Source organism: Podarcis liolepis, assembly GCF_965112155.1.
Source record: "Podarcis liolepis genome assembly, chromosome: 8".
Lineage (NCBI taxonomy): Eukaryota > Metazoa > Chordata > Lepidosauria > Squamata > Lacertidae > Podarcis > Podarcis liolepis.
In genome coordinates, this window is record NC_139560.1 from 43,932,991 (window position 1) to 44,077,169 (window position 144,179).

The 144,179-nt window shown below is 41.7% G+C and overlaps 2 protein-coding genes across 6 annotated transcripts; both read left to right on the top strand.

The window, feature by feature from the left end:
- Positions 1 to 54,084: 54,084 nt before the first annotated feature.
- CHST9 (carbohydrate sulfotransferase 9) lies at positions 54,085 to 107,994 on the top strand. Of its 3 annotated transcripts, none has more exons than XM_083517792.1 (4): positions 54,085 to 54,339; positions 66,391 to 66,602; positions 100,461 to 100,498; positions 106,608 to 107,994. In XM_083517792.1, exons 2-4 carry the CDS (start codon positions 66,503 to 66,505, stop codon positions 107,703 to 107,705), a joined length of 1,236 nt encoding a protein of 411 aa, XP_083373918.1. In that variant the 5' UTR covers positions 54,085 to 54,339; positions 66,391 to 66,502; the 3' UTR covers positions 107,706 to 107,994. The 3 variants fall into 3 exon arrangements, with proteins under 3 accessions (XP_083373918.1, XP_083373919.1, XP_083373920.1); XM_083517793.1 differs by lacking the exon at positions 54,085 to 54,339 and adding an exon at positions 65,800 to 65,930; XM_083517794.1 differs by lacking the exons at positions 54,085 to 54,339; positions 66,391 to 66,602 and adding an exon at positions 96,964 to 97,055.
- A 15,920-nt stretch (positions 107,995 to 123,914) lies between these two features.
- AQP4 (aquaporin 4) lies at positions 123,915 to 142,579 on the top strand. 3 transcript variants are annotated; one of them, XM_083517799.1, is made up of 5 exons: positions 123,915 to 124,038; positions 129,104 to 129,518; positions 132,710 to 132,874; positions 136,467 to 136,547; positions 138,267 to 142,579. In XM_083517799.1, exons 1-5 carry the CDS (start codon positions 124,004 to 124,006, stop codon positions 138,543 to 138,545), a joined length of 975 nt encoding a protein of 324 aa, XP_083373925.1. In that variant the 5' UTR covers positions 123,915 to 124,003; the 3' UTR covers positions 138,546 to 142,579. The 3 variants fall into 3 exon arrangements, with proteins under 3 accessions (XP_083373925.1, XP_083373927.1, XP_083373926.1); XM_083517801.1 differs by lacking the exon at positions 123,915 to 124,038 and adding an exon at positions 124,348 to 124,532; XM_083517800.1 differs by lacking the exon at positions 123,915 to 124,038 and adding an exon at positions 124,604 to 124,946.
- Positions 142,580 to 144,179: the final 1,600 nt, after the last annotated feature.

Sequence of the window (144,179 nt, forward strand, 5' to 3'; positions counted from 1 at the left end):
AAGCTATTGAACTACAGGGAAGCTTTTCCTGCGGCAAAGGTGTGCGGAATAAAATAAAATTAAATGCACCATTTAATTACAGATCCAGGTTTTGCATCTTATCATAAAGTTGCTTCCAGACAAAGACAATTCTTGAGATGAAGTTAATTGAATTATATTCCAATTAAACTGAATTGTCAAAGAAATGGGGCTTACTTTGAGTCATCAAATTCATTTTCTGGGGTAAGGAAAGGCCTGCAGGCCAGTTTCAACCAAACACTCTTTCCTTTCTCCCTCTTTCCCCACTAATGCTTGACCCACAGGCAAGTTGCCACAAATCTCATTGCATTGTTCCTTTTCCTTTGAGAATATAACAGCTGCACAAGGATGCCGAATTGTTTCTTATCCATAGTATGATCCTGTGAATGTACACTAGGTTTAGATTACCCATTTTAACATTATTTTTCAGTACATGACCCATTGGCATAATGAAGGATGAAGTTTAGGAGTTTAAATACTCCAGAGCGGTCCATTGTATCCAAGGTTGGCAAAAGCTATACCCCGAAATGCTAACTGCACATTAATGTGAATTTATCGTGAGGATGCAGTGCCACATTATAAGAAATTAATATTGATGTATGTAGAGACAAATTAAGATCTAATGATTTCCTAATAAAGTAATTTGTTCATAGATCACAAGGGGATTACAGGGAGAAAAAACTTCTAATGATATGACCAAGGTAATTATTTTTCAGCATCTAATTACACCTTCACAACTGATTAGAGTTCCATTTGCAGAGTTAAATGGTGGTACAGATTGTCCCAACGACATTCACATTTATCATTAAAAACAAGTTGCTGGCCTTTGACAATGGAGCAGAGCTGCCCCTGAGAGGTAATTTAATATAATTGAGGGGATAATATGTTTACTATGTGCTCAGTTTGCCTACTTCAAATAAAAATCTAGCTGGCAGAGAACTGGGAAATGCTAGTCCCCAAACGGATCCTGTATTTTCATAACAAACTCAAGGAATTTGTGTATGAAGTCATAGAGTAACTCATTTTAGCCACTTCTCCCTTCATGCAGTCTGCTGACAATTTTGAGTGTTAACGTATACAGTATCAGGGTTGGGGAACCTGTTCATCCCAAGGGCCACATTCCTTTTCTGGGCAACCTTCTGGGGCCCACATGTCAGTGGTGGGCAGGGCCAGAGGTAAATGTGGATGCAGCAATGAATGCATTTTCCCCCTTTGTGCAGTAGGCCCACTCAGTCCCTCTCTACTCTCTATTCATGAGAGTAAGATTTCAATGGCACATTCCACTCAGAAAAGAACCACTCAAGAGGATGTAAAGCAGGGCTGGCTGGAGATCTGACAGCACCTAGCAAGAGTTCCAGGGACATACTGAGGAACTTGGAGATCCACATCTACCCTCTAGGACTGATATTCCCAACCTGTTAGCTATCATTGTATTTCAATCATTTATCTCCAACACATTCACAATGTGTTGTCACTTCTGGTCGTTTGAAGCCATTCCATAAACAAAGTGTTTTATGTGGCAAGGCTGGTGAACCTATGGCCCTCCAGATATCTGGGGGCTCCTCCTCCCATCAGCCTCAGCCATCATGGCCAGTGGTTGGGGATGATGAGCTCTGTGGTCCAACAACTTCTGGAAGGTCAGTTTCCCCAAACTGGCTCTATGGCCTCCCAGCATCAGTCACACATAAGCATAAGACTCTTCCATTCCCAACATCCACAAAAGCTTGACTATATATTCTGAATCATTTATATTTTTATTTTACCTCTGTTTTGGTAAACCAAAAATTTCTGGTAGAACATTTGTAATATTATCTGACTCAGTTTGAAAATTAGTTTGCAATTTTTCAAGATTCTTTAAAAAATCTAATTACTTGAGCAGGTTCATCTAATAAATATGCTGTAGCAAAGATGAAAGTCTATTTGTCATCTATAAAAAGAGGGAAAATAATGTATTCCCTGTTCATTGGAAATATAGAACTATTTAGGACACTTCCAGCCATGTGAAATATATTACCCCTGTGGTGCTATGAAGGTCAGTATCAGAATAGCTTATTTGCTGCAAAAGTAGCAGCAGTCACATAAATTAAAGATGCCCGAAGGCAACCGACACTCACGCCCAACAGCTCTGAAAAATGATCTCATTTTGATTCCAGTCAGTGTAATTACTTTGTTTGTGATGTAAGTCCTATTTTTGCTCTGTCTTTGTCTCTGTTGATTCTCCAGACAATACTTTTCTGATCTGTGAAGAAAGACAAGAGAGGGGCTTTTAAGATAAATTTAGAAGTTATTCCAAACAGATGCATGATTCTGCAGGAGTGTGCTAAAGAAATATTAGTTTTGTTAGGTTAAATCGGGTGCATTCACAGAAAACAGGTAACAAAGGGAAATGTCATTAGTTAGACCATCTAATTTTATTATGCCACTTAATTGAATCTTTTAAAGATGTGCAGTGATTTAATGATTACTGAAATGTATTAGCTTCCATGAGATCAAGGGAAACAAACTTGTCACCGCCAGTGGCGCTTAAATATCAAATTACGGAGGTTTCCCACAAGCACCCAAGAGTCTACAATGACAGTGATTCATGGCAAATAACAGCCCCCCTTCCCCCATAACTAGTCATGGCCATGTCTGCCAGGATTCTTCAGGACCCTGGACAAGTCCCAAAGTGCAGGCTGCTGGCTTCAACATGTGCTTTCTCTTATATCAGGGACAGGGGACCTATGACATTATTGGGGATGTGTGACCTTACCAGCATGGTCAATGGTTAGGTATTATAAGACCTGGGAGGGGCACGGGTCCCCTGTCCCTGGCTTTTGCATCTTATGGGCCTAATTAACTAACTGAGACCTCAGACTATTATTGAGGTATGGGTAAATGTAAATTGATTGGGTATAAAGGCAATCAATTGATCAATCAATCAATCTTTTTCTTCAATGAGCTCAGGCTGGCATACATGGCTCTCCCTTTCCTCAGTTAATCCCCACAACAATGCTGTGAGGTAGATTAAGCTAAGAGGCAGTGACTGGCCCATGGTCACCCAGTGAGTTTAATAGCTCAGCGGTCATTCGAACTCTGGTCTCCCAGGTCCTAGTCTGACACACTAACCACTACACTACACTGGCTTTATCTCTCTGGCCTGGAGCGTGGCAGTCCACCACCTCTCTGTAATTTTGCACTAAGTGCACAGTCTGCCGTAGTGCAAAGGGCTCGGTGGAGGGTGAGGTCCTTGGGAGTAAGGATACTACCTTACAAGATCTAAACCCAGTTCAGAGCAAACCACTCTTCACTCTTCACTTGTTGAGAATAACAACACCTTTCTGATAGAACTGTCCTTGCTATGGAGAAAGAGCAGCTGGTTGTAGTCTTCCAATATAATCCATTTGGTTTGGGAGTGCAAGGATTGTTCATGATATTGTATGGTGTAGCGTCTCTCTCCAAAGACTGGACCTCTTTGCCGAATCAGAGTGATCTTGAAATACAAGATAATTCATTGCATTCTAATATTTGCTTGGTAATGTTGAGGGAGTGTATGTTTAAAGAGAATTTTAATGGTTCACATATTGCATTTAATTTGATTACAATCAGTATGTGACATGGATATGAAACTAAGCACTTTTCTGTCTCTTTTTTGTTGCCTTTCTCATCTTTCACAATGAACAACAACAACAGGCACAGAGTGTTAATATTTTCTAGATCTGCAATACAATACCTGCAGTACAATACAATGCAATACAATATCTGGGAGGAAGCTCCATTGAACTAAGTGTTACTTACAGTGCAGTCCTCAAAAATAAGTCGCCTTGACTTTGATGGTTCTTTAAGCATATGTTTAACTTTCTCAAATGAACTTAACTTTGGATGGATCCAGCTCATAATAGTTTAATTTATATTAAGTTTCTTACAACATGTATGCCATGTTTTTTTAACTGCTTTAATATCAAAGTTTTCTGCACTATTAGATGTAGAAACCAATTTGTGCTATGCTTCCATGGCAGTTTGTGTGACTGGCACTCATGGCAATTTCTCAAAATTCCAGATATTCCAATTGCCCCAGAAAGGCTGCTGGCCCCTGGTTTACATCATCCCACAGGACTGCTCTTCTTTTGTAGGACATTCCCTGTTACCAGCCCTTAAATTTACAATATTTTGCACTTCAGGAAATGTGCTGCTTCTCCCATTGCTGCTGATAGCACATGAACAATTGGCAGTGCTGTATGGAATGTAGCTGCATGGGTGCCATGAGCACTTTGCATCAGAACCAAATGGTCTAGACAACAAATGATACAGTGGAATCTTGCTGATATATGTCACCTTCAGACTAGATTTCTGCATATTCTCCACCAGTGCTGTGAAAACTGCATCCAGAGTAGCATTGTGGCTAGCCCAATACCATTATCGTTCATCAAGTCATCAATATTCAAGTGTTGTAAACTAGCCATGTGCACACCAATGCTGGGGAACATCACTGATGCCAATTCATTAGTCAATGGAGTGGGGAAGATCAACGCATCAGTCAAGAAGATATATGGAGTCTGTCCCTTAATGATGTTAGCTTCTAGGCAGATGGTGATGGAACCTTTGTAGCCTGATGACTGTGTTTAATATGTGCAATCCATACACCAATAAATCTGTAGCTGGCAACAGGCAGCCTCACTTTGTTTGGTATATGGAAAAAGAAGAAGTGTCCTCTGTATTGTGGACAGCATTAACATTTAACAGTGTTTCTGCTGAACACAGGGAAGTTCCTTTATTGAATCTAAATTAAAAAGTAATAATTATCCAATAAAAGCAATCAGCCTGAGTAATGCTGCTTCTCAGTAAGGACAGTTACTGTCAGATCCCTTTACTAAGGCAGTCACATCAGCACCTTGAAGAATTGTATGCTCCACGGACTGCTACACAGACTTTAAGGAAGGCTGCCTCCCCAGTAGGCATGGGCAATGCAGTGTGGCTCACTAACATTACCCAATGCCACAAGAAAGGAAGGGAAGATGGAAAGGTTAATTTTAAAATGTTCTACCTGTGGGTGAAAGATTAAAAGCAAGATACAGTGGTACCTTGGGTTACAGACACTTCAGGTTACAGACTCCACTAACCCAGAAATAGTACCTCGGGCTAAGAACTTTGCTTCAGGATGAGAACAGAAATCGTGTGGCGGCAGCAGGGGGCCCCATTAGCTAAAGTGGTACCTCAGGTTAAGAGCAGTTTCACGTTAAAAATGGACCTCCAGATCGAATTAAGTTCTTAACCCAAGGTACCACTGTACATTTTAACAGGGCTAAGATTATCATTTTGTGTGGCTGTGTCTTAGAAAAATTAGGACTATAAACCAAATACTTGTTGCAGTGCTGAGATTTTTGTCTTGGTTCCTGTTAGATCAATTGCAGAAGAGTGGGATAAGAGCAGACTAAATTGTTGACATGAATACAATTTGTTACCATTGAAAAGCCCAATTGGTTCTGGATATCACATAGCACTGTGAGAATTATAATGTGATGTTGCCTAGAAGTCATGCATGCCTTTTCAGAAGAACTATGTGAGCTTCTATGCAACAGACAACCTGGAGACTCCCCAACTCCCCCTTGGTAGAATGGGTTTGGGGTTTTTTGTAGAGGAAATACAATTTTGTTTGATGAAATTATAAGGGAGCTTTCCAAAACCTGAAGGTGCTAGATTAAGAGGAAACAATTTGCAGCGCCACTCAGCTCCTTTTCATGCTCATTAGCTCACCCCTGAAATGGTGCTCATTTCCATTTCAGGCTAATTAGCTGCCATTTTATAAAACAAGATAGGTACTATTTCTGCTAATCTGCTTGGGTTATGAATGTGTTACATTCCAGCCATGTGGAGGAAGGCTTGATTTCCCTGCTAGTGGAAGCAATATTTGTGACCTGTACAAACAACATTATATTGACTCAGGGTAATCTCAGTTAATACCTGTATTCTTTCTGGCTGTCATTCAGAGAATGGAAAATTAAACTGTGAGCAGATAATTGCCCTATCCATCTGTAAACAATTAATTTTATTCCATCTGTCACTCAAAGCTCTGGAACATCCTAGCCATTGTCCAAACATCTCTCAAAAGGAAATTTACTGCTTCACATATTGTATTTAATTTGCTAATGATCAGCTTGTGACATGGATATAAACGTAAGCACTCCCCCCGCCTTTTTGTTGCCTTTCTCATTTGTCAGTTTGAGCTGGTCCAGGTGGCATCAATGACTAGGAACACCTACGTCCAGCTGTGGCTGATGCATCAGCTGTGGTCATTTCTGGATAGGAGTAGCCTGGCCATAGTTTACTCATGCTCTGGTGACATCCAGCCTGGATTACTGCAGTGTAGTCTACATGGCAATACATTTCAAAATGGTCTAGAAATGCATCAAGAATGGTGGTAAGGACAAGCATTTTTCTCCTCTCTTAAAACAGCTGCACTGGTTTCCAAATTGTTTCTGCACCCAATTCAATGTCCTTACTTAAAAATACTAAGTGACCAGAGACCCAAATATCTGCAAGAACATCTTTTCCATATCAATTTGCTCATAGATGAAACCCTCTTGATGGTCCTTATACAGGATGAAGTGCTAGTGGGGGAGGTCTCAAATAAGGGCCTTTTTAGTGGTGATGCCTCATATATGAAGCTCCTTACTGAGATGTATCAGGCCTAAATCTTTATCATTTTAGACCTGGTTAAGGTACAGCTTTTGGGGCAGACTTCTGATAAATGGATAAGTTGTTGTTGCTGCTAATTAGTACATTTCTATTCAGTGAATTGTTCTACATCGTGCATTTTAAGGATTATATTTTATGGATTCCTTTTATCTTAAGAGTTTGCTACAACCACCCTGTGGCTTGAGCAAAAGGCACCATATAAATCATATAAATAACTAAGGTTCCACACCCTTGGTTAGGAAAAAAAGGTTTTCCTAATCAAAATAGCAAAACTGGGCCAACTGCCTCCCCTTCCAGACAGTAAGTAATTCAGTAAGAAGATCCAATCACTCCCTTAACAAGTGTCAAGTTTCTTTGCTGACAGACTTATTTGAAAAAAATGTGCCAGGATAAAAAAATAATGTCACTGAAAATGGGTCATGGCGGAGCTGAATTAAATAATGATTTTTGGCTGGGCAGGGTTTTAGGTGGCTCCTTGTTTTGTTGCTATACCATCTCACAAAATAAAACAAGATTGCAAGAGGAAGAACATGCTAAAGATTTGTCCTGGTGTCTATGGAACAGAGATAGCCAAGTGAAATGTGTAGGCAGGAGGATAGAGGTGGATGTCTGAAGGAGACAATGGATACATCACATGGAAATCCCGGCTTTGTTTAAATTCTAGTCAGGGAGGAAAGGATGAAACAAGAGAGCTGGATATAGATCAAAGATCCCTACAGAATGAAGGTCACCTGGAGATCAGGCATGGGGGATATATTGGTAACAGGAGATACAGAGAGGCTGAGAGATCAGAATAATAGTAAGGCTCAGAAAGTCACCAGCTGCAGACTTGATCAGAAATCAAGCAAACACTGCTGGGCTTAACCTTCACCATTCTTTTTTGAAACTGACAGTCTAAATTAGTGCTGCACCACATTTTCATAAGCTTTGATTTCTGCTGCGAAAATCTCTATTGGAGGGGGTGGGATGTTCACAAGAATTTGCTACTTTCCATATGTTTACCTATTTTCTGCACCTGCACCCAGCTATTGGGTCCTCACTCATCTGCTGCTCGGGACAGGGAAAGAATCAACTTGCCCTCATTGTCAAGACAACCAAACCAGCTTTCCCCATTTCCACCCAAATGTACATCCCAATGAGAATAATGTAGCACGGAGGAACCATAACTGAATGCGATTGTAGTTCCTTTGCACAGGATGGGCAGTTGCCTTGGCCCAGTTCCCCTCAGCAATGCAGAACCATCCTTTGCTCCCTGATACACATTCCTTAGAGGGACGCGGGTGGTGCTGGGGGGTTAAACCACAGAGCCTAGGACTTGCCGATCAGAAGGTCGGCGGTTCGAATCCCCGTGATGGGGTGAGCCTGTTGCTCGGTCCCTGCTCCTGCCAACCTAGCACTTCGAAAGCACGTCAAAGTGCAAGTAGATAAATAGGGACCGCTCCAGCGGGAAGGTTAACGGCATTTCCGTGTGCTGCTCTGGTTCACCAGAAGCGGCTTAGTCATGCTGGCCACATGACTGCGGACAAACGCCGGCTCCCTCAGCCTATAGAGCGAGATGAGCACGCAACCCCAGAGTCGGTCATGACTGGACCTAATGGTCAGGGGTCCCTTTACCTTTACCTTTACACATTCCTTGGCAAGCCATTTTGCATCCTTTTACTGAGGAGTACATATTTTTCCAAAAAGGCTCATCTAAGGTGGAATGTGTGTGAATATTTGCAAAATTCCCCTCCCTGTATTTTGGTTCAGCATTCCATAATCGTCTCCTGGAGAAACCTATGGATGTGGGAGGTGATTATGCTCGCAGCTGAAGTAAGTTGAGGGTGCTATGCCCTGCTGAAGCTTTCATTCATTGCATTATGATGACACAGCAGAAGAGAAGGGAAACTTGATGGAATGAATTCATATCTCCGTAACACCAAGATCTTCTGAGGTTTTTTCAGAACTCAAGCTATGAAAAATGTCAGGTGAAACATATGCGTTACAATAAAGTGACAGAAATGGACAGTGAATCCGGGCTATGCCGAATGTTCGCCACCTTCCCATCAGGTCAAAAAAGCCCACCAGATCCCAGGGGGCTTGATATGCTTCCCATAAAAGTTATGGCTTCTTCTTAGAGATTGGAGTTGTCCCTGGGTATCCTATTTAAATCCATAACATTTCCTTGTTTTCTCAGGATATAACTTGTTCCAAGAACTATTTGAGTCATAAACCAAGTCAAGCAGAAAGCACACAGCACTTTGTAATATTTTAAATGGGCAGATTTAAGTAATTTGCAATATGTAATTATTTCTTACAATTAAAATGAACAGGTACAAAATAAGGTCAAAAACCCTTATGAAGAGGGTGCCAAAAAGAAAAGATATGATGAGATAAATCATGTCGGTGTAGCAATTCAGCTGATGATTGGCTTGCTTAAACTGACAGTATGAAGTATAGCAAAGTTCCTAGCTAGATTACATAAGAATACATGTTTGGGGGGCTGGGGGCTGGCTAATGGTGTTCAGAGTGATCCAATGTGCAACTAGTTATGCATGCTTCTGAAATTTTCATTGTGCAAATTTATTCCCAGATTTTGGAATTTTAGATCGCCTGGACTTGTTTCCAAAGTGGAGCCAATATATTAGGAATCTGTGGTTGTTCTGTTTTAAATTCTGAGATTTGTACGCTCTGATTCCTGGAGGCTGTTTTGTTTACCCAACTCCATATCTCATTATTCCCTCCCACTGCTCTGCATTAGCCATGCGTATGTGTTCATTGATAAATCACCTCAAATAGATAGAAAGACATTTTTAGCACAATGATAGCCACTAAAATAAAAGGGAACAACAAAACAATAAATAGAAAGCTAAATCCAACTGCTCACTCGGTTATCACTTTGTGGCGCTGGGCAAAATTGATTCGGAAAATTGAAGCTTGTGTAAGTTGAAGATTTGACAGCAACACAGAGGGAAAAGGGAGGAGATGTATTTTCAGCCAAAGGGCATTATAGAAACTTCTGCTCTTCCCCAACCACCACTACAAGGAAATTCATTTATAGCATTATCCTCTCTAACTGCCTTGATGCATTGGGGAATTTCTTCCATCTCCCTGTGCACCATCAGTGTTACTGCAGTAGCGTTTCCTCTGCAAACATCAGAGGCAGCCATGTTAACTTTAGAAGCTGAAGAAGACCTGCTTGGCGGATGGCAAATTCAATTATTGACAAACCTTCTGGTTTAAGATCACAGTTAAGGGTATCTCCCATTGGCTCAAGCTTCATAAAACTGGGAAATTGGAAGCCAAGGGTGATGCTGCAACAGACGTGCCTCATGATCTGCAGTGATGTTCTGCAATGTCATAAATTGTGCTTATACAACAAACCTTCCATGCAGTCTATGTTTTTCAGGCTCAAATACAGATCACAGAATCATAAAATTGTAGAGTTGGAAGGAATCCCAATGGCTATCTAGTCCAACCTCTGCAATACAGGAATCTCAACATGAGGTACCCTGTCCAATTTGAACCTATATTGGACCCAGCTTAACTTTGCAAATGTGCTAGCACCACTTGCTATTGCTGCACCACTAGGATGACTTTGGGGAGGATGAAGTGCCTGGGACCAGCAAGGATGCCCTATGGTATCCTGTATTGTCATATGAAGCATCTGGGCCTTTTGTATTGCTAGGTGAACAATCCTGTGAGTTGGCCCATGTCCATTTGTTACTTACATCAGTAGCTTTTCATCAGATGGGGTCTGAATCCTGCAGCACCTCACAAGTAACCTATGTCTTTGAAATTCAAGGATAGTGCACCATAACCACACTTTCCCCCATTTTTGCACAATCTTCCCATAAGCTCCTCATAGTGATTCCTCCTGGTGGAAAATGATCACTTTGCTGCAGCAGAGACAGCCTTATTTCATAGAATAGGCATGCTGCTCATCACCCATTTATTCTGCTACTCAAATGGGAACTTTTCCAGTTTCAGAGGTAGCTCTAATATAGGACTGGCTTCATGAAAGGAGAGAATGGACACCACATCAATTCTAGCATGCTTCTTGAAGTTGACCTCATAGAGCTCCTGAAAGGTGGTCTGTACCCTATATTGTGTGTGGAGGGGCTGTTGCCACTGGCTTTCTCTTCTTAGCCTTTCAGGCAGTGTGGTCACAACTGGTGCTTCTGAGGACCTGCTGATAGTGTGGTCTGCTGCTGTTTTCTTCTTCCTTTGCATGCTCCTTTTAAGTCCTCTCTTAAAAGTAGAGTGGTCTTTTTAATTTCTACAAAGGTCATTCACATGGGGCTGTCACTGGTTTGTTGTAAGTCAGCAACTTACAGACTTCATTAATTAGGATAAAGCAATATTCTGATAGGCCAGTATTGACCACAGTCTGGGGAAGATCTGAATGTACAGTTTGGCATTAACCCTGAACACTTTGAACTTTTATACATTGTGAAGAAAAGAGCATGAACATGCAGCAGCATGCCATTTAATTCCAAAGGGCATAGGACAGAATTTAATTCATATTTCCAGCTGAGGAATGAATGACTTTTGTTTTGTCTGGTTGTGTTTTAAACTGTGGATCTGATTCTTTTTCATGATCAATAATTTTGTTTCTCAAAATGTTGATTTTTGTTTTCTTTACTGTAAACTGTTCAGACTACTGAGCAATCTATAGATAAAGAAGATAACACACCATTAATGTCAACATACTGGCAATTCAAACATCGGAGGCCTAGAGAAGGTAGTTGAATAGGGTTGAAGTGAAATTTGCCAAAATCTACACTTCCTACATGGGTTGATATACGTCCAGATTTTCCCGGACATCTCAGTGATTTCCACCCAGACATTGTTTCTGACAGCCAAATCCCAGCTATGTCTAGGAAATCCCAGATATATGACAAAGGAAGTATGGCATGATTGCATTAATCATTATGGATACAGTTCTACAAAACCTCTTCATGGATCTGTAGAACCTACTCATTTCCTTTTCTTGCATCTGATAAACAATTTCAAAACAGTGCTCTATAAGGCATTTAAACTTTAAGCAGAAAGGTAATGATGGATCTTGTAGTTTGTTCACAATATTATATATCGCTAATATAGCTATGCTACAATTACACATCCCATTTGGAAGATTTAGGATTTCCTGCTCTTCCTGGCATTCTACAACCCTGGGAATTTCCCCTAAAAGCACCCATGGTCACTTCTAAAGCCCAACAGAGCTTATAGGAAATTTGTGTCTCTTTCCTCTGTGGTGACCAAATTAGGACTTCACAGTTATAATGCCCTATTTATAGAACTCTTCCTATGAAGGCTTGCCAGACGTCTACCTTAATGCCCATTTGGCAGCAAAAACTTTCCTTTGCCCAGATCTTGTTCTCTGATTACCAAATCTGTTTTATAGCTGTTTTTACAGTGATAAATTATTTTGCCACCCTATGGTGTCAATGTATTCTATAATTGCCTTCTTTGTAGTAAACTGCCTTTATTTTGAAGGGCAGGTCAAAAATCTGATTAAGTAAAAATACTACTAGTAAATCTTTTACATTAATATCCCAACTGAAATAGCATACAACTATGTATGAACTAGTCTGACTACTCCTAAGACATGCAGTGCTCTCCTAATGAGAAGAGTTCAGAACTAAATTACTTTTCTGTAATGGAGAATCTGGATAAATGTCCTTTCTTGAGAACATTGCAGTTGAATAAGATGAGATTAAGAAACATTTCTTTTCCAAATTAAACATGTGAAAATGCTGTCAAGGATTAAAGTGGAGTTCTCTTTCAGCCGCATGCATATTTCAAATGAAGGTGCCATTTCATAAGAATAGTAATTTGCAGAGCAATCCTACTAGGGGCTAAGAAGCACAGAGAGATGGGTCTTCAGCCACACATGCAGCTTGCCAACTCCTGCTGGCCAAGGCAGAAATTGGGGGCATCTTCTTCTGTTTGATCTGCACTGGTTCCTGCAAATCCTTGGCCATTCCTGCTCTGCCCCAGATTACCCCATGTGGGTTTTTCCCCTGACTACTGCTGCCAGGAACACCAATGGTGACAGCAGTTGCTCTGCTACATTTTCCACAGAGTAGAAGAGGCCTCCAAAGTGGTGAAGGCGCTGGTGAAGACTGGTGGAGGTTAGAAGACAAAGCTGCTGAATCCTAATTCCTTCCAACAGTACATATGTGAGGTTAGATCTTTAGCAACAGACTGAGAACCTAAATGCACTTACTAGGGAGCAGGTCCCATTGAGCTCAATAGGAACTACTTCTGTGTAAATATGCATATGATTGTGCCATTAGGGTTAAGAGTTTATGGATTGGGGACACCAGAGGGGGGAAAACAAATGGACATGCACTGCTTCAAAAAGAAGCTAATTTGTCCTAAGGCCAACAACACAACAGTGTAAAATGAAACTATAAGATCTTGAAAAAAGGCATAGTGGCAATTTCACTTCTATCCTTTGAGAGATGCCGGAGAACCAACAGAGTTGCACTCGCCACCTCTCTTCCCCAGTGTAAGTAATTGATCGGGGTGATGGCTGTTCCCCACTGATTCATCAAAATTCACAAATACTGAATTCCTTAAGCATCCCTCCCTTGCAGCACTTACAAGGACGCTGCTAGAGGGGAGCAGAATTTGTTATATTTTCATTCCAGCATAGGTTTTCCCCTAAAAATAAAAAAAATGCATCAGGAATAGAATTAAAGGAAGATGGCTTACAAGACATCATTATCATCATTAATGTGCAACTGGACATTCCATGCATACTAACAGGGCAATCACTGACATTTTGTCCACAATGCTAAACAAATTGGACACAAATTGGAATTATATGGTATGCTATGAGCTAAAGCTATTCACAAGTGGCTCAATACATGAGTAAGCATGCAAAATATTATCATATAAAACGAGAGGCCTAGAAAAAGCTGCCTAAAACTACTAGAAAAAAGATTAAAAATATAATCATAAATATATAGAAAATCTCATAAACTAGGGTATTGCAAAAAATAAAAATAAATAGAATTTGTAATTTGTTCTGATTTCCAATTACAAATGTCTTTTCATACCTGCAGAGATGTCTGCCTACAGGCAATATGATTTAGAGGTATATATTAGGTTTTGTATTTTAATTTTGGTGAATGTAGTTCTGTTTTATTTTCCTTAGATTAACTTTCAAAGTAATTTAAAACTTTGTGGTGTTATGCAGAAGTGAGTCATGACTGCTTGTGAACTGGGAAAATGAAGTATAAATGGAGGTTGTTGTTGTTGTTGTTGTTGTTTTAACACTCACATAGACACACACAGTACCCCTTGGGTTCCAGAACTGAAAAAGAACAAATGGGGAGAGAGACGACCAGAATATGAGGAAAATAATATCACAGTAAATTTACTTTACTTTTTAAAAAACATTCAAAGTTGTATCCTTAAAAGAAAATAAAAAACTTGACTTGTTATAAAGGAATAATTAAATTTGTACAGCATACTTGCCATTTGACTTTCTGGCTGACTGGCTGTGTGACAGCCTGTGAGACTATCAGGTGACTGATAAATACTGTCTGTGTTCTTTCTTTGTTTTTTATTGTTGTCTTAATTGCTCATTTGTTCTCTTCAGAAGCCATCTTGAGCTTTTGAAAGGTTGCATGCAATGTTTTTAAAAGAATAAAATAGCATAGTAGGAGCCAAACTGCACTTCAATTTTAATTTTATATATATGCATATTTATATGCCACCCAATATCTAGGTTGAATGTATTCAAACACCGTAAAATACATAAACCAATGCAAATAAATCATAAACAAACAATACTGGTGACCTTGCCCTCTCTGAGTTCACACGTCTGTTGTGATGCCTCAGAGTGCTAGTGAATCTCCCGACACGCATCTCCCCTTAGCGCCCCATATGCCAAAGGCAGGATCAGTGTGGGGCTTCCTTTGCCAACTTATACTATGAAACGCATCGAATTATCTGCACATTTCTTCTTCACTTTAGAACTTCTGCTAGTTTTGTTCTCTTGGTTTTATTATTGTTTCCTCTCTACTTAAAGCATTAAGGGAAGCAGGGGAAATGTTGGCAGTTTTGTAAAACTCAGCGGCTCTCATACATCTACATAAATAAATCTTGGTATAAATCTCAAAACGGTTTTGTGAAAGCAGTGTTGATACCTGTTGAATTCTCAATTAAAAATGCCTTACTCTTCTGGCATAAATAATTCCTAGGGCTAAGAGCAGCACATTCTGAATCTATCTGTTTATAATTCAGTTACAGCAGAGCTTATTATTGCTTAATGTGACCTAAGGACATAATGGGAAATGTTATAGAATGAAGGGCAGAGGGCAGCTGATTCCTCTTTAGTTTCATCAAGATTTATAGTGTTGTGAGGTCTCCTGGCTCATGAAGTTATTTCCACTTCACTACTGAGTTCTTTAACATCCCACTATAATTACTTTGAATACATTGCTCTAATACCATTTCGTACTGCGTTTTAAAAGGATTTGAAATGAATCATCAACCACCTGAGATCAGGAAGATTTCATCCAAAATAGTCCTCATTACAGTCCAGGGGTGCCAACTTCAATAAAATATTGGGGAGGGGGGCAAATAAGCACCACCCCACATAATAAGTAACAAGGTGTAGCACACACACAGCATTTGAATGGCAATGCCCATCAACTTTGGGGGCGGCAGGGACTTGGCCCCTTTAGGGTCTTAGCCTTGCTATTAGCCACATACAGACAACATTCAAGTTTTAGAACACCTTTAAGGGAAAGAGTTAAAGAGTTTGTAAATTCCCTCATGTTCCAAAAAACGTGGAAATTGTCAGTCACCCACCTTAACTGACCTGCCATGTAAGCAGTAAACAACTTCTGCAGTGGCATATACTGTACTCACTTAAAACACAACCCATGTGCATCCACCCTATCCATTGGCCCCACACTGTTATTCAGATTTAAAATGTGTTTTGGGCAGGCACAAAGATGGTCGGTAAAACAGGACTCCAGCACCTGAAAGTGCAGATTTAAACAGCCAACTCTACCACACTTCATCAGAGTTTTCTGCAATTTGGAAAGATTATCCCCCTCATTGTGTAGATATACTGTGCTGAAGTTCACACTGAGAGAACAATCATCTTCATTTTATGGTGAATAGAACCTTCTGGCTGTATAATGATAGACCGCCGGAGAAAGCCAGCTGCCTTAACTATACAGCTGCTCTCATGGCTGTATAAGTATAGGATATGCATGTGGGCATCCTCATGTTTTCTACCTGCCAGGTTCTTCAGCCAATGGAGAGGGGGCAGCAGTAGCAGCTTGTGAAAGACTATCTCCCCCTAGCACCAAACTGAAGAAGCTGGCCATCTCGGGTTTCCTCAATGCTCTAGAAGCCTAAAGTTGCTCTCTTTACTGTTGAATAGCTGCATGGAATATTTTTTCTTTCTTTCTTTTAATGCCAGGTAGCATCTCAGGATTTGGTCTGAAAACAGTGAAGTATATCCATGACTATTTCTGGATCGGTGGCTAGGATTTCTGTCTGTTGATCCATTCTCTGGGGCTGTACAACTTCTTGACTCCCAAAGATCCCTATGCCAGATGTCGCTGTGATGTTCTTAGACTTGAGGATGGGTTTTTTAAAAGACACTAAGCACTGTGAGGAAGGAGAGCATATTTTCAACATAGCAGCCCTATCGGATAATTGCATCGCAGCAGACCCTTCCGTTCAGAGGAGGCACTGCTCAATAGTGCAATTATCTTAACACTTAATCCAACCTGACCATTTCCCCAAGGGAGATTTAGGAGCAATTTTATTTCAGAGAAATAATAAAAGGAGCTGCTTTAGTACTTCCTCTAACACCACAGGGTAATTCCAGAATCCTCCTAAGGAGATCAACATCTTCCACTTATGAACTGGCTTAAAATCTGACCAGGCTTCTAGAAGGTTGCACTGCTTCGTCTAGAGTCTAGGTACGCACAACTATCAAAGTTGTCCTCTGATACATTATTTGGATTATACACATACATAGGAGCCAACTCTGAGGGGCCACGATCCCTTCAAGCCTGCCTCCAATAAAATATTTGAGAGGCCTCCCCCCCCCCCAAGTTAATGGGCATTGACATTCAAATGGTGTTTGTGTGCCATATTGTGTGATCAATTGTGGGGGCTTACCTGCCCCACCCCCCAATATTTTATTCCAGTTGGTACCCTTGTACACACATGAAGTTGATGGTTGGTTGGTGAAGGACCATGTGTGAGAGACAAGGAAGGGGAAAACTCCCAGGATGGAAGACTGGGAGAAGAAAGGGAAGCTCTCAGGTGAGATTCAGGACTGTCCACCTCTTTCTGTGTGAGACAAGGGTTCAGGTCTACCTTTGAGAGAGGACTCCACATTATCTTTTCTATTTCTTTTTCCTGTTTTCATTTAGGTTAGTTTTATATTGTACTGTATTGTGAAAAAAGTCTTAATACAAGCTTTTTTTGGGGGGGGGAGAAAAGAGGACATAGGACATTGGCCTGATTTAATGTGATATCTCAGAGTGAGATCCATTCATTTCCGTGGGACTTCAAACTGGCAGAAGAAATGGTTTCCTAAGTGGCAAAGGTGGTTTTTAAAAAGCTACCCAGAGGGCTCAGTGTTATATGAGACACTGAGATAAAAGAAGTCCCTGTCCTACTTAGTTTTTTTTCCCCTCTTCCCTTTTCTTTCTGCCAGGCAGACTTTAAAGGCACTGGAGCAATTTTAAACTACACAAATTTGCTTCTTTAATTATGAACTTGCAATTCTCCCTGGCAGAATAAAACACTGAGTTTGTTTAATCCTGGATGTCGCAATCTATTGTATGCTCCTATCAAATAACAGTACTTCCAAGAATTAAAAATAGAATTCTTTGATCTGTTGTCTGAGGCTTTTTTAATCAGTCACCTGTAAAACGAGAAGAGAATGCAAGAGACAGTCAAAGTGCAAAATATTTCAGGTGGCAGGGAGCAAAGTCTAACATTTCTTAAATCTGTTGGTAATGTGATTCACAAGAGATGGAGACTGGAAATATGCAGTGTAATCTCTCAGCTTCTAAAGTTGGTCGTGTATAATGAACAAACACTTCAGCTCAGTTTTCAAAAGCAAAGATGGAACCCTAGATGAATCATAAACTTATTATCTTATGTAGCCAAAACAGTACCATTCACACTAAAGAGGGTTGTTTCAGCAGGCCTGGAAATCCAGAAGGTTTGCAGAAATACAGTAATGTTGAGCTTCTGCTAATGTGAAAACAGAAAAGCAGAGGGGAGGAGGAATGGAACGGAGTATTCAAAAAAGGCATGGCTGACTGGCTGGCTGGCTGGCTGGAAGGCTGGAACAATGGACAGGAGTTCTTCACACTACAACATTTTGTTGCCGGTGCCACTAGTAACCACCAAGAGCAAAGTGCATTTTTATAACACACCCAGAGGAAGCTTTGTTTGTTTTCAAACTAGCTTTAAAAATTCCACTGAGTTTCAAATCAACACATGAAGCTATTTTAAAGTTAGTGTATCTTTAAGCTCCAAGTTTTGGTCCTGTTGAAATCAGCGTGCATTTTGACCTTGACTTTTGAATGATTGGATTAATTTGGCCTTTGCTCTATTTCTTTTTGCTGTTATTATTCATTTTAATTAGGCCATCAGGGTATATTGCTCCATAAAATATTAAGTAAGACGTATAATTATCTTGTTTGGTAAAAGTTTGAGTACAGGTTGGAATGTGGGGTTTAAAAATCCTTCGTGTTTGTCAAAGGGTTATTTCAATATATAGTGGTCTGTCCACTAAACACATCTATGTTTATACTGCCAACATAAATCAATGGGAGAAATTCCTGGGGCATCAGCCTCATCCAGGAGCCACAGATTTGCCCTAGTGTCTACAAACACAGGCAAGCAGGAGGCAATATCACAGCTCAAGGACACATTCCAGCAAGACGAAAGCACTTGAAGGAGTGTGGCCTGGAGAGTGGGGTGGCCTCAGGAGACTCCCAAAGGACATATAAGGGCTTGAGGCCAGCAGTTTACAATCCTGGCACAAACTACTGAAAGCAATAGACATCTTCCATTTCACTATGTGATTACAGAGGCCAGTGATGAGCAATATTTCATTTTTAGGAGTCAGATTCTCACCACCACAACTTCCTGGGAGCTGGGGCCCAGCCCAGACATGATGTCTAAAGAGGTTGGCTAAGGAGAGCTTATGCTCCCATTGGGGATTCCTGTGGAGCAGGCATGGCTAGGGAACCTGTGGCCATTCATGTGTTGTTGGACTGCAGCTGCCATCACCTTGGAATACAACAGCATCTGGAGGACCACAAGGTCCCCCTTCCTTGCCACAGAGGCCTCTGGGGCAGGTGCTCATGTCCCACTGGGAGGGGTGTCTGCTACTTAAGAAGAAGTACCTAACCCTTCCAACATTTGGGAAAAGTGAAGGAGGCTGGATAACCCCGTGATGGGGGCTGAATGTGGTATGTGAGTCACCACATGGACATCCCTTATGTAGGCTTACCCCACACTAACATCCATAATCAATTAGCGTCTAAAGTGTCATATCACCTTTTCCACTTACCTGCTACAGAATGGCCACTCATGTGGAATTTGTCTCATCCTGCAGCTTGCACAAATCACCTCTGAGGATCAAGCTTTCTCTAATGCACAATACTTCAAATTCATCTCTGCAACTCCGTCATTGGCAGCGCATCACCTATTATTAAATAATATAATAATAATAATTTATTATTTATACCCCGCCCATCTGGTTGGGATTCCCCAGCCACTCTGGGCAGCTTCCAACTGAATATTAAAACAATACAGCATCAGACATTAAAAACTTCCCTAAACAGGGTCGCCTTCAGTTGTCTTTTAAAAGTAAAATAATTGTTTATTGCCTTGACATCTGATGGGAGGGTGTTCCATAGGGCAGGCACCACTACTGAGAAGGCCCTCTGTCTGGTTCCTTGTACCCTCACTTCTCACAATGAGGGAACCTCCAGAAGGCCCTCAGCACTGGACCTCAGTGTCCGTGCTGGATGATGGGGGTGGAGACACTCCTTCAGGTATACAGGACTGAGGCTATTTAGGACTTTAAAGGTCAGCACCAACACTTTGCATTGTGCTCAGAAACGTACTGGGAGCCAATGAAGATCTTTCAGGACTGGTGTTATATGGTCTCAGCAGCTACTCCCAGTCACCAGTCTAGCTGCCGCATTCTGGATTAATTGCAGTTTCCGAGTCACCTTCAAAGGTAGTCCCATGTAGAGAGCATTGCAGTAGTCCAAGCGAGAGATATGGTAACTAGAGCATGCACCACTCTGGCAAGACAGTGGGGTAGGGTCTCAGCCTGTGTACCAGGTGGAGCTGGCAAACAGCTGCCCTGGACACAGAATTAACCTGCGCCTCCATGGACAGCTGTGAGTCCAAAATGACTCCGAGGCTGCGCACCTGGTCCTATATTCTTTTATTTAAAAAAGAGATTCCAAAGATTCATTTGCAAAGAGCATCATTAATGTGTCCCTTCTCCTTGCCTCACCCCACCCACCATCTCCGCTGGCTGTCCACTCTGATCCATTTTTCATCTTGATCATATGGGTAACATTTAGGACTTGAAGAGTCCTCCTACTCCGAAAGATGCTCATGGGCCCAATGCCAGTGGCAAAGTGGATCAGACAAGAATGGTTAGCATCTTACAGGGTTGAAAGCCCCAATGTGTCCAATTATTCAGACTATTTCTGAACAATACGTTGCATCCTTTCTCTCATCTTGCTGTCTTTGTTCTTTAACCAGGGTGTCTGTTCAAATGCCTACTCAGCTGTCAAAAATTTGCAGCCCTGAAACAGTGATTCTGGTTTGGGGCTCAATCCATTCCAATTTTCTGGCAAGAAAGAGACAAGAGGAAGAGAGAGTGATACAATTTTGCTAAGAAGTGGCACAACTCCTTTAAAAAATATATATTCTGGTAGTTATACACAAAGCAAATGCAGATTTCTTGGAGTTTGTGCTAAAATCACCTTTATCGGGAAGCTGGATAATACAACACAAATTGACGTGCTGAATTCAGTCCTGTGTGGAATTTTGTTCCTTCCCTTCAGCTAAAAAAAAATCTTGATGAAGCCTCTGGTGTTTGGAATAATCCTGTTTTCCTTTGAAGTCTGAAGCTCTGAGGGGTTCCCCTATTGTGTGTGCTTGGAGACGCAGAAAAAATCGAGGTTTGTTTTTCGTTCTTTGCACAAACAAGAAGATTTGGAATTGTGCAATGCATTTGGGAAGGCACACTCTCTTTTGAAATCATTGTTCTTTTGACCCACTTTCATCCCCAATTTATCAAGCATAAAGAACACTTGGTGTTAACTTTGTCCACTATCATTAACAACGCCTCATGACGTTAATTAATACTGCAAGAGGCTAAGCCACAGGCTTGTTTCCTACCCAGTGGGGATTTGTGGTCCAGGTTTGCTGAGCAACATCTGTCAGGGAGTAGGCTTCGAGGGGAAATTAATTAATTAATTAAACCAATGCAACCCTCTAAGCTGGAATTTTGCGGCTAAATGATTAACATCACCTCATCTTTAAGTTTCCCCCCCTCTCCCTAGCCTGTTTTATTTAATGATTTTTAGCTATGAATATTGCATGTCCTTCTGCAGTTAATAATTTATGCTGATGAAACATGGCACTTGCTGTGCCCTTCTCAGATTCAAATGGACTGTCTAATTGCTGGTTTTAGATTAGCTGTGGCTTATGCTGCTCTCCATTTCATCCGGCGAGAGGTCAGTTTCCGAGACATTTTGGAGGTCTTTAAAACACCTCCAAACCCTTCCAAACACACATGCAGAAGGTGGTGCTGCCAATCTCTGTGATATAGATAACATATGTAGTGTCAAGGTACTTAGAATTTAAAATGCTCAAGATGCTAAAATAATCCACATGTGTTTAAACATAATGTGTTGGGGCAGAATATTTTTTTAAAAATCTTCATTTAACAAGACCCATAGCCTTTATGTAGTAAACATCCATCTCCTGTCACCTGCAAGATAGCTGTCATGGACTGTCTGGATATCGAGGAGTGGAGTGGGGCACCAGCTGGGGAACACCCAAGGGATCTCTCAAGAGAAGAAAGCTCAGAGTCAGGAGATCTCCCCTTCCTGCTATGACCAGCTCCTCTCCCCCCACCCACCCAGTCTCCCAGAACACAGAGAGGAATGAAGAGGGTGGAGCAAAGAGAGACAAGACAAAGGAGCCTCGAGTTGCTGGGGAAGGACCCAGGGAAGAAGTCTTAGAGGGCAACTGCATTGTTGTGGCAAGACCTACTGGGAAGAGTTGCTGCAATCACTAAGCCAGCACTGCTTTTGTTTCTTTGAATAAAGGGTTAACTTCACTGACACCCGGTGTGTTGTTGGTGGCCTGCTCCTGACTTCGGCTCCTGACAACAGCTCACAATTCAAAGCAGAGTTTTTGGATTCATGCACAGTCCTAGCTCTTAAAGGTACTGAGCTCAGGCCTGATTTTCTAGCATGGCATTGGATGTCCCCCCAAAAAACTTACTTGCATTCTACTTCATTTGAAACCAGATCCGTAGCCACCTCATGCATAGGGTAAGGATACCAGTGTCTTGATTGATCTGGCCAGGGATCCCTTGTATGGAAAAAAATGCTGTGCATAGGCAAGCTGTTGAAATGAAAGGTCAAACACCTGGAACCCCACACAGCTTAGGGAGTTGGAGTTGTTTGTTTTAACACACCAAGCATCGGGACTAAAGTAAACACAGCAAGGTGTGTGTGTGTGTGTGTGTGTGTGTGTGTGTGTTGCAGCCTTTGTGAGAACATGAGAAGAGTCTGCTAGATCAGACCAATGGCCCATTTCCTTCAGCATCTGGCTCTCACTTGGCCAACCAGTTCCCTGTGGGAAACCAGCAAGCAGGCCCCAAGCACAAGAGCATTCTGTGGCTCACAGGTCACAATGTTCTCCAACATTACTGACCCCAATCATGGAGGCAGAGCACAACCATCATGGCTAGTAGTCATTGATAGCCTCATCCTCCATAGTTTAGTCTAGCCATCCAAGTTGGTGGTCATCACTGTATCCTGCAGGAGCAAATTTCATAGTTTAACTATGTATTGTTTGAAAATGTATTTTATCTATCCTGAATCTTCCAACACTCATGGATGTCCATGAGTTCCAGCACTATGGGGGGGGGGGGAGAGACTCTCTATCAACTTTGTAAGCCGCTTGGAGGTCATCACAAAAAGAGTGAGATGCATCCAAATTGCTGTATACAAATATATTACTGCCACTTCCCATCCAGCTGATCAGCTGGATGGAAGAAGGAAAGTATGGAAGTGTCTGGATTCAATTACTTCTCTCAAACAGATGTTTGGGGTTCTCCAAGAGGAGTATCAATCTGCTAAACAGGGGAGATCCTTGTTTACAGAACTGTGCCGACCATGCTCGCACAGGGTATTTCCATCAAGCCTAAGTGCTGGTAATATCCTCCCCTTTCCTTTTCTGCCCTGTACTGCACACACGTAAAACCCATCCCACAAGGGCACAGAAACCTATTTCTGCAGGAGGATTGCCCTTGGTGGATTGAAATATGTATGTTGTTTCCTGTAATATTAGCTTGAGCTGGGCAAACATTTCTAACAGAGAATCTTAAATGTGAGACATGAGAATTGATGGTGCTGTTGCATTCATTATGAAACTGCTTTCAGCTCAGTCTGTCACAGCAGACCACCCTGCTGGAAAGTGAGGGACTTCAATCTCCCTTGAGTTGGGATAATCCCTTTCCTCTCTCCAAAATGCCTTGACTTGTCACCAAATAACATCTTAAATACTAATACTTCTGCAAGTCTGATTGCATCTAGTCTTCCTCATTTCCATAGCTTTCATCATTCAACTCTGATCTTGTTTCTTGGTTGCTTGTCATTATTTGTCTTCCCGTTTACTGCTTCTGATCATTGCTTTTATCCACTTTCTGTTTTTCTTTCATCATTCTCGTAGCTCCCACTGCATCTGTCTCTTATCATTTGGTAATTTCTGTTTGGGGCTCCCGTGTTGTTTTCTATCAACTGTACAACTTTGTAACTGAGTTTACCTTCATCTTTCTGCCTCTTTTGTTTCCATCTTCATAATGTTTAGGGAATAGTAAAAGACTCGCTTTCTTACACATGCATAATACAGTCACAAAATATAGGCTTTCTGGCTTCTTCACACATGAGATTTTTACACAAGTGCCATCAGTTATAAAGGCCATGTTCTGTATAGTATTAGGGATGTGTCTCTTTAATATACTCTGGAAGGGCAATCTGTTACTACAACCAGTACTTAAAAGTACCACCACTACCCCAAAATCTGTAGTATTCAAACTGCTAACACAGGACTCAGCTATATTAGTAAAGAAACAGTGATTTGAATGCACTATAAACATGCAATAGCAGATGGCAATGGAGAGCAATACATTTTAAAACACAGTTTTCCATAGAGGTGTTTTGTTGTTGTTTTTTTGTTAAAACAATCTAATTTCTGACTTATTTATAGAGGTTTTTTCCTGTGTTTAGATCCACCCACACATGGTTTTTAAAATGTGAAATCATCATGTCTTCTTTACTCACCTTTTCTGGAGGGTCCACAGAACATAATTATCCATCTGCCCTATATTTTCTCAGTGTTTCTTCAATCTTTTTTCTTACCACAGAGAATCTATTTTTTTAAAAGGACACATTCAAATTAGCTGCTGCTGACTGATTTTAAACTGAAGATGTTAAGGATTGAACCTAGAATCTTCTGGGTGCAATGTGTGTGCTCTGCCACTGAGCCAACAACCGTTTATAATGCTGGCAAAGGCATGCCCCATGTTGGAAATATAGCAAGCTGCCTTATAGGTAAAGGTAAAGGGACCCCTGAGCATTACGTCCAGTCATGGCCTACTCTGGGGTTGCGGCGCTCATCTCGCTTTACTGGCCAAGGGAGCCGGAGTACAGCTTCCGGGTCATGTGGCCAGCATGACTTAGCCGCTTCTGGCGAGCCAGAGCAGCGCACGGAAACGCTGTTTACCTTCCTGCTGGAGCGGTACCTATTTATTTACTTGCACTTTGACATGCTTTTGAACTGCTAGGTTGGCAGGAGCAGGGACCGAGCAACGGGAGCTCACCCCGTCATGGGGATTCAAACCGCCAACCTTCTGATCGGCAAGTCCTAGGCTCTGTGGTTTACCCGACAGTGCCATCCGTGTCCCAAGCTGCCTTATACTGATTCAGTATTGTCTGACTGGCAGCACCTCTTGGAAGAGCTCTGCTTACTTAACAGGGAGGTTCTGTTCTGTATCTGCTGCTGCTATAGGCTAAATCAAGGTGAAAAACAGCTTGCTAAGAAATGCATATCATTCCAGATATTCTCACAGGCTTAAAAGGTGTCAGGGACTGGACTGAAGAGGAGGAGGAATGGTGGAGGTTTACCCCCCACCCCTTCTCCTGTAGCTTCCAGAGAGGAGGAAGGCAGACTCAAATTACAGCAGGGCTTTGAGGAAGATAACAGCTCAGAGACAGGCGAACAGCAGAGTTACGCTGTGTTAGGAGAAGGAGTGAGGAGGCAGAGCAGCTAGCTGACATGTCACTGGACAGCATAACCAACCCTGCTTCTCCCAAAACGTGGCATTTGTTACCAGTGCAAGAACAAAGAGCCCAGAGGCAATTGTCCACAGATGGACACAGTAGAGGCAGGTGTTGTTGCTAGAGGGGGAAGGGGAGGAGCTCACTGTAAGCAACTCCATTATGGAGGAATGACCAGAATTCTGTGTCTTTGACCGTGGTGACTGAATAAATCATACATACAAACTTTCATGTTTTCTCCCTGCCTCTTGGTGCCATCGGGGGGAGGGGGAGGGGAGGGGGGAGGGAGAGGATTCCTCAAGCCTGACAAAAGGAGGGGTATAATCAAATGAACCATCATAATATGTGCTATATTTTATTTGCTACAAAAGAGTCTTGACCCTTGAGTCCAGTAAGCAATCAGGACACTGAGCCAGAGACTATGGTGTCATCAGTTGAGGAGCTGAGGCAGGTTTCTGGGTCTGAGCCAGATGCTCGTGATCAGGGGTCCACTGAGGCCATTGAATGGGCAGGAGCCCACTGAACCAAATCCCACAGCACCAGAACCAATGCTGGGACCCTGGCAGGTGCTTTCCCTTAGGCCTGAGAGCAAGAGTCGCTCCTCACCCTACCTGGAGATGCCAGGGACTGAACTTGGGCCTTTCTCCTGCAAAGCCGATGCCCGCCCACTGAGCTATGGAACTGCTACACACTACATGCAGTGCAGCTGTTCCATGAATGCACAGCTTAGGCAGCTGATTTCACAGTGAAACAAACTTTTGAACCACACTGATTCTAACAAACCATTGCTTTTTCACAATCTGGATAAGTTAAACCATCATTTTAATGGTAAAAATACCACCATGTCTATGTCACTGCAAAAGATCCTGGCACACTGCTTAGATCTCAAAGTGTTCTATCGACATTCCATATTGCAGCCCCTATGTAACTATGGGATTTCAGCAACAGTATCTCTGTGATCATACAGTAGTTGTGTTTTTTGTTGTTGTTTTTACTTTAGCAGTAATAACAGGAACCTTTGTAATTTTTTGTTTTTTATCAGAAATGAATTAATTTGGTGAAAGATAACCAAAAATTGATTTCTGGTGTGGAAGAACTGTGAGAACAGTTTGCTTCTGAGCAAGAATTCTTAAAACCTTAAGTGAATATTCTTTGCATCTGGCTGCAGTTGGTGATCTTATCATTCTAGTAACAAATAAGTCTGCCTATCTTGATTTAAGAGAAATTTTTTAAAACATCCATTGATCTCAGATTTGCAGCCTTTTCAAATCAGAAGAAATGGAGCCATAAGGACACAATGAAAATTCACTCCTATTTTTCCCTAGGACTGGAACGAGCACATGGGCTTCTTCTTCTTTCTTTTTAGGTTTCCAGGACCTGGGATGCTTCTATATTAGGCACTTAGCCTGAAACTGCCTTGCTTCATTCACTCATATTGTATGAGCACTCCACAATGCATAATTATCTATTTGAAATCCATTTGTGCCTGTGTCATTCTTACTGCAGGAAGGCAAAACTTTTTCAGGAAGATAGAAGCGTAGCATAGCTCCACAGGTGTGGATTTTCTTGCCACACCTCTACCTTTGTTAGAGTTGTGATTGATGTGTTTAGTGACCTGTCAGGCAGGGTAAACCTATCCCAACTCAACATACATTCAATATAACTTTCGACAGGAATGAATCCCATTTTATAACCCCAATTAATTTTTTCAATCAATCTTTTAAATTATACTAAAAAAACCACCTCCCAATAGATAAATAGATAGATAGATAGATAGATAGATAGATAGGGCAAAATACTGCTTAAATTGTGAAAAAATGCTATACTGCTATAGTGCTAATTTTAAAATAAAAGAGGGTAGGGGTGCCAACTTGAATAAAATATTGGGGTGTCCAGGTAAACCCTGCCCTGCTTAATTGATCATAAGATGTGGCGCTCACACACCATTTGAATGACAATGCCCATCAACTTTGGGGAAACTAGTCCCCTCAAATATTTTATTGGGAGGGGAAAGGGCCCTCAGCCCCTAGGAGTTGACTCTATGAAAGAGGGGCAAATATATATAGACACCCCAACTCTTACACGGGAAGACACCCGAAGACACCAAAACCTGCATATATATATATATATATATATATATATATATATATATATATATGGTTTTCCCCTTCTTACTGCATTATCAGCAGATCAGGAAAATCTGAATTAAGGGGGTGGGAAATAGTACAGGCTGCCACTTAGATGAGGCCCAATATCATGAGGATGACACGATAAACATACACACATGGGGTGCATTGAATCAATTTCAAACTGCCATGTGCATATAAATATAATCATGTACCTGACTTCAGCTATAATATTGTGTCACCTTGTAGGGTGGAGAAGGTTCTTTTTTAAAACAACAACAACCCAACACTGCTCCAAGCAGATGCATCTCATTCTGTTCTTCTCTTTGCGCTCAGCCAGCAGTAGGGAACTGAGTGAGAACAGGGTCCTCTGAGATTGTGACCCACCATAGTCCTAAAAAAAGCATTCCAAAGTGAATGGGGATGCATCTTCCTGATTAATGCAGATCACAGTGTTTCTCTGAATAAGGAAGCCAAGCCAGAACCCAGTCAAATAAGTAGTTTAGGCTGCAAGCCTACACGATTCATCCTGGGAAGCAGGTCCTGTAAAACTCAGTATGACTGACTTCTGAGTAAATATTCATTGAATTGGGCTTCACCTCTCATGAGAGAGACTTGGTTTCAAATTTCAATAATTTAGCTTATCTGTCTGATGGATGGCAACATGTCTAAGGCAGGCAGGTTTTTATTATTATTATGAAATGAAGGGTGTAAGAACTTACTATGCACAACCAAATCCAAAGGATTTGTGTGGACAGCAATGACTTTTTTTAATGAACATTTCATTTATTTATTACAAGTCATTTTCCCTCAAACATTTCAAAAGAATGACAGTTCCCCCTCTGTCTGCAATGAATACTTGGTGAAACTGGAATTCTTTTTCTTTGAGGTGCTGAACACACTTAAGTTCAACTATTGATGTGCTACAACGTGAAGGATGTTCACCCACTGGCAGGACTGGGCTGAACTCATCATCATGTGCTTGAAATAATTTATTCAATTGCTTCACTGGACCAATAGCCTGCACTCCAAATCACTGTCTCAATTATACATTTTGCAAAATAGTCTCTCAATGTTAATATAATCATTCTAAAGCAACAAATGGAATTTGGAAATGTTAAGTAACCTTGCACTTGTTGCATTTGCATATTTCTTTTTTCAGCGGGCAATGAGCATGAAAAAGAAACATAAAATCACTGAACATAAACAGGGCGGGGAAAAGAAAACTGCAGGACAGATAAACCTTTTAGGCTTAATAAATGCAGCTGAGTTGCTGAATCTTAGCAGGTCTAGTCAGGGCATGGAAGGAAGACCTCCTGGATCCCCCAAAGTGCTGGTTTGAGTCCCATGATGAGAGAAAAATAAATGTACCAAGCAAATAAATCCCCTCGCTGAATGAGAAAAACATTAAGGAGGGGTGTGGGAGAGTTGTTCAGTGGAATTCCTGATCTGGACCTTGTGTAAAAATCAGTTCTCTCCACCATCAGAATGACTTTCAGAGCTTTATTGCAGAACAGTCTTGAATACTAGTTACATGAAGATAAATGTTACAAAAGAACACTGCAAACAAGCAGTGGGGTTCAGTCCTCTATGCAGTTCTACAGACTTTCCTCTCTGGTCCAAGAGGGAGATCCTAAGCTTAGAATCATGGAATCATAGAACTGTAGAGTTGGAAAAGACCACAGGGTTCATCTAGTCCAACCCCCTACAAGGCAGGAATCTTTTGTCCAATGTGGGATTCAAACCTACAACCCTGAGATTAAAAGTCTCATGCTCTACCGACTAAGCTTGGAATAATGGGAGTTGTAGTCCAACAATATCTGGAGAGGTAAAGGTCTCTATCCATGCTTTGCATGTTTTAGAATGACAGGACAAGCATAATAGAATACAGCTTACAAGCTTTAGAATAAGCTTTCCATGTATGTTAGGGATTTACTGTTAGTGGAAATCAGTATCTTTTTTATTTTATGCAGAGAATGATAGCAGATGTTTGTTATTATTTTTAATGTTCTTAACAATCCTCCCAAAAGGATGTAAAGATTTTTGCAGCTGCTGCCAGAGAAGCATGATGTTCGATCTTAATATTTAACTCAATTACATCGCTTCCCTTCCCCCACAAAATTGGATTGCTTTTATTATTGTTATGACCTCTTCCAAGTGGCAGTCCAGCTTTAGGAAATACGTGATTAGATTAGTTTGGGAATGCACATTCACAAAATTACATGTGTTAACATTTATGTCTGCTTTGGTCAAGCATGCTAACGTAAGTAATTTTATTTTATTTTGGAACAGGAAGTTACAATTGTACCCTGAAGAGTCCGTTGCCACTTACAGCAGCAGAATTCAATCACCATTACAATTAAACAAATAGGATACACTCTCTTCCTTAGAAACATCTTGACATTATTTGCCAAATGATTTCCGCTTCAAAAAGAGAACTTCTCGTGTTGCCGGTTCCAAAATGTTTTACTGCCTTACACAATGAAGGAAAAAGCACATCAGCCATAGGTAACACGGAGACCAAAGTTACACATGACCTCTGGGTCATACCAAAAACATGTTGGGGAGGGGGACAAAGTATATTCCCCAGAAAGTGAGACCAAAGTGCATTTTGCTTTAGATTCAGTATCCAATAGGCCTCAAACAATATACTGCGAGTTTGGACTTCTCTAGAGTAAATGGTATCCCTGGAATGGGATATTTCTAAGCATTCAGGAAGGCAAGTAAAATACAAAATAGCTATCTTTGCATTCACCTTTTCTCCTTCAAGCCTGTTTTGCCTTCAGCTAAAAGCGCTGAAATTCTCAACGAATGCAATTGCTCACATGAGCCAATAAGTGAATTTTAAAGCAATTTTGGAAATATAATGCACACTCCTTCTGCATACCCTCCAGCATTTCTCCGATGAAAATAGGGGTGTTCCATTCCATAATGATAATTTTACTATTTATACCCCACACATCTTACTAGGTTGCCCTAGTCACTCTGGGCAGTTTCCAACATATATGAAAACATAATAAAACATTGAACCTTTTTTTAAAAAAATACCTATACAGCCTTCAGATGGCTTGGGAGTCAGATAACTCCATACCCTCCAACATTTATCCAATGAAAATAGGGACATCCTACATTCTGAGATCAAATCAGAATCCGGGATGGCTTCTCTAAATCAGGGACATCCCTGGAAAATAGGGACACTTGAAGGGTCCACTTCTGTTCTCCCAAACAAAATAGATCAGCCATGCCAATAGGAGAAAGTCCTTTGGTCGATTGGTATGAAGTCTTCTGATTTACACTGTCAGAGAGCATGTAGCTGTTAACCTTATGCTGCAGCTGTTGCATATTATACAGTGTGTAATGTACAGATCTTGTTAAGTTCCTTACTTTCGAAGGAGGAAGAATTTACTAAGCTATATATTGAAGAATAAGCAAACAGAACTGAATAAGGAAACAGAAGTAAAACACAAGAACAGTCTCAGGGCAGAGTCCAATATAATAAAGGTTTAAAATTTAACCCAAACATTTTCCATTACTGAGGGAAAGGCTGGGTTTCCTTTTGGGCAGCTCCATGTTTGTAGAACTCTTGTGTTTGTAGAGATTTGATTGTGTCTCACATTGCTTTCATTTAGGCACCACCTTAAAGCATTTTTATTTCACCAGCCCTCAATTGCTATCTAAATAAGATCAGATTTAGTTCTGATATGAATACCTGATTCTAGAAGGTGGCACCAGACTTCACAGGGTGTTTCTCCAGGGATGGCCAGCGTGGTACCCTTCAAATATTGTTGAACTACAACTCCCATCATCCTAGACCATGGGTTGGCAAACTAAGGTCCGTGGGCCGGATCAGGCCCAATTGCCTTCTGGATCCGGCCCACGGACAGTCCAGGAATCGCTGCGTGGATCGCCAGCGTGCATGTTCTTTCCCTCTCCCTCCCTCTCCCTTACACGGCGGTGGCGGCGATGCCTCCTCCCTCCCTCCCTCCTCCTGGCTTCTCCCTGCCCTGCCTAGAGGAGGAAGGGGGCTGGGCTTTGTTGGTGCCAGCAGCAGCAGCAGCACTTGAGCAGCCACCATTTTAAGCAGCCCCTTTTCGGAGCCCTTTTGCATGCCGTTCATCGTCCCTCTGCCACCGCCACCAGCCCCTGCCGCTCGCAAGACACAGGTAAGCAGCCACCGGGGCTCATCCGGTGCTGTGGAGAAAAGAGGGGAGAGGCGGGGGTGGCTTATAGTCCCCCCCAAGCTCTGAGGACCGGCCCCCTGCTGAAAAAGTTTGCTGACCCCTGACCTAGACCCTTGGCCATGTTGGCTGGGACTAAAGAGAAGCAGCATCCAATGGAGAGCACTGCATTGGCCACCCATGTTCTAAGCAACAAAAGGTTTGCTTTTGCCTTAATTCTCATTGTTCAGAGAACGGCAGGTGCGCTATGCAATAATTAAACTCCAGATGGTAGTTTCAAAGCAAACCTTAAATGTTTTGTGACCTTCCATTGTAATTTCTGAAGCAAAAGCTCTGCAGATGTGCGACCTGCCTCTGCTTTAGCACCTTGCACCCAGGATGATGAGGTTCCTCTTGATGATGGATGGAAATGTCATTTTGTCCCAGATCTGCTGCAAGTGAAGCCTGCAAAATTCATCTGTTCAACATTAGTTTTAAAAAGTTTCAAGGAAATAAAAATGCCTGTGTAAGAATGACCTTTTGCAAACCTGGTGGAAATTAAGACAAATTTGATGTGAGCTTCCTACGCATTGTCTGATATATGTCCGTTTTTATAACACATTTGCCACCCTAGAAAACCCTGTGAAGTTTATGCTGCTAAAAAAAAGTAGTTGGCCTCTTTAGTGAAATAGTTCCATGTTATGAAATTCTAATAAGTTCTAAAACTTTAAAAAGCATGCAAATGGTCTCTAATTGCTCTAATTAAAAGAGGGAAATGCAATTATTATTTATTTTTATACTCTAGGGCTTCCAAAATGTTCTTTGCAGCTTGAACTAGGCAAGCAACCCTCTTCCAAAAAGCCAATGTTCTCTGCTGACATCTGCCAAATGGCTAGCTCTTCCTGTTTGATTAATTCTTTCCGAACATTTTGGAAGTGTTATGTTGTTTCTTCATGTTTTACAAGTTATACAGCTGCTATGCCAGGCAAACAAAAATAAGGCTACACACGCCAAAAAAGCTAATGAATAGCAGATGAGTGCCTTCCATTATTATTATTATTATTATTATTATTATTATTATTATTATTATTAGTGTTTGTTTCCAGTATTTTTGGGCTACATTTCCCACAGACAAGCAGACAAACAAAACCATGCATTTACATAGGCTAACTACTGTTTTCATACTTTAAAAAAAAATGACATTACTAAGAAATATCAAGCAACAATTTTGGGTCATGATTTGCAAGATAATATCTGCATAAAGATGGACACACTGTCTTGCATCATCCTCTATTTCCTGTCTCCTTTCTTTCATTTTTTTTCCTGTGCAAACAAACCCCTGTAAGCTATTGAGCAGATACAGGCTTGTGTTTGATTTAGTGTTGCCAGATGCAAAAGAGCATTGGGCTTGCGCACCTTTAGTAACTGTGTAAAAGAGGGAATTTCAACAGCTGTAGCTAGCAGCTGGACACATCGTTCTGTTTCTAGTTTGTCTCACTTTTGCATGCATGCATTCATAATTCTGTTCTGCTTTGTTTTTACATCAATCTGAGAATTTTATAAAGGTAAACTTTCGTATTTAAATATTAGGGGGGTGATTTAAAAAATTCTAAATTACGTTACTCTTAACATATGCACCACACTTTTTCCTGGTGCAAGTTTTGGCAGGTTTCCAGGTCATGTTACGGCAGGGCATTCCACTGGGCAGGGGCCACTACTAAGAAGGCCCTTTGGGTGGTTCCCTGTAACTTTACTTCTCACAATGATGGAACCACCAGAAGACCCTTGGAACTGGACCTCAGTGTCTGGGCTGAACAATGTGGATGAAGATGCTCCTTATGTCATCCAGGGCCGAGGCCATTTGGGGCTTTAAAGGTCAACACTAATACTTTGAATTGTGTTCAGAAACATAATGGGAGCCAATATAGATCTTTTAGGACCAGTGTTATATGGTTCCAGCAGCCGCTCCCAGTTGTCAGTCTGGCAGCTGCATTAACTGTAGTTTTTTAGTTACCTTCAAAGGTAGCCCCACGTAGAGTGCACTACAGTTGTCCAAGTGGACTACTTGGATGTACCACCCTGGTGAGATGGGGCACAGGAAGACAGGGTCTTAGCCAGCATACTAGATGAAGCTGGTAGACAGCTGTCCTGGACACAGAGTTGACCTGTACTTCCATGGACAGCTGTGAGTCCAAAATAACCCCCAGGCTATGAACCTGGTCCTTTAGGGAAACTGTTGCCCCATTCAGGACCAGGGAGTCCCCCACACCTGCTCACTCCTGTCCCCCAGAAACAGTACTTCTGTCTTGTCAGGATTCAACCTCAATCCATTAACCACCACCCACCCTCCGACTACTTCCAGACACACAGGATGTTCACCATCATCAGAAATCAGAAAGACAGAATGGATCAGAAATTGACCATGTTGCTTCCAATCCTATAGATTAAGTCAAATCTTGTGGCTAGTGCAAACCCCACTTCCTTTTATTTTAAAATATGTTACTAAGATTAACTCAGTAAAGGAAGTTTTATATAAAAAAAATCCCAATGTATTTGTAGAGCACTGTTTTATTGTTATTAAGAGCCTATGGCACATTTCATTTTAAGATTAGTATTAATCATTGGGTTTGAACAAAGTCCTCTGCTTGAGTCCACTTTTTTGAAGAAGGAAATTGCTTGTACCTAATTCAAGGCTGATTTCAGCCTTGTATGAAATTGCTGGATTTGAATGGTTTATAATTCAGAGCAGGATTTGGCAAATAAAGACAAAGTAATTCAGTTATTTATTGGAGTGAATGATGATGCAGATGTGTTGCTATAGATAAAATTACAAATGCAACACTGATGAACAAAGAAGTAACATTTAAACAATAATATAAATGAGTTGCCATAAATATTTTTTTTAAGTCACTGTGAATTATTAGACATGGCTCAAGAAAGAAAATTGCAGGTTTCTAAACAGACTTGGTACACATGTTTGTGCATATCTTGGCATAGAATTCACAAATTGTTCCTTCTGTGTAATATAAGGCTGGGGAATGCCCAGCCCTTCTGTTTTGTTTACTGCTGTATCCCTGGCTTCCACAGCAAATCTTCCATTCAAAAAACCTCTTGAACATTTCAAGGATGCCTCTTGATTTATTGGCTGCTGCACTGCTGATATGATGAGGGACCTTTCCTGTTAAGGTGTTTTAGTGGGGAGGCTTAGAATGCTAAGCCATAGACATAGCTCAACACTGCATTGCATTCTTTGTATGCAAAAGATCCCAGGTTTTATCCCCTAAGGCATCTACAGGCAGGGCTGGAAAAGTCATGGAGAAACATTGCCAGCGAACATTAAATAACTGTAAGGACTAGACTCCACACTTACTGGAGAGCCAGACTCTAGGATGCAGAGGGAAGGCAGCAATGCAGGAAGAAACAGCTGCTCCACTCCATGATGCTGCACTGCCACCCCAATCAAGCTTATGGAACAGCAGGCAGTGGCAAGTAGTTTCAAGTGAGAACTAGTTGGGAGGGCAGAGCCAAGCAAGGGCAAACCCAGATTTCCTGTCCATTGGTGGAAGTAGCACTAGGCAGGAGCTACCAACTATCTCTGAGGAAGAGAAGGAGCTGCTTCTCTCTCCCTAATCCAGCTCTTCCTACAAGGATGGTTCAGTGTCATTAGACCCTGCTGGATCAAGCCAATGGCCCATCAGGTCCAGCATTCTATTCCCACAACAGCCAATCAGACAGCCTTGGGAAGCCTGTAAGCGGAACTTCACTTTGGTTCCTCAATCCACTCCTCTGTTGGTGCATTTCAGGGCCTACATCCTTAGCTCCTGCTGAAGCCCTTTGATCCTTCACCACTTCAGGTGTTTCCCCAGCAGAGGTATTTCTCCCTGCTTCCTGACTTCCAGGAAGAATGCCAGCATCTTGAGATATGAGCCCCAATGCCGCCAACCCCATTCCTTGCATCTGTTCATCTACTGAGTATAGAACTAAATGCAATGGCATCATAATCTGACAGCCTGGGAGGGCCTTTTCTTCTCATAAATTTGTATTTTTTTCATAGAGCATGCAGACTGGGGGACAGTATTAAATGTCTTTGTTACAGAAATGTAAGCTACCAAGCAGAAGTTATCAACTTGATTGAGCAATTTATTTACAAAACATTGCATTTTGCTGTTTAGCAGCAACAACTGCAACGATAAAGTATATTTGTCTTCAATATTTCCATTTTAAAACATTTTTTCTTCATTTCCATTTATGGATCACTGTCCATAAAACACCTCAAAGTGCCTTAACAAAGAAAATATACCAATTAAAATTATCTCCTATCTAAAAAGCAATTTCATATCCAGTACAGATAAAGACTGGGGTAAAAATCTATACTTAAAAGGTTTTTACTGTATTTTTCTTTTTTTAAAAGGAAGATCTTCAATACACATCAAAAAGACAACAGAGACGTCACATCCAAGTGACATATCAAATGCAAGCAATATGTTGCCTGACATCCTCAGAGTTCAGACTGCTTCAGATTTCATGGGGCAGAAGATTCAGTTTATCCAAGATCATCTCTAAATGGGTGCTGTTAAATCAAGTAATATGCTTTGCCCCCAAGGAAGTTGTTGTTGTCTTTTTTAAAAAATCAACCACTATTGCTTAAAATTAGCAAGAATCTAAGGAGGTTATTTTCAGCTTGAAACAAAAAACAAATTTTAAAGTAACATATTCTGGGAGGTTTTCAAAAACAGTGGTACCTCGGGTTAAGAACTTAATTCGTTCTGGAGTTCCGTTCTTAACCTGAAACTGTTCTTAACCTGAGGCATCACTTTAGCTAATTGGGTCTCCCACTGTCGCCGCACCACCACTGCGTGATTTCGGTTCTTATCCTGAAGCAAAGTTCTTAACCCGAGGTACTACTTCCGAGTTAGTGGAGTCTGTAACCTGAAGCGTCTGTAACCCGAGGTGCCACTGTACACAAAGTGCTTTGTGCTGAAATGTCTAATCATGCAAACCAATTTACATAGCCACCCTTTTCGTTAAGGGTGTTTCCAGACACAGAATTGGCGCTTTCAATTACCGTAGTTTTTCAGTTCCGGGGGGCGGGGGTGAGAGACAGGCTGAAAGCTGATAATTTAGTCTTGCGTTCAACTTAGTCCTACTTAGAATAAATCCACTGAAATTAATGATCCAAATGAATCCTGTCCATTAACTTCAATGGGTCTACTCAAAATGGGATTACTGTTAAATGTTATGCCTAAGGCCAAAGTTAGACTGGAAAAGCAGGTGGAACACCTAATAGCATTTTACAGCAACATGTTGCCAAGAGTGAAAGAAGTTCCAGACCTTTATATCAATGATACCTGATTGACTCTGTTATGTCACCTGATTGATGCCCCTGACTAAGAAGGGTAAGGGTTGTGGGTGTGCAAATGTCATTTCCAGAATTCTGTCATGTTACGCTAACCTAAAAATTAAGGGAGTGGCGACTGATGTTGTCAGACGTGCCCTGCTTTGTCCTTAGCTTAGATTGTACAGTAATTGGTTTTGTTGATGCTACCACAGCTGCTCTCTCTCTCTCTCTCAAAGTTCCATCATGGCCCTGGGGGATATGGGCCCTCTGGGAAGTGTGTTACCTAGCTACTAAGGTCAAGTAGCAACATATGTTTTTATGGCTAGTGGGTGGGTCCTCTTCTCACCTGAGCAGCTGGGTGGTTGAGGCTATTGGCTCTTTCTGTCAGCAGTAGTACCTGGAGAAAAAACACAGGAGTGATGGGTGCATGTCATGCTACATAAACTTTTCTTCCCAATTCTTAGAGGTTATTGTTTATTTACAAGACATGTCCACCATTTGTAAGAACTGAAATAATCACAATCATGCGATATTTATTGAGCATGTATATTATCACTAGGATTATAGTGACAATCCTTTTATATCAGAATGTCTGCCAATAGGAGAGTCAGGTTTCCAAAATATGTAATTTCAGGATACACTGCAAAGCTGTACCACTCAAAAACCTTCCCTGCAATCAGTATGGCATTGTAGGAGTCATTGTGGTATACTTTCTGCAGAAGAGAGAAGTCCACAGAGGACGTAAAAATGGACTAGTTGGCAGTGGACTAGTTAAGATCAAGGGACACGGGTGGTGCTAGGGACACGGGTGGTGCTGTGGGTTAAGCCACAGAGCCTAGGACTTGCAGATCAGAAGGTTGGCAGTTTGAATCCCCGCGACGGAGTGAGCTCCCGTTGCTCGGTCCCTGCTCCTGCCAACCTAGCAGTTTGAAAGCACATCAAAGTGCAAGTAGATAAATAGGTACCACTCCCGCGGGAAGGTAAACGGCGTTTCCGTGCACTGCTCTGGTTCACCAGAAGCGACTTAGTCATGCTGGCCACATGACCCGGAAGCTGTACGCCAGTTCCCTAGGCCAATAAAGCGAGATGAGCGCCGCAACTCCAGAGTCGGCCACGACTGGACCTAATGGTCAGAGGTCCCTTTACCTTTACCTTAGTTAAGATCAAGCAGTGAATGATGTGCGTTGTGGGTTTGTCAAACTTTTTCATTTCATGAGCACATATGCATAGTGGATAAAGAGTTGGAGGCACCCCACATGCACACACACACTCCCACACCCAAGCACACATGCCATAACCTGTTCTTTTGGTTACAACAGAATGCTTTCAAGCCTGATTTCAGTGGGGGGGGGGAGGACCAAGGAAGGCCTCTATGGTTACGTGTGCCTGTGAGCACCACGTTGGCAAACCCCTGCTGTATATAATCTGAAACATAGTATTTCCCAAGCAGGAAGTGACTTTTGAAAGTGAATGCTATCTGAAATGCAGCTTCTCAAATGAGATGGGATGGTCTTCTGCTGGAAGGCGGGGGTGTGGAATTCATTCTTGTGAACAAGCCTTGCCTAGAGCAGCTCTTTGGTTCCTGGTCATTATGTTGAAAAGTAATTTTCTTTTTGCTTTCCCCCACCTTCTCTCCCACCCGCAAGTAAAGAGGTTGAAATGCTATGAATGAAACACTTTGCTTATAAGCATATGATGGTTGGAAATCCTTTCATATCAAAAGCTAGAAAAGCTTATGAAAACAAAGCCTTGCCGTTTTTTCTACTGTTGAGCAAAGAATGATAAGAGACTGGGATTGTGAATGTACATACGCAATACAAATCTGACAATGGTGAAAAGAATAAGAAAAGCGAAGAAGAATCTTTTTCTTTTCTTTTCTTTTCTTTTTTAAAAAACCTCTTATATTGAGTCTCTGTTTGAAGTTCAAATGGTATTTTACCAATATTTTTTAGAGGTGACCTACTAATTTAAAGAAAAATGGGTTTCTAAACAGAAAAAAAATAACAAACCATTACTGTTTACTTGGCTATGAAAGGGATGTTTGTACAGAACCAAATAATGGGAAATTACAAGTTGACATTTCTAATAGTAAGATCTACCAGCACCCAAAGCTTCAGGCCAAGCTAACCACAGTTCCCTGGACACTATTCTTTGTTATTTAATGCATAAGTAATGAATCTTTAATCATGAATGTACTATAGCATGTGTGGAATGTACTTACAATTTTCACCCTAGGTGATGGTGTTTATGTAAAAAAAGGAAATGTATCAAGGCGTAAGTCTAGTGTCAATATTTGTTCCAGTAATTGCAAAGCTGTTTCCACCTTGCATGTATTAATCTTGACACTTTGGTTAACAGAAAAGTACAAAGTCAGTAGAACAGCAATGTGCAGCCTCAAGACATTGTAGCACAAGATCACAGTGTCATGAGAGAGAGAGAGAGAGAGAGAGAGAGAGAGAGAGAGAGATTTCCTTTTTCTACATTTCAAATTAAACATTTTTCAAACTTTAAAATATCCAATGACTTCCCTCCTTCTCCTTCCATGGTTTATATTACGTATCATAAAGGTAAAGGTACCGCCTGACCATTAGGTCCAGTTGCGGACGACTCTGGGGTTGCGGCGCTCATGTCGCTTTACTGGCCGAGGGAGCCGGCATACAGCTTCCAGGTCATATGGCCAGCATGACTAAGCCGCTTCTGGGGAACCAGAGCAGCACACGGAAACACCATTTATCTTCCCGCCAGAGCGGTACCTATTTATCTACTTGCACTTGACGTGCTTTCAAACTGCTAGGTGGGCAGGAATTAAATATCATACTTTCCTGCATATTTTACTATAACCATTCAAATCAATTTTCCAATTTTACATCAATCAAATATTGTTTACTCTGTTGAATTTATCTTAATGCTGCCAGTGTTTTTAGCTGTGTACAATTATTTTACATATATTCAATAAATATTTTCTACTCTTCTTTAAATATATGTTCTTCTTGCTCTCTTAAACCTGCAAGTTCTGCATATTCTAACATCTTAAGTTGCCAATCCTCTTTCCAAGGAATCTCTCTCACTTTCCATTTTTTGGCTAACAGAACATGGGGTGCTGTTATTGCATACATAAATAAACTTTTCTGGCACTTGGGAATTTGTGTCTGGGTTATTCCCAACAAAAAGGACTCTGGTTTTCAGGGTAGGTAAATTAAAACCTTTTTTTCAACTCATTATAAATCATTTCCCAATATTCTTTCACCTTTCTACATGTCCACCACATATCTGATTCTGCTTTATACATCTTAACCAGCCAGCTGGGAGTTAAATACCATCTATGAATCATTTTCAAGTAGTTATCTTTCGGAGAATAACATACAGTAAATTTCAAATCACTTTTCCAAAGCTTCTCCCAAAGGTTTAGGTCTACATTGTGTCCTATATCTTTTCCCAGCGCGTCACTGATTATTTAATTAGCTAATCTTTTGTTTCCCATTCTAATAAGATATTATACATTTTAGACAGAAGTTTATCCTTGTTTTGTAACAGTTATTTTTCAATTTGTGAGTTTTGGTCCAAAAACCCATTTTTTTGCCTACCTTAAACATATATCATATATCTGGTGGCATTGTAACCAATCCATTACTTGGCTTCTTAAGTTCTCCCTAAGATTCAGTCTGGGTTTGCCCTCTGCAAAGTCCAGCGTTTCCCTGTAAGTCACCCATTGTCTGTCCATATTAACTCTCTTAATTGTAATTGTTTCAATGGGGGATAACCATAAAGGTGTTTTTCTTTCTAACAGATTTTTATATTTCTCACAGACTCCATAGAATTTTTCCTGAGAATGTGGTTCGTAAAACTCTTATAGATTTTTGCTTTCCCATACCAAAGACATGCATTCCAGCCAAATTTTAAGTCATGGCCTTCATGGCCTTCCAGTCTAAAATATCTGTATTATCCAATACAATTCATTCGTTTAATCAATACAAACAAGCTGCCTCATAGTACAATTGCAAGTCTGGCAGGGCAAAGCCCCCTCTTCCTTTTGTATCTATCAAAATTTTATATTTAATTCTTGGATTTCCCCCCTGCCAGATAAATTTAGAAATATATTTTTCCCATTATTTGAAGGAGCTTGCATTATTTACAATTGGAATTTACTGGAATTAAAACAGCATCCTAGGAAGTACATTCATTTTAACCACTGAAATTCTACCTAGTAGGGAAAGTTTCATCCTCCCCCGTGTCTCCAAGTCTTTCTTAACCTCTTTCCACAATTTAATATAATTATTTTCAATTAAGCTGAGACTCCTTGCTGTTATCCAGATTTGACTTCTTTTTTTCCTATTTTTAAGCAAGGCAGCCATTCTAAAACTTTTTTCAACTGTTTTGGACCAACATTTTTGTTTTATCTGCCACTTCTTCAAACCTTTTAATTTCTTCTAGAGCTTTGGGAATTCTCTCCAATAGTTGTTCCAATTTTAAGACCACATCAGCAACAAATGCCCTTAATTTATAGACTCTGCATCCCACTTCAATGCCTTTAATTTCCCTATTTCTCCTTATATTCTGAAGCAATATTTCTAACGTTAAATAACAACGGAGATAGGGGACAACCTTATCTAGTTCCTTTTCTTATTTGATGTTTGTCCTAGAGAATATTATTTACTAATCTATTTGCTGACTGATCAGTATAAATTGCTTTAATATCTGCTAGAAACAAATTACCTGCCTCTCTCCATCTTTTCTAAAACCTTGAGCATAAATGACCAAGAAATATTATCAAAGGCTTTTCTCATGTCTAGAAAGATCAAAGCAGCCTGGTTTTTATTCCTTTTTTCAAGGTACTCAATTAAATTAATTACATTTCTTATATTATCTTTCATTTGTCGGCTTGGTATAAAACCAGCCTGGTCTCTGTGGACTAACTTGGTCAATGTCCTTTTTAGTCTATCAGCCAAAATTGTTGCGAAGAGCTTATAGTCACAGTTCAATTAGGAAATAGGTCTATAATTCTTAAGTCTTTGTTAGGTCATCTTGTTTAGGGATCAAAGTTATAAATGCAGCTTTCCCAGAAGCTTGGACCGTGCAAGTCACAAAAATTCTTTTCATAGTGTCCTTAAGTGGTTCTATAAGTGCATCCTGAAACTTTTTATAATAAATTGTGGTAAGTCCATCTGGTCCCGGTGCTTTGCCCATCTTCATTCAGTTTATTGCCATCTGCAGTTCCGAAATCGATATTGGGACATTCAATAATTTCTGGTTTTCTTTAGACACTCAGGGAATATTACAATTGCTCAAATAAGAGTCAATTTTCTTAATATCCTCTTTCTCACAACAATATAAAGAAGTATAAAAAACTTCAAACGCTTTCCTTATCTCTTTTGGGCTGGTCAGATACTTATCCTCATCAACAATATTATTTGTTATCCTATTCTTTCTTTCTCTTTTGAGTTGCCTTGCTAACACATCTGTAACCTCTGGTTTTACAATTAACTCATTCTCTTTAGTCATTAGGGCATCTAATACCTCCTGCTTCTTTTTTCCCTTTCTTTTTTTGGAAAACATTTTGTTGAATTAGAAAACCTCTCATCATTGCCATCATTTACTTTTTTAAATTAGCCGGATATTTTGTTTGTGTTTTAATTAAAGAATTAATCTGAAAAATGTCAAGCCAATGAAAGTTAAGCCAAACCAAAATGAGCTAATTGTGACATTCATAAACAAATTAAGGTATATAAACCTTTCAGCACTCCCTCCACTTTCCATATTTCCCCTCCTGGATTGAGATTTGAAATGCAGCTGCTAGGGTCTTAAAGGGACACCCAGATTTACATATATTACACCAGTGTTGAGACAGATCTATACCGACTGCCTATTAAGTAGCATCTGAAAAAACGTCAGGGTTTTGTTGTTGACATTTAGAGCCCTAAACAACTTGGGACCAGGATCTCTTTCAGACTGTTTACTTCAGTACAGAGCAAACCATTCAGATGATGAAAGTTCAGAGATTCCTTAAAACCCCTGGTCTTCACTTCCCATTAACTCCTGAGGGAAGAGAGCTGAACAATAAACTATAGTATCCAAAGTATGAGGTAGATTTCCCTTCACAGGCACAATTTAATCATTTTAATACCACAATTTATTCCATTAAACTTTCATTCCATTTAAAGTTTTATCTTGGTCTCTTTAGGTGCCTCTGCTGCTTCAGACACCTGTAACATAATCTTTATGCTTCAATGGCTTGTTTCCATTTGACATGTCTCAAATTGTCTTACACCCTTATCTACACCGAATGGTTAGGGAATACTTCACTCAGCAGCAATGAAAGAAGTGAACCATTGAGGGGGAATGTACATTTAACTGCATCCAGCAGCTGTAGATAACCATTTAGGGTGGCAAGTATGAAATTGGAATTGCTAGGAAAATTTTAAGCAGCTACATAATTACCCTAAATGGAACTGAGCTCCTACTTTGGAGCTTATTATCAACTTGGGCATTATTCCTAGACACCCATATTACTTCAGCACATGCAGCAAGAGTTAGTATCACTGAGTTATGCAGTATCTGGAGGGAAAACAACAAAATATCCTTCCTTAGACATGGCATACATAGAATTGTACAGTTGGAAGGGCCCTCTAGTCAAACCCCTGCAATGCAAGAATCAGAACAGCCATCCAACCTCTGCTTAAAAACCTCCAAGGAGGGAGAGTCCACCAAATCCTGAGTCTGTTCCACTGTCAAACATCTCTTACTGTCAGAAAGTTCTTCCTGCATCTCCTTGGATTCTCCTTTCTTGTAACCTGAATCCTTTGGTTTGGGTCCTATTTTCCAGAGCAGGAGAAAACAAGCTTGCTCCATCTCCCATGTGACAGCCCTTTAGATATTTGAAGATGGCTGTCATATCACATATCAGTCTCTTATCCAAACTAAACATACTCAACTTCCTCAAACATTCCTCATAAGGCTTGATTTCCAGTCTAGAGTGCAACAGCAAATAGCTGCTGGTTAACTGTCCTGGGGTAAATTTAGTGCCATGGACTCAGAAGTCAGACTTGACATTAAGAGATTTGTGATCACTTCTCCTCCAGTATTTTGCTGATGGAAGGAGGGGGGTGATCCAGATTAAGGGAGCAGGGTTTGGGGAGTTCCCCACCTCCATCATTTCCTCAAGTACCACTTTCTCAGTCTATTGTCTCATGGGGGAGAACTCAATGGAATCATGAACCTTGAAAGTTTTCCCTCTTATGGTAAATTGCAGCTCTGGAGGCTGGGATGACAACTGAGAAATGGAACAGAGAAGTAGGGTTGAAACAAAAAACATCCCCCACTGCAACAGCCCCAATCTGAATAGGGTGCCCTTGCAGTTGCCTTTTTAAAAATGTAGAATAGGTTACAAAATCCCATTAAGTCTGTCCCTCATTCATTAGCCTTGGTCAAGGTTTTGCATGAGAAGTTCTGTAAAGCAAGTAATATGAAAAGAACAGTAGGAACAGATGTGGCTCTGCAGCTGCAGGCATGTGCTAAAATGAGCTTTATTTATTATGCATTTAATAGTACTACTTAGCATTATTGTAGGGATTTTTGAATGTCCAGAGTGCTTTAGGTTCATGTGCATCAATTGATTTCTAATTCCAACTACGCTCAATAGGCCTCATCCCCAGGCATGTGTGCATGGGATTGAAGTTGAAGGCTGCAATCCAGCAAAACTGACCCTAAACTAAAACTGACACTAAACTTTTCAAAGCAGTGGTATAAAGTCAACCACTTGCGAGCATTTTCCTTCTGTTCTTATCAATTCCATGTATAAATAGACTCACTGCCTTGCTAATTTCATTTACTGATGGAAACTGTCAACTGTGACCAATCAGATTTTGTCAGAAATATGATGGTTTTGTGTACTGCTAGTTGCACCTGTTGGATACAGTGGAGTTACACTGAAATATTTAATGAAGCCAGCAGGAATTTCCAGCTGAGGTCCACAGCTTGAATTACAAGAGTAACACATGCTCAAGAAATACTTGTTTTTGGTTTAATTTACCCAGATACCATGCGTGTCATCTGACTATATAGCTGAATCTTTAGGAAAATACAAAGTGCTTTAAACTTTGTATTTGATCAAAGAAAGGAAACACTTGCCCCATATTACAAAAACAAGTAAGATTCTTTTATTATGTAAGAACTGCGCATTGCTCTGATAAGTCTTCCTATTCCATCTATACTGTGCAGGCATAAAACTTAACTTAAGCATTCTGTGCAGCTAAGAGAATGAGACCTAGCAATTCCTAATCACTCATTAGCCATCTGCATCATGATACGCGGCGCAAGAAAAACCTATTATGAAAGGCTTGCCCTGAGGCTGAACTGCTTTTTTATCGAGTCAGCCAAAACATGTAGCCGTGCCAGCTTCAGTGTATCAAGAATCATGTTCTCTTCTTGTCAGTCCTTGTGGAATGCTGGTTTCCTTCATAAGGAAGTTTTAAGGAAGGAAAATCTGGCTATGCAGGTATGTTCTGATATATTAACTCTTTTGGGCAATGATAAATAGTGCTGGAATTTGGTTATGGAAATGTGTTTTAGGTTTTGTTCATGCTGGAACAAATCTGTAGGCTGTACAGGTCATGCTGTTGAACACTTGAACCAGCCTCTTTTGAGCCAAAAGTTGTATGCTCATTCCATGAAAATGCACCTATATGGACTGAGGGAAGAACAAAGTGATATGTGGAGGAGAGCCCCTAAGAAGGGGCTGCAGTATTAAATATGTGTTCCATGAATCAATGTTCCAAGTGAAATCTAGATATTCTAAATACTGGGAACAAGCAAGCAGCAGAAATATGTCAACAAGACAGTTAGGTGGCTATAGTCAAGCATTATATTGTGTGTAGTGTGTGTGCTGTATGTGTGTTACACCTGTGTGTGGCAACCACTTGGGCTACTAGCCCCTTCAGCCCTGGCATGTGGTCCTTGGATAGTTAGCTAAGCTGTTGAGGCCCTTACCTCATTGTGGAACATGGGGATGAGAAGGGCTATTGACATGATTGCCCCAGAGTGCCTGGCCTGAGATGGCAGAGCTTATTCTGCTCTTCGGTTCTTTTCAGAGTTACAATGGAGCTGGTTGGTCAATGGCTAAAGTAGAAATGACAAATAGGTTAGGTACAGTGAAAGGCATCAGCATAAATCCAGAGTCTGTGCTCCTTCCAGACCCTGCACTCATTGCCCAGCTGTCAGGGACTGGGCAGAGGAGGAATGGTAGAGACCGCCTCCCCAGCCTGACCCTTCCAGAGAAGAGGAAGACAGATCAGAATTGCAACAAGGGTTTGAGGGAGGTCACAGCTTAGAGGCAGATGAGGGGGGAAACTGGGAAATAATGGTAGAGGAGAAGGAGGAAGAAGAGGAAGAGGAAGTGGAAGCACAAGGGGGTGACAACTGATGGACACAATGTCTTTAGAAAGCATTCCAGACCCACCCACCTCCCAGAACCTGGTGAGCCTTGAAAGTAGGAGAGCAAACAGCTTGGAGACAGAGGGGCTGTGGGAGAAAAGTGAGGTGGAAAATCACTTGGGACAACACCATTATCCAAGAGGCTGTGTTCCAAAGTCTCTCTCTGTAAATATTGAATAAAAAGTGGATGGTAAGAAACTTTTCCTTGTCTTTGTACATTCCTGGCAACTGGCCATGGGAGTTCCTTGCAGGCATCTGACACCAGCCACCTGTAGCCACAGAGTGCCAGCTGAACAGACATCCTTGGTAATAGCAGATAACCATTTACCTTTTTATTTAAAGATCATTTGAATAGATTCAAGATGTGTGGTAGATTTGGGAAGTGCAGTTGTGATAATATTTTCTCTGTCTCTCTCCTCTGTTAAGGGGAACACAATGTGCACTAAAACCACAGCCACTTCTGGGCAGGCGAAATAAGTGAACTAATAACTTTTATTAGACCCACCAGGTTTCAAAATGGAGCCCATTAGCTTTTGAGTGACAATTTTTTCTTCTTCAGGGTAGATTTTAAAGAACAATATATACCGTAACCATCTTTCTTTTTAAAAAGGAAAGAAACAAGGTTCTGGGTGGGAGCATGTTGTCAAATTCAGTGCACCATTGGTCTCAAAACTAGAAAAAAATACTTGTAGACATAATGAGATTAAAACTAGGATCTAGTCTTAACTTAGTAAGTACTTTCTCCCATATAACTGCTAAAGCATGTGCAAGGTTTTCAATTATTCAAAAGTCTTCTGGGACAGGACAGTAATGGAAGAAGCTCCCTCTGAAATCATTTAAAAAAGTTATAAACCAATCTCTCTCAGTGTTCTCAATGCTATTTGGAATTCATAATCCCCTTGAGAGGCAGAAATAAAGAAAAGCAAACTAACTGGCCTTTACACTAAGAATGCTGGAGGTTCCCTAGAAAGGGTGTGCTAAGGACAAAGTCAACAGGAACTAAATCTACATTTTAACCCAACACTTCCTCAAAACAGTTTGCTTCCCTCAGTCATTGTGTTCTCACAACAACCCTGTGAGGTCGGCTAGGTTGAGAGATAATGACCTGATTTAGAACACATGCTGAACAAAATCTTGGTATTTTTGTTTTCAAAGCTAGCATGTCACAGAGAAAATGACATCCTTTCCTATGTAGTGGGAATTATTTGTATGGAGAAAAATATAACAATATAAACTCCCTATCTGTAGTCTGAAATGGTACTGAAGAGACACACATTAATCATCTCAGTGAGAAATTGACCTTAATGTATATTTTATTTACTGTGGGTGATAGCAATTCTTTAAAGATGGGACCAAATTCAATTACTTTCAACTTGTGTTGCCTGACTCACTATCTGTGATCTGCACTGTAAAGCATTTGAGTTTATGCTGTCACTGTCATAGCCTGTGATCTGCCATAAAGAATTTCTGAAACCTCACAGAGCAGTGTTTCCTATTCTTCTGGGGCCGTACCCTCACACGTGTGTGTGTGTGTGTGTGTGTGTGTGTGTGTGTAGTCCTTTAAGCTAGGATATGAAAACAATGTAAGCTCACTCTTTCTATCTACAACCTTTAAAAACCTAACCCTTTTTAATGAAATAATTTCAAACATACAAAATATTGAGCAGCTTTCCAGTTGTACTGTATACTTTTGTGGGAGGGATTCAACTGTATGCAAGAAATTTAGGTGTACACGATTAAAATGGATTAACGCATGCTGGCACAGTACATCAACTTTTTTTAATGGATAATGGACTCTTTGCAGTTAGGAAAGTGATGGGGAAATGCACTAAAAAGTGTGGAATAGATAACTGATCAACAGGAATACATATCATCACTGCATAAGTAAATCAGAATGAACACCCATTGATGTACAATCTCCCCAGGGGGGCAGGAATCAGAATGAACTTTCAATACATATATTGTCAAACTTGTACATGAGCTTTATAAAGGCACATCAGAATGAATGCTCCATAAACAAGTTGCTTGGAGGATCCCTCCATATCCAAACTGAACTGTGTCACTAATACCTACACTTAATTTAATTAAATTGTTGTGGCATTTCCTGTTGCAGTTGTCAAAGCCTTCAAGGTCATTCACCAAAAGGATTACCGTATGTCTGCTACCAGGTGAGTGGGAAATGTTCACCATTTTCTGGAAGCACTTATCCATCTTTTTTTAAATGGGAAAGGAAGGATACTGGTGCCCAGACAGAAACTCTCACAGAGTCCCTGTTACAACTGCCTGATGCCAAGCTGGGTAAAGCAAGGTGCAGCTGCACTACAGCTGCTCCCCAATCATACCATATTCATCTTCAATTCTGAGACTCAGAGCAGTCACAGCTCTCCATGCTTTCAGCAACAAAGGGTAGACTGCTCAAGTATGTTTTCTCAGGGCCCAGCCCCCCGCCCCTGTCAAATACCTTTGAAAAAAAGACCACATCCCAGTTTTGAGAAAATGGCAGATTGATTAGTGTCCTTTGGCTTCTCTTAGTTCATTTGTTTAAGCTCCTTCTGTTTCTAGCTGCTGGATTTGAATTAATAGCCAGACATGACAGTTTGGTATGTGCATATATCTACTATGCATGGCAGACACATGCCCTTTTGACACCATTTCTGGTTCTTTAACTGTTCAGACAGGAGTGCAGAGCTCCAGCTCATTTGCTCACATATGTTCTGGGGCAAGTAAATCCTGTTAGTTACATTGGGTCTCACTGCCCCCGGGATACTAAGACCATTGGTCACTTTGCTTAGTATTGTCTGCACTGACAGGCTGCCATTCTCCAGGATTGCAGATGGAATCTCTCCCATCTTGGGCCTACTTAGAGATGCTATAGATTGAACCTGGGACCTTTCACATGAAAAGCATGTGCTGTTTCATGAGCCATGGCCCTCCCCACAATGTTCCTGATGATTATACTGTGTTATAATTATGATACTTCTCCCTCCCTCCTTCTGGCAGTATGATATCACACAGACTGTTGGTTCTGCTTTGGCCACAGATGGAACTCTGCGACTTGGAGTTCTTGAGAATCCTTGAACAACAACTTCTAGCATTTCATGTGTTTCCTTTTTATGTTAGAAAATGAACAGCTCGCTGTTCAAAATATCGCTTGTTTTGTTTGATCACTGCTTCTAATTGGCTCCACTAAATCTCACAGGAACTGAATATCATAAAGAAGGAAAAATAAATTTGTATAGAGACTCTTAAGAATAGAATACATTTTAGCCTCAGTATTCTCCTTCACAGTAATGGCTATGCAGCACTGGCTAGAATTCACTAAAGTCCATTAAAGTGTGCCTATTTCTACTCCCACTTCATGCTTAGGGCCAGTAGAGAAATGAATGTTCCAGCTAGAAGAAGGGGCTTCTGGGATCATTACTGAACTTAATAAACCACTGGCCCATTGTTCTCACTGCTGTGTCCCTTTCGAAATTCTGAATGAGACATACTTTTTGCCATCTTCTGGCTAAAATTTCTGTGCACAAACTGTATAGGAAGTAAATTCTTTGGTGCTCATTTTTGTAAGGATCCTTAAACTTAAAACTGAAACATTTAAAGTTTTGCTCCCATTTGGAGCAAATGTGAATTGGGATTATCTTCAAGGCCTTGCTTTATTTTTATTGTAACTATCTGTATCTGCAACAAAACATATCTCTCCCATATCAATCTATACAGCCACAGCAGGCATAGTAACCTTCCAACAGTTTGACTTCACCCTGAAAAGTGCATTCCTCCATTGTCTCCAGAGACAGAGGGATGCCAACCATTGTGCTTCTTCTGTTCAATCTCACATAAGGACATTGACTGCTGCCAAACAAGTGCAAGTTTTTCAGGGTTAATCTAGACAAGGTAGTCAGAGATTCCTGATCAGATCTCCCATTGTATTTTAAAAGTTAAAAGCAGCTACACTGGGTGGTGGACGAAGTAAATTGGGACTATAAAACTGGGGGGAAAGCTTTTCAACCCTTTCCCTTCATGCTTTTCTCACTATTGAAATTTCCCCTCAACTGGATATTTCCTCTTTTGTTCTCTATGAAGTCCTTTCTTGTAAGTGGCTGGAAGAAGCTGTGAAGAGTTGCAGCAGAACACATGCTTTGCATGTAGAAGGTCCCAAATTCAACCCCCAACATCTGCATCAGAGAGAGACTTGTAAGAAAAGCAAGGTACTTGCTGCGAAACAAAATAGCTAGAAAGACCAATGGTCTGGCTGGGTGTAACACAAGTTCTTTTGTTACTATTAGATGGCAAACAGCTACGTATTGTGTTTTACCAAGCTCAGGAAGCTGAGATAAGATTGCTTTATGTTTAGCAACTTGAGTGGTTGGAAACTCATGAAACTCAAGGGGACAATGGAGCGGTCCAAGTTGGGCTGTTTTCATAAGTAGGAAACATTTTTGAGGGCTGCTTATTGAACATCATTAAATACATGCATGGGTAATATTGCAGATATATTGTTTCACAAGGCTAGGATTACATTTCTATGCACCACACTTTCCCAGGATTACACCCCACTGAACACAATGGAATTAATGTCTGTGCAAACATGCATATGATTGCACTGTAAATGTTGCAATCCTAGGATGAATAAATCCATTCAACATCACACTTGCAAGAGGAAACCATGAGCTTTTCACCAGCAGTCACTTGGTAATGTATCCTTTTGCCAGGTAATTGATATAGAAAGAGGAAAGCTATCCCTGACCAAAAGAAACACTTGAAAACAATACAAAGGTCAGGGAAAAACCTATACAACAAAATACTTTATTATCATATAACAGCATATATAAAAAGAAAACTAAAATGTTTAGAGTACAAAAAGATATATGCAGTACATGGAAACTTTGCTCAAATCAATCTCCACACACACTTTCTTTGGGTGTAGACGGAAGATGAAAGTTCAAATCACCAACAAACATAGGAGATAATAGGCAAATGGGATTTAAATAAAAATAGATTGAGGGGGAGCACTGTGGCTACAGTCTTTGTTCTGGAAACTCACACGTTTGTGTTTGCTTGCACAAACTAAGCCACGATTTGGTTTAGGATTATAAGCAAACTCGGTCACTGTGTGTTTATCAATGCTCAAAGGAAAGTATCTTTCTAAGAAAGTATCTCATAAGAACATGTAACCATATATTTAAAAATAAACATACCCAAAATACTTGCATTCAGCTAATTGTTTTGACAAAATGATGTTTGTTTTGACAAAATGAAGATTGTATTTCCTCCTGACATGTAAAGAAACACACAGAAGGTTAGCACATGCACCTGGTCAATGAAACAGCAGGACACACACACCCTCCCAAATTCCAAACCTTTGTGAGCACCAAGGCAAGGCAGCACAGTGAAATAATGCCTCATAACTTATTATCACAATATCACAAAAATGTAAGAACAACTTTGTTATCTAAACAAAATCATTGAGCACAGAAAGCCAAGTTCTAGTTTGGCCTGAATGATTCAAAGTGTTACATGGCTGAAAGAAAAAAATAAATAGTTCTGTATTCCTCAGCAAAGATGAAGCTCTGCCAAGAATATTTGGGGCAACTTACTTTGATGTCTGTAAATTGTGGAGGATTCAGAGGGGAACAGAGAGATTATAAATGGCCTGGAAATCCTTTGCCATATTTCTCTCTGCCTAGAGAGAAAAAGATTGAGGGCTAACACAACAGCTTCCAGGACAATGTAATAACAAAAAATAGAAGGGGTGAGAGGATAAAGAAAGCACAACATTAAAACTGCAGCTGAATTTAGTTTGGGCAACAGGGAAAACATCCTAACTTTAAATTACACAAAGCCTCCTGCCACTGTGCAAAACTTCTTCCTTTTTCTTTCGTAGACTGCAATCCTATACTCATTTCCCTGGCTGTAAGCCTCATTGAACTCAATGTTCAAGTGGGGGTGCCTAGCAGGGATCATAAGTCCCCACGCTTGATGCTAAACTCCCCAAGATGCTATCAATTTTGGCAACAGCATCATAAAGAAAAAATTAAACTAGCCAAGGTTTAAACCTCTCTGCTCAGACAAGTAGTCTGATGGGGATAAAAATGGCCCCATCCTAGTCATCATAACCCTGGTCCTCAGCTGAGAGAAGGGGGACTGTGCACACCCAGTCATACCCAGACTTACTTGGGAGCAAGCACCATTGAACACCATAGGCCTTAGGTAGTATCAGGTAATACAGTTAAACAGTGTCTCTTGCTATTATGAGCAGTGCCACAACTAACCATAACTGTGCCCAGTGCGCACCATATATTGTGTGCCCCCCTCAAATTGCTATTTGTATTAATGATCAAACAAAAAATGTAATTTGCAGGACTGTTGTTGTTGTTAATCATATTCATGAACCACATATATGAAACATGAAAAATTGTAATTCTGATTTAACATGAACAGAAGCAATTGCCCCTTCATCATTATTTATTAGATTTATATACCACTATTTATCAAAAAAAGCTCAGGGCGGCTCACAAGATAAAAATATTGCACCCCCTGTTGGGACACTTGCCATTTGGTCCTAGCTAAGCAACTCGTGCATCACAAAGACTTGACCCTTCATATGGTTCATTTTCCTATCCAGTTGTGTTTTAATCTGTTCATCAATAAATAGCCTCTTGTATTAATGGGTTATGGGCCAGATGGGTGGGGTATAAATAATAAAGTTATGATGATGATGATGATGTTAATGATGGTGATGTTTGAGTTATGTTATAAGATCCATTTTTAATGAAATCAGTCCTGAGTGCTCACTGGAAGGACAGATCCTGAAGCTGAGGCTCCAATACTTTGGCCACCTCATGAGATGAGAAGGCTCCCTGGAAAAGACCCTGATGCTGGGAAAGATTGAGGGCACAAGGAGAAGGGGACGACAGAGGACGAGATGGTTGGACGGTGTTCTCGAATCTACCAACATGAGTTTGACCAAACTGCGGGAGGCAGTGGAAGACAGAAGTGCCTGGCGTGCTCTGGTCCATGGGGTCACGAAGAGTCAGACACGACTAAACAACTGAACAACATGGTGGAAGAGGGGGGAAGGAGAAAATAAGGGGGGAACCAAATCTTGTTAATAACTTATTATTTATACCCTGCCCATCTGACTGGGTTACCCCAGCAACTCAGGACAGCTTCCAACATAATAAAAACACTGCAAAAAAACAGTCATTATATTAAAAAACACCTTTCTTAAAAACCTATTAAAACATTTTAAAATAAAGCTTCTTGTTCTGAGCCTGCAAAGCAAGCAAGCCTATCTTTTATCACACAGAAACTTAGCACCTTACTTCTCTGCAAGCATGCACAGAAAGTATACTTTTGAATAACTAAACCTCACTGGCTTCAGCAGAAAGTGAACCTTTAAAAAAGTTTATATACAAATCTAAACCGTGTTTCCCGAACAATTCTCCTTCGCAACTGTGCACCTGTGTCCTCTCTGCCTGTCAGATCGCTCTGACAAGTCGCAGGACCCCTCGAGGGGTGGGCAGCGCTCTCAGAGCGGGGTCTGCGCGCCATACTACCATCAGGTTAACCGAGCAGCGAATTCCAAGGAGCGCCCCCCTCCCCGCGCGCGCGCGCTCCGCGTCCCTAGAACTGCAGCCTCAAGTGCAGCGCCAACTTCTCCTGGCAGAAAGTAAGGGTGAGGGTGGTGGAGGTGGCGCGAAAAGGAGGCGGCGGTGCACGCGCAGCCCGCCTCGCGCCCCCGGCCCTGGGCGCGTCGGGAGAAGGAGACGCGCTGCTGGGGCTTGTTCTATTCCGCTCTGGCCGGAGAGAGGTCTCCGAGAGGGCGCCGCGCGCGCCTGAGGGGAACCTTCCGACACTTTTGCGCTCTTCTTGCCGCCTCCGCCCCGTCCTCGGGTAGGTTGGGAAGTTTGCAGGGCGGGGCTCGGCCAGCCGAGGAGGAAGAGAGAGCCGGGGAATTCTGTCCCGCCCGGTGCCATTCCACAGCGAGCCGCGGGCGCGCCAGCAAGGTAAGCTGCCCTCTCCGGGGAGGGGGGGGGAGGCGGACACGCTCGCGCGGGGTAAACAAGCGGCGTCTTTTGGCGCGTCCGCTTCCAAGCGCCTCTGCCCGCCTATGAGGCGAACTCAGTGGCCGCAGCCCTTCCTGAGGCGGCGGCTGGGGCTGCCCGAGGCGGCTGGCCGGAGTCCGCCAGCGAGAAAGGGGGCGAACTCGTCTCCTCTTCTCGCCCCCTCAGACTAGAGCAGAGGAAGGAGCCTCTGGGGCACCTGCTTGCCTCTGCTTGCCCGAGCCTTTTCTGACAGGCTCTTTCGCCACGCCCTCGCCCTTCCCACATGGGAAGCCCCGTCCCGCGGGGCAACTTTTGTGTTTCAGGAGGGGACCGCTCCTTCCCCGAGAGCCTGGGACTGTGCTTGGTGGTGCAGGTTGAGCGGAAGTTCAACAGGTGCTGCCCCTCTCGAGTTCCTGCATCTGTTAAGGGGGAGGGGGAGACCGTCCTACGGTGTCTTAAGGGTCCATCCCATAATGAGCAAGTGTGGGAGCTGGAGATTTCCTTTCTTCAAAGGCTGCACACAACTCAAAGGGGTCGCTCTGGGCAAGGGACTGTCAGCTGAGCTCCACCTTCCCATCTGCAGTACATACCCGCCTTCCTTACAGGGCTTTTAGGTTGCTGAGGTGGTGGTTTCGGGTTTTTTTTTAGGAATTTTAAAATATCTGAAACAGAAATGTGAACGCTGAATGCTTGAAACGAACTGTAAGGATGCAGTGTTGTTAATGAAACTAAAGAATCCATGCACACTGTTGAGGATCTTTAGATGACCTTTAGGCACTTTGTCACTCTTTTAGCTCTTGTCCTGCGAGAAGGACTTAAGGATCTCTGTCATCAAAATGGTCCTATCTACCTTCTCCCCTTATTGGGTGTGATCCTGATTTTACAAAGAGTTATTCCGGAGAATGCATTTCATTGTTCCTCGAGGCTGGTGAAGAGTCTGTTTTTCCATCTCTTAAATGTGTGTCTTTAAAAGTTTGCACATATTTATAGCTGCATGGGACAAAACTCTTTAAAAGAGAGAGAGAGAGAGAAATAAATTGTGATGATGGTTGACACATGAAGTCTTTGAGTTTGTTCATTTAGGTCTGACACCACAGTCTACAGACATCAGTGGAAATATAGCAAGTGTCTTCAGATAGCTTCAAATTATTCATTTCCCTCCTGTATATTCTGAGTATGTGTATAACACCTATCAAGATATCACAGGAGAATGGAATAACTAGGCTGTTGCGGAAAACCCTTAAAAAGAAAGTTTGCTTTTTAAGGGCTTTGACGTGCCTTAAAAGAAGTCTTCAAAGTTAAGGAGAAGTCGGGGACTTAAGTGATTCTTGTGAGAATGTCGCCTAGACACTATTTTCCAGATACTGCAGTGCAAAACTTAAACGTTCATCTCAAAGCAAAAAGCAGGCATAAGTGACAAAGACAAAGTTTCCTGGGATACTGTCAAGATTGCTTACTTGGCGTATATAGGAACTGAGAAAATCATGCTTTTTGGATAATTCACATCATTTTGAGCATCTGCTGTTCAAATATTTATATACGTCAAAAATTCACTAGCTACATTTTGAAAATAAGCTTCTGTATGGAAATTACTTGAATATAAGTTAGTTCCATATAACTGGTTGACACAAAACTCTTTAAAGTTGCTAATATTGTGACTGAAAGAAAAGAGAACAGGGTTGTTGTTTTTCTGTACTGTATGTCCATCTAAAAGGTCAAAATGGCTGTCCATTTTGCTTTATGTGGACCTATTTGGTTAAAATCTGTTGATCAGTCAATATTTTTTTAAAAAATAAAAGTGGTTTTTGGCTTCTTATTTGACTGAGAAATTATCCTGCTGGATGCAAATGGCTACAAAACAAATGGACTTGAAGTATTCTTTGGCACGTTCCATAACTTTGTAACTTTTATTCAAAGTGGAGATAACAGACAAAGACCACTTTAAACAGTTATGGAAAGAACTGCTTGAATTATGAGGCAATTTTGTGATCATGATCCACATACAACTGAACTTGCAATCATTTCCTATCATGTATACTGAGAATTAGGAATATAGAGAGCTTCCTTATAGTGAGTCAGACCCTTGTTCCATCTAGTTTAGTATTGGCTACACTGACTGGAAGAAGCTCTCCAGGTTTTCTGGCACGAGTCCTTCCTAGCCCTACTGGGAAATGCTAGGGATTAAACATGGGACCTTCTGCATGCAAATCAGATGCTGGGTCATTGCAGACCCAAATGTATAGTGTCATTTTGCTAGTTGAAGTTTGCTCCAGTTTATGATTTACTGTTTGTTAAACAAAAAAAGTTTTAACAGAAAAAGAATGTGTCCGACATGTTTGCTTAGAAATAGGTTCAGCTTTGTTCAATTGGGTTTAGTTTTAGTATGTGCTTCTGCAGCTTCTGACTTCACTGGATTACTAGCTAGTAGTCTATTTTGTGTTGTGTTTTGTTTTTAATACTGTTACAGTTCTGTCCAGTGCTGACACTTTCTCTGGTTTCCTCTTGTAAGAAAGAAGTGAAATACTCTCTGAATGTGTTTGCTGTACTTGTCAGTGTGAACATTTCTGTATCTCTGCCATCTTCTTGTCCAGTGTTCTGTGCCCCCTCAGCAGAGAGAACAAGTACAGTGGTACCTCGGGTTAAGAACTTAATTCATTCTGGAGGTCTGTTCATAACCTGAAACTGTTTTTAACCTGAGGTACCACTTTAGCTAATGGGGCCTCCTGCTGCCACTGCCACGCGATTTCTGTTCTCATCCTGAAACAAAGTTCTTAGCCCGAGGTACTATTTCTGGGTTAGTGGAGTCTGTAACCTGAAGCGTATGTAACCCAAGGTACCACTGTATAGGTGTCATACATTCTGACGACCCCTCCTGCTTAAAAAACCACATTTTGACACTACTGTAGCTTTAAGCAAATGCTTTTTTAATGTAGAAAACTACAGCAGTATTAGTAGAACAGAACTGTTTAACTTTACTAATATTAATAGTAGGAAACAGAAGTGTTGGTGCTTAATTCTGTCTAGGAGATACATCCTGCAAAATTAGAAACTCTTGTTCCTATTTGCAGGTGTGACTGAAATGTTCATTCTCTGAGTCACCCTCTCTAGTGGCGAATAAAACACTTTTCAAGACTGGGAAGGATCTTCAAGGTGCAGTCTAGGGCTGAACTCTGATGAGCTTCAGCTTAAGTTGTTGCATATTTTGAATAATTAGCTGGGGACTAGCAGAATTAAGGTTTCAGTATTATAATCAGCTGGTGGCACTGTGGTCTAAACCACAGAGCCTAGGACTTACCGATCAAAAGGTCGGTGGTTCAAATCCCTGCAATGGAGTGAGCTCCCATTGCTCGGTCCCTGCTCCTGCCAACCTAGCAGTTTGAAAGCATGAAGTGCAAGTAGATAAATAGGTACCGCTCCAGCAGGAAGGTAAATGGCATTTCCGTGCACTGCTCTGGTTCACCAGAAGCGGCTTAGTCATACTGGCCACATGACCCGGAAGCTGTACACTGGCTCCCTTGGACAGTAAAGTGAGATGAGCGCCGCAACCCCAGAGTCGGCCACGACTGGACCTAATGGTCAGGGGTCCCTTTACCTTTACCTAGTATAATTAGAATCTAGAGAAGATAACAGTTAATTATCAGACACTCCTCCTCCAATTTTTCAAATAAACATTCCCTAAATAAACTGACAGTAAAAGTTAAAAAGAAGGTTAACACAAGTGCTGAATTAGAGTAATTCTTTTAAAAAAAACTGGCAAAGAATGACAGGTTGTTGTTTTGCATAAGAGGGATATTCCAGTACCAATAAAAGGTTACTATCCTGGAATAGGCAAACAAATGATAGGTAATTTCTCCGAGTTCAGCCTCCTGTAGTGAACAATTTGTTTTTTAAAAGACAACTCTAAAAGGTCTCTAACCCAGTTTTCAGCTGTAGGTACAGAACAACCCTCCTATAAAATAAAAAACTTTGATACAGATTGCCAACATCTCTTGTAACAGGTATGGGGATTTTCCAGATCATAGTGATATACAGCAGTTTAAGCTGATTATATGTGGATTCTATCCTTAATGACAAGGCTAAATGACACTGGCATCATTCTAAAGGCTTCAATAACACAACTGCTATTGTTTGTTCTGAAGCAACTCTGGAGCAATCACCTCTTCACCGTATTTTAAAATACCTATAGCAAAATGTTTTGGAGACAAGTACAAAATACCACCTTGCTCCACCTTTTTGTTTTTGCTGAGTAGGCCTAAGAGCTAGCCTATATTGCATGTGGGAGAGGGCAGCTACTTGAGACCCAGTGTGAGTAAGCCCCATTTAATTCAGTAGGGCTTGCTTCTGAGTAGAGAAGGTTATGATGAAGTTTCATGGGGCAATTCAAATGCCTATACCCTGCTGGTGGGGCTTTGCAGAGTGGCAGGGCCACAAAAGACCGGGGAGGCGGGCGGGCAGGCAAGATAGTTGGGCATGAAGTGGACCTGATCACGGTTTGTTTGTTTGTTTTTTTGGTCCCACTACTGCCAAATGAATGGGACATGGGTGGTGCTGTGGGTTGAACCACAGAGCCTAGGACTTGTCGATCAGAAGGTCGGCAGTTCGAATCCCTGTGGTGGGGTGAGCTCCCATTGCTCAGTCCCTGCTCCTGCCAACCTAGCACTTCGAAAGCACAAAGTGCAAGTAGATAAATAGGTACCGCTCTGGCGGGAAGGTAAACGGCGTTTCCGTGCTGCTCTGGTTTGCTAGAAGTGGCTTAGTCATGCTGGCCACATGACCTGGAAGCTGGACGCCAGCTCCCTCGGCCAGAAAAGCAAGATGAGCGCTGCAACCCCAGAGTCGTCCGCGACTGGACCTAATGGTCAGGGGTCCCTTTACCTTTTTTAGTGCCAAATTAAGAGCAAGGTAGCAGTGATTGGGCACCATTAACCAATATGTTTCTAATTTCTGATGAACTATAATGAGCCGAGAAATTTGGGCTTTTCATTATGCACAAATGCCGCTTTAAAGTCTATCATATATTGCATTGCAATAAAGTTCTGTGTCAAAATGGTATGAGGGTTCTTTGAAGCAACTGCTATGGTGTGCATGTCAGTGACATCTCATAGATTGTTTGCCTCCAGTGAGAGCTATGAAGATGTCTTCTGCTGGACTCTTTCCATGTGGGTGCTTTATAGGGAAACCCTACCCCAATACTGGTTATAAAACAGATCCACTTTCTATGGATTTCTTAAGGTTTATACTGGTCTTTTTACCTGGTGTAGCTGTTTTACACTGGTTTAAACGGAGTTGCTTATAAGGCCAAATCTGGCTTCTTAGCCTGTTGGAAGTCTATTGCTTCCATATTGTTTGTCTCAACATACAACCAGGTACAATTTCCACCCCTCTTTCTTCCACAAGTACCTGCAAAAGCACTATTCCTGGGATTAGGAACTTCAGGTATGGAGTCACATGGGGCTCCCCAGGCCTCTTTGTCTAGCACAGTGTTTCCCAACCTTTTTTGGGCAAAGGCACACTTGTTTCATGAAAAAAATCTCGAGGCACACCACCATTACAGCCCCGTGACGTCAGCACGCAGCGTCATGCCGGGAGGGACGCACGAAAGTGTAAGTTTCAATTTTTCCCCCTCCCCCTTGCCTTCCTTCTGTGCCAACCACCAAAAAGCCAAGAAAAAAGCCAAGACTTTAGGGCAGCAGGTCGACACGGAAGAAGCTCCTACCTAAGGACAGGTGCGACGGCCGTGTCCTCTTCTGCCACACTTGGCAGCCCTGCCTCACGGTCGTGACTCCCACCCTGATTTCTCCCCGCAGGTCGAGCGGCACAGGCAGCCCAATGTGTCCAGCCCAGACACAAGCCCCGCTTCCCCACTCTAGATCCTGAATGCGACCAAGTGCTCTGGACTCCCGAGCAGGGTGGGAAAGAGGACTCGCATCTGGTAGCCTCCGGGCTCCTCGCCTGCTCAAGGGATGGCATTGCAGGCAAGCTACCGGCCGTCGCCATCGCCGCCCCCTCATGCGAGTGGACCTGCCCGGAGTGGTGGGCCGGGGGAGGCTCGCTCTCGGTGGGGATGTGGCCCGCACGCGCGGCCCCGCTTCCTCCTGCCCAGGGCTGAGCTCCTTACCCGCGATCTCGGTCTCGCGCACGTGGATCCCACTTATTCCGAAGCTCGCGCCACTAGCCGGGGCTCTCACACCGTGCCAGGGCCAGGCGGCGAGGCCGCCCTCGACTTCCCTGTTCCCTCCCCTCCCTCGGGTCGCCGTGGTTACCGAGGACTGCAAGCTGCTCGGGCGAGCGTGGGGCATTAAGTGGGAGAAGGAAAATTAAAATTAAAACTCGCCTGAAGGCCGCCTCTCCGGATATGAAGCTATCTTTCGAATTTTTTAATTTTTCCCGCGGCACACCAGGCAACATCTCGCGGCACACTAGTGTGCCGCGGAACAGTGGTTGGGAAACACTGGTCTAGCACTTGAGAGTCTTGCCAGGCCATGCCCCATCCCCCCAGGCTGCATCGTCACCAGCCCTGCTTTGCAGCCTCCTTAAGTATTTTTACTTGGTTGGAATGCATCCTTGAACTCTGTTAATGCTTCGTGCTTGCCTAGATGAAAGATAGAGAGGAGCATGTGTAGAAACTAGCCTATTGTATGAATGTAAAATGCCCATATGTTGCTCTGCCCATTTTTGTCTCCTTGTTTGGAATGTTCTGGTTATACTTGGGCATGCTACTCTTCGTTCAGTATTTTCTGCATGCTGGTTGAGTTGCTTTCAATCATTGTTGCTGCAGGCATGAAATGAAGTTGCCAGGTTGGTTGCTGGCCAGCTCCTTCTGAGCAGAGTAAAGATTTTCAGTGTGGGGTATAAAGGAATAGGAATAAATAAGATGAAGTAACTTGTTTTAGGATGCTGGTGTTCTCAGCCCGAAATGTTTCCAAAATGAGGAACCTTCCAATACAGTGGTACCTCAGTTTACGAACTTAATCCGTTCTGGAAGTCCATTCTTAAACTAAAACCGTTCTTAAATTGAGGCACACTTTCCCTAATGAGGCCTCCCGATGCCAGTGCCATTCCACCATTTGGATTCCATTCTTAGACTAAGGTAAAGTTCTCAAACCAGGATACTATTTCCGGTTTTGCAGAGTTTGTAAACTGGTCCTTCTTAAATTGGACTGTTCTTAAACTGAGGTACCACTGTACTCTGGATTTATTTATTTTTTTAAAAAACGTTACTTTCTGATTCTTGTGCTTTTCATAAAAAAACCTGTTTCTCTAAAGAGTATCTCTCTGATAACAGAACAGTAACATCTTGCTCATATCTTTCAACTTCATAGAGACATACTTCACTGCAGAGCTCTTGCATTCAGGTAGGGTGGCATAAACTAAATTTATCACATGAGGTGAATTCCCAGGTGATAGAATTGAGGTCTGTAGAACTTTTGGGACTTTTGTGTGAAAGAGACTATTCCTTAGCAATATGCTAATGGCACAAACTTAAGAACTCTTACAGAGAATTCTAATAGAAAAAGTTACCTCCTGCTGTGTCTGACACAGAAGGCAATGATCTATCTTCGTGTCATAGTCACGGTTTTAATGAAGCTTATGAGCGCAGGCTGTAGATCACAAATCATTGTATTAACTGCACTAATTAATCAGGCTGGCATTTTTCAAATCTTATGCAGAATAATAACTGTGCAAATAGTCTGAGCCTGAAGTGTGTGAGTCTTAATTAAAACTCTGCCTAAACACAATAAAATTGTGTGACTGCCAAAATTCTTAAAGTAGAATGTGAGGCAGCGACCACAGGTGAGCCCCAGCAGCCAGCATGCAACCAGTGGTTGTTTTTTTTTTAAAAAGAACTAATGCTCCCTGCCCCCCACCCCCATGCCATTTCTCCTTTCTCTTTTCTTTTGCTGCTTTTTGTGACAGACCACTTCCTGGAACCTCCTACCTTTAAATATAAACCCAAAACCTTCAGTTAGCAAGAATGTTGACTGGGGCAGCCATCAGATCATGCCATATTGATTGTGAAAAATTTCCATTGGCCACCTGTTCAATTCTGTGCTGCATTTCAGATGACACTGTTGTCCTATAAAGCCCTAAATGACTTGGGGTCCTGGTATTTGAAGGAATGCCTCTCCGTATATCAATCTGCTCAGGTTCCTAGTTTTGGGAGATCGGGGGCTTTTCATTGTTCTACACCAGAGGAAATTCATTAGGTGCTGACACAACATGGGGTCCTCTCAGTGGCAATGTCCCAGTTATAGAATGCCATTCCTATGAAAGTGTAACTGGCGTTGACCTCGTTGACATTTTGGGACCAGGTTCAAGCATGCCTGTTCTCCTAGGTATTTATGGGGTGTTGGACCACTGCTACAATAGATGTGGCAGAAATTTTTATTGTGCAATTGATTTAGATCAGGGGTGGGGAATCTCTTTCAGCCCAAGGATTGCATTCCCTCCTGGGCACCCTGCTGGAGCCCACATACCAGTGCTGGGAAGGGTCAGAGACATAAATGGAGAAAAGCAATATATGTCAATCCTACAGTAGTCTAGCTCCAACACACACTTATCCTTCCTTCTATCCTCTGTCTAGGCAGGCAAGCAGCATTATCAGCATTCAAGGACAAATTGCAGCCTGGCAAAAACATTTAGGGACGTTGTGAATCAGGACCAGTGAAGGGCCACATCTAGTCTAGGCCTAAGGTTCCCCACCCCTGATTATGGCTTTCTCTTACTTAGTTTGGATTGTTTTAATTGTTTTACATTTTGTTGTAACTCTCTGGGATCAATTGATGAAGTGCTGATTAAAAATGTTGTTAATCAAGATGTGTGCATGAATAGCAACGCAATGAAGCATAGAACCCTCTGACAACAGCCTTCGTTCAGAAATCTATAGGGCAGAGAGGACAACAATTATCAATTCATCTCTTAGTTTCACAACCCCCTAGATGAAGTACAGCTGTTCTTCTGGTGATGCTGTTATTTCTTTACTTCTAAGGTAATTGAACTAGCCTTAAAAAAAGAAAAGAAACATAAATGATTTTACATTGCACCTAAAATATTTTCAACCACTGATGAAAACAAATTTTGCCCCAACCTAGCTTTCTCGCCATTCATCACCAGCAAGTGCATGCTTGCTGTGGCAAGTAATTGACCTGACCTGACCTGACCTGGTAACTTGAATGCATTTGAGCTCATTTAGATGTTCATAAACCCATAGGAAAAATAGATAGTCAGCCTGACTGAGACAGGTCTCTGGTTTGAGCAGGCTATACATTTATTGTTGCCAAACTTCAAATAAAACCAAACCTGAGCCCAATGGCAGCTTTTCCCCTTATGGAAATAGCAGCTCAGGGATAGATGGACTTTCGTCAAGGTGAGCATAATGCTGTGATCCTAATTCTTTTTTGATTCTGACCCAATTCTTATCAGCCCCTTCCTGCAGCTTTTGTTTAAAGTTTTAAAAGAATCATGCAGCACCATGCCCTTTTAACAAAACATGTAGTTTGGCCCTGATAGAGGAGGATGGCCAGCAGTTGTCCAATGAGCAACTACGATCTGTGGTACAATGAACCACATTGCTTCCATGCCTCTGTCACTGTGCTAGTAAGTGCTAGTGCCTGTGCAAAGTGGGGAGCCTGTGGCACTCCAGATGTTGCTGATCTCTCAGCTCGCATTAGCCCCAACCACCATGGCCAATCATCATGGATGATGGAATCTGTAGTTTTAACTTCTGGAGGGCCACAGCTTTTCCACCACACTGGCACAGGGTTGGGTACTTCCCCAAAACTTACAGGTGTTTGAGGTCAGTATCTGTTAGGCATTTTAAAAATTAGTTTTGTTATTATTATTTACTTAAACACAACTTGGCATTTTGATAATCATCCTATACTGACATTTAAGTTGTTTTGTTCCCTGTGCAGCATTTGGTTGAAATTATCATGTAGTCCTTAACTTTTCTGTATTCTTTTATCAATGCATAATCATTTTCAAACTTCTGGGCTACATTTTTTTAAAAGGTTCCTATGATAGCTATTGCTTACATTATACATTTCTCTTAATAAGAACCAAAAAGCTGGCTCTGAAACTTATAGAGAATCCAGTATTTGGGGGCCAATTTCATTTGTCTGTATACCATATGGTGTTCAATCTTATATAACTTGTTTATAGGCCTGTTCTTCTGCAGAGATCTAGGTCTACAAATAGAAACTTCACCACCAGAATGGCAAACAAAACATCAAATAGTTCTCAAAATGATTGTTCCCAACTGTCTTATTTTACCTTATTACTTATTTTTTTCTTTAGTTCACTCGAAACAGTGCTTATTGAATATTCTTTCCAAGGGCATCATTGTACTGAATTTCAGGATAGGCTTGGATTTTTTGCTTTGCAATTTAATACTCCCTCTATACTATACTCAATTGAATTACAATGTGCTAGATTTTAAAAGCAATTTAAGAAGCTTTACTTTCTCTAGCATTCTACAAAAGGTTCTGTATTGCGTTTTCGTCAACTCTAACATCCTGCTGTTTTTGAGTGGCAGGTGAAGGGCATTTAAATTAATGATTTCCCTCTCCTGAGGCTCTGTGTTGCAAGTAAGATTATTCTTCAGAAAGCTTTGGGCTTGAGCCTGTTCCACTTGAAGCCACTGGTGAGAATCTGGCTCTTAATAGGGTTGTTTCCTATGTAGTTTGAATCGATGACTGCAAAGTGGTCCTATAAAAAAACAAACCTTGATGTATGTTCCTTGCAGAGCCAGGTTTGTGCTTTTAATAGGAACTGCCACTGAGCTAACTTTTGGCCTATAGGAATATTGTTGAAGGTACGGCATTGCATTGGCTTCCCATATTATTGTATTTATACTGCCTCCTGCTTCCAGAGAGCTGTTCATCTTGACAATAGCGGTGTAAGAGGTTCAGAACTTTTTTATTTATTTAATTTTAATTTTTATTCTTTTGGTTCTCCTCTCAGGTCAGAGGTGTTTCCTTCTAAATTTTACCCTGTTGTAAACAAAATCTGCCCTTTTCCCCTTATGGGGTATCCAAGAGCCCATATAGAGTCCTTACGTGGGTTCCCTATTAGTAGGAGAAAATAACAGAGGCCAACCAGAGAATATTGAGAAACAAAGCAGCTAGTAAGCCTGATCTTTATTAAAGCTGTTGCAACAGGGTGCTCCCCTCACATGCAGGAGGACAGAGGAGGACCCCTAACAAAGGTGTGACTGCCCTTATATAGACATTTCAAATTCTCTGCCCTGGAGCTCAAGACCACCCCTCCATACATCATACATACATCACAGAAGGGGTGTAACCCAAGACCACCCCCACAAACATCATACCTACATCACAGAAAGAATGGTCTACAACAGAAATTTGAGTGTTGTTGTTTTTCCTGTCTGGCAGGTTTTCTGATAATGTCGTATCTGATTGCCTGGTGATTACCCACTTCCTGAGACAATGGGAAAGTTCCCCCACCCCCTCCCACCTTGCAGAGAAAACATTTGGTCAGTTTGGGAGTCAAAATGGTTTCAGGAAGGTCTTCCTGTGCTGCTCCATACATTGGTACATTTATGGACATTTATTATATGTATATGACTTTAAAATTCTTATAACAATCCAAGCACATGTGAACAAGTGTTCTGCTCGGAAACAGTAGTACAGTTGTGCTGATTTGTTTCCCAAGGCTGTTATTTGGTTTAGTTTCTCACAATCTTGGATGCCTTTACCTCTGGCAGTAAGAGAAAGTTTGAGAAAACATGACTACCATTTGTGCAATCCTGAGATGAGCCTTTTTAAAGGCATCAGATTTTAAGAATCTTCACAACTCCCAGTTTAAATCCAAAGTTCAATTACTGAGAAAGTGGGGGAAATAGTCCCAAAAGAAAACACAAGCTAGTTGGTACCTTTCACTTGGAGAAATAAAAGGGAAGGGGGGAACCTGCAAAGGTATATATAGTATGCTGTGATATTCATAAGAAGAGTGCACTAGAAAAATGAATTTTTCTTATTGTGTCTTTTCCAGATTGGCATTTCCAGAAAAACAGAAGAAGAAAAAGATAATGAACTGAAAGCATCTGAAAAGTATATTGTGCAGTCCTTTGAAGCGAGTAGAAATGTAGTCCTCCGATAGGGCCATGAACCTAAAACTAGTCTATGTATCTGTACTGATGTTTGGAATAATGGGTTTATTCCTCTTCATGTACCTGCAAGATTGGATTGAAGAACAACATACAGGTAAAATAACTAATAAGCTAGCTAAATCCATATCAGCTGTTCAGTGGAAAAATAAATAATGGCACGGGCTTGTGATATGCACACACACCGTCTGAGAAGTGGCTAGTGTAATCACACATATGTGGGTTGAACCATTCACAAGATAAAGCTGAGGGGGGAGGGGGGCAGAAATCCCCATGTATGACTGTCTCTGAAAGTTAACAGCTAATACATCAAAGAATTCCAAGGCAGCCATGTTTACTCATCTGAAATGAATGGCTCCTGATTAAGTAGAATTTAAGGGATTACATGGTATTTAACTTTGTGGTCAGAGTAGACCACCCACTGTGCATAATGTTTTTCTTTTCCATAATTAGTTTGAAGTAAAAAAAAGGGGGGGGGAAATATGGAGGAAGTTGGAAAATGTAGTTGGGTAAGAGGCTACATAGCTTATTTGAGAGAAATCCCAGCAAAAGTAAGACAAGTGTATGATTTGCTTTTATTAGTTCAAAATGTTTAATACTGTAGGAATGTTTAGACCACTACTTGATTACTTTGTAGGTGGCAAAAATATATATATGTAAGTACAGTACAGAGTTTGGAAGTCATGCTGTATACTTTTAGGAAATAAGAAGCAGCATTTTTTTTCTATCTTACAAACATTTATAAGCCATTATTTAGTCCAAAGATGTCAAGAGTCAATTAACACTCAAAAGCATAAATAACAAAATTAATAATTTAAAAGCAGCAGCAGCCAGGCACATCCAGCATGAATATATGATCTACAAATTTAAATCCTCCTCATCATGGTATATTTATTTATATACCATCTTTTTCCCTGACAGGGACTCAAGGTGGTTTACAAATAAAATTAAGAACAACTAAAAACATTTTTATCCTTAAAAAACAATTAAACATTAATATAATTTAAAGCTACAATATACCGGTGTGTGTGTGTATTAGACATAATTGTAATAAAAACAACACAGTTCATTAAAAACAGTCAGTTCCCAAAAGTCTGTTGGAATAAGGAAGTCCTCACTTCTTCATTAAATAATTTGTTAGATTCTTTTTAATAGGATTTGTAAGTTGCACCTGGCCTGCAAAGAAGCCCACTAATAGAGAAACACTTTCTGCAGTGGCTTCTAAATGAATGGAATTGTATATCCACAAGGGGGTTGGCCCATGCCCTACCCCCCCCCCATGAAGTGCCACCCCAAAGGTACAACCCCCTTTGGGGCAGCATTTTGGTGGCAGCCTCTTCCCTCCCCCAATAGGCAGGCATGTGTGCAGGAGAAGGAGTAGGGAGTACGCAAGCCGAACACCTTCACATCTCACTAAACAATAATTTGGCTATGTTTGGAAGGCAGGCTTGCATGTTGCTCTCTTTCCATCTTCATTGTATATATTTACTAATATCTTCATTTGTACCATGAGCAACCAGTCAGTATTTCTATCCAATATTCTACTAGGTTTAATGACTCAATAGGCTATTGTGGTGTTATGAATAATAATAATAAGTAATTTCAATATAGAGAGGCAATTCAAGAAACTATATTTTGAAAAGGAGGAGACTGACTGTGCACATGTAAGGCCCACGGCTGTGAATGAAGCCTGGAAATGATGTTGAGAATCACAGCCCTTTTCCCCCTCAACCAGCCAAAACTCCATATTTGCCTCTCCACTGGAATAGCAATTATTTCAGACACCGCAAAATGAAGATAAATGTAAGGGCACAGATGAGGACTTTAGACAACTTCTTTCTGTAAGGTGCACTGTACTACTTAGTAAGGAGGAGATTATCATGGAATGGTTCGAGGTCATGTTTACAGTTCTGAAGTCTCCCAATAGGAGATATGCAGCCAATTCGGTGTCATGGAGGACATGCAAACAAGTTTTTTTCTGTGTTGTGATGATTTCCCCCAATAAGCTACTGTGTTTTTTGTGCCTGCTGTAAGTTATGTTTTACTGCTGATTAAAATGGCATGTGGGCTATGCTAGGAAAATGAACTCTTGCTGGGAATAACTCAACTTCAAATTAGTCTTCTCAAAGGGCATACATGCTCAGCAAAATGTTGAACAGCTGTTGTCACTGTGTTAAGAGAGAGAGAGAGAAAGACTTGTCAACTCATCACCTTCCAAAAGTGCTCTGGGTGTCTTCTGTTACGGGACAGCTTAGCTCTGAGAAAATTTGAAATACACACCGTTCAAAACCATATCCCTCTCTTGCTTTGCATTCAAATTCAACACTTGTACTTTCACAGTGCAGTATATTATTAGTAAAGGAGATCAAAGCACTGTTACCTAGTTAAGGTGATCTTCAGTTTAGAGCCTCAGAAATGTGAAAGTCCTCAAAGCTTTATTGAATAGGACAGTCAAGAATGCTGTTCTGTGTTTCATTTTGTAATCCTTAATGAGACTAAAAATGTATACACAACAAAAGAAACCCATTAACAACTTTTTTCTCTAATCAAAGCAGCTGTGATAAAGAACTCAAACTCTGCATCTGCACAAGTGTTCCATTCTTACTCATACTCTTGATGAAACAAATCCCTATTTTACTGGTGGGGAGCTGAGAGGAGTTTTCCTTTGTGTTGGGTGACGGTGACGGTTCCAGCACTCTATCTCCACTGATAGAAACTCTTTCATGAAACCACAAGACAGTGATTATATTGCTTTCTTCAAGAAAAAAAAATGTTTTCGTCAAACAGAAAATACTAAGAGAATTGCAGAGGTTTTATGCGGGTTTTATGGTGTTGTTGAGGTCAGTTAAGCAGCACACTTCTGCAAAACGAGGATGGACAGGGTTAACAAGAGCCTCAAAGATTGTACTTTGTTTCTTCTAATGGAAGTTAGAAATGAAATGAACAGATACAGTTTCCAATGAACATGTTAAATCAAAAGATGGGACCAATCTCCTTCATGCAATGAGACAAAATGTCATATTAACTGCATTGGCAACAAATTTGTACAAATTGCAATGGTGAATGAGATACAAAAAAGAGTTCTGCTAACTTTCTGTCTAATTAAAAGTTCACTTAACTTATTTGCAGTTGTGGTAGTCAAGCTTGCCTCTTACCCCCAAAAGGGCTAAAAATGGCAGTCAGATGTGAATAACTTCAAATGACTTCTTTAAAAAAAACCCACAACAAAAAACCTTGTGCTCATTATTGTTCCATCATTCAGAACATAAGAATGGAGGTTACAAATATAAGTAGCATGCTCCTTTCCCAGCTTTTATAATTCAAGAAACCAGTCTCGTCATTACCTCTTCAATGGGATATAAATTCCATTTATTGTACACAAAAACCTTCTTAATCCACTCTAATAGGCTGAAAATCCATTGCAATGAATGAGTTATGTGATTATTTGCTTTCTTAATCAAGGGGGAAATGGCACAACATTTCATTATTTGTCAAATGTACTTTGTTTTTAATTATTTACTACAATACTTGACAGGATGAGAGTCAACATGTAGCCCTATGATTTGTAAGGGTTGTGAAAGAATTATAATAATAGGTACTCTGTACTCCACCCTGCTATTAAATCCTCAGCTTTCAAGTGATTTCATGGTGAATGTTGAATTATGGGATTCTTATGTATCTGTGTTAAATGAGATGCTGAATTTAAAAGGCTTCCGTACACTTAAATGTGCAGGGCAATTCTTCCGTACAAGTTGATTGTATATGGGATGGTCAAAGACAGAAGCAGCTTGGAGCTCTGTCGTCCAGTTCAGTTTACTTGCCATAAAAAGGAACAGCTGGGCAATGCTCAAGTTGCGCCATTACATAGGCAATGTAAGAAGTATCCAGTGTTCTTCACTAAGAGAAGGGTTCATCTTTCCATGTGATACTTCTCCATTTGCCAAGAACTCATATGTGGAGTGGAGTGGACCTGGAAGAAGATTCCACCTAAACATTAGGAAGAACTTCCTGACAGTAAGAGTTGTTCAGCAGTGGAATTTGCTGCCAAGGAGTGTGGTGGAGTCTCCTTCTTTGGAGGTCTTTAAGCAGAGGCTTGACAACCATATGTCAGGAGTGCTCTGATGGTGTTTCCTGCTTGGCAGGAGGTTGGACTCGATGGCCCTTGTGGTCTCTTCCAACTCTATGATTCTATGATTCTATGCCCTGAAGTTCGGTTACTGGTTCAAGAGGGTATGTTCTAATAAGAAGAACATTATAAATGACCTGCTGGATCAGACCAAAGTTCCATCTAGCCCAGCATCCTGTTCCCACAGTGGGCAACCAGATAATTATGGAAAGCCTGTGAGCAGGACATGAGCTGAACAGCACACTGCCTACTTTTGTTCCCAAGCAACTGATATTTTGAGATATTCTGCCTCTGATACTGATGGCTGTGCACTACCGCGATGTAGTCATTGATATCATCCATGCATTTGTCTAACCTTATTTTAAATCCCTTAGAGTGGTCATTAGAGGATTTGGAGAAGGTGACATTCAGCTCCATTTCTCTAACATCTTAATCAGGTGCAGTTATGCAGTGCTTGGGCTAGTGCTTGGACATACTGGTGATTTGGATGAGGGCCAATAAGCTGAAGCTGATTCTTGAAAAGATAAAGGCCAGGAATAGGAATTGGGTAGGCTGCCTGTTTTAGATGGGGCTGCATTATCTCTGAACGCGTAGGTGGTACACAGTCTGGTGGTAATCCTGGATCCATCTCTTGTGCTGGTTGCATGAAGTGGCAAGGAACATCTTTTCCAAGCTGTGGCTGGTGCAGGGATAGCCTGACTACAGTGACCCATGTGTAGATAACCTCAAGATTGCATCGCTGTAATGCACTCTATATGGGGCTGCCTTTGGTATGGCAGCTGGGAGCCTGAGGTTGTCTTCATTAAATGTTTGTTTAGTTCTTTATTAAAAGGCCTATCCCACCCTTGTTCCTAAAGGAGCTAAGGGCAGCATGTTACAGTTCTTTATATGTGTTATAGGGGCAACAGAGCCTATCATGTGCCAGCCTCCTCTAATGTGGCAGTTGAGCCTTGCAAATTGGTAGAACTAACCACACACAATCTTGATTGGATGAATTATAGGTAACAATTGCCCACACTTCATCCTGTATGCTGCTTCAAAAGCAGTAAACTATATTAGAAGAATGCATCATTCCATTTGATGCTGAGCCATACTTTTCAACTGTATACCATTAAATATTTGTGGAAACAGTAGATGTTCATTGGCCCTGCCAAGTGGAAAGTGGATAGTCTTAACTAGAGAAGACCCTAATGTTGCCTTTGCCTCCCTGCCTTCTTTTCCAAGTATTCTCCATGTGTGGAAAAGAAGACAGAGCATTGTCCCATCATATTAGCTTTTGCAGATCCATGTGGCATATAGTTTTATGCCCTAAACATGGAAAATAAATGGAAAAATACATCCTCATGCATTTCATTGAATCTTGGCCCAAACTCATTGTAGATAAATTTTAAATAATGTAGTTTTATCAAATGCTTTCCTGCCTACCTAATACTTATTTTTAAGAACTGTATATTTTCCCCCAATATCATACTATATGGTACTTTTTCATAAAATCTAATTTCCAAATGAAGCTGTGCTCTGCAAGCTAAACATTCAATCTTATTTTTCCCCGTGCACCCATACTCTTTTCAGATTTCTTTAGGTTTAGGGGTTGGTTTTAAATGTCATTTATACCACCAACCTGTGTATTCCTTGTGGCATTATTTTACAAAGGGAAACATTAAGCTTAAATGAACTTTCATCTGTATCCTAGCAACAGACTATGATTAATCATACCTCTCAGGTAAATGTGGACAAATAAATGTTTGAAAGCAAAAGCAAATTCTGAATTGGCTAGTGAAAGATAGATTAACAATCAGGGAAGAAGCATCCGATTTGGTCTTCCAGAGAAGCTTGCAATAAACACCTAGGAGTGAGGGTTTTATATAGAAATATAAATTTCTATTTATAGAAATATATATGAAAGAGGAAAATAGGACGGGCAAAGACTTTTCTACAAGTAATGAACAGCTGTGTATGTACATGTGTGTTCACTTTCATCTGAATTGTTACCCAGTCATGGCGGGGAAAGTAAGCTGCTTTAAATACTGAGTCAGATAAGAAGTGCCTGCTGGATTGAACCAATGGCCCATCTAGTCTAGCATCCTGTTCTCAAAGTGGCCCACCACTTGCCTGTGGGAAACCTGCTAGCATTTCTGCCTACAGCTGGAAGCAGAGCCAACAACAGCCCTCTCCTTCATTAATTTGTTGAATCCTCTTTTAAATCCATCTGTCTCTTGTGGGAGCAAGATCCATAGCTTAACTATGCACTGTGTGAAGAAGCACCTTCTTCATTGGTCTATCTAGCTCAGTATTGACTACACCGACTGGCTGCCACCTCCAGGACTTCAGGCACTGGTCTTCCCCAGCCCTACTGGAACCTACCAGGGACAAAACCTGCACTTCATAAATCATGCGCTTCGCCACTGAACTATGGCTCCTCTCTGAAGGGGAGATTTTGTGGCAGAGTAACAGAGCAACCCAAGGCTTTTATAGATTCCAGGCCTTGGCCCAATCAGTGTTAAAGGGCTACTTGCATGACTTTCTGTTGATCTTTATCTTTCTCTTGGCCTGTGTTCAATGGTAGTGATACACAGTCCCAGGTTCACTGTACTGTTGACACACTTTCCTATTTATCAAAAGATCTCTCAGAACTACTTAGTGCTTAATAGTGGAAATGAATACTGTGTCATTTAATTAACGGTTAGTGTTTTCATAAAACAACTGTAGTGCTGCCTTTGAGGAACATTTTTATGTTTTCAGTACAAGGAGGTGTTCAGAAGATGGAGATCCTCATAGATAATTGCCTCCTCTTGTATCTTTTTGTAGGTCTTTCATCAACAATCAGTTGCACTCATTGTGTCTTAAGCCCTGCAAACAGTATGCTGTTCAGATGCTGAGCTTGGCAGATGGGCCGCACTTTCAGTGCAATCCAATGTGTCAACATAGGGAGTGTTTTTGTATCGTATTTGTACCTTTTTTCTTTTTTCAATCAGGCAGCAGGATTTCACTCAGAAAAACCCATTTAGCACAAGACTGGAATTTGAAGAAGTATTGTAAAGCTCTCGCCAGTGGCAAAATAGACATAGTTTAGTTATGTATAAAATTATGGGATTTTTGGTAAAGGCACTCTTGATTGTTTTACTCCTTTTCAATGTTTTATTTAAACTTCAGCTTTTAAGCTTGCCAGAACACTGACATAATTAAAATTGAAATACCGCACAAGGCTGCATTGTTAGTTCATTAGACCAGAAGGGCTCTGAAATAATGAAAAAATGTATTTCTTGTACTATGGAGCCAAGTTGTGTCTGTCTTCTCCTTTCCCTCCTACCCAGAATAAAGGATACAGTTATTTTGTATTAAGGGATATCTCACAACCTAGTCAGTATTTGAGATGTCCTTATCAGGGTTTAGGGAATTTGATAATCAAGTGCAAGGATCATTAACCAGAATTTTTTCTCAAGCAGTTTATTATTTTTAAAGCCTGGATGTTTTTATCAACCTTTATAACTAGAGCAGAAATAAAACCATTCCAGTTCAGAGGCACAATGTGTACACCAAAGACTATAGATCAGCTGCTGTCAAATCCATTTTTATGAACTGTTTAATTATACTGTCCTCTCGCCTGTGTGGAACAAGCAGGGAACTGTTTAGTTACTGTTCAATGTCAAAGCGGCACTTTCAATTTATTACTCTTCATTTGCAAAAGTTTTTTAGGAGTAGGGTGGAGTTATATCATGTGAGGTTAACTGTTGACAGTGTGCACAGCAGATTTTCACTTACTCAGAAATTTTGCTACTATGTTCTACTTTGCTGGATTTATCACTCTGTCCCCCACACCCCACATCTTGGGATGGGGAGAGAATCATTCATGTTTCACCTCCCTGGCCCAGGCAGCTTTCCCCTCCCTGCTAGTTTTTGTCAGTCAAGAGGGGCAAGGGTCCAAAGTGCAAGTGGTAGCCCTGACCAATCCAAGCACCTTGTCCACATTCTTGAGCTTTACTAACTGAAACTCATGCAACACAGCAGGGACTAGGAACAGTGCTCTGGAACAGCCCCTTGCTAACCAAATCCCTTGATATGCAATTGAAGCTTTAGCCAAAATGAAAGCAAGGAAGATTTTAAGTGATTAATTGTAATAAATTGTGTCCTCTTGAATTATGGAAGAATTTGATAATTCCTATTCTTAATTTTAGTTAATTGTAATTTATAGAAATTCTGATTTGTGACTCTGAATACCAGTTGCTGGGAATCACAAGTGAGGAGTGTTCCTTTCCTGCTTGTGGGCTTCCCATTGGGGCATCTGGTTGGCCACTCTGAGAACAGAATGCTAGACTAGATGGACCCCCTTTGCTCTGGTCCATCAGCCAGGTTCTTCTTAGGTTTGGATAACAGTTTCTGGGAATCACAAGTTGAAAGAGTGCTGTTGTAGTCAGGTCCTGCTTCCAGGCTTCCCAGATTCTCTATGAGAAGAGGAAGATGGATTAGATCCAGCAGGGCTCTTATGTTGAGGGAATTGGGTAGCCTGGAAAAGATTCTGACTAAACATCAGGCGTAAGAGCTACTTGACAGTGGAATGGACTCCCTTGCGTCATGGTGGTCTCTCCTTCTTTGGAGGTTTTTAAGGAGAGGTTGGGTGGCCATCTGTCATGGATGCTTAAGATTCCTGCATTGCAAGGGGTATCTACAATTCTATGAACCATGATCAAATTGTAGATGAGTGCTTTTTTATTAGGGGATGACACACATTCAACAGCAGCACTACCATCAAGAAAGATGTCGTGGTGGTGGTGGTTATTTGCTGGTTGCTTTATCTTGCCCAGGAGTTTCATGTACAGTACAGTAGGCTGTCATGACAACCCAAAACTTGTTGGCTGGTGAAAGGTCCATAAAAGGACATAGCCTTCAAAGAGTTGCCACTCCTTCTTCTTGCCTTCCCATCCCTTGATGCCATACTTTCCTCTGCCCATAACTCTGCTATTATACTTCCTTTTGTACTGGACTTTGCAGGGCTGTGTCTAAGTGGGTTCCCCGCGCCCCCATCCTGCCACTTTCCCTGGGGAAACCCACTGTTAATGTTGAATTGGGACAAATTGCAAGTGTTGGAATCCCCAATTGCTGCTTGTTCTGATTCAGTGGGAAACAGTGGGTTTTCCTGTTGAAAGCAGTGGGACAAAAAAAGAGCTGCTTGGATGGGCCTAGACCTGGAAAGTGTGGGCATATGCCTAGAAAGCGCAGTGCAAAAGGAAGTCTGAATAATCCCTCAGGTGAGCATTTCCCATCAGCAGTTTGGATTGATAATACAGACCCTGATCACTGTGCTAACTTGTACAAGAGGACATTATATTTCTATTGCTGCTCTTTGCTGAAGGACTGTAAAGCTGTAATGGCTCTTTGATCTGGAACTCACTTGCCAAACTCATCTGTTAAGCATTCAGCTCTGTAACATTCAGATCTTAATCTTTGTTGTCCCTTGGTTATCTGAGAAGCAATGTTGCATTGCCTGACAAAGAATTCACATTGTTCCAGGCCTGTGGGCAATAACATTTTTCAGGCTGCTGATCTGTCTTTATTATTCGAAAAATATATACAAAAAATAGTTCCAACAACTCCTCAAATAGCATTTTGTAGGCTTCAGCTACTTTATGTCAAAGTACAGAAGCATGTATGAATAATGTGGCAGAATTTAGTCTGGTTTTTTGTTTTCGTTTTGCTCATCTGATTTCAGAAAAATATAGATAGTTGGGAGGGGGTTTACAGTGTGTGTTCTGAATATTAATACTATTCTAGGCTCAATTATGGGGGTTAGGCTATTCATACCATTTTACTTGCAGAGATATTTGTGTTTTTTTCTTGCAATGTAATTTATATAAGAGCTTTCATTAATACTTGCATTTTAGAATGGTAAGCCAGAAAAATAAGTGTACTGTTGTGAGTTTGGGAAATTCAACTGCTGAAGTAGCCAGGCCAGTTTCTTGGTAAGAGTCCTAAGCATTTCATTAGTCTGACAAAGGAAATTGCTGTGTGCCAGAGGACAAGTGGATGGGCCCCCTCCCTTACCTGGCTGGTAGTCAGAAGGATAATAGGCAGAGTAGAGTGTGTGAGAGCTGGGCTAGAAGCAGGCAGAAGCCAGACAGTGAGAGTCATGCCTGATTTTTGTTTGACTCTAAGCCTATGATTATGAGAGAAGCAAAACCTTCTGGGGTGTTAATGCTGTGAGCTCCTCCATCATAGGTTCAAGTTGTATATATATGTAAAAGCCATATATTACAAAAACACCACAGTGTTGCCTGCTGTCCCGCATTCTAATGAAACCGACCTCTGGGTAAGTGCCTGGAACCCTGGCAGTGTCACACTGCTCAGAGATTTGCGTAGGGTGCAACAACTCAATAGCGTAATAGGGGCAGCAAATAGTTTCACAGAAGTAAAGATTCACAAAGAAGAGGAAAGTATTTATAAAATTAAAGCGTATTCTATGCCAGCTAAGGAACTAAAATTTGCTTTCAGGGGTTGATCCTGTAATTGGTAACTCTAGCAATGTAGCTCCTCATAGGATTGGAGACTTGCCTGTATTTACCTAGCCTAAGGCATAATTTTCCATTATGCCTCATGGAAACACATGAAAAGCTCCCATGCATCTTTGTGGGGATTCCACCAAAGGAGCTTGAAATTGACTGTGTCTGTTCTTCATGGGTTACTTGAGGGGGTGTCTCATTAGTATGATACAAATTTGGTTCTGGGTTAATTTTGTAAAGGAAGAGAAGGTGCATTTTTAGGAGCTCATGGAATTTTCCAAACAAGGTTGTATGCCCTCTTGCATTTGTTTTGTCTTCAAAATTAAAGCTGCCAGAGAAGAGGATATTATAAACATTACTGCCCTAGCAAATCTGACCATATGGAAGATCCCATAGAGATAACAGTTACAAAGCCCTAACCCACCTTAGTAGAAGCAGGCTGCAGGCAGGAGCCATGCTTGATTTCTGCTGGAATCCCAAGCAGAAGCATGGGAGAAGCAAGACCTTCTGGGGTGTTAATGCTGTCGATCTTTGGCTCAGGTTGTACGTATGTGTAAATAAAGGCACCACAATCTCTGCTGCCCTCATTCCAAGGAAGCTGAACCCTGGGTAAGCGCCTGGAACCCCTGCAATCTTGCACCACTCAAAGATTGGGGTGGCATGCAACAATACATTTAATATAATTGCATGAAATATGACCTGAAGGATCCATTCAGATTGACATAGATAGGAAGAGAGAGATACAAACAGTAAATTAGTTGAAGGGCTGAAATGACAGTGACAAATGATAATGAACAAACTGGGTTGAGGAAAGATAATCTTGTGGCACAGAGATCATCCTTGGGTCCAGGTTTTAAATGAACAATTAACATCTTCATTAGTGTGATAAATGAGGAAACAAACAGTATGTTTAGCACCTGTCTACAAAATGGAGGAAAAGAAAAGCAATATATTGCCAAGCACCTTGCAAACTTGAAACATGGACAGCTAGCTGCGGGGTGTGTGTGTGTGTGTGTGTGTGTGTGTGTGTGTTTAAAAATCATACATAAAAGCATTAGCAAAACTTTTTTCAGTGTTTTATGTTAACCCAGGATACAGGGATATATCTATATATCAAATAGACTTAGATATGGCTAATAAAATGGATGGAAACCATCATTGCCCCCAACTTGGTGACAATAAAATAAATGATGCAGAGAGGGAGCTGCAGCCCAATATAGGAAAAGCAGTAGAAAGGGAGTGCCTGGATTCCTTCAACAAAACATAGCTAAGAGTAGCCAGAGTTTCTGGTGTAATGCTAAACTGTGTTAAATTGCAAGTGAAAGCTTCTAAACTTCTCACATCCATGCTGGAAGAGGAGAGGCAGGACGGGGGAGCACATGACCCCTGAAGGAAGGCATAGCTCATTCCCATCATGATGAATAATGGTTTGACAGTGCTTGATAGACTCTCAAGATTCAGTTTTAATAAGTGTGTAGTATGTTTGTATAGGGGACGCGGGTGGCGCTGTGGGTTAAACCACAGAGCCTACGACTTGTTGATCAGACGGTTCGAATCCCCACAACGGGGTGAGCTCCCGTTGCTCAGTCCCTGCTCCTGCCAACCGAGCAGTTCGAAAGCACGTCAAAGTGCAAGTAGATAAATAGGTACCACTCCGGCAGGAAGGTAAACGACGTTTCCATGCACTGCTCTGGTTTGCCAGAAGCAGCTTAGTTATGCTGGCCACATGACCCGGAAGCTGTACACCGGCTGCCTCGGCCAATAAAGCGAGATGAGTGCCGCAACCCCAGAGTCGGTCACGACTGGACCTAATGGTCAGGGGTCCCTTTACCTTTATGTTTGTATAGTGTTCATAGTTTATTTTTAAAATTCTTAATTTGCATTTAAAATAATCCAATCCAAAAAATAATAATCAAATGTCCAATTGACTACAGGCACAATTATTTCACTCCTTGTATTTAAGTGTTTTTCCTTCCTACAAAACAAAATATGCTGGGTTAAGTGTACAGAGTCACTGTACAAGAGCATGTATATGCAGTATTAGGTCTGAGGCCATTTTTGAGCCAGATTTTCTGCAACAGAGCAAAAACACTCAACTGTTAATAAGTGGAGAGAGGGGTCGAAATTGATTGGAGCATGTTAGGCTGAAAAGCACTAAACAAGATTTTAATGTTTAAGTAACAAAGCTACTGTACCTTTTGTTCTCACATCAACACCAACAGAACAGCTGGAAATAGATGTCCTTTTGAAAAAAGGTCATTGAAAAATGCTTTGACATGCCATTAGAAGAAATATGAGGGCAAAGCACATGCACATGATGACACCAAAAGTTCATCAGAAGTTTAAACTCTGCTATCTATTTGTAATAGAGAAGTATAGTTGCTTCTCTAGTTATAATATTTCAAGGCGTTCTGGACATAATTTTTAAAAATGTTATTGATTTCATTTTACAATGCCCACCTCTGTTTCAGGATCACTAACACAGCACCTGTTGGTCCCAGTGCTTCAGTCAGTACCTCTTATAGTGCCTGCAAAAGGTCTTGGTAAACATCTCAAAAATTCACAATGCCCATATTTCATTGGGTGCTCAGTTTGGACACTCACTATTCCTTCTGCACTGGGAAGAGGTGAAATAGCTTCTTTCTGTGAATTAGTGTGGTGGTGGCTGATGTAGTTGCCTTTTTTCTTTAATGGGGGACATGTCTGCACCATAGCTGTCAATGTTTCCCTTTTTTTAAAGGGAAATTCCCTTATTCTGAATAGGATTCCTCACAAGAAAAGAGAAAAGTTGACAGCTACGCTCTGCACTATTTTATGATCCTATATCTTTTTCTACTCTTTTGGATGTGGCAGTCATTTTGTTTTATGACACACTATACGTCAGCCATTTTGTGACTGGCGCCTATAGCACTTTCTCAGAATTCCACATATTAGACTACTTTCTCTCTTCTTTTTTATTATAATACATGAGTTACATTGCATGTAAAAAATAGAAATATAATACCATTACAATTCTTTAACATGTATACAAAATCTGTTTCCCTACTCCAGCTTCTTGTTGCTTTCACTATTTACGGTGGTCATTTGAGTTAATGGTCAGCTTCAGTCCTTCATTTCTACAGTCCTTTGCTTCTCACATGAGATTTACAAGCCCAGTCCTAGTATGACTTACGTGATTGCTTGTACGATTCAAATAAGTGTGAGTGTTAGTGAGTGAGGAATAGCATGTGAGATGAGGCCTGAGAAAAAATGCCTGACTCTTTAAAAATGCAGTGTTACTTCTCTTTTCCCCAGCAATCTCCATCACATTTCAAGCCTCCTCAGTGCATACCAAGAGAAATTCCCTGCTGATAGTTTTGTCTACCTAAATGGAAAAGTTCTCACAGTTTTTAATCTTTTGGTTAGTTTTTTGAAATAAAAGGTGTCAGTCGTTTTGGTGCTCCTCAGCACATGTACTGGGTTGTGTGTAGCAGGTTGAACAGTATAACTATCAGCTAACACATCAGTTAATGCATCAGCTTAGACCAGCAAAAGAACAGACTAAAACAGAATATATCAATGAGAAGTCACCACACACCCTTCTGGAATGGGAAAGCCTGCATACCAGATGTATTCCATATTTAAGTCATACTACATCCATCACTTCTGTTTCTGTTTAAGTATATTGAAGATTGTTACTGTGGCTTTTTTCTTTATATGTGTGTGTGTGTAGTATACCCCACTATTTGCCTTGTATTTACATCAGTAATTTCCACATGAAGCTGAAGTCTTAATATAAGACAAACTGTAGGAAAGTCATGAGGATTTCTGATATATGTGACAAAAATTAGTCCCAAAGTGCAATACAAGTAGCCAGTTGTGTTCACATTACATGCTGGAAATGTTCTAGCCACATGAAAACCATCAAAATGACCACAGCCAGTTTTCACAAAAACTGAATTTGGCTAGTCCTGAAGACATGTTGGCTCTTGTAATGCAATAATGCAAGATACATTTTCCTTTGGTGAAGAAAATGTGTTGTGAAGTAGATCTTGCATTCCATGAGTTGGCCCACAGAACTGTAAAACAAAACCTCATCCACCACCATGTTAATTCAAATTGTTCGCTTGATACATGCAATTCTTAATGGAATTTAGTTTGGGATGCTCAGTGCACTGATTTGCTTCATCTGAATTTCTTCCCAAAGAAATTGCTGGGATTTTTTATATTAAACCCCCCCCCCCCATTAACTGGATTTTTTAAAGTTAGGTAATTCCTCATGATTTTGTTTAGGTGAGTGAGTTAGACCATCCTTACATTGAATACACTGTGCCATTCTCCATGGAATTCAAAAGTCGCAGCCTTGCCATGTTTGAATGACAGTTAAGTCTATCAGCTCACTCCTTGACAGGAGGTCACATGGCTTTGTGATAAAGTACAACATTAAGTGGGTTTCTGAATAATAGAGTTTGTGAGTTTTTTGTCTTGTGAAAGTTTTGACAGAAGTCTTCGGCCTTCAGTGAATAATTTTGAATACCTGGAACTCCACAGCCAAGCTGCCAATCAGGCTGCCACCTTTACTTCCCTTCAGGCTTTACAGTGAAGGAGATGGGAGAGGCTCTGAACATCAATTGCTGCCAGATTTCAGCATCGTACCGCAAAGCAACAGGCAAAAATGGCACACTTTCCCTAGCCTCCCTTGTTTCAACAGCTTGACAAGTTAGGCAGCTAGGCCCCTTGGTGAAGCAGATCTGAAGATTCTCCCTTTCCTCTGAAAGACACAGTCTTTCTAACAGTATTTCTCAACTATAATTGAAGTGGGATAAGGCAGCATGAACGATCACATAGTCTCTGGTCAAATCCTTCTTGTGAAAGAGAATTAGAGATAACATCAATGCTGTGGAGGTCCATTCAACTTCTGCTTCTTCCAGTTGAAGTTATCTGAGATTTCAAAGGGACAGTCTACTTTTTTGAAGAAGAAGAAGTCTTTGAAGAAGTTCTATAAAAGTGTTGGCTAACTTCATCTAGGTGATAAAAAGGTGATGGCCACGCTGTAGCAATGGGGCTGATGTTGAAAGTCCCAAGCTTTGTTATAGGTGCCCTTGGAAAAGTCAAGTTTTTCAGTAATGGAGTAGACAATGGAGTAGTAATTCTCATTCCGATATCAGAAGGATTGCTATGTGAATTTAATAAAATTAAGCAATTCCAGACAATATATACATGATTAAGAAGAAAAACTAAGGATTCTAATACACACAGAGAGAGCCATGGTTTTTCCCCAAAAGGAATGGGATATTATAGCTGAGGTGCTATAACAGAGTTATTCATTTAGGAAACTATAAAGTGTGTCTTCTGAGTTTATGGCCATAGGGGGGGGGGTTGGAATGACATGATGTCCCGTCCCCCCACCCCCTGTTTCCTTCCTTTTAACACACTGTGCTATTTTTAATGTGTTTCTGTAATGATGCATGTCTGCTTTCTTTGTGTTTTTTTCTTCTTGTTCAGGTATAGTCATTAAAGGATCAGGTTTTGTGTTGGGGTGGGACAGAAAAATTCTGTCCTTTCCATTGTTTATAAATCCCAACACCAATGTATTTATTATTTCCCCATTATTTTCCTCAGCTAAACATAGAGAGAGCTTCCTAAAGTGTAACTACTCCCCTTGCTGGTATTTATAAGTCATGACAATGTTGGCTATAATGCATAAAAAAATTGGCTATAATGCATCAAAACAGAAAATGTGGACCAAATAAATTTTGTAATAAAAAGCATCAGAATAGTCATCTGCTGATAATGATAATATTTTATTCAGTTTCAGAGCAAATGTTGACTTCTGAAGTATGGAAATTTTTGATAGCTATTTTTGTTACATAAAAATAATCATAGTGCAGAAACAAGTAGCAGTAGGATGAAAAAGATACCTGTGCATAAATAAATAAAAACTCAGTTTTGTTACAGTTACACATTCTTAAATGATTTGGAAACAAGCTATATTGTTTCTCAGACCATAATTTGCCTGGCTGACATCTAACAGCAAACTAATACTATGTATTAGTAAACCACCTTATGAGGGCAGTATGTCCTGAAAGGCAGGTTATTTATTTTGTTCATTAATTAAACTTTTAGACTGCCCTTTATTGTTGCAGTAGACAATCAGCATGATTAAAATTAATCACACTAAAACATAATAATACAGTAGAACAAAAAACTTTCATATAAACAATGTATAGGTAACTAAAATAATAGAACAGACTAGTCAACATAAACAACATAAAATGTCCAAACAGATTAAAAATTTTGAACTGGCATCAAAGAGATTGTAAAGTCAGCACCAGCCTCTACATGAAGGATAATCTACAATTGGGGTGCCATGTCAGAGAACACTCTCTTCTGTTCTTGCCATATAGCAGCCCTAGTGAAGGTGCATAAAGAAGACCCTCAGCTGAAGTTCTTAAGACATAGACAGGATGTTCTAGAGAATAAATAAAGTAATTCACCGGTTTTCTAAAATTGAAAAGAAAAGGAAAAGTCAGAGCAGGCATCTTGAGGGAGGATTATTCCATAGCTGCAACTTAAAATGCCCTGAACCACCATAGATCTTTACCTTCTTTTCTGAATGTTTACATAAGGTTGAAAGCCATAAAAGTACTTGTATTAAGGAGACATTTGTTCCTATGGGGACCTCAAGACAGAATTTGCTCTTGCCTGTAGTTGTGCTGTTCCTAGTAGGAGACTAAGATACCTTAAACATAGAATCATAGAATCATAGAGTTGGAAGAGACCACAAGGGCCATCGAGTCCAACCCCCTGCCAAGCAGGAAACACCATCAGAGCACTCCTGACATATGGTTGTCAAGCCTCTGCTTAAAGGCCTCCAAAGTAGGAGACTCCACCACACTCCTTGGCAGCAAATTCCACTGTCGAACAGCTTACTGTCAGGAAGTTCTTCCGAATGTTTAGGTGGAATCTTCTTTCTTGTAGTTTGAATCCATTGCTCCGTGTCCGCTTCTCTTGAGCAGCAGAAAACAACCTTTCTCCCTCCTCTATGTGACATCCTTTTATATATTTGAACATGGCTATCATATCACCCCTTAACCTCCTCTTCTCCAGGCTAAACATGCCCAGCTCCCTTAGCCGTTCCTCATAAGGCATCGTTTCCAGGCCTTTGACCATTTTGGTTGCCCTCCTCTGGACACGTTCCAGTTTGTCAGTGTCCTTCTTGAACTGTGGTGCCCAGAACTGGACACAGTACTCCAGGTGAGGTCTGACCAGAGCAGAATACAGTGGCACTATTACTTCCCTTGATCTAGATGCTATACTCCTATTGATGCAGCCCAGAATTGCATTGGCTTTTTTAGCTGCCGCGTCACACTGTTGGCTCATGTCAAGTTTGTGGTCAACCAAGACTCCTAGATCCTTTTCACATGTACTGCTCTCAAGCCAGGTGTCCCCCATCTTGTATTTGTGCCTCTCATTTTTTTTGCCCAAGTGCAATACTTTACATTTCTCCCTGTTAAAATTCATCTTGTTTGTTTTGGCCCAGTTCTCTAATCTGTCAATTAGAGAACTGGGCCAAAACAAACAAGATGAATTTTAACAGGGAGAAATGTAAAGTATTGCACTTGGGCAAAAAAAAATGAGAGTGCCTGGTTAACGGATAGCAGAGTCACATTCATCTTCTCTCTCCCATACACACACTTTCTACCAGCATCCTAAGCTGAATAACATTTGGATGCATTGTTAGCTGTTGGCTGTCAAGGTGGGAGTTCGGAGCAGGTCAGGAAGAACTCACAAGGTGTCAGTGAAGTTAACTCTTTATTCAAAGAAACAAAATGGCTCAGGCCTACTGAGTAGAGCAACTCTTCCCAGCAAGTCTTGCCCCAATGAGGCAGTTGCAAGCACTGAAGCACTGATCACTCATTGTGATCCCACCACCAATCTCCTGGCTCTGAGCTTTCTTACCTTGGGAGTACCCCAGCTGGTACCTCCCACCATTCTTCTGCATCCAACTAGTCCAGGCCCAGGGAACCCAAGCCCTGAATCTTTTGTGATGGGTCCCAGATCCTTTTCCCTTTTGCCTCTCCTTTTCAAAAAGTTTTTAAACTATGCTTATGGAATGGTTTGGTGCACTGCAAAGTAAAATGCTGGTGAAACACGCCTGTGCACTGTTATTTAAATACCCATTACCCCATCTGGAAACTTGCAATGTTTGGTTTGGTTTTCTTCCCTTCCCCTCCAACTTGTTGCATTTTCTTCTCGGTTGTGATTTTTTAATTGCTGCTGGTAGAAAGTGTGTGTATGGGAGAGAGAAGATGAATGTGACTCTGCTATCCGTTAACCAGGCACTTTATGTGAATGGGTGTGTAAGAATAAGTTCCTTCATCTACAATCTCCTTGTGCTATTCCACTTGCCACAGTTCCCCACTGATGTTGTCTCTTCCTCTCTTCCCATCAAAAAGTGCTTCATAATTTCCATAAAGACAACCCTGCCAATGTATGACTACCTGCGTTAGGCATACTGCTTGGAGTTTCTGGGTGCTTTGTGTCCCTTTCTAAAGGCGCTGCTTATCAATGTTCCACAAAATGCAGCCATTTGGTCACCAACCCAGCCAGGAATCCCTTCCTGGTGACTGTGTTAGTGGATGAGCTTCCTTCCACACATGACTTGGAAGGGGCTGGGTTTCTCAGTGAATGACAGAAGCAGAGACATTTCCCACTCCTTACAGACTTCCGTGGCACTTGCAGAAAGCCTTGGGCAGGCACTAGGTTTTCACTTCAAGCTAGCCTGGGAGAAACAAGCAGTGATGGGGAATCCTCACAGCTTCAACATATTTTCTAACCCAGCATAAAATGAATCCTTCTTCCAAGTCCCATGCACATGCCAGAGGACTTTGGGAAAGGGGCTTGAGTGACAACATACAGTTCTTGATTGTAAAGGTAAGCCATTGCTGCAACTGATTTGACACCATTGCTTTATTATTTTAAGTTCTAGCAACTACAAACTATTATAACTGAAATTCTTATTTTTATTAACAATTTTGTTTTCTTTTTAGAGATATTTCTATCCTGCCTTTCTAGTCCCTAGGCATAACTCAGGGTAGCTTACAACTATTTAAAATCCACAATGTAATAAAATACAATAAAACATGACATTAAATTTATTAATATGATGGGTAAGGGTGAAAACTTTCAGACTGATTTCAAAAAAACAGAAAACCAATTGGAGGTTATTTCTTGCAAAACTTATTTTCCTGATTTTCATTTTGTCACTAGAGGGCACTTCACCACACAGAATCACCTTCGTTAACTTGTTCCTTGGAAATGCAGCACTTATTTCAATATAAGGTTCCCCTGTATGAAAACTCCGTTCACTGCATTTTGAAATGATACCTGGTACAACTAAAAAGGAAGTGATGCTTGCAAGAGCTGCTTTCTTCCTGGACCCATTGAAAAACTGGTTAACAGTGTTAATCAACATAGTCAGTTAAATTTAATCTAAGGTAACTTCATTTGAGATGCACATATCATCATTATAAAAACTAGGAAACCCTTTTTATGTTACATGCAAAAAAGAAAGAAAGAAAGAAAGCACTGTAGGGAGCTTAATTCTACATCTGAAAAACTAAAAATTTCATGTGTTAATACTGAGCTTAACTTAGAGAGAGAAATGTGTTTGATGTGTACTTTTAAACTTCAGGTGTAAGCAGCATCATACAGAAAAAGGAAAATGAAACTGGGTGATGTTGTTCAACCCCTATACAATACAGTTGATTTTCTGCAAGATTAGCTCTGGAGAGTTACCCGTATATTGTCAATGTTCAGGCTGTGGACCTGGCATCTAATTTCAGCAGTTGAGGTACTTTAAAATGAAAACTACTAACCTCCAAGAGTTTTGAAGTTGATATAAGTTGGCATTCCTATCCATACACAGGGTAGTATTCAATAAAATTTACTCAGAGTAAACCCACTGAAATTAATGGAGCTGGCTTAGTAGTGTTCAATAATTTCAGTAGGTCTACTCTGAGTAAAACTTATTTGACTATCACCAAAGAATGCATTTTAGCAAAGCTGAAAAGTCTAAAACTACAAGTTAAACTACAAGTTTCTTATAGTAGCTTGAATGAAAAGAATTGGAGAAGACTTCAAAGAAAAGAACACTGCTCCAGAAGTCACTTTGGGAGAGAAGAACTAGTTAAAAATTGTTGTTCAATATTTGCATCAGAAACATAGAGGGAAGTAGTGCTAACACTAGTTGCATGCTAATGCTTGGCGCATAACCAGACTTCTTTAACTATAACATAGGTCAATGTTTCTGGTTCTGATGCAGGAAGGTACTTTGGAGTGTGTCTGAGAATGCAGCACAGGGGTGCATGCTGTGCAACAGTGTTCTGTTGCATAGGTGCATAGAGATTTTTGATGGCTGATAGAATAACGAGCAGTTATCTAAAACTAGAAGCAAAATTGGACTTGCTGCAAAACAATGTGTTGTTTCTCTTTATTCTTCCAGAGTTGCCCCTCACTATGATTCTAGATTTGGGTAGGTAGCCGTGTTGGTCTGATGCAGATGAAATAAATAAAAAAAAAATTAAAAATTGTCCAGTAGCACCTTAGAGACCAGCTAAGTTAGTTCTAGGTATAAGCTTTCGTGTGCATGCAATGAAAGCTTATACCCAGAACTAACTTAGTTGGTCTCTAAGGTGCTACTGGACAATTTTTTAATTTCTTAATTTATTTCCCTCACTGTGAGATCAGTATGATTTCTATGAAATTTCACAATTTATATGGATCTTTGCTGGCATCAGTGGAGAGCTATTTTTGTGTCTACTAGTTTACATTACCTAGCATGGGCACACAGAGGGCCAGCTTGCCAAATTATTTCCTCCCCATCCTCTCCTACTCTGTCCTGTGGCCAAGCTATTCAAACTATGGGGAGAAGTAAATTGAGAGACCCCTGGGTGGCTTGCTGTACTTTGCTGATCTGCTGCTGCTGCTGCCACCGCCAGTCACCATGGGCAAGGAAGGCATGTTGGGATTCTAATGCTCTCTACTTGGATGTTGAATTATGCAATAGACACAAGTGTTAATTTATAAAGACTTCACTCCTGATCTGTGCGGTGACACAACTGTAACAATAAAGAGCTTTGTAGCACCTTAAGGCCTAACAGATTTATTATGGCATAAGCTTTGTGAACCATAGTCCATTTCATCAGATGCATCCAGTGTTATTCTGAGTTGTGGGGGCACACACACACACACACACACACACACACACCCCTAAGTGGAGGGAGAGACAGATGATAGAAAGTGAGGTCAAGTGAAAATGAAATGTATAAATGTACTGTGTTAATTAGGTGCTTAATAGCAGCAATTCACACACACACAGAACTCTTGATGACACAGACATTCTGGCGTTGGTAAGCCAATTAACACCTATTCCAGGCTAAAAATCTGCACATGATAGCACTGGCAATCCTTGACCTACTGCAATTCAACAGTTTCATGTTTCAGTCTCCCTTTACAGTTAATACTGTATGTAGGTTTTTTGGGTGCCACAAGAGTGCTTTTGCTACAAAAGATGAAAAAGGCTTTTCCTCTGGAAACTTAACAATTCTTGTCTTGATAGTTCTTTCCTTTTCTCAAATACCTGCTGCTCTGGCTGAAAATGGACCTGTTTATAATACAAATACGCATTCTTGTAAGGATTACATTGAAAATGTAGCGGTATGTGAATTGCTTGGATAGTCAAAACTATATGCACCAAGTATTATTATTTTGTGCTTCAACCAAAAAAAAATGATACAATACATTTTCTCATTGATTAGATTTATTCACCCTTGGAACTATTTTCAAACTGGGTGTTTCAAATTCTGTGTTTATCTAGGCATTGTTGAAGTAAAAGTTACAGCAGTCAATTCAATTAAGATTGCCATTCATTTTAAAGTTTGAGTGAATATGGAAATCCCTTAGTAACCTGTCATTTTTTAACATGCTGTATTCTTTGTTTATTTGATTGTTTGGGGAAAGAAAGGTTGTCAACTTTTTTCCTGAACAGGTTGCTTTGTCTTTAATGGAGTTGAGTACTTTTATGGGCTGCGACTGTTTTTCTTCATAACAACCAGTTTATTGGGTGAAATTAGCAGGGGCTTCATTTTGGTTCCAATGTTGCTGCATTTAGCTAGGTTGATATTTGCATGCTGAGTGGTTGTTTAAAGTTGCAGGGTAAGCTGACAGTGCATGAGAGGGCCCTTTCTGTGATGTCTTCCCTCCCCTAGACCTCCCTCTCTCCCAGATGACTAATAATGTTTCCTTCAATGACTGTGTTTAGAAGGCAATTAAAACTTTTCTTCTTAAAATCAAGCTATTGAGCCCTTCTAGATATCTGAGTTGCCGTACTGTTGTTCTGATTCTTCATACTGTATTGTTTTACTGTTTATAGATTTATGTCCTTCTAACTTTGATAGAGAAGAAAAGCAGAATATTGATTATTAAAAACATAGACTTATAAAATCCTCGAAAGCCAAACAAAAAAATGTCTGTGACATTTTTTGGTCAATGCAAGAGAAACCAGGACCATTAATTCTAGGGGAAATTTGAAGAGGGATGACTCAGAAGCATTCCTAATGGCCTTTTAGGAATGGAGTTTTATTCTGGGTATATTCTGCTACATGTTTATGCCACAATAATAGTGCATTAGTGATTGATGTATTCTGCTATATTAATCATTCGGTGATGCTTCCAAAATGCTACCACATTATTGCTGTCTGGAAAGCCTATAGCGCAACAAAAGCGGTATAGAAATAAATCAGAATATTTGTGTTATAAAAAGTTACAGGATTTCAGCAGGAAATTATTAGATATGAACTGATTGGAAAGCAATGTGACCACCACAAAGCTTTAGCAAGCAAAAACAGGATTGAAAGTGGGGTCATGTATGACTTGCCCTGATAGCATCATGAGCACAAATCATCAAGAATGTGCAATATCAAGGACATAAGCAGTCACATATATGCTTACTTTTGTGTTGACATTCATTTCTGCCTTGCCTCTCTTTAGGCTTGTACAGCTCCTCCACCCCCCAATTATATTACTTGTATTGTGCAATAATGGCACCATGCCACAATTAGTGAAGATGTTTGTCTTCTTTCTGTGGTCTTGGGAGCTAGTTATATTTGAAATCCAAAGGGGGAAAATGCTTGAAACCGGCACTTGTAAACATCCCATTGACACAATATATTAACAAAAAGGAGTCTGTTCATCAGGCTAATTGAAGTTATCATGTGCCAGATGGCTAATTACAATACTACATTTTTAATAACTTCCACACATAACAATAAGAGTCATATATGGAATATACTAATAATCTGCATTTATCTCCACATAGAGATGGCCCTGGGATGAAAGGTGGGGATATATATAGGGCATCTCCAGACTATAAGTGTTTGGTGAGAGGCTTCAAGTGCACACCAGAACTTGGGGTTTGTGCATTTTAAGTAGATTAAAGCTCTCTGTCACCCTAGCACAGCAAATCCACTTCAAAAACCAAAACCCCATACTTTCTACCATTTGAAAAATGAGGGGGAAAGGCATTGAAATGTGTAGGGTGAACAAATGGCTAATGGGAAGATATGTAAATCACCTGCAATCAAATCATGTAATTGAACCCAAAACAAATCAGAATGAATACTCAATAAACACCAGATATAATCTAACCTCTGTATACACTTTGCACAAGCAAATCATGATGAGCGCTCAATAAATGGGTCATCTGGAGGGGGGCCCAAAGAAATTGACATTCAAGCAAGTGTTCAATACAAGGTGCAAAGGGAACCAACTGCCTGAAAATATACAGTGGAATTTTATAATACAAAGCAAACATCAGTTTTGTGGAATCTACTTTTTTTCTAGAACTCTGAGATCCACAAACCAGAATCCAATTCAAAAAAATACTACACACAGAATTAAAGAATTCTGAATGCAGGAATTGAAATCACACTACTTCCACACACAAAATCATTCCTCCTTACCCCAAAATCTCTTCATTTCAGCAGCATAATTTGGCAGGAGGCCATCATTTTGTTGCTGCCATTGTTAAACAGTTGGGAGTCAGAAGTCTATGTCAAATCATGCAGAGATCTACTAGTAGATCACAACCTACAGTACTTCTGCCCACTTCTTTCAAGGAGATTGCTATTTCCAACTGAAAAAGCTTGGAGACTGGGGGTTCAGGCCAAAGTCTAGATAATATTTGCAAATAACCCAGCTTCTGGCTTAGACTGGCTGTAATATCTCTGATCCTAGAGCCCATCAGCAAGGAAGGCAAATTCTTACCCAAAAGGTGTTCATATAAAGCAGTCTTTATAGTGAGTCAAAGTATTCATTGAACTAGGTATTGGCTATTATTTATTATTATTAGTGGTGGGTCTTCAAGGCATAAAAAAGAAATCTTTCCTTGCTCTGCTGCTCTTTTCATGACAATGCTAGGAATGGAACCTGGGACTTCCTGCACACAAAGTGCATGCTCTACAGCCTAACCATTAGCAGCTGAATCAAGATATAAAGTTCAGGGACCAGTTTAGTGGGACGAAGTTTACCTGAACTGGACTAGTTCAATCAGAAGAGAACTCCATTAATTGATAAGCTGTTGGAAAACAAACGAAAGTGAAATGGTAGCCACAAAGGGAGTACAGTGGTACCTCGGGTTACATACGCTTCAGGTTACAGACGCTTCAGGTTACAGACTCCGCTAAGCCAGAAATAGTACCTCGGGTTAAGAACTTTGCTTCAGGATGAGAACAGAAATCACTCGGCGGCAGCAGGAGGCCCCATTAGCTAAAGTGGTGCTTCAGGTTAAGAACAGTTTCAGGTTAAGAACGGACTTCCAGAACGAATTAAGTACATAACCAGAGGTACCACTGTAGTAGCTGGTTGAGACCTGAGAATACAAGGGTGGGATGTTAACTGGCAGCTGAGAATAAAGAGTTGAGCATCTCCAAAATCTTCAGTTCTCTTGAAGTGTCTGTGGTCCCCCCGCACCCAGATGTTACTGGGCATCAGCCCTGATGGTTGACCATGCTTGCTGAGCTGATGGGAATTAGAGTCCGACAATGTGAAGGACCCCAGGTTCTCCACCACTGCTGCATTCTTGTAGCTTTGTTTTTGGCATCCATCTGTCTTGGGTGACAATGGAGGAGTGTGCCTTTTAAGGTGATGTCAAACTACTGGAGAGTTACAGTGCCTGCTGTGACCGATATAGGAGAGACATGTTTTGTTGCAGCTGGGGCAGATGACTGTGTCTTTAGAATATTCCCCCCACCCTCACCCCTCTTTTTAAATAACAACACACAAATCTGATGTGATAATGATCTTCCTCTCTATTCCTTTTGAACTTTAGGGTGTAAAGCGGTACCAACTTGATCTTTTGCATATATAAAACCAGTATTCCCATTCATGAATGACCTTTAACGAATTATTTCCAATAAATGCAGCTGGATCTAAGTAGAAGCCTTGAAAGGTCATAATCTAACTATGGAAAATGTAGGTAAAATGAACTCCCTGCAGCAACTGATTACTTGGAGGTTTTTGTGTGACATCAGTATAATTATAATTTAAATTCATGCATTAGGAATGAATTTAAAGGTGATGGCCTCGCCTGGTTTCTTCCCACTTTCTGGCTACTGCCATGCTTCACTACAAATAAGATAATTTGGAGTATGCTTCTTTATTTTACTCTAATAATAAAACAAGATGAAAGCGTTTTACATTCTTTTAGAGAGCCCCCTTTTTGGGTAACATTTCACTTTCCATCTTCATGGACATAGATCAAGCAAAGTATTTATGTTGAATCACACCTTTCAGAGCAGCCAAATCTATCACTCTGTTGGACCTTTGTTTTTTCTCTATGGATATTCGTTATTTTTATTGATATTCCTTATTGCAACTAAATTGTTCACCAGGCACCAAAGACAAATGCAGAAGCCAGATTAAAATAAAACTGTCCACATTACAATGCAAAAGCCTAAGTCAGATTGATCGTAACACAAATAAATGCCTGGGCAAAGAGAGCAGTCTTTACCTGCCACTTAAATGCGATGAAAAGAGGTGCATGATAAATAGCCCTGAGGAGGGCATTCCACAGATAGAAAGTCCTCTCCCTCGCAGCATCCCTCGCATCTCTGAAAGTAAGAGGCACCTTGCCTACCACTGGACAGGTTCACATGGGAGCAGGATGCTGCTGCTGTGGAGGCTTCTATAAACCAGAGTTGAGCATCATTAGTAAACTGAAAGAGCAGTTTTCTTCCATTCTGCTGCTCATTTAACCACCTTGGCAGCATGACAGGTTTTATTTTTGAAATGAATTAGCATTCCAATAAGGCTTCACTTTGAATCCATGTTTTTGTTCCCCCCCTGCTGCCAACAAATGTACTACATGTAGTGTACAGGCATCCCCCCACTTACACTGATGTTAAGTTATGGGCCCCATGCACATAAATTGCATAAAGTGGGGAGCACAAATTTAAAGGGTTTTAAACACCCTCTCTGCCACTCTCTCTTCAATCCATACAAAAAATACTGTATTCAAAAATATCCATAACTAGAATTGAAGCTTTGGGGCTGGCAGGAGGTTGGAGGACATGCAGGAAAGGGGCTGCTACTGCACTACTCCACACATCAGCTGCTAAGCTGGGAGGCTGAGTAGCATAAACAAACCCCCACTGCGCCTCTGGTCTCTTCAGGGCTTCATTCACCCTCACTGATGTTCTCTTCAGGGTCTGGGGAGGGTCTCCTCATGAGTCATGAGGATTCTTCAGCTCTCTCCCGCCATTTCCGAGTTTGAATTGAAATATTTAATTATTTCCTGGTACCTATACACAACTGAGTGCTTTGTCAATTGTTTGTAGGTGCAGAGACGCCTGTACTACACAAGCTGGATTGGGGCAAAAGTCTTGCCTTAAAATTTTGGTAGGTAATGAAACCACAAGCACAGGAAGACAAGATGGGACTGCCAATCTGATTTGCTAGGGCAGCAAACTTCCATGTTTGCTTTTACTTCTGTTGCCCCCACCCTTCAGAACGAGAGGAGTGGGAGAACTTCATTCACTCTCAGTGGCATCATTGCATATTCAAATTTGATTGGCTACCAAGCACTGTGAGGTCATGTTCACCACATGGACCCTGAATGAGCTTATGTAGAGCTATTTTGTGTTTAAAAATGGAGGGGGTGGCATCCAAGCAGCAGGAGACAATTACTGTGCAATAAAAGTCAATGATGATGTTGATGATATAAACTGTAAACAGGTGTGGCAACATGAAACCATTGGGCCATATTCAACTAAATAATTGTGTGAGCAGAATGACTTCCGCTTGCACAATGGAGCTTACACTCAGACACACAAGCACACTGTCCCCAAATCTCCTGCAGAGGTTGGGGAAACCCTAGAACAAATTTTTGGTGTGCGCAAGGAAGGAGAAGAAGAAAATGTTCCACTACAGGGGGGAAATAACATGACTTCGTGCCAGGTATATTTCCACCCATTTTCATGACACACCCATCACAGGAACTTTTACAAGGAAGTCAATATTTAAAAAGAGGAAGAAGAATTGACCTGACACTTCATTCTCCTGCCTGTTAAAGAGCAAGTAAATGTTTTAAAATTAGTGTAAAGCTTGATTTCAGCTCTTCTGAATTGGTATGGCAAAACTAGGGGTTTACCTCTCCCAAGAAATGAACAACTACATTCATAACCTCCATGTTGCAAACATGACCAAATCCCTGAGCTACTGCTTCCTGATAACAATCAAATTATTCCATCAGGCTGACTTAGTGTGCAGCCATATGGTTCTTATTTAGGAAATTAGTATAGTGTTCTTGTGTTTTCTGAACACTTGCGATTACTGTTTTAGCTTTCCAGTGCAAAGTAAAATCCGATATTTAAAATAATGAAATGTTTAAGCATAGTGGCAATAATAATGAATAAGAATCATCAACACTTGTATAGTGCTTTAAAACATTTTACATGGATTTTCTCGTTGCAATCTTTACAACCCTGTAAATCACTGCTATTATCTACTATCAAACATAGACTGAGGCTAAGAAGTGGTTGCTTATCTAAAGTCTCCTATTGAGTTCATGGCAGAGACAAAAGTTCAAACCAGGGACTTCCTGATTCATAGCCCGTTCTCTTCCTCATTACACCGTGCCAGCTCTTTATTTATACATACCTCTTGTATGTATACCTCTTACACATGCTGCTGTGCTTAGAAAAGGAGCTAAGGCAAATTTTGGCTCACGATTGAAGTCTAATTTCACTTTCCCCTTTTTATTCACAAAAACATTAATGAATGTGTACTCCCAAATTCTTTTCACATGAGAGTCCCTTTGTCAAATTGAGGAGAACATCTTGTTTGGTTGGCATTGTTGGTAATGACTTCATTAGGCAGAAGCTGAATGTGCACACGTGGGTCAGCACAAGATATTTGGCTGCATTAACTTTTGCAAATGTTTATGTTCCCAGGGTCCTTTGAACCTCCTAGGAACAGCTCTGCATCCTTATTAGAGACTGACAATTAAAGAACTGTTTTCATATCAAAAGTAATCACCAAAAATTAGCCAGGGAAAGACTGTAGAATGCTGTGAGAATTCAAAGGCTCTGAAATGGCCAGCTTTCCTTCATTTGGTTCAATCAGTTTCAACTTGGGGTTCCTTTTTATGTTTAACGCTGCCAGGGTAACTGGTGAGTTGGCACCGTGACATCTTGCTACGATTATGCAATACTAAGGGAAAGGCAATTAGTTCATGGCGGGACCTTTTCATCATACCCTGTTGCTTAATTTGCACAAAATAAATATGGTGAAGCTATAAGGCACTCTAAAAAATAGGGAGAGGACGCATACTTCTACCATATTTTATTGAATTTTGTTTACATATCTATATTCAAATCTGGTCAAATTGGAATGGTTCATTGGGGGGTGTTATTTAATCTACTAGCTTGCCTGCTTCTTAAGCAAGAAAGCAGTTCTCCAATTTTACATTGTTGAGGTATTAAACATTTCTGTGGTCCAACCTTCCAGCATAAGTCAAGCCTACAACGCAAGTTGTTCATTCAATGCTAGTCAGTCCACTATGTGCCATAATCATGTGCTTTCAAACAAGAGCAAGTGCAAAGAGCAGTAACTAGAATGATTGCAAGGAGAAAAGATTCATTTGACAAGCCTATATTTTTAGAGTTTGCTACATTTAGAGAAGGCCTGAGAGACAATGTGAAAGCACTGTTGCAAATGCAACAGATACAATAACAGTAGATGAGCTATTCAGACTGAAGAAGGTGCTTGTTATTAGAACTAATGGCTGCAAAGTAGCAAATGTGGAAGTAAGACGTTCAGGACTAGCCTCCCTAGTGATAACATTGGGATATGATAAGAAACTGCTATTGTTGTCTCAGAGCTTGCAGGAGTAGTAACACAGGTGGATAAACAGAATTGTGATAATGTTTGTCCGATTGTGTAGAAATGCATGAAGGCTTCTATGCTAGGGCAGCAAATTGTGTGTTAAGAATTTGGCATCGTTTTTTTCTATACTATTGCAACACCACAAAACTTTGTATGTTGCCACTGTGGTGGAAAAGAACATGGGTACAAATGGGTTGAGTTTCCAGAATATAATAGTTTCAGATAATGGTGCAAGTCAAAATACTTAGGGGAAACTACCCTTAGTAATGAGGACTTAGACCAATGATCTTGTTGCAAATCCTTCAAAATGAAACTGTCAGAGAAGTCTTTCCAGAGTTCTACAATTTCTTGGTATGTTTGAGATAGATACCATAAATGATCCCATTTGCATTTGTAGGCATTCCTGTAAATACAGTGAAACGGCAGGCCACATGCACAAAATTCAGTTTCCCCTCTGGGCTGTCTTTAGAAGCTCATTGATGTCACTTCCTTCCTCAGTCAGCAAGTGAGTTTTTCTTTAATTCTCAGCCCCAGCTGTCTATGCTGTCAACACAAAGTTATTAAAATTCCTTTAAAGTGAAATAAAAATAGCCTAAAAACAAATGTACTGGGAAGCAGGAAAGCATCAGTATTCAAAGTCCACAAACCTTTCAGCAAAATAGAGTTGATCCAACCAGAGATTGCAAACATTGGTCTTTCCAAGCATCTTGTACATCATTAAAGGATGTTTAAAACACATACTCCTTAATCTTTTATTACCAAAAAGAGAGAGCCTTATTTGGTTACAAAAATTAGCCTCAAGATGTGATTTCAATTGTCACAATGATGTTCTCAATGAACACAGCAGTGCCTACTGAAAGACTGCCTAAATAATGTTTAATTTTCCTTCTTGAAGCAAAAAAGTAACACTTGTATCTACAAAACAAAATAGTACACCATTATGCAGGAAGTAATTACCATAAAGAGACAATCCTCTGCCATAGCCTAAAGCAATAAGTAATCTTGATCCTTCTCTCTCTCTCTCTCTCTCTCTCTCTCTCTCTCTCTTTAGGAAGATAGTTACTTTAAGAGATCATTAGACAAGATACTTCTTTAAAACCTACCTTTCAAAGTAAGAAAATACTAGGACTGTGTTCACAAATGCCTTACTTGGAATTGAGTGATGTAGAGACCTAGAATCCAAATTCCAAGCACTCCGAAATTCAGGACACCATTGGTCATAAACCAATAATTGAGTCCATTTGGGTTTCCTTGTTATCACCCACAGAATTATCTACACTTGCAGATATTTATCTTCCATAGCTAACAGCCACTCTTTATTATTCTTTATTATTTATTATCCTGTCTTTCATCCAAGGAGTTTGATACAGAATGCATGCCCCTCTTTTACCTTCACAACAACTCTGTGAGGTAGGACAGGTTGAAATATGGTCCCTGGCTCATTGTCACCTAGGGCTGAGTGGAGAAATGAGCCTGGATATACCCAGTTCCAGTCTGACATTCTTCACCACCAGCAGCTCTCAGAAGAAACTCACATATTTCAAGAAATAACCACATTATGTTGCTTTGTTGCAGAAATAGGGAGCCTCTGGCCCTCCCGATGTTCATGGACTACAATTTCCATCATCCCTGACCTTTGGCCATGCTGGTTGGGTCTGATGGGAATTGGAGTCTAGTAACATCTAGTTAGCCATAGGTTCTCTATCCTTGGTTTATTGAATCATGCTATTAATCTATCCAGCCCAATGCCATTTACCTCACTGGCAACGGCTCTCCCAGCTTCGAAAAGCAGAGGCGATGTCCAAAAATTAAACTTGAGACCTTCTGCATGCAAAACAAGTGCTCTGCCACTGAGCTATGGTACTAGATGAGTCAAAGAGCAATTTCTTGATTTGCAAGACTGATGCAAAATGCTTCTTCTATTCAACTGGAAGACCTCTGGAACACCTGCTAACACATGCAGAACTTGAGCATGGAGATTTTGGGATTTGCTCCAATCTGCATATAAAGTACATGTGCTTATCAGTTGGTCTATGTGCAGAAAGGAGTACACACACAGATCTCCACCAAAATGAATAAGCCATCTCGTTTGCAGGGGAGCTTATGACATGCATACATTACTGGATAGATATGATAATATATGCTGTTAAATTAAGGGAATCTCTTAGGAAGATATGTATATTTCACATCTCTAGTTAATGTGTGCCTTATCTCATTTGGTCATTTAATTTAGATCTACCGCCTTTTTAATTCAGCCTATCAGTTTTAAAGATACTAATCACCAGATTATTTGGATTGAATATGCTCAATAACAAAAGTAACCACGAAGGTATTACTGGATGTTCTGCCATGTAGAAAGATCAGCACCTGTAAATCAGGTGGAAATACTATTTTTTTTTAAAAAAAAAAAAGAGGTTTGATCCATTCGTTGTCCTGCAGGAAAAAAAATGCAATTTTGTAAACATGAAAGCAAACCTTCAACCTTCTGTGTTTGAAGAAGAACAAAAGTGAGCGCATTTGTCAATGCCTTTAAACCTGCCAGTTTGATAAGTTTGCCTAATGTGGCTCCACAGCAATCCCTCTGGCTACACAAATTGTGACACTGACAAGCTGTAAAAGGAGTGCCATCCACATATCCTTGGCCCAGAAAACTGTGATTGATGGAGTTCAACTGAAATTCCCACAAACAAGGTGAAAGCCTTTCAGTGATAATGGTAACCTAGTGCACATGAAAAGTTAAAAAAACCACATAACAACAACATTTGCTGCCTTTATTTTCAACATATTCTTTTAAGCTGCATAAGTAGGGAGGGGAAAAGAGGATTTCCGCCTGCACTTCCCTTTTCTAAATGGCCCTGCTGGCTTTCCCAAGTCACTTCTAATAAGAGAACAAGATGCCTGAGTCTACCAAACCACTTTTCCACCTTACCTGCCTCAGTTGAAGTGCTGGCGTTTTCTGCTGTAGAATGAGTATTCCATATTCTGTATGCAGTCCCTGTTCACTTTTGCATGTGCAAGCTCCATCTCTTTCTGTCATATCTTTTCATATGTAGTTGTTTTGGGGGATTGCAGCCCTAGATAAAGCTGTGTTGTAATAGAATACGCTAATAAAACTTTCCTAGGCAAGCCTCTAGTACATCAGCTCCTCAGTATTATGGTTTAGGAAATATTCTAGGAATCCATCGTGGAGCTTGCATGGCCTGAGGTAACTGCCCAAGAATCCTGTGTTTAATGCCTGCTGTCTTCAAAAGGCAGAAGCAAAATTCTCTTGTATTTGGAGCATCCTCTTCTGAAGGGGAATGAAACTATTAAGATGTAACTATATATGGCATGCAGTGACTGGTGTGTGAAAACTCCTTATGTTATAAAATGTTAAGTACCATGCTGTTGGCAGTCATTTAGTATATTTCTGCTCAACCCCTTGTCCTTTTGGATTTATTAAGGAAATATAATTTAATTCCCAGGCAAGAGTTTTTAAAGATGTAGGTGTAAGATGAGGATCAAACGATCGGACAAGAAGTGGTCAGCCACAGTGCTACTCCTTGTGTTGCTTCACAGTGTGTCACCGGTGTGCTACTACTGGTGTTGCTTCATAGTGTTGCAACAGCACCCAGTTAATTGTTAAGGTGCTGGGCTGGGTTTGCATGTAACACTACACCATGATTTGTTAACTAAGGTTTGTTTAAACCATGTTTTAATGTTACATGCAAACTAGGCCAATATGCTTTTCCTAATGTGTGAACATTCCACATATTCTAGAATACTGATTAAAAAGGTAGCTAGTTTCAATATTTCTGTATACTTTTGCACTTTGTTTCATAACTTTTCTCTCGTAACTTAGTTTTGTTATGTACATGATCACTTCATTGTAATATACTACTACTTACTGATTTTCATTTTTTTCTTTCAGTGTCTGAGGAAAAAATACAGCAGCACGCAATTAATCAGGTATTTTAAAAATGTATATACATCTTTTAACTGCATAGTTCATGAGATATACATACAGTACTTTGTATTAGATATTTTGCATTACATAGGTTAAAACCCATTCAATAGTTTATAGGCAGATGTTTGTTGTTTCTGCCACACTACACTCCCTATGGTAAAAGGTAAATGACATAGTCAAAGGTGACTATAGGGTGTGGTGCTCATCTCACTTTTCAGGCCAAGGGAGCTGGTATTTGTCCACAGACAGCTTTCGGGGTCATGTGGCCAGCATGACTAAACTGCTTCTGGTGCAACAGGACACCGTGACAATTGCCAGAGTACATGGAAATGCCATTTACCTTCCTACTGCAGCGGTACCTATTTATCTACTTGCACTGGTATGCTTTCAAACTGCTAGGTTGGCAGAAGCTGGGACAGAGCAATGGGAGTTCGCCCTATTGCCTGGATTCAAACTGCCGACCTTCTGATTGGCAAGCCCAAGAGGCTCAGTGGTCTAGACCACAGTGTCACCTGCATAACCTGCTCTGTCCCAGCATCTGCCAATCTAGCAGTTCAAAAGCACACCAGCGGAAGTAGATAAATAGGTACCACTGTGGCGGCAAGGTAAATGGTGTTTCTGTGCACTCTAGCACTCATCACAGTGTCCCGTTGCACCAGAAGCAGCTTAGTCATGCTGGCCACATAACCAAGAAAGCTGTCTGTGGACAAACGCCAGCTTCCTCGGCAGGAAAAATAAGATGAGTGCCATACCCCGTAGTTGCCTTTGACTGGACTTAACTGTCCAGGGATCCCTTAACATTACCTTTACCTTACTCCCTATGAACAAATACAGTGGTACCTCAGTTTAAGTACTTAATTCATTCAGGAGGTCCGTTCTTAACCTGAAACTGTTCTTAACCTGAAGCACCACTTTAGCTAATGGGGCCTCCTGCTGCCACCACACCGCTGCTGCATGATTTCTGTTCTCATCCTGAAGCAAAGTTCTTAACCCAAGGTACTATTTTTGGGTTAGCGGAGTCTGTAACCTGAAGCGTATGTAACCTGAAGCGTATGTAACCTGAGGTACCACTGTAGTCATATGAAACAACCCCCTCTTAAAAGCAGGATCGAAACATAAAAACAATGTGAATAAAAACAAACTGTTTAGAAGTAATTATGTCTAATTCAATGAATGGACAAAAAGGAATTAAAAATGTAGAAACTGCAGACTGGAGGTGTAGCCAGACATTGTGTGTAATGAGAAGATTCATTAAAAACAGTTTTTTTTGTATAGATTAAAATAGTTATTTTAACATTTAATAAAAGGAGCACAACAGTTTCAGCTGAAAACATATGGTAAACAAATTGATTAGGTATTTTCAAAATAATTTAATCTTTTGTTGTTTTATTATTATTTCAAAGTTCATCTTAATCCATTACCATGTTTGAATACAGACAAAAAGAATAATGTATTGACATAGAATAAAACTCTTGCTGAAGCCAGTGGGTTGGGTTGGTTTTTCACTTTTCTCTGTAGCTGGCTTGAAATTATCTAACAGAGCTCAGTTGTTCCTATCCAGAGTAAGTTGGTTTTGCTGAAGATCTAACTGGAGCTTAATTTAGTTGCAAGTAATTCATCTCCTTTATTTGAATAAAACTTAAGCACAACTAACTTTCTCTGGATTAGAGCCAAAAACTGCATGCATATAAATATTTACCAGCAGTTAATTCCATTTAGAGGATCATAGAGTGTAGCCCTAATGTGGAGATGCTACTAGGCTGGCAAAGATTCAGAATTCCTCAGCCATCATGAAGTTCAGCTTATTAAGAAAAAAATACATAATATTTTGACTGTAAGAGGAAGACAAGGGGGAAATTAATTAGCAGTTTAACAAGAATTGGCAAACAAAATCGAAGATTAATTCCGTTTATCCAAGTTACTGCCTACACAAATCAGTTTGTTGAACCAGATTGTGCAAACTGTCTCATTTCATTAATGCATGTGATTTTATACAGTCTTGTATGAACAAATCAGAAGCTAAAAGAAAGTGGTATGTTTTGACTTAGCCAAGGAATTATGTCTTGATACTTTCTCTCTGCCACTCCCACCCCACTTAAGATAGTCTAGCTCCCACCACAGCCCACTCCATGGGACTAACAGCTGTTCTTGTTGTTTTGAGAGATGAGAATCAGGGAAATTACTCATGGGGAAAGGGTTAAACTTTTCCCCCTGTGCCACTGACCCCCATTTCATCCTCTTTTTGTGGCTTCTTTCTGTTGTTTTTAACCCTTTGTTATCTATAAGTGGGCACTGGCTGCTGCATTCCCAAGTTTATTTACTTAAAATATTTTAATGCCAACTTTCATCTTATCCAATTTCAGGGCATAACACAAATACAAAAACAGGAGAATGGAGAATAAAATTTAAAACACAGTAAAGCTTGCTCCCATTTTTCTCTTTCTGGTTGCTTTTCCTGGACTAGACAGAATATATTTTATTTCACGTTTTGTATATTTTTTACATTTTAAACAACCACATTGCTAAATTTAAAAGGTTTAAAACATCATTGCAACTTAAATAGCCTTTTAAATAGCTTCCCTAATGGAAATCCCTGCTTTTCCGAACTGTTCTGGCTTGTTTGGGTTATGCAGTCAAGATGCAGAAGTTACTGTATCACGGCAGGGTTAGCCAATGTGTGCCTTCCAAATGTTGTTTGAATACAACTTCCATCAACCCCAGGCAATCTGGCCAATAGTCAAGGATGATGGGAGTTGTAGTCTAGGAACATCCAGAGGACACCACAGTGGTTGATTTATCAAGTCAACTGAGACCCTTGTCTCACTTGCATTGGACAAGGAAATCCTGGGTATTCTTAGACACAACCCCAAGGCTAACCATTATTGAGACATTTAATGACCACTGTGATTCCTTATGGAACGGGGAAGACCATCCTTCAAAGGTCACCTGGTTTATGAGTTCACTGAGGTCACACATTTCATGTAGAAAGTACATGAAATGACCTCGGCAGAGAGCTGCTCCACGCAGGTGGCCATAACATGAGTAACATAATGCACAGTAAACCAGTGTTGCATGGGTGCACCAGGAGCATCCATTGATGGCGTCATGGCCCCTCTTGTGTGTCTCACAAGCCCTGTCCATCTCCACAAGATTGCTGTGAGGGTAAAGTGACCTTTCCGAGCTTCTCGGCAGTACAGGGAATGCAAGAAGAAATGCACATAGACACTCTGCTTCCTGGAATGTCACATCTGATGCACTGCAGGGAATGCTTGGAAGGTGAAAGTGGGACTCTTGCTTAGGAGCACTGAAAGCTGATTAGCTAATACAGGGAGACACAAAATCACTACTTACAAGGTTTTTAATTTATACAGAAAACATGAAAACAAGTTCCAAGATATCTAACTTGCATCCATTTGAGTAGGTGATCAGCTGATCTTTGCGCTTTACATTTTTCTCTTTGCTCCTTTTCCTAAATAGAGTCAATAAAACAAAGCACTTATGGAGGCTGCCAGTGGTCAAACATTAGTTGTTTTCATTCACTAATTGCAGCAGTTAGTGGGCCAGATTCAACTGAGCAGATGCACTAGCAGGAGCCTGAACAACAAATCCTGCTAGTGCAATGGGACTTCTTTCCCCTATTCCTCTGTGCCCTCCCACCAAATTAGCTCTAGGGGGTCAGGAGAATTCCCAGAACACCCCAGGTGTTTTTCTGTGTGTGGAGAACATTCTTTCTGGCATGTGGAAACACTGAGAGAATGATCAAATTAGTGCAGCATTGAATTCCATCCATTATGTTTAACATAAACCTATTTTATCTATCTGTTTATTTAAATGCGCTTATATCCCACTATTTTCTCCAAGGAGCTCAAGGTGGCTCAAGCTCAAGGTATACTGGGTTCTCCCCCATCTCATTTAAACACAACAACCCTGCAAGGTAGTTTAGGCCCAAAGTTTTGAGTGAGGAGTTGTACCCTGGTCTCCTAAGTCATAGTCTGAGACTGTAACCACTATACCACACAGGTTCACAAAAGGAAGAGAGACTGTAGTGATGATTTATTTATTGACAAGCCAGTATACCATTGCAATTTCAACAAAAAGCAGGATAATACAGGGACTATTCATGCTACTTGCATCAAAATATTCAGTGCTTCTCACGCTATCTGATGTGGTGGATCAGCATTCCCCACAGATACTGGTACCCTATTTGGTCCCTGAAGCATCCCACCCAAGCTGGGCTGTGGTGGAGTCACCATGGACCAGCAACCGATGGCTCACAGACTGACATGGGTTGTCCTTCCCTCACTCTGCACTCACTTACTCAGTACCTGACAATCACCAGCCACTAGTCACTACTTGGTACCATTGTTAATGACTTTGGAACGACAGAAATATTAAGTATGGGGGCCATGAAACAAAATAGCAAAAATTGTGCTTTACATAATGTAACCCTCACCTTGCAACATCCATTTCCCCTTATTTTTGTCTCCCTTTCCACCCCACATCTGATTAGTGCTGCCTTCTTCCTGACTGACAATTTCTCTCCCAGAGCTGAGCAGGGAGCAGTTCCACGGCACTCCTGCTGTGTGTGTGTGTGTGCCAGTTGAACCTGGGGAGAGCTACCTGAGGCACTTTTGAGAAGCTTAGCTTCTCTAGCAAACAAAACAACAACAACAAAAGTCACTCCTGTCATAGTGGTTCAGCATCTCCTGCTGCAAGTGCGTACTCTCTTTCTCAGGTAGCTGCACTAGAAGTCCTCTGGTCACTTTCTGTTACCTCTCCACAATGTCCTTAGGGATAACTTTGAGCTTTGGTCAGGGGTCCCAGCTGACTTGTTTATTTAAATCAGTTCTTGGATAATAGCCATCACCTGGCTTTTTATATCTCATTCCCTCTTGTTGAAATCGTTCAAAGGTTTTCCACTCATAATACACTGAGGGTAAATTTCAGATCTACAGATGTTTGTGATATCAGTGTTGTTATCTGTATTTGCAGATTTCCTGTATATATCCTCAGCTGCAGAAGTTCATTTGTATCATTTAGGGATTCCTGGGATTCAATCTACACAACATTCAGAAAAGTACAGTTATAAATAGATTCCTGGTCGCTAGTCAATTTCAATCAGCTCGTTTGTCTGTTTGTTTATTCAGCTTTCACCTCAACCCATGCTAAGCCCTGTAGGCAGTTCACCATATAAAGCCACTAAATTGCAGCACAAAATAAAGCAAATAAAACCACCAGTAAAATCAGCTGGAAGATTCCAAAAGTGTCCTTCACTTCCACATGTGAAAGGTGTCTTCTAGTCACAGAAGGATAGTTTATACCACATCCTAGATCTTTTTTTAATCAGAAAAGTTAAGCAGAATCCAAAGATGTGGTTTCTCTAATGCAAGATAAAGCAGAAGTCCCACAGAACCTGGTATTATAGTACTGCACAAATCCTTGTGCAAGCATTTGTGAAATATGTGGATTATAAATCTGCTCATAAATAAATAAATCTAGCAAACCCCTGAGAACCATGCATGAGAGGACTCCTTGTTACTCAACTTCTGTAAAAAGATAAGTCTCATCTCTTAATATTCATTTTCCCCTTTAAAGGACATAGAACTACTTGTTCAATAAAAAATATACTGAGAAGCCATTTTCCTTATCTGCTAACAAGGATACTAGAGTGCCTTCCTACAGCAAATTTCACTCCTTACCCATCACTTCATTACTTTGTTAATGAAGGTTGACTGGTGGTTAGCAATGCAGATAAGATCTGTTTCAGCAAGCAAGTGCTATTTGTTCGGCTTATGTGGCCAAAGCAGACAGCACCCATGCTCAAGAGGGAAGTGCAAGCATACACTGGAAACATCAAGGGCTGCAGTAGTAGTTGGCGGTTTTTTCTAAAGAAACCAAAACCCTAAGGGAGTGAGAGTCCCAAAAAACATGCTTAATTTCTACATGCTGGGTGAATGTTGGGGCAGTCGGGGGATGGAAAATTGGAGGGGAGAGAGAAAGGAATGGGGCAACTGGAATTCTGAAAAGCAGCTCTCTATGCAGCAACATTTTTAGCAGGCCCCAATAGAGGAACATTCTAAGAGTTCTCTGGTTTCTTTTTTCCTGTCTTAGAACTTCAGATTCTATTCTTCAGAGGAACCTGAAAGAAAACAAAAAAACTGGGTCACTGGTGAAAAGCTTGACAAGCCACGTAAAGCACTTATTGAGATTGGACATTCTCAGGGAGATGCTGACCCTATTCTAGGGATGGCAGGCTCCTTGACTACTGGATTATCTGAAGAGTCGCAGAAGATTAAATCGCTCCTTAAACAGTTCAGGCAAGTGAATTTACCACCAGTTCTGCGCCCTTTAAACAAAACTTTAATCAAAAGCAGTCACTGGAAAACCACAGATGAGATGCAAGAGAAACGAAGATCTTTCCTTTACGATTTCTGCAAAAGGTACACTGGCAAAAGCAGACCCCGGACTCACCTTACGCGCATGGTGTCCAGAATCTATGTGGAAGATAAGCACAAAGTCTTGTACTGTGAGGTGCCTAAGGCAGGTTGTTCCAACTGGAAGCGGGTTTTGATGGTGCTCAGTGGCGTTGCTGATTCTGCTGCTAACATTACGCATGATGCTGCACATTATGGAAAGCATCTCAGAAAACTAGACAGCTACAATCTAAAAGGGATACACAAGCGTTTAAAGACGTACACCAAAGTTATATTTGTACGGGATCCCATGGAAAGATTAGTGTCTGCATTCAGAGATAAGTTTGAACATCCAAACAGCTACTACCACCCTGTATTCGGGAAGGCAATTATTAAGAAATACAGACTTAATGCAGATAGAGTGGCATTGGCAACGGGCTCAGGAGTGAAATTTAAAGAGTTCATCCAGTATTTGTTAGATTCCCATCGGCCAGTAGGTATGGACACTCACTGGGAACAGATCAGCCAACTCTGTTATCCTTGTACTATCAACTATGATTACATTGGAAAATTTGAGACTTTGGGAGATGATGCCAATTATTTTCTGAGACTAATAGGTGCACCAGAGGGGCTGACTTTTCCTAATTTCAAAGACAGGCATTCCAGTGAAAAAAGAACAAATTTAGAAGTTGCCAGACAATACTTGGCAGAAATTTCTGCCACAGAAAGACAGCAGATTTACAACTTTTATTATCTGGATTATTTAATGTTTAACTACAGTGTACCATATGTATAACCCTGACTTGGATTGGTTTAGTATGTAAGCAATTTTTACCATTTAGTTTGGGAGCAGAAGAAACGCAACAAGTTATGAGAAGAAAATTAATTGCACTCAAATGTCTGGACAGAAAAACACTTTTACATTAAGAAAGTTTTAGAGTCTTCAAAGCAATGTATCTAAAGGGAATAAACCAAGCATTCAAAACCTCTGAAATGGCATAATATTATTGTATCTAGTCATGTTTCATGAATGTATTTTTGTATTTCCAAGGAAATATTAAGTAAAAACTAGCTTTCTTAACAAATTTGTATGTTGTATCTCAAGCATTCATAGAACATCAAAATGTAGGATTGGTTGCTAGTAAGCAAGTCCAGCTGTGTGCATACATAGAACCTTGTTAGAAATACAATGGCTGTACCAGTCATAGCTCCTGCCCACCTAGCAGTTCGAAAGCACGTCAAAGTGCAAGTAGATAAATAGGTACCACTCCAGCAGGAAGGTAAACAGCATTTCTGTGCTCGCTCTGGTTCGCCAGAAGCAGCTTATGTCAGGAGTGCATGCAGGAGCCAGGCCCTGTGACCAGTAGGGCTTCGCAGGACTGGGGCCTTCCTAAGTTTGTTCTGGAGAGGCAAGGTGCGGCCGCACAGGTGAGGCTGCTTGGTAACTCACTGCACCTGGTGGCAAGAGCCAGGAAGGGATATAAGGTCAGCATTTCCCTCCGGCTCTTTGCCACAGCAACACGTTTCCTGCCTTGCTGCGTTTGGCTCCTTGCTTCCTGATCCTCAGACCTCAGCTCCTTGACTCCTTGCTTCTCGACCCCTGGACCCTTGACTTCATGACTCCCTGCTTCCTGACCCTCAGACCCCTGGCTTCTGGACTTTCATTCCTGCTCCCACCCTGCCATCTTGCCCCCGGTCCCGACATCCTCAGCCAGGACTTTGATCGCCTGTAGACCAGACCATGACAGCTTAGTCATGCTGGCCACATGACCCGGAAGCTGTACGCCGGCTCCCTCGGCCAGTAAAGCGAGATGAGCACCGCGACCCCAGAGTCGTCCATTACTGGACCTAACGGTCAGGGGTCCCTTTACCTTTACCAGTCATAGGAACTTAAGAAGTCCAGCATCCTGTTCTCACAGTGGCCAACCAGATGCTTATGAGAAACCCAGAAGCAGGACCAGAGCACAATAGCATTCCAACAACGGAGATGCAAGACACCCATCATGGTTAGTAGCCATTGATAGTCTGATTCTCCATGAATTTGTCTTTTACAGCCATCCAAGTTGGTGGCCATCATGACTTCTGGTGAAAGCAAATTCCACAGCATAACTGTGTGCTGTGTGAAGAAGCACTTTATCTTGAATCTTTCAACATTCAGCTTCATCGGATGAACCTGAGTCCTAGTGCTATGAGAATGGGAGAAGCAGCTGTTTAGGGAGCATGGGAAACTCAGTCCACCACCCCTCCTTCACCGTTCCCAGTTGCGTTGTACCAACTGGCTTTCTAACTTGACTTGGGTATGAATGGCAGCTGGATCACTGATCAACATCTCATCCAGCTTGGACCATAATACTGTGACATGGTTAATTACTCCTCAGTTACTTTCCCACCAGGGAATCTGATAAAACTTTCACATCAAGCTAAAATCATTGAAGAATTTACAATATGTGTTCAGCTTTGACCCTCTGTTTTACCCTCCAACCTTGTGAAATGTGAGCTGGTAGGCTGAAGAGATGACTCTACAGAAGGTGATTAAAAGGAAGCAGCTTCTGCTTTTTACTCACATTTTCTTTTGTTGTGGGCCAAAATTACAGCTGTCCAGCTTGCTATCACTTGCTGAACTGCATGTCCCTCATCCTGTTCCAGGAAGAGGCTTTGGAGCAGAGCCTGGAGAGTCTTGAGGGCCAGGCAAATAGGCTCCCAGCCTGAGGTTCCCCAGCCCTGTGCTAAATGATAGCTCCAGTACTCAGCACCAGATGGGAATAGAGGGAGACCAAAACCTTAGTTGCTAAAAATCATATTTTGTTAGCACAAGTATCCTATGACTAACTTTTCATTACATTCTCCTAGAACAGAGGTGGATAAGCCTTTTGCCATCAAGGACCACATGGAGCAATGTGTGACCCTTGGAGGGCCTAAGTTGGTGGCATCAACGTGGTCTGAGTGCACATGCACACACACACGCATTGCCATAGTCTCTCCCTGCTCAGGCCAAGAAAGGCAGGCTTCTCCATCACAGCAATGAGTAAGAAATCCTTTTAAAGTGGGGATTACAGGGGCAGCAGCCAGCGTGATCCTCACTTTCAAAGTCCCTGATGAGGCAGAGGAGAGCAGATCCTTCCCCACCCTAGCAATGAGAGATGGGGCTTCCTTTAGTTCCCCCAAACAGCTTCCTCCCCATTGCAATCACACACCCTCCAACCCAGCAATCAACTATGGGGCAAGCTGGGAGGAACACAGTTCACGTGGTGCTCCTCTACCCCTTCTGGAACAGTGTGCCATTGCAGTGGAGTCTCAGAGAGAACCCTTCCCATACCTAACTTCCCTTGTATTCTGAGGGTCATTTTTGGTGCTTAAGAGACATGAATGAGCACAAATATATGGCAGCCACCTGCTCTCCAGGCTTAGGATCATAGCAGCTGAAATGCAACAGCAAAAGTCACTGCATTCCCCTCCTTTGGCCATGTCTGCAAGCAAATATGTGATGATAGTGACAGTCTTCTTGAGTAGCAAAGTAAGATGGGAAGTGACAATGCCAGTCCTGATCTGAGGTTTCCCCCCCTCCTCTTATAGCCAACTAAGCCCAAGAGGATCTGCAGTTTCGACATTACAGAAAGGGAAGGGATGGCAGGAACCTTTTGAGAACACAAAGCACTAATAAACAGTGCAGTACTCTTCAGCATCTTGAGATTGGTTCTCCATTCTTATCATTTCTGTTGGATGCATCCCATTTTTGTGAGAACATAAGAGCAGTGGCAATAATGGGAGACCCATGTAATGTCACATTTGTCAGCATGTGTTTGAATCCCACCTTCTTACTCATTGCTGTGATGAAGAAGCCTGCCTTTCTTGGCCTGAGCAGGGAGAGACTATGGCAATGTGTGTGTGTGTGTGTGTGTGTGTGTGTGTCCAGAAGCCAGATGTGCACACGAAACAAGGTTGGACTAATAAAGCAATTAATCTGTACATATTTGTGCCATTCCAACCATTTTTAGAAATGAGCTGAAATCCTGCTTAAATTATATAACTTTCAGTTTTCCAGCTTCCGAAAAACTCCTGGAGGGCTACAAATTCCCCATTCCTGACTTAAAGCGAAGGTCTGGTGAGCAAAAACTAAATATGAAATTTTAAAATTAGGCCTAATCTAATAATTGTACCCTCTTCACTAAAACCATGGTGGTCATTTGAATCTGTGTGTCAGCAATCAATCGCAGGAAGCAAGTGGTATCCCATAATGACCAAACCCCTAAATGTTAACTACAGGGAGCACGCTAATAATTAATTTTAATTTTATATTTAAATCCTTGTTATATTCATATTGTCCTTTGTATTTCTGATATTTTTTTTATGATCTGCGATATTGTGTGTGTTGCGGCTGGTCTGTGATTGTATTAATAAATTCATTCATTCATTCATTTGAATCTGCGAAGATGATCTAAAATTACTAACAGCAGTAAACAAGTGTTGATCTTGATGTAGCTACACTTTCATATCAAACAAAAGCTTGATTCCTGGAACTTTAGTGTTGGGATAGCTGCATTCTGATATCCTTAGATAGTTATGTATTGAGAGCTCCCTGTACCATTAAATGGCATAGTGTAAATTCGCAAAGCTGCAGCAAAATGTAACTCTGTGTTTAAAAATTGTTATTCCTTTTCATGCCTGTTCTTGTCAATATGCGCTCTTTGCCTGTAGGGAAAAGTGGCAAAGAGGTATGGACAGTGCTTCCCAAACCATATGCCACCCAATCTTGGAGGCAAGCATTACCTGTCTTTATTGAGACAGGTTTATGGAAAGGACCAGATCCGGCATTGTTCCATCTGGATTAGATCTGTTATCCTACACAGCTGGTTCTGAATCTTCTAAGAACTTGAGATGACGCCTGGTCTTGTTCACAGCCCACAGATGCATTACCCTTTCCTTGATGAGATTCAGGATGCTTCCAGAAGACCTGCTTATTGAGCATTCATCCTGATTCAAAGCTGGAGTTTATTGTGTCAAAGTAAGTGCTATCCCTCACTTTATAGTGCCTCTTCCCATCCCTTTCCTCATTACAAAAAGTCCAGTCTTTGGGGGAAGATCTCCCAATCCACTACAATTTTGCATTTGCCAGCATGTGTTTGAATCCCACCTGAAACTAGTGACAGTCTGGGAGCCTCCTTAGTCTTGCTGACAAGTATGGACACATGCTGATAATAGATGGCAGTCTTGTCTGGTACATGGATGGCTTTTGAGCACAGAGATTCTATTAGGATTCTATCAGGACTTCCTGTCCTTCTTGTGTGCAGAAGTACATTATATCTGGGGCAAATCAGAAGAATAAATGTTGGCACTGATTTCACAATAATAATGGCAGTTTGTAAAACATTGTGTTCTGGGAAGGGCTTTTTCATGTTCCCCTTTGGAGTTTCCCTTTGTCTTCTAATTTACTCTGCTTCTTGCTCTCCTCTTTGTTCCCCACATAGCTGCTAACAAGTTCATGTAGACACAGATCCACATGTTTTGTGAAGGAGGCAGGGAACATACAGGAATCTGAAGTCCCATCCAAGCCTACAGAAGTTTTAAGTGTACTTAGAATTTGAAAATCTTAAAAGCTGAAAATTGCAGCAATACTGTATTGCCTCATTGCTAAAACATAGGCAAGCAGGCAGAAATGGGAACAATAAACTGAATTTGCTAACAAATCAGTATTTTAAAAATTCTCTAAAAGTTACTGTAATAATAGTCTTAAGTAGTTCGAACATATGTCTCCAGTCAAAATGTGGAAGGCTGAAACAACCCTGGCGATCAATGGGGTGACAGATGTCGCAGCCAGATCGCCCTCACATCCATTGATTTGATTTGATGGCAGGTCAGTGGGACAAAATTCAGGTTTATCTCTAGTAAGAGAGTTCAAGATTGTGACCTGCCTCCATCTCATATTTTGAAAGAATTCACTCTAGAGTAATGCATAGGACTGTTTGCATGTCACAGAAAGCAATAAAAGAAATAGCAACGTTCTTTTTGTGCTTCTGAGATCATGCATTAAGTGAAAAAAATGTACCTCTCCTCATTGAAGAGAGTAGTTTCACCTTCTGGCATCTTTGTCTTTAATTGCATTCTGTAATTTGGGAGAGATGCTTTATGTAAATGACAATTCTTATTGTCAAACTAATAGTGCTTCTTTAAACTAGCTTTCATTAAATCTTCATTTTACCTTGATGCACCAAACCATCTATAGTTTTATGCGCAAGTAGTTTAATTCATGCAAACAAATAAGGCACATGCAAAAGAACAATTGTTTGTGCAGACTTTAAGACTACAAAATCCATGATGTGGCGCTGTCTTAACCAAACATACAAATTACAGTTTATGCAATAACACTACGGTGTGGTGCAACAGCAAGTAAAATACAACATCCAGAAGAACATTCATTAGTTAGAAGGAGGACTTGATCCCTGAATCAATGATTCTGCTAAAACTTGTGCTATGTAAGCAATTCAAGTAAATTTGCAGGTAAATGCTGATCTAGATATATGGCATCAGACTGAAAACTCAGCCATTGTTGTTATTATTTCTTAAGTCCGGATAGCTGCTGCAGGTTCACCTAGGGTGCCCCTCTCCTTTCTCAGAGAAAACCCTTTATTTGGTGTTAAATTGAAGCAAACATTACTTTGGAGAAACCCCAAATTGTTGTTTGCTGTGATTGAGAGATGAAGAGTGGGTTTTCCCCTGGGGAAAGCCGTGAGATAAGAGGAAGTGTGGATGAGCCCTTCGTTATAAAGGCAGCCTGGGTATTTTTAGTTGCAGGAGCCAAAAAGTGGGTGCTGGCCATATTTTCTTCATGCCACAGACCACAGAATGAGTCCTATATAGCCATGTTAGCCTTTTTTAAAGAATGCATTTGAGCAGAAACAAAGAGTCTCATGGGTACTGCCAAGCCATCCTATGATTCATAGTACACATGGGCTAGACTTGAAAGCAAAAATCACACTAAACACTTCTTATGCAAATGTTTTAAGACACGGGAGTAACGTGCAAAAGCATAGTGTGAAATCACCACTATTCACTTTCAGTGCATCTCCTTTCTTCCCCAAGCACCCTTTTTGCCAAAGGAAACAAGCTCTCCCAGGGAAAGCTTAAGAGATGCTTGCTGCTTTCTTTCTGCCAAAGCTGTTCTGCTTGCTGAGCGGTGTGAATATGCTGAACAAGAGAATCTGGGTACTTGTCAGTGCTTGGGCTTTCCATTCATTCACATTTATTATGCCTAGACTATGTACCTTGGCACAGCAGCAAAATCCTGGGATCAAACCATTGTGGGGCTTCACAGAAAATTCTTTTGCTGCAGTTAGAGGTAGCAAGAAATGCCAGCCTTTTCAGTCCTGGCAACCACCATTTACTAGAAGGCCATGAAAGGCCTCTCACTCTCTTTCTGTCTCTTAACCACAGAACAGTACCCTTTTCATGTTAAAAGGCCTCTGAAGTAATTGGAAGTTCTAAGTATCCTTGGGAAGGAAATATGCCTTCTCTTCCTTTTCTTAGTTCTTGCTTCAGTTCTTCACATTCCACACAAATTGAACTTATTCAAAAGTCAAGTATTTCCCTAGCCTACATTTATTCTGTGGGCACCTTGGACTCCACCTCCTTAATGATAAAAGACTCATTGGGGGCTTCCAAGCAGCTGAAACAAACCTTTTTACCCTGAGTTGAATCTGTGTAGTGTGTATTCAGAAACACTCTGAAAATACACTGCCCCCCCAAAAAAATTCTGTCAGTCCATTCCCAGCCCTCCACTTTTTGCAAGTTAAAGATAGTTGGCCCCACATTATCTGTCTTTTAATGGAAGATACCCGTCTGGTCACTGTGCTTTCTGTTAGTTTTGCAGCCTTGTGCCACACTCTTGCTAAATCTCAGATCCCTTGAGCATGAATAATTTTGAACAACTACATGTGACCACAACCATTCAAAAGTCACCAGGTTTGTGAAAAATATAATGTACTCTTCAGAAGACTAAAGGACTCCATATCCAACATGGATTTCTCTCTCCTCTCCTCACCGTAGTACCTGTGCCCTGCAAGCAGCCTTTCCTGGAGTTCAAGGGACCTTTCAGGAAAGGCCTGGAATGTGATAAGTGAGGCTACAGTGAGAACTGGGTGAGGACAGCTTGAGTGAACAGAGCTTCTGGTATGGAAGCTGTTTCTGTCCATCCCCACCCCTGTTTCCACCTCCCAATACAGTCCCCCACAACTCTATGCCAGGCCTATAGGAACACCAATTGTTGAGGTGGAGCATAAGCAACATCAGGATGTTGAGCAACGTCAGGACATTGTGTTGGGCCCCTCAATGTTTTTTGGAAGATGGCGCTTCCGCTTAAGCCTTTCTGGAAGGTCAACCAACTGCCATGAGAGACTTATTGAGTGATGTAGGGAGCTGCGGTCAGAGTGGCATTCCGCTCATGTTACCATTAGGATACAATCCTATTCAGAATGGAATTAAGAACGCATATTTAGTTTTTGTAATCTAATTTCAAAAAGAGACAAACACCTCACCTCTGCTAACTGGAATAGTGCTGCTTTCCTTTCATGTTGTCCTGTGAAGTTAAACTTTTGAGTCATTGGTGGTGGTGTTTTAGGAATGGCACAACTCATTCTGGGTTGGCAAAGAGAGAAGTTTTAGTTAACCGCAAAGGAGCTAGCAAAACACCTCTAGGTCATCAAAGTTCAGGTACTGCCGGGAAAGTCTCTGATTAACAGTTTTAGCATTCTTGATCTCCAAATGATTCTTTAACAAAACCAGTTTGCTTCCTAATCATGTTTTGCTTTGTTTTCACTATTCCTAACTGGCAGCTTTTCTTTCTCTGCTGTCACCAATAGGATGTTTTAAAACAGGGTTGCTGTTGTCTTCTGGAGAAAAAAATATATTACCGGTAATCGTTCACCGACTCTTCTTCCCACTTCCAGTTGTAAAGGCTTCACAACTGGAGGCTTATAGATAATTGTTTCAGCGATGCGTGTAGTTGAAAAGAATCTAACTTTGGCTCTGCAGTGTTCATGGTAGTAAAAACTCAGCATTGGCAGTCAAGTAAGCAGATGGGCAGTTTAAATGGGAAAGGAGACAGGCCTAGTGAACAACTGACATGTTAAGATGTTTGTGTAGAGGGGACAATGTAGTGGAAAAGCCCACCATATTTGCCATCCTATTTGGTCTAGTTTTTATTCAGGCTAGTTAAAAGCCACTTTTCAGCGTCTTGAAAGGCTAAAGCATTTGGTTAAGCTCCTCCTTTACTAGGGGGAAGACATGGTTTTGTGACTGACTGAAGAAAACCTTCTTTATTGGGTGGGTGTGAAAACATTGCTTAAATGTTATTTAAAGCCTTGCACCAGTTGTATTTTACCCTGCTTTGCATTTTCCTTAATGCTCCTGCAAGAACCAGCCCCCAACAGTATGATTTGAAATCCCAGCTTCTGTCTGCATAAACCCACTGGCGGAGGAAGGGGGTGAAGCCCGCCCAGGTGTCATCCCTGAGGGGGGTGACATCGCCTCCCTGGGATGCTCGCCCCACCATGCGGGCGGCTAGCCCCGCCTCCCAGTGCACAGCATGTGCACCACTCCAGGTGCCAGAGCAGCTAGCTCCGTCTCTGCATATACCCATGCACACACACACCTTGTTTCTTTACAAATCTCTTTAGCTGTGTGTTGCCCAGTCTCTGAAGAATTTACTTAAAGAGCATAAGGGTAAAAGCGCATACAATGGTGGGCAGTGGTGCCACCAGGGCAGATCTGTGGGGTGGAAGATCGGGGCCCCACTCTGCAGAATGAATCAGAAGAACCCCCTAACAAAGCAGGGCTACCTCCTATGTTTTGTTGCATAATTTAATTATGAATATTTGTGTTTTGATGCTTGTGTCATTGGGTTTTATGCTTGTACACCACTAAGAGGCCTATTTTGGCGTTAAGCAGTATGCAGATACAGTAAATGCTTCTCAAAAGTTTGATTTTGTTTATTGCAGGATCAGAAATAGTATCTATTCTTCTGGCTAAACTAAAATGTTGTAAATAAAAATAGACTGGTGTTCTGAAGAAGATGGAGTTTGCAGTCTTGAACTTAGCCTTAGATTGCCCCACAAAGCAGCTTCTTGTATACCTGGCTTTAGAGAAGGAATTCCTGTGACAACCTAAAATGTGAAAACTGTGGCACTTCAATTGTGTTAGATGCTCTTGTGTGGAAACAATGGCCCAATGCAGTGTGAATCCAGCTCCTGCACACTTACACGAATTCCTGGTAATTGAAGGAGCTTCTCTCCCCATATATGCCAATCTGTGTATTGAGATCTGCTGGGGCAGCCCTGCTGATGCCAACTTTAACCACAGCTCATGCCATGGTGACACATAGCAGGGCCTTCTCAGACTTGGCACCCTAATATTGTAATTCCCTCCTGATGGGAATATATATATATACATCCCTTGTTCTTATCATTTTGCTGCCAGTTGCTCAGCCTGACCCTTGGAAGGTCACAATATGATCTGTGGTTGCTTTGTGACTATACCGGCATGTTGTCCTGCTGTTGGTCTTTTCTGTATTATCATAGTTCTCGGGTTAAAATGCTGATATCTTATTTTGCATTTTAATATAAATTGTTCAGCACCCTGGGAACTTTGGTTGAAGGGTGAGCTTAAAATACTGATAGGTTGATAAGAAAAAATGACTGGACTGAAATGTGCAGAATGAGAGAATCTATACCCCCTGAATGAGCTGTGTGTTGGATGTGCTCTTATATTAAACACCTATCTAATAAAGCACTCTTGCCTTAAGTGCCACAGCAACTGTAGCGATTCGTTTTGGGAATTGCACACCCCATTGCTAAATTACTTGGCTACTTATCTTGCAGGTTTTGTTCTTCCATTGTAACACTTTCCATCTGTTTCCACGTTGTCCATTTTATTTGGTTTACAATTTGTTCTTCCATAGCAATTTCTTCTTTAACAATACACACACACACACAAACAAACACACACACACACACACACTTCGGACTGGCAAATTACTTTCACGCCAGCTAAGGAAACAAACCATTCTGCCATATTAAAGGTTTTTCTTAAACACTGCAACAAAATCTGGAGGGACTTGTTCAAATGAATTGCCATGTTGTATTTTCTAGTCCCCTAGCATGGGATTATGTGTGCAGCTTCTGTGGGGAGAAGGTGTGCATGTGCTGGAGAATGATGGTAAAACTAAACCCCCTGGATGATGGCCAGCAGCAATGTCAAAATCCCTTGACTGATTTCCCATGGAGTTCTTGATCTAAATGTCAGGGGACGAAGCATCTAGGACTGACCCAGCTAAGATTACAGTGTTGTAAATCTGTTGTTATTATGGATCTGGGAAGATTCGGTTTACGACAAAAGCTGGAGCAGTGCTTGGTGTGTTTTAAATCTGAGACAGAATACTATGCATCTTCATTGTGAGATTTGTTTGCTTTAAAAATGTGAAAGATAAGGATCTGCTTTGGACTACCAAAGTCCTATATATTCTGACCGGGGATGGCCCTCCCCAGAATCTGAAACCTTCATAGAAGCATGTGTTCTACCAATATGGACAGACGCCAAGTATGCACACAGCTGTGTCTCCCTACAGTCAATGAGGATGCTGTTGTACCATCTGATTTGAAAGACTGGGTCTCTGTTGAGGAAAAATACATCATTAGATTCCCACCCTTGTGGATAATTTAAGATCTCTGTCCAATCTGCCATTTTAAGCAAGGTGCTTGGATGAGTTGTAGCACCTCAACTCCAGGCTGTCTAAGATGATACTGATTACTTGGATCCTTTCCAGTGTTTGCTTCAGGCCCAGTTTCAGGAATGAAACAGCTTTGGTCACCTTGGTGGCCAGTCTTCATCAGGAGGAAAGTGTCTCTGTTGGCTCTGCTAGGGCGCAGCAGCTTTCGCTACCATTTATCACAATGTCTATTTGGGACATTCAGTGCTTACTTGAAATGACAGGAGAGAGCTGTAAAGTCCTTGTGGCTCACAAGGAGACACCCGCCCCCCAAGCCTGATGTCCAGAAAAAAAAAAGACTCTAAGGACTCCAAAGTGGCACACAGGAGCTCTCACTGCTAACATGCTACCTGACAGGGACTGGGTAGAGGAGGAATGGTGGAGACCATCTCCCCATCCTGACCCTTCCAGGGAGGAGGAAAGGTAAGACAGTATAGATTTACAACAGGGGTTTGAGGGATGTAGCAGCTCAGAGGCAGATGAGGGGGAAAGCTGGGAAATCATGGGAGAGCCAGGACAACACCCAGCTGAAATGTTGTTGTTAGAAAGCATTCCAGACCCTCCATCTCCCAGAACCCAGTGAGCCTTAAAAGTAGGAGAATAAAGAGCTCAAAGACAGAGGGCATGTAGCAGCACCTATAGAGAAGATGATGAGAATGACTAATGAGGAAATGGGAGAGATGGGGGGGGGGGAGATTCACTTGCGACAATGCCATTATATCCAAGAAGCTGGGTTCTATAGCCTCTCTCTGTAAAGACTGAAATAAAAAAGGACGGTAATTATACTTTCTTGGGCAACCAGCCGGGAGCTGCCGGGAGCATCTTGACACTTCCCTGCTCAACAGCTGTTGGGTGGGAAGCTATATTTACTATGCTGGGCTCCCTACTTATGTGCATTTCACTTATGCACACTGGGACCCAGAAAGTGATCCCCACGTAAGTAGGGAATCGCTGCTTCAAGGATCTTTGGAAAGGGCCATCGCTCAGTGGCAGAGTACATGCTTTGCACACAGAAAGGTCCCAGGTTCAATCCCTGGTGTTCCCAGGAAGGGCTGGGAATAACGTTTGCTGGAAAGCTGCTGCCAGTGACCTCAATGGGTCAATGGTCTGACTTGGTGGATGGCAGGCTTCTGTTTTCAAACATAAGGAGCAAAGCAGATGAGCCACTGGAAAAACGCTGGCCTTTCCTTTTACAAAAAAGACGGACGGACAGACAGACAGACAGACAGACAGACAGAAAAAATACCTGCAAGAGACTTTGATTTTGTTTGGAGTAACAGCCCTTTAGGGATGAGCTGCATGACCCTTTGCCCCAGGCTATTTTCTTGACCTAAATATCCCCTCCCCAAAATTAGCAACATGGAGGAACAAGGGGGATGCAGGAATTATATTGGTACCTACATTTTTGTCCAGCACACTAACAGCATCTTTCAAGTAGATGTACATATATGTATTTGATATTGAGGGAAGTGACAAGGGGAAGACAAGGGATAAAGACATGCACACCAAGACTGTTGCACAGGTTGGTAGTTCCCAATATATTTGGGGTGGGGTTGTTTTTGAAGGCATTTTTTTTTGTACATTGATTCCCGAGCAAAAACTGCTTGGGAAAGCAGTCATGCTACAGCTCACCAAAGCAAACTTGAAAAGGGCCTGCATATATAAAAGCACAGCCTTCTGTTGATAAAGAAACAGTCTGAGAACTGTCAAGCAGTCTCCCCCCCCCCCTTCTGCTTCTTGGAAAAGCGTTGTGCACCTGTCTCTCCAGTGCTGTTGCTCCATTCAAACTGAAGTCTCTTGCAGCTGCTTCAATGTGGTTTTTTTGTTTTTTTAAAAGGTAATCTGACCCTCGATCTCCTGCATCACATCTGTTTTGGCCCTAACAAGGGAAGACTAGGAGAAAGAAAAGGGAGATGAGGCAGCGGTGGAGGAAGCCACTCGGATGCCTAGGGTAGCACACCCAGGGGCGGGGCGAGCCGGCCATAGGGGCGGGGACTCACCATGGGGCCTCCAGAGTCTGCCTGCCTCCTCCCACTGCCTGCCCTACAGCTGGGGGGCAGCGGGCGGACCGTTTGGGCAGCATGGAGCCTATGGTCACCCAAGCCACTGAGTCCCTCCCAGCTCGGGTGTGCTGAAGGCCTCGCAGTGAGTGCTGCCCGGCATTTTGCCACACACACCCCTCAGTGATGACACCCAGGATGACTTCACCCCCCTTCCTCCGCCCCTGAGTTGAGGTGCAGGCAATGTTAACCCACAACAGAGAGCAGAGGAGCAGAAGAGGCAAAGCGGGGTATCAAACAAAAGATGGGTGTGAGAAAATGCATTGCACTTACATGTGCTTCAACTTCAATTCCACTAAAGATGATAACTTGAAGATTAAGCCTAACAGGAAATAGAAGCTTTCAGAATAAATTTAAAGGCAGAAGGGAAGCTATAGGCAGAGCTAGCCCACTCAGGAGGCGAGGTGAAGCAACTGCCTCAGACAGCAAGATCCACAGTGGCAACAGATCCGGATGTTGATCTTTATTCCCCCTCTGTTCATGATGTAGATGTTCACTCGCTCCTTTTTCCCTGGTGGTGGGGAGGAGGAATCATTTTGTGATTTGCCTCAGGTGCTGAAATGTATTGGGCCAGCCCTGGCTTTTGGCATCACCTAAGTGTCCTGAAAGGGTTGTTAGTGTCAAAAAAAGGTGCCCAATTCTGCCACTTTATTTAATCTAGATTTTCCCTTTCAATGAAAATCCAATTAGTCTTATTTTAAAAAGAAAATGAAAGAAAAGAATGTCTACTGCCATTGTCCCTTTTTGCAATATCTTAATGGCCAATTTGCAATATTAAGCTCCTGTCTAGAAGCACCTCAATGCTGTGAAGTAAAGCTATCCATTTCTCAGCTTTGCACAATCCAAGCAGGGGGAGTCTGAGTCTTAATTATCTCAATCATGGGTGTAATGTAGGAACACGTTGCCTTGGATCTGTTTCAGTTCGGTCTGTGCAATAATGTGGAAAACTCCTCTTGCATGTTTGAGAACTGTCACCTGTTCTGTGGATCCTTACCCTTCCTAGGTAATGAAATTTGCCAGCTATGGTCTTAGTTTATTTTATCAATTTATTTGACTGATTTCACACCTGCCTTTTACAGTAAGGCTTAACTTCTGCACCTCAGCAGTGGATAATGTTTCTCTGGTGGAGGGTATTGTCCCTACTGCTTTTTTTAAAAAGCAATGATTAGATATATTTTAAAGAAAACCAAATTTTGATCTTTTGATCTTGGATAACTATTGTTCAATTACTCAGGTTTCATTCCTGAGTATAATATTGGAAAGTGTTATTTTGGACTATATTAATTGACTCAGCTCCAGTCAGGTGTCTGGCCTGCCTTTTCTTTTTATCCTGGTGGATGATTTATGCTCAGGGGTGGAGGAAGGGAGATGCGGTGGGTGTCACCACTGAGGGGGGTGAGAAAATGCTGGGTGGCACTCACTGCAGGCCTGGAGCGTGCCCGAGCCATGTGTCTCTCTTGGGAGAGACAGGGTGGCTTGGGAGCAATGCAGGCTCCGCGCTGCCCAAATGGTTGCCCGCTGCCTCCCCCCCCCAGCTGTAGGGCGGCTGAGTGGGAGGAGGCAGGCATACTCTGGAGGCCCCACGGTGTGCCCCTATGGCGCCCGAGTGGCTTCCTCCACCACTGCTTATGCTGGCATGGGAGTACAGTCCTATAATTCAGCAGTCTAGAACATTTGGTCCACAGGCCTGATTAGGCCCATTAAGGGTTCTAATTTGTCCCATTTTCCCCACACCATGTGACCTGTCCTACACTTGATGATGACAATAAGGGAGAGCCAGTGTGGTGTAGTGGTTAAGAGCGGTAGTCACGTAATCTGGGGAACCGGGTTCGCGTCTCTGCTCCTCCACATGCAGCTGCTGGGTGACCTTGGGCCAGTCACACTTCTTTGAAGTCTCTCAGCCCCACTCACCTCACAGAGTGTTTGTTGTGGGGGAGGAAGGGAAAGGAGAATGTTAGCCGCTTTGAGACTCCTTAAAGGGAGTGAAAGGCGGGATATCAAATCCAAACTCTTCTTCTTCTTCTAATAAATAAATAACCACAGGTTTAGGGCAGAGAAAGACATGGCTCCCTGCTAAAAGATCAGGTGCTGCCTGATCAGTTGATTGATGGTGCCTTGGTGTCTACAATTTGATTTCAGACCCATGGACAAAGGAAAACGTCATGGTGACATCAAGTGCTTAGTCCCACCCACTGGTCAAAATGGCCCGTGGAAGTGCTGGGGGTGGGGTGGGGTGGGGGAGGTCAGGATCAGACTTGCAGGCTGGGACCAATTTCTCACCCCTGAATTACCTTCTCATGGGCCTTGCAGCTCAGCTTCACTGTAGTTGTTGTTGCTCTGGTTACATCCAGATTAAACTGTGATGCAGTCTCTACAGGGCTGCTGTTGAACACAGTTTGGAAACTTCCACTGGTGCTGAATATGGCAACCTGTCTATGCTTGCAGATGCTCCATTGTTGACCATTAAAAAAATGTTTCTTTAAATCTGCTGTTCATTGAATATTTTTGTAGGTCTAAAAGGGGGCAGAGGGCAAATTTGGAAATCTAAGGAAATCACAATATACCCAGTTGACCAAAGGAGCACTTGTGCTGCTCAGAGTCCCACCCTGCAAACAACTGGGTGGGCAGCAAGGGGTGTGTGTCTAACGGTGCTGTTAAGGATCCCCGATCTACACCAAGGATAGGCCACCCTTTTCTGTTGATGCCCACATTCCTTTAGGGGCACCTCTGCTGATGGTGGGTGAATCGAGAGTGAGAAAGATGTTCTGGATTAAAGGCTGCCCTCCTTCCATTTCCCCAGCGCTATCTGCAGCGAAATCCCCTCCACCAGCTTTGATCCCTGGTTTCAAGGTTGTATTGATGTGCCGCCTGGAGGGGGCATTTTGCCCTGAAAGGCGGTGTAGAGACTCCTGTAAACAAACAAACGACGTCGAGAAGGGCCTGATCTACATTTGCTGTGATGATGGTCAAAACTTGATTTCCTTCACGACCGTGTGTATCCGATTCTGTTGCTGCTGCGTTTTGCTGAGCCTGGCGAGGCGGTCGCCGCGTGCCTCGAGCTGATCAGGTAAGGGAAAGTTATCTGCAGTTCAAATATAACTTCGCGACAACCTGCCATCTGCTCGGCCAGCCGCCCTCGGCTCCCCCAAACCCCACCAGGCCAGGCGCACAGTAATCCGACTCCCCAGAGCGCGCCGGGCGGCTTCCCTCCTCCTCCCTCGTCGCTCGCTCTCCAGCAACTCCGGCGCGTCTCTGCCAGGCGCACAAACCCGGGAAGGAATGAGCGACAGGAGCGCATCCGGAGGCTGCTGGGGGTGAGTCGTCGGGGCGCTGCAGCAAGGCGCGGTGGGGTGGGGTGGAGGGCGCCCCAAGGGCTGCTTCACGCCAAATGGCAGGAGAGGCGAGTGTGGGATTAATTGGGGGGGGGGGTTGGCGCAGGTGGGGAAGGCGAAAGAAGGGGACGCGGGGCCGAAGGCAGGTGGCAAAGACACGCAGAGAGAGAAACGCAAAAAGTTTGGCTACTGTGCACCGCTCCAGACCTTGGAGTCCAATTCGCAAAAAAACCCAAAAAACCAAAACAAAAACCGCCCAACTTTTAATAGCGATGCCTCGGAGTTAGACCACGGTTGGACGTGGGCTGCAGCTGAGATGCAGGAAGACAGCAGCTACGCACACATACGCGCACAAAAGGTGGTTTGGGGAGAGCTACTAAGAGGGAGAAGGGAAACAAACCCCGCTTTGTTCCGGCGCGCCAAAAGAGCGAAGCAGGCCGTTTGGGGCTTTCCATTTGCCAAAAGACAAGAGAGAGGCGAGCTTGAGATTTTCCTGGAACTTTTCGGAGGGTGGGGTGGGCAAACGAATTAAGAGGAAGGGATGCGATCTGCAGCAGCAGTAACAACAACAACGCAAAGAGGCTTTGGCCGGGGCTCCGCGAGTGGCAGAAAGCGTGAAGGGGCTGGGAGAGTTGCGGCTGCTGCTGTAGCAGCTGCTGCTTCGCGAGGAGGACGTCCAGCAGGCTGCCCGGTCGCCCCCTTGCCACTCGGAGGCCAGTGCCTGGGAGGCGGGGCGAAGCAGAGGCCGTCGCGAGAGTCCTCTGCCGCGCCGGCCCCTTCGGCAGCCTCCGCGGAGCTCGCTCCGTCGTTTCTCTCCTCCTCCCTTACAATCCCACATGTCTCCCACCGGTGGCCGCCTGCGCCCGGATCGGCACCCTCCGCTCGCCGTTGTGAGTTTGGATTCTGGGTCGCTTCTCCCACCTTCTTTGTAGGCTCCTTTGGGATGAGCTCTGGGTTGATCAATATCTGCGACGGTGTTTCGTTTGCAGTGGCGTAGCGTGGGTTGTCAGCACCCGGGGCAAGGCAAGTAATTTGCGCCCCCTAACCCGTGGATTTGCGCCCCCTAACCCTAACCCCCAGATGTTGCGCCCGGTGCGGCCGGCCCCCCCTGCACCCCCCCACGCTACGCTACTGTTCGTTTGTTAGTTTGTTTGGTGCTTTTATCTTTGTTTTGGCAGCATGTATATTCCCTCTCCGCCAAACAAGCCGGCGAAGTTTCGTGAGAAAGCCCCACTTGCAAGTCTCCCCTGTTTGCAATATATACAAGGTTTGCTGCGTGCGCGTACGCTCGCGCGCACTTGGACCCATAACTGTCTAAGCCTGAAACGTTAAACCTAGGCGATCGGCGTCCCCGGAAAGGTCAAGGGCAGTCCCCGTCTTTTTCACCTATTTGGAAAGAATCCTAAAAATATACCGTTGCCAGCAGTTTGTGCTTACTCCGCGAGGTGGCGGCTGGGTCAGGGCCAAGGGACCCGCGACTGCAACTCTCAGGTTTGCGTTCCAGAGGACTCCAGGCGCGGGACCCGAAGGTAAAAAATTGCGTCTTCCAAATTCTTCTCCCACCTCCAATTTCAAACCCTTTTGGACGCCAGCACGGGCTTGACCCTCGGCATTTGCTGAGGTTTCGAAACCCTGAACGTTTGGCACAAGTAAGGGAGGGGGGAAGGATTCCATTCTCGTGCTTGCAAAGATAATATTTGGCTTGTTCTCTTTCGTCCCTCCCCCTCCTACTGGGTTGCTAAGTGGCGCTCAGGGGGGGAAAGATGCAGGCAGGCACACACGCACTCCAGACTGCTGTGCTCTCAGAACTTGCAACCAGGCACAGTGGCTGCCAGGAATGTCTCTCTCTCTGTGTTCATAGTTAGAATTCTCCTCTTCGAGGAAGCATGAACCTGCAGAGGGTGTCATGTCTGTAAGATTGCAACTGGCAACTTGGAGTGGATCTGGCCTCCACAATGGGAATGGCTTGGAACAGAGGGCCATTAAGGTAGGGAAAGGGAAGGCCTTTCTTAGCCCTCTTCCTTCTGGCTAAACTTTAGGAAAAACTTTCTGGTGGAAAGAGCTATTGGACTGTGGAACTGACTTCCTCCGAAGGTGGTGGACTCTCATTCATTGGAGGTTTTGAACAGAGCTTGGGTGGCTGTGATTTCTGCATTGCACCCATTGAACTAGATGACCCTTAGTTTCCTTCCAACCCTTCTATGGTTCCATGACTCCTAGTGCCACTGTTGGGTGCAGGTGTTAGAAACTCAGGTTCAGATCCCTGCTCAGTTGTAAAACTCTGGAGATGATGGAGAATTTGTTGATTTAATTAGTTGAAAGCTTAACTTTTTGTGGGACCTACTTCCGTTTACTATCCAGATCGAAAGTTAGTTTATTGTACTGGCCAACTTGTACAGTTAATTTGGCAGGCATCTGAAGTTGGCATGTCATAGCTGGCATGTGATGGATAGTGTAGCAGTAATTATATAACAAATATGATATATGCTGTTTTTAAGAAGGTATAAAAGCTGTGTAAAACCTGTGGTCATTACCTTTCACTTACGAGACTGTCCTTTACTGCAGTAAAGTTAATAAAGAAGGGTATCATCTTGCTTAAATATAGGTTGTGTTTTTATTCAATAAATTCCCTACCTGGGGATGAACAGTAATGCTCATGAGTAAATGTCCCAGCAAGATAGAATCCTATACAAGTTTTGCAAAAGTATCTGTAGAGTTCATTGGTTTCCAGTATTTTGAGTATATGACTGCAGTATTAGGATTGCCAACTGTTTAAAAGGCAAAGGGCTCATTTAAAAGTTGTACAGCACACAGAAATTCATGAGGTGAAGCTTTCCCCATCACTTCATCTTTGTACCATGAAAAGTTTCACCTGCTTGATTTCTGCCTTTCAAGAAGCTCTTAAATGACATGAGGAATTCTGCAAAAGTGAAAGTGATCAACCTTATAAGGTGTTTCCAACTGGTTTTTACATCATGCATCCCACTGTATTCTTTTAGTTGGAACTGAGGCCTTTTAGGAAGTTTTGTTATTTTGTTCCAAATCAGCAAAAAGTTGCTTTTATAAAATCAAAGCTGAGTTAGTGGAATTCCAACAAAGTGTATAAAATGTATAATTCAGAAAAAGATGGTATATCAATCTCTGGAATAAATAAACTTTATTTTGTGAAAGCATGATGTAAAATACAGTGGTGGATAGCTTCTGTTTTGATAATGTTGGTTTCTCATAGAACCATGCCAACAGCTGGAAAGAGAAACTCAAGTATGTGACATGATTTTCTTACTTTGGCAGCAGATGATTGGCAGGGTTGAGTCTAGTAGGTCAGGCAGGGGAGGATGAAGGCAGGCAGTGAGAGAAGCCAGGAAGAGCAGAGGCATGGAGGTTTAGGCTGAGGAAGCAGAAGAGCCTGTACAGTAGTAATCCTAGTTGCTGCACCATCATACCCTAACTGCAAGTGGAAGTCCATAGGGCACAATAGACATCTGTAGGTGGCTTAATTAACTACGTAGCATCAAGCTGGAGTTTCAGGACCTTGGATAGCTCTAATCAGACAACTCGTTTTACCAAGGTCTGGAGATCAAATGAAACCTGTATCAGCCTTTGGACACCCTATCCTTTCCATGCTCTGCACCATTCTTGAAGAGTAGAGTGCCTTAAAGTGGTAGTTCTCTGGCCTAGAACCCTGTTGCCTATCAGTCATCTCATGTCTTCTGCATTGCCTGGATTGTGGAGCAAGGACTGGGAAGTGTGAAGTCCCTGCTATAAAGGGAATCTGTCTCCAGGGGTGCTGTCTTGCTATCTCTGGGGGTTCCAGTTTAGGGAGCTCTTGCTGACTTGGCTCTGGTTTGGTTCAAGACTTGTACGGCTTACATTGCTGGCCTTCATGATGTAGCTGGTTCCACTTCTGTTTTACAGCTCAGGGTCAGGGCATTCTCAAGCAAAGTCCTGGCCTTATGAATTTACACTATACAGTGGGGGATATTGATTCCAAATAGTTCAACCCTTTGGCAGTAACAACCTTGGTTGGCTCCTTGAGATTGTACAGAGATTGTGAAGCCAGAGGCCCTGGGTTCATGTATTTAACTTGCCTATTTGACCAACTAATATATCTGATGCGTGGTGCAATCAAGAAAGTACTGCAGCTATGCTGCACACAGACTCAAATAACAATTTTAAGGTGTCTTTGGATGTTGCAGGGAAAGGGGAATGAAAATGACTCATTCTTCCAAAGGTATCCATCAAAAGTGGAGATTGTGCGTCTTCTCCCATAGTGACGTGAGGGCATAGTTCAGATAAATGACTGGTTACCATACAATCTCCTGTTGGGAAGATTAAATTTGGGACGATGGCCAAATCATATAAATGGGGGTGTATATCCCTCCTAAAGAGTCCAGGATTGTGGGGGAAGATGTATTTCCTATACTCTCTCCTTGCCCTCCCCCCCCCCACTCAAAAAAGGAGGGAGAAAGCAGTCTGAGCTGATTCTAGAATTGGGGGTGGGTCACCTTTAGTAAACCCCCTTCACTTGAAAGCATGGAAAACAACAATTCTCTCATGGCACTTCTAATTTTTTGGGGTGTTCCATGCAGTTTGACAATGCTGTGCTGTTGGAGAAGTTTCAGGTGTTTACTGGAACCTGGACCTCACCACCTTTGAGAAACAGTTCTGGGACATGGTGCACACACTACTCCTAAATGCAGTTTGCGGGTAGCAAGTAGGATTCATTCATCACCTCTTACTCACTGCTTGATAATTCTGGCATAGCAGAGAGCAGGACCAGATTTGAGAAATCCCAGATCTCCTCCCATGGTCATAGCCTCAGCCATGTACAGTATGTAAATGTGGGAAATAACAGTGAGAAATAGGGGAGGCATGTGGTAAATGGAAGTGGGAAGTGGGCACCCTTCCTTCACCCCACTCTTAGCTAGTTATGAATAAATGTTAGCCCCACCTAGTCTGGGACCTTCTGCAGATGATTAGGAGTATTTAGAGCCAACCTTGAAGTTACTGGGTCAGCTCCTGATGTTGCTTTGTTTTCCTTTTTCAGTAAGTGCAGACGTCTGTGTAAGTGCGAAGCCATCATGGTGGCATTTAAAGGCATCTGGACTCAGCCTTTCTGGAAAGCTGTTTCTGCAGAATTTTTGGCCATGCTCATTTTTGTCCTCCTCAGCCTTGGCTCTACAATCAACTGGGGTGGAACTGAAAACCCTCTGCCTGTCGACATGGTCCTCATTTCTCTCTGCTTTGGACTCAGCATTGCAACAATGGTGCAATGCATTGGACACATCAGTGGTGGCCATATTAACCCTGCTGTGACTGTTGCAATGGTCTGCACTCGGAAGATCAGCCTTGCCAAGTCAGTCTTCTATATTGCAGCCCAATGCCTGGGTGCCATCGCAGGGGCGGGAATTCTCTACCTTGTCACCCCCCAGCGTGTGGTGGGCGGCTTGGGAATTACCAAGGTAGGGTAGAGGACTTGGGAGTTCCCTATTCTTATGAAACATAATAAAATGGAACCTGAACCCCACAGCACGTTTCCAATTTAAATTCAGGAAGATGCATATTTTTGCTCACTGTTGATTTCCCTACAGATTATAGGTGGGTAGATAATATGTATTAGCTGTGGTCAAGTACTAGGTATGGTGGAACAGTTATCTATCGAGCATTAGAATGATGCAATGTGGAGTCTAACGTATCAGTTATTGTGACTGAGGGAACACGATGCATTAATTAAACTTTAATCAAAGACTACAACTGAATTTTATTTTATTTTTTGGCTGATAAAGCTTCAAACAGCTATTGCTTCAGCCAGTTTGCAAAGCAAACCATCATTCTTGCCAATATAGTTTCAAATTGAATTATATTTACACTGGCACAAATGCTCATTCGCATTAAAATGTATCACTTCTGCTTTATCTTGCTTCCGCCAGGCTCTTTATATTAACCTTATGCATGGAAACATTCACACTTGAGTATAGATTTGTCAGAAGACCAGCATGGATGTAAACTGAAAGACTAATACCATGTAAATGTGCTTTAATGTCCTTATTTATATGAACAAAGGAGAAATATGTGGCCAAGGTTAAACAATCTGCAAGAAGATGTTTTGAGAGTGTGCCTTCACATTTGGAATGGCTTCTCGTGTGATTCACACTGCTATCTTTTAATAAAAAGGGTGATCTCTTGATAGTCATCCTGTGGTGGAGACTGAAATGGAACCCATTTCCATGAAAGAGTTTAGCATATGCTTGGCAAACTGTTTTTCAAAAATCTTGATAGGCAGGCTGCCAAGGGCTTCATGAATCCATTCATAAGAACAGATTCCATGTAGCTCTCCATAATTAAGTGAATGCTAGAAACCTATTTCATGAGAGCAGGGTTGGTGGGGAAGCAGCTTGTGTAAGCTTTTAGTGAAGAGTAGGTGGTATTTATTCTTTAACTCAAAATAACAGCGCAATTTTATGTAAATGCCTTCGATTTATCCTACTGACAGCCTTTTCTTTACACCCAGCAATTGTTCTCTAATAGATATTTTCTTTTTTAAACTTTTAGAAATGATTTAATACCAGGTACATAGCAGCCAGGTGTGAAATGCAATTTTAAGATGAAAACATGGGAGTGTCGAAATCTATGTCATTATTATAGTGACTGATAACGCCATATATTTAAGATGACACACTTCTTTATAATAGACTGTGCCTTAAATTCTAGTTTCATTCTCCACTAATAAAGAATCCCATCAGTTAGCCTCACTGAAGGAAATTAAAATGCACTTGGGCTTCATGCTGCCTACTTTTAATTGAAACTGAAATTAATTGAGTTAGAGCTAATTAATGGATTTATAATAGAACACTAAACTACAGTCCTCCTAAGGAAAAAAGAAGCCTTTCATTTCTTAAGTATATCATGTGAACATCTAATGGGAAAACCAGCGCTCTGTCCTTATATGCGCTATATGCATATAGCAGACTGCATCTTGTGCTAGGCCAAATCTTGTATGAATGAACTTTATTACGGTCATAGACCAGGATTAAGAAAAGCATATAGATAAAATAGCAGTTGGGATTTTTGACCGATAATTGTTAGGGCAAATGAGGGCAAGGAAACAGGCATAAAACATCCAAATAAAATACAAGATTAAACACAGATAATGGGTGGATAAAAAACGAATAATTAAAACAGATAAGAGCTAAAAACCAACAAAGACACGCAGTTAAAACAACTGTAAGAGCATAAGAACTAAAAAACTCGCAGATAAAACAACTATAAGAGGCTGCAGAGTAGAAGCCTCTTAAATAAAGGACACTCACAATGTTCAAAACTGCTGTGCAAATATGGTTAAAACAGACAATTAAAACAATATACAACACTAAATTTAGAAACAATGTACAGCAATAAACTGTCCCAGGGAGTTGACTCAGAATCACCCATGGAACCGTGTTTGGACCGTGTTCAATCCGAATCTTGTATGTTTCTGCCATATATGACAGTGACTAAACACCCAATTCTGTGGCTTGCTGCAGCAGCACAGAATTGCTTGTGTCAGAACGTGAAAAACTATGTCACTTTGACATTTGAAAAATGGACACCACATTAGTACCACAGCTACACAATGTTGCTGTCAGAGCTGCAAAAAAAAAAAAAAAAACAGACTCACAGGGAGCTAAAATAGTGTCACCCATGCCAGAGCACAACCTTGGTCAACCCAGAGATCACCCAGCATGTCCTGTATCCAGTCCTGAATCAATTCCGGGATGGGACTCTGTTTAATGAAGTTAAAAAACTCTTATTAAACTTACAGCCAGGAGCACAGAGAAAGAGGCACTGTGTTGCCTTCCCCTCACACACACTGAGAACAAGAGAGTTAAAGTCCCCACTGGCATACCTCCCTGCCAGGCCTTGCAGCCTATTCTCAAGACCCTATTGCTATAGCAACCTCCCAGACCTTCCTCTGCTACAGTGGCGCCCTTCTTGCTTCTCCCATCACTGCTGGTCTCTGCAGCAGTGGTAGTAGACCTGGGCAATCACTGTGGCAACAGGGCCTGGTGGTGATGGGCACTCCTTCACAAGAACCTTCCCTGACAGGAAGAAGCTTGTAAAGGAACTCTGCCACCCTGTGGGACTGAATCCTCTGCTCAGGACTGAGGATTGTGGAGGACTATGTGGGGTGCTGCTTTGGAAGCCCTTTCCCAACTCGACCTAGGCCCAAATCCCCCCAAATTAGCCCAATTAGTCTCAGGAATAGACCAATTTGGTCCAGAACCCTGTCCAGCACCACCACATGGTCTACCCTTTAAGGAAGGACCAGAACCATCAATAAGCACTGCCTCCCAGCACTATCATAGTCAGTGGCACAAGCCTGCTATTTCAATGACTTTAAATTAATCCATTATCATCATCAACAACAACATTATTTATTCGATTTCTTACCTTATGTTCACCAGGGCAGCTTACAGCAATATAAAAATACAACAGTAAAATTAGTCAAAACAATCTTCTCCCTCCTTTCCCTTTTCTTAACTTCATTACAGACACATCCGATTTGAAACGGCTTTAATTAGTAGAGAGGAAATTATATTTTCCTGATGTAAGAAAAGTAGTTTACACTTTTTCTGTGCTTCCTGAAACTCCAGTGTGTTTCCTTTATTTCTAGGTACATGATGACCTTTCTGCTGGCCATGGACTAGTGGTGGAGCTGATAATTACGTTCCAGCTGGTCCTTACTATTTTTGCCAGCTGTGATTCTAAGCGAAGTGATGTCACGGGTTCAGTGGCACTGGCAATTGGACTTTCCGTTGCGATCGGACACCTGTTTGCTGTAAGTTGCCGGCCTCTTCCATGAGCTGTGCTAGGTAGCTAACAGTAAAGTGCATGTCATTACAATGCTTTATGAATCTTACTCCAAAACCCACTGTTGGCTCAAGCAGTGGCGTAGCGTGGGTTGTCAGCACCCGGGGCAAGGCAAGTAATTTGCGCCCCCTAACCCGTGGATTTTAGCACTCGAGTGCGAGCGCGCCCTCGGATTTTTCCGGTAACACTTGACTTTATAGAATCATAGAATCGTAGAGTCGGAAGGGACCCGATGGTCATCTAGTCCAACCCCCTGTGGTGGTGGTGGTGATGATGATGATACATTTTATTTATACCCCGCCCTCCCCAGCCAGAGCCGGGCTCAGGGCGGCTAACACCGGTAAAATTACAATAGAAACATAATGGGGGGAGGGACCAATTTAAAATACAGGTTAAAATGCAATTTGAAAAGCAGCCTCATTTTAAAAGTAGCCCACAAATCAAAACTGTAAGGGGAGGGAAGACATAAGGGTCCCACTGAGTCCAAACCAAAGGCCAGGTGGAACAGCTCTGTCTTGCAGGCCCTGAGGAAAGATGCAGGACCACGCAGCTGTCCCATGCGGGGATCGAACCTGCCACCTTGACATCCCTATTTCCATAGGGTTCGGGTTTCCGAGTGGCTAGGGAAACCAAGCTGGATGGGGAGGGGAAGCCACAAACATGAGTCTGACCAAACTGCGGGAAGCAGTGGAAGACAGGAGTGCCTGGCGTGCTCTGGTCCAGGGGGTCACAAAGAGTCAGATACGACTAAATGACTAAACAACAACAACAACAACAACAACAACAACAACAACAACAACAACAACAACAACAACAATAATGTATGAAGTTACATTGAAAGACCTACATTGGCTCCCTGTACGTTTCTGAGCACAATTCAAAGTGTTGGTGTTGACCTTTAAAGCCCTAAACGGCCTCGGCCCAGTAGACCTGAAGGAGCGTCTCCACCCCCATCATTCTGCCCGGACACTGAGGTCCAGCACCGAGGGCCTTCTGGCGGTTCCCTCCCTGCAAGAAGTGAGGTTACAGGGAAGCAGGCAGAGGGCCTTCTCAGTAGTGGCACCTGCCCTGTGGAACGCCCTCCCACCAGATGTCAAAGAGAAGAACAACTACCAGACTTTTAGAAGACATCCGAAGGCAGCCCTGTTTAAGGAAGCTTTTAATGTTTGACGTATTAATATTTTTTTGGAAGCCGCCCAGAGTGGCTGGGGAAGCCCAGCCAGATGGGCAGGGTATAAATAATTTATTTTTATTTTTATTAGACACCCCCCACGCTACGCCACTGAAGTAACTCTACAACTTCAGAAGTCATCTGAAGGGAAGTTTTTTTAAATGTTTCATGTTTTATTATATTTTTATCCAAGGTGACTGGGGCAGCCCAGTCAGATGGGAAGGGTATAAATAATAAAATTATTACTAATATTATTATTATGGAATAGGGCGTCTAAATTTTCTTTGATGAAATGTTGCAAGGTATTCCGATTAATGCTTTTTATAGGATATTGGACACGGTGCGAGTTTATGGCTGCCAAGTATTGGCCTGAAAGGAAGCGCAGCCGGCGTCAGGGAACTGCTGGAGGATGGAGCTTGCAAGTGTTAGAATGCAAAACGCGGACAGGTTCAGGCACGCAAGAAGGTGGGGGAAAGGGGAGCCCGGATGGCTCAGTTTAAGAGCACGGATAAGGCCAAGGTTGCAGGTTCGATCCCTTGTACGGGGGCAGCGGCGTATTACTGCATTGCAGCGGGTGGGACTAGATGACCCTCGGCTCCCTTCCAGCTCGACAGATTCTATGAAAGCGCATGGAGCGCGGAAGTTGCATTGCAAGTAATACGCGGGGGGGCGCAAGGGTTGCAGAGAGAGAGGGAGGGAGGGGGGAACTGGCCCTTCGCTGGACAACTGACCCGGCCGGGCTCTGTTTCCCAGGGAAGCAGGAAGTTGCAATCCAAAGTTGCAGAAGCGCCCTGCTCCTTCTTCCGCGGAGGGAAACGCTCCTGCGGAGGCGAGAGGCAGCGAGGAGGCGAGGAGGTGAGGCTTTTGTGAGGTAGGGAGAGGAAAGACGGGGGAGGGAACCCAAGGAGGATTTGCACGAGAGGGAATGAAGAGGAAACGCGCCTCCCACGCGGAGCACTTTTCCCCGGGAAATGCACGGGGTGGGGTCGTGGCTGATCCGTGCTGCGCGCTCGCGTCGTGCGGCCCAAAGTGCTGCAGGATTGCCAATGCAAGACCCCCTTTTAAAACCTCCCCCTCCCCCAGCTCTGGAAAAAAAGGGGGAAGGGGATGGCGTCGGTGTCGGGGTGCGGAGGCTGCCCGTGCCCGGCCAGGCGTCAGTGGCGGCGTCAGCGCTGCTGCAGCGGCTGCTCCTCCTGCGAGCAGTGAGTGGAGCGCAGCCGCAGCGGCGGTGGGGGGCGTGCGCGCACTAGGGTGCAAGGCTGGCAGTGGCGGTGGCGGGGAGCCCGGCCGAGGAAGGAACTTGTCCCTTCCCTCTGGACTCGCGCCCCCCGCAGATGTTGCGCCCGGTGCGGCTGGCACCCCTGGCACCCCCCACGCTACGCCACTGGGCTCAAGTAAATTTGATGTGATGCCTGTATATCCCCAAGTACCTTTTGACTAACTTGCTCCAAAATATTGACTCCCTGCTTTGAAATGATATTATTGTATATGTGAAATAGGAATAATCCTTGTTTGTCTCACAGGAGACACCGATAAGGTGTGGTAGAAATATTCCTGAAGGAAACATATAAAGTCAGCGTACCTAGACATCTTGTTGAAAGCAACCCTTTCAGATTGGTGCTTTATTGTGGATGCATTCTGTGACATGTTTGTAACATTATAATAGTGGTGGATTTATTAAATAGTAAAGAATCAAATAACAGTGTGTACATATAGGTGTTTGGTAGGCATAATTGTGTGACATCCACACTGTACACATTTGCTCTACATTTTGAAAAGTGTTATATAAATCTAGGCCCACTGGCACATTTTGCTTTTTGAGTGAGTGCCATGCGTACTCCTCCAGTCACTTACACCAACCCCAGATTACCCTCCCCCACTATGCTGAGAGAAAGAGGGCAAGGATGCACACACATACTTCTCTTTTCCAAGAGATCTGGGTAAAAGTCAGATCCGGCAGAATTAATCTGAGCTTTGAAAAGCACATAGAGATGAAGAAGAAAGTTGGAAAGAGTATTCATATTCTATGAAGTATGAGTAGTCCAGAGGGATGCTCACAGTCCTGGAAAGAATTTCCTAGCAGTCCTGTATCCTGGTTTCCGTTGCTGTCTCTGGCTCATCGCTTCTGGATTGGCATGAATCTTGAGGATAGACTTCAGCAACTGGAGGTCCATGGGCTAGAACTGGCCCACTGAGAAATGTTTCCTATCCCCATTAGCTGCCAACCAGGTGGGGGAAAGAATGCAGAGAAAGTGGCATTAGTGACTTGGGCAATAGATCTAGAGCAATGCCAGTCATAAGCTGGTTCCATCACAAGATCATTAAAACATGTGGGTGTCTGATGGTTGTGTAATAATGATTAACAGTCTTCCTTTTAAATATCTTGCAGATTAACTACACAGGTGCCAGTATGAACCCTGCTAGGTCATTTGGACCTGCAGTTATCATGGGGAAATGGGAAAACCACTGGGTAAGTGAATATACCTGGATACTTCTCATTCACTCATGCATGATTTAGCAATGGCCACCAACCTGCTGGTTTAGGATTAGACAAATTTGTGGAGGACAAGGCTCATCTATGGCTTCCTCCACCATCAATAGCAGTATTATTACCATCATGTATTTTATTTATTTCAAAAAAATTATATACTACTTGATTGCAAAAAAAACCAACCCACATGTTCCAAGATGAGTCAAAGTAAGACATTACCTATATTAAGTTTGATTCTGTATTGAAACAGAATCAATGCAATCTATAAGAACTTGTACTTAAACAGGATGCTCCTACAAATGTCAGTTGTCTCCTGTAACTAACTGATCTAATTAGATAGATTTCAGAAGGTTCTGCTGGAATGCCATCATAGAACCTTAGCTGTGTCTTCATGAGTGTATGTTTCTAGGCTTGCTTTCAATTGCTCACCAGATTTCCTTTCTTAGTGTTAGGAAACTGCTGAGATATGCTGGCAACATAAGTGCCAGTTGAAATAAATTAAAAAATTGTCCAGTAGCACCTTAGAGACCAACTAAGTTTATTCTGGGTATAAGCTTTCATGTGCATGCTTATACCCAGAACAAACTTAGTTGGCCTCTAAGGAGCCAATGGACAATACTTTAATTTATTTCAACTGCGTCAGACCAACACGGCTACCTACCTGAATCTAAGTACCAGTTGTTTGACTTCAGGTGTTTGTATTGTTGTGAGTTTGGGGGGTGGGTAGGCTGTATGCCTGAGTCACTTCCAACAAGGATCCACTTTCTTGAATAGTCAGACAAGTTTATTGGTAATCACCCACTAAGTATGGGTTGTTAAGGTAACAAAGGAAGTGGCTCCATAGCAGAGAGTAGATGGATGGGCCTCACTGCCTCAACTGTTAGTTAGTTAGTTAGAAAGACAAAGGCCTGAGTTGAGGCATGTGAGCTTGAAGCTTGAAGCAGGAGGAAGTTGGCTGGGAAGCCTGAGAGACAGAGTCATGCCAGATTTCTGCTGTAATCCAAGGCTGTGATTATTGGGAGAAGAAAGACCCAGTCGGGTGTTAATGCTGTGAACCCCTCCATCATAGGCTAAGGTTGTATATATGTGTAATTAAACTGTATATCCTAAAGACACCACAGTCTCCGCTGTCCCTCATTCCAAGGAAACCAAACCCTGGGTAAGTGCCTGGAACTGCTGGAATCTCACACCACTCAGTGGTTGGGGTGGCGTGCAACAGTGTGTTGTATTGATTTAGTTTCATCCAAAGCTATTTTATGCTGATTGATTAATGAACAAAGGCATTGCTGATACAAATGACAAAGCATCATCCAATCAGAATTCAAGAGAATACTAGCTATTCTTCAGTCAGCCTAATTAAGATTCTTGGGTGTGAGTTTATCATTCTGTGTCTGTATGTGCTCCTATGCCTATAAAAGACACAGCATTCCAGGTATTTATAAAACATCTGTTCATGTGGCTTGGCTGAACACACGTGTTCACATACTGTGCCAGCAAAGCCTCTGATGTGCCATTTACACATCCAAGCCCTGCTAAACTGGGAAGGTTGTTAAGATTTCCTGTAGCACCAAATAAGAGAAGCACCAACTATGCTAACCTTGGTAACATCCAACTTCCTTATTGGACTCTTGACATTTCTTTGAAACGGTACTCCCAATCCGTGCTTAATGTATGTTTCTTTCTCCCTGTTTTGTACAGATATATTGGGTGGGACCAATTATAGGAGCAGTTCTTGCAGGCGCCCTTTATGAATATGTCTACTGTCCTGATGCTGAATTCAAACAGCGGCTCAAAGAAGCATTTACTAAAACAAGCCAGCAGTCCAAAGGGAAATACATAGAAGTTGAAGACACCAGGAGCCAGGTGGAGACAGATGATTTGCTTCTGAAGCCTGGAATGGTCCACGTCATTGACCTTGAAAGGGGTGATGATAAGAAGGGTAGAGACCCAACCAATGAGGTGCTATCATCTGTATGACTAGCAAGGAGCACTGAAAGCAGGGAACAGTCTACTAGCAGGCCCACAGATAGCCTTCCACCCATAAAAGAGACAGATTTGTTGTAAATTAGCCACCTGCGACATCATAAAATTGTAGGAAAATGGCAGCAGTGAATTAGCTGTTTAATCAGACCAGACTCCCATTCTGTTGACATGGTAGCAGCTAACTGTGTTGAGGGATCCTCATAGATTATTCCAAATTCATAAATGTCCTTTTGGCAATACCCATAAGGGAATCCTTTAATTCCCTCTCTGCTTTCTGAGTGAATTTTGAAAGAGGCATTGGTTTTAACGCAAGCAGTTATGAGCAGGAAATAGCAATCTTCGTCAATCAGATTGACAGATGAAACTTATCAAAAGATGCCTATAGACACAGAAAGAAGTGTCTATCAGATTGTTCTTCTGACACTTAATTGGCTGTTGTCAATCCTGATTAGAATTTTAATGACAAAGTCTATGGCAGGTTCAGTGAAAGCAGAGCCAACATGCAGGATACAACAAATGCTTGCAAAAGCCTCATTCCTCCCTTTCTTCTAGTCCTCCTGTTATTTTTAATCCTTCCATGCTACATTTGGGAGAAGACATTTAAACAAAACAAAAAAACAAACAAACAAGAATTGTCATTTGCCATTTGATATCTACTACATATTCATACAATTTATACTTCCACAAAAAAAGGAAGTCCTCTCCTTTTGACTCATAATCTTTAAAATATCCCCCACATTGAGTTGTCCTTCCACAAAAACGTTCTCATGACATACTATTGCCGGAACTGTTGAAGACATACAATGAACAAAATAAGTCCGTATTATACGCCATCTTGTAATGTGTGCATTCCAGCCAAAGTTAAGCCCTGAGAATTCCAGATACTTTTACCAGGAGGCATTTGTACACAGCTTAACTTTCCCAGTGACATCAGTGGGACTTAACAGTGGTTAACTTTGGGTGGATCATGTCAAATAAAAATACGCAGGTATCAAAAAGAAGTTGAAGGCTGTTCTGTTTTCAGTGCACTTATTCAAACAAATAAAATGTTACTGTGCCAATTTTATATAACTGAAATGCTAAAATTGTGTAACTATTTTGCTCACAATGTGATTTTTTTTAAAAAAAAAAGCATAACAAGCAGGCTTTTCATAATTATTTAAAATACTGCTGGGAAATGCTTTGGTGGCTTGATGGTTTGCTTTGAATACTCTGTCGCTAAAAAGATTTGTTTTAGAGCTGCGTCAAACACAATGCATTTCCTATATAAAAAGCTCTACATCCAGGCAAACTGCATGTAGATTTCCACGTGTGACAGTCGCAGACATGTCTGCTCCACTGCTTGCACTCAGTGTACATAGGCCAGAAAGCCATTGTCAACAGAGATGTGTGCAATTGTTGCATGATCTCCATGCAGTTATAGTATCAATGAAACAGTTAAATAGCAACTGTGAATTTTCAATGCATCAAGAAGCCAGAGCATGGAATAGCTTGCAACTTTGTGTGATGTTGTGCTGCTGAATGGTGAGTTTGCCTTTTATAAACTTCAAATGCTTTTGGTCAAAAAGGAGTAACGTTTACACTTTCTCTGAATGTAGCCAGAACTGAAATTTGCTATAGCTGAGGTTCTTTGTATGGAGCTCATCCATTCCTATTAAGGTTTTTGGTGGTAAATGTGGCGAATGTACAGAACCACCCTGAGAACACCTGGTCTTGTAGAAAAAGGACACTATACTAGTGGTGAATATTACTAAGTAGGGAGAAGTACATAGATAATCTTATGCACAAGAAACACGACGTGATAAAAGAAATATACACTTCTTCCTCCATAAAGAAGCAACACCCATCTAACAAAATTGCCCAGTGTGAAGCAGCACCAAATGCACTGCACAAAAAAGGAAAGAACTGAGAGTATAGCAAAGCCAAAACAAAGAAATTCAACTAGGGCTGTGATCCTAAGCAAACCAAGTTACTTCCTAAGGAGTAAGGCTTGTTTGGGTTTAGTGGAACTTCTGAGTAAAAAGACATCATATTGTGCAGTAAAATTCGCCAGGTCTGCCAAAGGGAGACCATATGAAGAAAGATACTAATGCCCTGATGAGTGCTGCTGCACTCAGATCCCTCTTGATGGCTTCCCATAGGCATCTAAACAGTCTGGTGAGAACAGGATGCTGGACCACATGGGTCATTGGCCTGATCCAGCAGACTCTTCTTTTGTTCTTAGAAAATAAACTACTGTGTATTTTGTAAGCATTGCAAGCCATCTGATGGTCATAAGGTTGCGTACAATTAAGTTTATATGTGAATAGATGCGGCAATGAATCATTACCCCAATCAAGATGTCCATGTGTGTCCCAACGCACACCTAGAGCTGTTCCATTCATCTGTGGTGCAGCACCTCAGCAAACAGAAAGAGATGTGGACGGAACTCTCAATGAAAATGTCTAGGGAAGTTCTGTGGACAACATTAGAGCTCATTACTCAAGAGCAAATTACTGGTTCAAGATCAAGTGTCTTGTGATTTTGACGTAGAACGTTTTTCCTTATCTTGTTCAAGAGAGAGATCAAAACAATACCTTTTTAGTCACCATTTCCAGGTGGAATCTCTGTAATTTCAAAGTTTACAATATCTCTCTTGCCAATGCTCAACATGTGAACCCTCGGTGTCTTTCACAACCTTAAAAGTCAGAAAGATTCCTCAGCCAATGTAATATAGAATCCTGGAAGTAGATACAGAATTTTCATTTCACTAGTGATGTGTACTTGGTTGTATTTCTCAACATGTTTTGCACTGGTGTAACAGTTACTCTTTGGTTATACACTGCAGCTCCACTTCATAAACATATGACTGTACTTTCTCTCCTAAGCCTTTTTGTTTTAAATTTGTATTTTGGTAATGTTTCATCAATGCATGTTTATAATTTACATTTTGTTAACTCACTGACTGTGATACACTTAGAGGCTATTTCAGTGGCTTATTAAGATGTCTTACAAACTGATGTAACATGTGAGTCTCATATTTGAGAGAGTGTTGTTGCCATGTTGTTCATAGCAAGCACTAGATGCAAAGCAAATCATTTAGAGACTGCTACAGCTTCACATACCCTCATCAACAGAAAGACCTGATAGTTTATCCCACTTTGTGTACCATACCAGGCCAGCATGAAGTCATAGAAATTATTCTGAAAGAAATGCTTTATACTCACAGCTGCCTTTCTCCTAGCTTTTCTGCCTTAAAATAAAAAATCCTCCAAATAATTTGAAATTTGGATGCTGAAAGTACCTAAGAACTTTGTTGTGTGGGGGGGGAAAGAATAGATTGTGTATAGTTGTACACACACTTTCTAGTGTTGTACTGGCAGAAATGGCAGCATGAACATCACCTTTGTAATGTTCTTGTTTTTATGTTTTGCCGTTCATATACAGCAATTCTCTACAACGTTAATTGCCATAATCATTTGCATATGTTTCAGTTGAAATGTTTGGTACAAAGGGCAGCAATTTTACTTGGAATGTTATCTGTTTGGAGGAAGCATGCCAATTTCCTTTGCTAGTTTTGGGAGCATGTGGATTAAGTAAGGGAAGCATTGTCTTCTGCTTCTCACTCGTGTCCCTCCGCAATTGAAGAGTCAAAGGAATCTTCATCGTGAATGTGGAAAGCTGTAATAAATAAAATGAGATGTCACAAAATATTTCATTCTGAAATCTCAGGTGCATATCCAGAATGCAATTTATAAAAGCCTATTAAGAGCTGCACAAAGGATAATCTATCACTTGTAGGACCAATGATAAGGGCTAAACTAGTAAACATACTAAACATATGGCCATTAAAAAAAATTATTACAAGTTCATTCAACCTTATCAGAACTGATGTGATAATAGTATTATAAATCAAAATGTGTAACATTTGGAATAATCCACTTAAGATGTCCTACTGTCAACAATAGAGTTTTATCTTGTTCCTCTTCTCTTCTGCTGTATTCTTTATGGTTATGTCTTGTAAATAAACTATTGTCTGTTTTGATTCATCCCTGCATTTTCTTCTTGAAATGCATTTAAAATGTTATAAAGACTTCAGATATGAACGCTGACAATTAGGTGTCATGATGAATAAATGTCATTTTGATAAGGAATGAATAGTTGCAGGTTGTGGGTTGGAATAATATTCCAAAGGGGTTCGTGATGGTAACTTTAGGCTCTTTAAGGCAGGGATGGGTGAACCTCAGGCCTGGGGATTGTGTGTTGCCTTCGGAGCCTCTCTAGCCCTCAAAACTCTTTGCTCACAGTTTCACACTCTGAGTGTGCCTGGCTGGAATGTGCCCTTGGACTCTGATAATGCCCCTTGATTGTCTAGAGAGAATACATAGGATTGTGTGGGTATGTGTAGAAACTGACCTGCTGTACAAAGGTGAAGTCAGACCTCTGATTGCCAAGTGACTTGTTTGGACACTAGGGGAGGGATAGTCCCTCTGGAGAGGGTAGTTTGTCCGCCATTGGTCCCCACCATGCACTCAGCTCTACCTGTGGCTCCTAGAAGCAGTCAGCATGTAACAGCAGCCACACCCCGGGAAATAGCTTCGACTGGCTGGCTAAACCAGGTGAGGGTAGATGATGGGTCTCAACCCTTTGGTGATAGTCGGTGTAGTCCAAAATATCTGGAGTGCACCAGATAGATAAATGTTGAATTAAGGTATCCTAGGAAGACCACTCTTCTCTGCCATAAACTTGCTACCTACCATTTTACTGAGATGACCCTGCATTATTGTATTTTGAGTGCACAATTTCTTCCATGTCATCTCGGGGATCATTTCAAGTCTGCTTTCGATCCTATCCTTCCTATTGCAGTTGTCCACAAGGGAGGTTATCCACTCCCCAAATATTTATTTGCCTTTTCATTGTGCCTTCTCAAACTCTACAGTGGTCTTCGATCTGTTGCACAGCTAAGCTCAGTTAATACCTCAGAGAAATCAGTGGGATTTGTAGGTCCTTAATTCTACTGTGTTACATCCTGCATCTCTTGGGGGAACATGAATTTATCAAATGTTTAAATATTGTGCCATTGTTGTACATATAAGGCATGTGCCCCCCTTTCTCTTTATGCTTCAGCGAAGTCCAGCTATTCTGTGCATGTTATGTGAACTGCTATTTGTCAAAAGGGTCACTTTTGTTAATCTGTGGAGGTGAGGCTTACTCAAGGTTCATTTGGTTTTCTCAAAAATCCTTTGTTAATTCAGATCATAAGTCTACTCTGCTCTATCCAGGATTTGCATCATTTCCAGTCTTGTGACCTTGGAGATGCTTAACTGAGGACTCTCTGTATATGGATCAGAAAGTGCTCATCTGAGTGGTGAATTAGATGTTACAGCAACAACATCAGATCATGCCTTATTCCAAGAAATCAAATTGAGGGTGTATGTGTATGCTGTTCACGCCCCTGTTTTTAAAGGTTAAGATACAATGATTGTGATCATTATAATACTGGGTCCCTGGGCAGATTTCAGCAATTTAAAAATGCAATATTAAAAACCATTTAAAACAAATTACAGGCAACCCCTTATTTGCATGGGGCTTGCATTCCAGGTCATTGTGTTCTTGCGTGAAATCGCATACCATTGTAACACCCCATTC

Excerpts from the sequence above, each read along its gene's own strand:
- CHST9 (XM_083517792.1), top strand. The coding sequence starts at position 66,503 with ATGAACCTAAAACTAGTCTATGTATCTGTACTGATGTTTGGAATAATG. Across the intron at positions 66,603-100,460 it reads GATTGAAGAACAACATACAG|TGTCTGAGGAAAAAATACAG; the intron begins GTAAAATAACTA and ends TTTTTCTTTCAG. Across the intron at positions 100,499-106,607 it reads AGCAGCACGCAATTAATCAG|AACTTCAGATTCTATTCTTC; the intron begins GTATTTTAAAAA and ends TTCCTGTCTTAG.
- AQP4 (XM_083517799.1), top strand. The coding sequence starts at position 124,004 with ATGAGCGACAGGAGCGCATCCGGAGGCTGCTGGGG. Across the intron at positions 124,039-129,103 it reads GCATCCGGAGGCTGCTGGGG|TAAGTGCAGACGTCTGTGTA; the intron begins GTGAGTCGTCGG and ends TTCCTTTTTCAG. Across the intron at positions 129,519-132,709 it reads GCGGCTTGGGAATTACCAAG|GTACATGATGACCTTTCTGC; the intron begins GTAGGGTAGAGG and ends CTTTATTTCTAG.